The 121,896-nt window shown below is 48.5% G+C and overlaps 12 protein-coding genes across 37 annotated transcripts in view; 6 read left to right on the top strand and 6 right to left on the bottom strand.

Annotated features, from left to right (window-relative positions):
• The first annotated feature begins 438 nt into the window (after window positions 1-438).
• Window positions 439-5,054, top strand: srd5a2a (steroid-5-alpha-reductase, alpha polypeptide 2a). The gene is made up of 6 exons (XM_078079969.1): window positions 439-1,373; window positions 2,096-2,259; window positions 2,759-2,860; window positions 3,301-3,451; window positions 3,651-4,130; window positions 4,694-5,054. The coding sequence occupies exons 1-5, from the start codon at window positions 1,072-1,074 to the stop codon at window positions 3,715-3,717; spliced, it is 786 nt and encodes a 261-aa protein (XP_077936095.1). The 5' UTR covers window positions 439-1,071; the 3' UTR covers window positions 3,718-4,130; window positions 4,694-5,054.
• A 1,855-nt stretch (window positions 5,055-6,909) lies between these two features.
• dpy30 (dpy-30 histone methyltransferase complex regulatory subunit) lies at window positions 6,910-8,587 on the top strand. Of its 3 annotated transcripts, none has more exons than XM_040185595.2 (5): window positions 6,910-7,061; window positions 7,739-7,779; window positions 8,082-8,129; window positions 8,216-8,358; window positions 8,455-8,587. In XM_040185595.2, the coding sequence occupies exons 1-5, from the start codon at window positions 7,052-7,054 to the stop codon at window positions 8,525-8,527; spliced, it is 315 nt and encodes a 104-aa protein (XP_040041529.1). In that variant the 5' UTR covers window positions 6,910-7,051; the 3' UTR covers window positions 8,528-8,587. The 3 variants fall into 3 exon arrangements, with proteins under 3 accessions (XP_040041529.1, XP_077936093.1, XP_077936094.1); XM_078079967.1 differs by having other exon boundaries at window positions 6,948-7,061; window positions 8,435-8,587; XM_078079968.1 differs by having other exon boundaries at window positions 6,948-7,061; window positions 8,412-8,587.
• Window positions 8,536-16,371, bottom strand: psen2 (presenilin 2). Its single transcript, XM_040185534.2, has 11 exons — window positions 16,172-16,371; window positions 14,825-14,977; window positions 14,524-14,741; window positions 14,307-14,448; window positions 11,625-11,692; window positions 11,315-11,535; window positions 11,147-11,245; window positions 10,993-11,058; window positions 10,223-10,309; window positions 9,590-9,705; window positions 8,536-9,471 (listed from the first exon to the last, which is right to left on the bottom strand). The coding sequence occupies exons 2-11, from the start codon at window positions 14,954-14,956 to the stop codon at window positions 9,316-9,318; spliced, it is 1,305 nt and encodes a 434-aa protein (XP_040041468.2). The 5' UTR covers window positions 14,957-14,977; window positions 16,172-16,371; the 3' UTR covers window positions 8,536-9,315.
• Window positions 16,372-16,635: 264 nt separating this feature from the next.
• LOC120824586 (phosphofurin acidic cluster sorting protein 1) lies at window positions 16,636-31,852 on the top strand. 5 transcript variants are annotated; one of them, XR_013450568.1, is made up of 24 exons: window positions 16,636-16,830; window positions 18,675-18,762; window positions 19,362-19,451; window positions 19,881-20,006; window positions 20,650-20,812; window positions 21,442-21,509; window positions 21,996-22,079; window positions 22,160-22,219; window positions 22,331-22,470; window positions 22,535-22,619; window positions 22,754-22,840; window positions 22,953-23,041; window positions 23,754-23,850; window positions 24,006-24,110; window positions 24,216-24,316; window positions 24,722-24,876; window positions 24,969-25,079; window positions 28,302-28,404; window positions 28,946-28,988; window positions 30,168-30,213; window positions 30,488-30,581; window positions 30,789-30,855; window positions 30,945-31,055; window positions 31,128-31,258. XR_013450568.1 is itself a non-coding variant. In XM_040185471.2 (24 exons), exons 1-24 carry the CDS (start codon window positions 16,703-16,705, stop codon window positions 31,238-31,240), a joined length of 2,484 nt encoding a protein of 827 aa, XP_040041405.2. In that variant the 5' UTR covers window positions 16,636-16,702; the 3' UTR covers window positions 31,241-31,852. The 5 variants fall into 5 exon arrangements, 4 of the variants coding, with proteins under 4 accessions (XP_040041405.2, XP_040041406.2, XP_040041407.2 ...); XM_040185471.2 differs by having other exon boundaries at window positions 30,659-30,855; window positions 31,128-31,852; XM_040185473.2 differs by having other exon boundaries at window positions 16,711-16,951; window positions 30,659-30,855; window positions 31,128-31,852.
• On the bottom strand, window positions 31,843-47,650 carry LOC120824582 (sodium/calcium exchanger 1). The gene is made up of 11 exons (XM_078079965.1): window positions 47,618-47,650; window positions 45,290-45,459; window positions 42,987-44,760; window positions 38,356-38,462; window positions 36,370-36,390; window positions 36,227-36,244; window positions 35,234-35,302; window positions 34,969-35,096; window positions 34,729-34,828; window positions 34,278-34,550; window positions 31,843-33,647 (listed from the first exon to the last, which is right to left on the bottom strand). The coding sequence occupies exons 3-11, from the start codon at window positions 44,750-44,752 to the stop codon at window positions 33,271-33,273; spliced, it is 2,859 nt and encodes a 952-aa protein (XP_077936091.1). The 5' UTR covers window positions 44,753-44,760; window positions 45,290-45,459; window positions 47,618-47,650; the 3' UTR covers window positions 31,843-33,270.
• Window positions 47,651-54,394: 6,744 nt separating this feature from the next.
• LOC144383128 (B-cell receptor CD22-like) lies at window positions 54,395-62,815 on the top strand. Of its 2 annotated transcripts, none has more exons than XM_078079963.1 (9): window positions 54,395-54,700; window positions 59,110-59,460; window positions 59,569-59,784; window positions 60,472-60,741; window positions 60,857-61,117; window positions 61,239-61,332; window positions 61,426-61,483; window positions 62,289-62,374; window positions 62,458-62,815. In XM_078079963.1, exons 1-8 carry the CDS (start codon window positions 54,652-54,654, stop codon window positions 62,370-62,372), a joined length of 1,383 nt encoding a protein of 460 aa, XP_077936089.1. In that variant the 5' UTR covers window positions 54,395-54,651; the 3' UTR covers window positions 62,373-62,374; window positions 62,458-62,815. The 2 variants fall into 2 exon arrangements, with proteins under 2 accessions (XP_077936089.1, XP_077936088.1); XM_078079962.1 differs by having other exon boundaries at window positions 54,495-54,700; window positions 59,575-59,784.
• Window positions 55,264-58,086, bottom strand: LOC144383129 (uncharacterized). Its single transcript, XM_078079964.1, has 2 exons — window positions 57,818-58,086; window positions 55,264-57,664 (listed from the first exon to the last, which is right to left on the bottom strand). Exon 2 carries the CDS (start codon window positions 57,114-57,116, stop codon window positions 56,193-56,195), a length of 924 nt encoding a protein of 307 aa, XP_077936090.1. The 5' UTR covers window positions 57,117-57,664; window positions 57,818-58,086; the 3' UTR covers window positions 55,264-56,192.
• A 3,273-nt stretch (window positions 62,816-66,088) lies between the features above and the next one.
• gpr108 (G protein-coupled receptor 108) lies at window positions 66,089-73,222 on the top strand. Its single transcript, XM_040185513.2, has 18 exons — window positions 66,089-66,692; window positions 67,257-67,376; window positions 67,538-67,588; window positions 67,656-67,747; window positions 67,943-68,007; window positions 69,275-69,378; window positions 69,460-69,522; window positions 69,604-69,705; window positions 69,783-69,916; window positions 70,142-70,217; window positions 70,344-70,417; window positions 70,489-70,606; window positions 70,681-70,811; window positions 70,924-70,967; window positions 71,065-71,114; window positions 71,194-71,277; window positions 71,362-71,483; window positions 71,587-73,222. The coding sequence occupies exons 1-18, from the start codon at window positions 66,597-66,599 to the stop codon at window positions 71,672-71,674; spliced, it is 1,614 nt and encodes a 537-aa protein (XP_040041447.2). The 5' UTR covers window positions 66,089-66,596; the 3' UTR covers window positions 71,675-73,222.
• Window positions 73,223-75,571: 2,349 nt separating this feature from the next.
• soul5l (heme-binding protein soul5, like) lies at window positions 75,572-80,823 on the top strand. Its single transcript, XM_040185557.2, has 7 exons — window positions 75,572-75,656; window positions 78,282-78,341; window positions 78,472-78,553; window positions 78,639-78,759; window positions 78,862-79,001; window positions 79,212-79,375; window positions 79,497-80,823. Coding segments are annotated over exons 1-7 (978 nt in total). The 5' UTR covers window positions 75,572-75,654; the 3' UTR covers window positions 79,906-80,823.
• Window positions 80,824-81,299: 476 nt separating this feature from the next.
• Window positions 81,300-96,398, bottom strand: LOC120825447 (calmodulin-regulated spectrin-associated protein 3-like). Of its 5 annotated transcripts, none has more exons than XM_040187057.2 (19): window positions 96,052-96,398; window positions 93,479-93,756; window positions 92,394-92,534; window positions 91,956-92,042; window positions 91,778-91,813; window positions 90,950-90,997; window positions 90,107-90,245; window positions 89,688-89,827; window positions 87,727-87,820; window positions 87,610-87,649; window positions 87,419-87,480; window positions 87,312-87,342; window positions 84,799-87,154; window positions 84,585-84,706; window positions 84,222-84,502; window positions 84,044-84,143; window positions 83,403-83,515; window positions 83,214-83,332; window positions 81,300-82,778 (listed from the first exon to the last, which is right to left on the bottom strand). In XM_040187057.2, exons 1-19 carry the CDS (start codon window positions 96,185-96,187, stop codon window positions 82,446-82,448), a joined length of 4,656 nt encoding a protein of 1,551 aa, XP_040042991.2. In that variant the 5' UTR covers window positions 96,188-96,398; the 3' UTR covers window positions 81,300-82,445. The 5 variants fall into 5 exon arrangements, with proteins under 5 accessions (XP_040042991.2, XP_077936086.1, XP_077936084.1 ...); XM_078079960.1 differs by having other exon boundaries at window positions 84,799-87,052; XM_078079958.1 differs by lacking the exon at window positions 90,950-90,997.
• A 1,145-nt stretch (window positions 96,399-97,543) lies between these two features.
• Window positions 97,544-106,409, bottom strand: lpar2b (lysophosphatidic acid receptor 2b). Of its 2 annotated transcripts, none has more exons than XM_040185543.2 (5): window positions 106,057-106,409; window positions 103,139-103,537; window positions 101,396-101,890; window positions 100,187-100,443; window positions 97,544-98,590 (listed from the first exon to the last, which is right to left on the bottom strand). In XM_040185543.2, exons 2-5 carry the CDS (start codon window positions 103,392-103,394, stop codon window positions 98,498-98,500), a joined length of 1,101 nt encoding a protein of 366 aa, XP_040041477.2. In that variant the 5' UTR covers window positions 103,395-103,537; window positions 106,057-106,409; the 3' UTR covers window positions 97,544-98,497. The 2 variants fall into 2 exon arrangements, with proteins under 2 accessions (XP_040041477.2, XP_040041479.2); XM_040185545.2 differs by having other exon boundaries at window positions 103,139-103,549; window positions 106,057-106,252.
• A 7,700-nt stretch (window positions 106,410-114,109) lies between these two features.
• LOC120824604 (bromodomain-containing protein 4-like) overlaps window positions 114,110-121,896 on the bottom strand; it is a 10,214-nt gene continuing 2,427 nt past the window's right edge. For 3 of the 14 annotated variants that reach the window (XM_078079950.1, XM_078079951.1, XM_078079943.1), the window contains 19 exons: window positions 121,681-121,896; window positions 121,497-121,589; window positions 121,018-121,155; window positions 120,746-120,878; window positions 120,362-120,669; window positions 119,831-120,208; window positions 119,629-119,757; window positions 119,332-119,547; window positions 119,038-119,252; window positions 118,868-118,962; window positions 118,531-118,791; window positions 118,167-118,265; window positions 117,241-117,576; window positions 116,613-117,149; window positions 116,432-116,532; window positions 116,257-116,359; window positions 115,622-115,988; window positions 115,307-115,508; window positions 114,110-115,073 (listed from right to left, as the gene is read on the bottom strand). The exon at window positions 121,681-121,896 is cut by the window's right edge. In XM_078079950.1, coding sequence (XP_077936076.1) covers window positions 115,005-115,073; window positions 115,307-115,508; window positions 115,622-115,988; window positions 116,257-116,359; window positions 116,432-116,532; window positions 116,613-117,149; window positions 117,241-117,576; window positions 118,167-118,265; window positions 118,531-118,791; window positions 118,868-118,962; window positions 119,038-119,252; window positions 119,332-119,547; window positions 119,629-119,757; window positions 119,831-120,208; window positions 120,362-120,669; window positions 120,746-120,878; window positions 121,018-121,155; window positions 121,497-121,589; window positions 121,681-121,860 — 3,960 coding nt within the window. In that variant the 5' untranslated portion in view covers window positions 121,861-121,896 and the 3' untranslated portion in view covers window positions 114,110-115,004. The remainder of the gene's footprint in view (window positions 115,074-115,306; window positions 115,509-115,621; window positions 115,989-116,256; window positions 116,360-116,431; window positions 116,533-116,612; window positions 117,150-117,240; window positions 117,577-118,166; window positions 118,266-118,530; window positions 118,792-118,867; window positions 118,963-119,037; window positions 119,253-119,331; window positions 119,548-119,628; window positions 119,758-119,830; window positions 120,209-120,361; window positions 120,670-120,745; window positions 120,879-121,017; window positions 121,156-121,496; window positions 121,590-121,680) is intronic. The other 11 variants (XM_078079953.1, XM_078079944.1, XM_078079956.1 and 8 more) reach the window with 10 other exon arrangements.

Here is a 121,896-nt window from a genome sequence, read left to right as displayed (position 1 = left end):
TGTTCTCAGGAAAAGCTTCGTCAGTTCGCCTGCTGACACACAACCAGTATCTAATGTATTCACATATAAACGTGCACGCTCACGCTGGAATGAAATTACACTTGAACTATAAATGCACAGTAATAATGAGTGAAGCCGCTTAAAGGCCGGATTGCACAAACAACATGTTTTTAAAGTTACAACATCAGCACACGAACATGCTGCAAAAAGATGCAGCACATCTGGGTCAGGCAGTTCAACAGAACAACCAAGAACAACACGTCCATGCATAGAACGGGCCAATCGCACATCTGGGTCAGGCAGTTCAATAGGAACAACCAAGAACAACACGTCCATGCATAGAACGGGCCAATCGCACATCTGGGTCAGGCAGTTCAATAGGAACAACCAAGAACAACACGTCCATGCATAGAACGGGCCAATCGCACATCTGGGTCAGGAAGTTCAATAGGAACAACCAAGAACAACACGTCCATGCATAGAGTGGGCCTATTGCACATCTGGGTCAAAGGAAGTTCAACAGAACAACCTGTTCTAAGAACAACACGTCCATGCATAGAACGGGCCAATCGCACATCTGGCAAACATCCTGGTGAGAAGAACTCCTGAACAACGGGGGCGTGTTGATCCGGGAGCCCGGAGAGATGGACGTCCCTGTGCTCCAATGGGGGCCTCGGAAGGAGCCCCCTCCACCTGCTGAGCATCACAAACGCCCTTTGGGGCCATAAGACGGTTTGGCGCTCGGTGCACGTGTGAATGCGGGACTCAACTCTGTTAAAGAGACTTTAACAGCTGTCCTCATTTTGTCCGTCTCAACGCTAACGTTCAGATACTGGACCGGACCCGGTGTCCGTCCCTCCGCGCCGGACGCGTCGCTCTCAGAGAGCAGAGCGAGTTCTGCTTTTACCGCTGCTGCGGTTTAACTTCTGCTTCTGCTTTTTATCGGTGGGTTTCTGCTCCGGATGCGACTCAACGTCACAGCTGTTATCGATTCGCCCTAAACCCGCCGGTCCCCCGGTCCCCCGGTCCCCCGGTCCCCCCGGTCCCCCCGGTCCTCCACCCAGCGGCCTTATGGAGTGTCAGCACGCCGCCGTCGGCGCGCTGAGCTGGGCTCTGCTCCTCGGAGGAGCCGCTTACCTGCTGCGGCAGACCCGGATCCCTGCGCGGTACGGCCGCTACGTGGTGGCGGGGGCTCGCAGCTGTCCGGCCCGGCTGGGCTGGTTCCTGCAGGAGGTCCCGGGTCTTCTGGTGCCGCTGCTGCTGCTGCTCACCGGAGACCGGACCGGGAGCAGCGGAGACTGGACCGGGAGCACCGGAGACCGGACCGGGAGGACGCTGCTGCTCTGCACCTTCGTGCTGCACTACTTCCACAGGTCCGATTCCGGGGGCCACTTTTCTGCCTGTGGGTCGTGGGTGAACGTGCATGTTAACGTGTGTGTGTGTGTGTGTGTGTGTGTGTGTGTGTTAATATGTGCGTGTGGTAACGTGTGTTGTGTTTTTTTAGCCACATTGGCGCTAATTTCAGAACCTTGATGCCATTTTCCCAAACTCTAACACTGTTTTTCAATTGTTTGTTTGGATCCAAGACACAAAAACCAAAGATTTCTTCATTGAAGTAAAATCACCTGATCAATGTGACCAATGTGACATCAAAGTACGATTTCAAAATGCAAATCCCACGTTAGGTTGAGATGATGGTCCATTCATTTCATTACAATGATGAAACTATCAGTTGATACAACGTCTCAAAACGAGAAATGAGCCTCAGCAGGTAGTTTTATTGATACTGACCAACAATATTATTTATCATGAGGTTTGAAAGTAATGAGATCCATTCACACCAAATAGGTGCATGAAGCGACTTCATCATCTGTGGACGTGATATCTGATCATCATTCTGTATCAGACCGTCCATGTATCCTCCTTCCCACCACGCTGACGACGTGGGGCAACAGCCATGTCTGAAGACGGCTCCCATTGGCTCATAGAATGCAACCATGTAACCTTCCCTGATGGGTCAGGGTTAGCAACCCGTTAGCAACCCGTTAGTAACCCGTAGTAACCCGTTAGTAACCCGTAGCAACCCGTTCTGCAGGAGTTTGATCTACGCCTTCCTGACCAGAGGACGCGCCATCCCGCTGACCATTGTCCTCGCCGCCACCACCTTCTGCTCGCTCAACGGCTTCCTGCAGGGTCATCACCTGCTGCACTGCGCCCGCTTCCAGCACACCTGGCTGAGGGACGCGCGCCTGGCTGCAGGTGGGCTTACCAAGCGTCTCAGAGCGGACAGCTTCTGGTTTTTGGATCATTTTGTGGCATTTTGTCATGTACCAAACTATTTATTTCACTTTTATCTCTAATGGATTTCAATACATCAGTGTAGGGATTTAAAAACCCTCTAAATACTCGTTGAATTGACTCTAAGGCCTGAAGGTCAAAGAGCTCATTTACCTCGACCTTCACAGGACGACGTCTCTTTCCCTTTGAGTGTGTTGAGTTCTGTTCGTAGATCTTTAGAGATGATATTTGTTGTCTTTACTCGTCTAGATCTTCCAGATGTGAGCATCTGCTCCACTGGAGGCCCTCGGGATATTAGTCAGGGTGGTCATAAGTCCCAGAGAGGGTTGGGGTACCCTCACACGTGGGCACCAGATGGCCGTAGAAGAAATGAAAGAACTCTGTAATCCTCAGGAATGTACGGCTTTAATAATAATCGTGTTCTTTACTTCATTCTCATAATCATCTGACCTTTGTAAAGGTTTTCTTCTCTTCGTGGTCGGGATGATCATCAACCTCCACAGCGATCACATCCTGCGAGGCCTGAGGCGACCCGGAGAGACCGTCTACAGGATCCCCCGCGGTACAGGCCATCCTGATCCTGGTCCCCCGTAGATCCTGGTTCACACTAGATCCTGGTTCACACCAGATCCTGGTTCACACCAGATCGTAGTTCACACCAGATCCTGGTTCACACTAGATCCTGGTTCACACCAGATCGTAGTTCACACCAGATCCTGGTTCACACTAGATCCTGGTTCACACCAGATCGTAGTTCACACCAGATCCTGGTTCACATTAGATCCTGGTTCACACCAGATCGTAGTTCACACCAGATCCTGGTTCACATTAGATCCTGGTTCACATTAGATCCTGGTTCACATCAGATCCTGGTTCACATCAGATCCTGGTTCACACCGGATCCTGGTTCACATTAGATCCTGGTTCCCATTAGTTTTTTTGTGTTGTAGGAACTATTCATTTTCTTAATTATTTCTACTTCTTTTCATGTTTTGCTCTCAGGGGGAATGTTTGAGTTTGTGTCGGGTGCAAACTTCTTGGGGGAGATCCTGGAGTGGGGGGGTTATGCTCTGGCCTCGTGGTCTTTACCCGCCACCGCCTTTGCCTTCTTCACCGCTTGCTCCATCGGGCCCCGAGCCTACCAGCACCACCGGTACGTCTGATCCACACAGATGACGAGTGCCTGACTTCGCTGCTGTGATGTCATGAGCAGCATTCCCAGCAGCCCCGTTGAAACATGTAACGGATTTAGAACATTACTAAGAACATCCGCTAGCGTTACGACTGGTTTTCTATTAACACATTCATTATCAGGTTCTTCACACATGTTGAAATGTCTTCTGGTCTTGCAGGGACTACCAGCAGAGGTTTGGAGACTACCCTCGCCACAGGAAGGCCTTGATTCCCTTCATCCTGTAGAGAGAGAGAGAACAAGCAAACTGGGTCACGCAAAGAAATCCGCCAAGGGGAGAACGGGGGCGTCGTCCCCGACTGGAGGCCTTTCAAACGTCCACATTCCTGTAGGACATTTCTGAAAAGAGATTCATTCGTGTGCCGACATGTTCCTTTGTGTTTGGGATCATAGGGAGGTGCAGGGTTCTCCTGAGCCCGGAAGCCTGCAGGCGTCTAATGATACAAATGATAGTACGTGTAGTCGTGTTTAGTTTAGAATTGTAGTTTGTGTCATGATACATTAGTCATTACATTCAGTCCTATCAACACATTAACATTCTGTCACAATGTGACGTTAAAACCTGGGGACGGATGCTTTGCCGTCATTTATGGATTCGTCCCAACGTTCTTCTCTTTCTGGGAGTTTTTTCTCCTGTCAGGTATTACATTACATTACATTACATTACATGTCATTTAGCTGACGCTTTTATCCAAAGCGACGTACAATAAGTGCATTCAACCATAGGGTACAAACTCAGGAGAACAAGAAACAAGAAAGTGCAATTTCCTCAAATAAGCGAATTTACAATTTGCTATAGATGAGTGACGTCACAAGTACAATTTAAGTGCTGCAATTTGTTAGTCTTTAGTCGAGGTAGAGTCTGAAGAGGTGTGTCTTTAGTTTGCGGCGGAAGATGTGAAGGCTCTCTGCGGTCCTGATGTCTTCAGAGAGCGCGTTCCACCATTTCGGCGCAAGGACAGCGTAGAGTCGAGACCTAGTCGAGTGTTTTGCTCTCAGTGAGGGAGGGACGAGTAGTTTTGCAGATGCAGAGCGGAGAGTGCGGGTTGGGATGTAGGGTTTGACCATGTCCTGGATGTAAGCTGGACCCGATCCATTCACAGCATGGTACGTGAGCACCAGTGTTTTGAACTGGATGCGGGCGGCCACCGGTAGCCAGTGAAGAGAGCGGAGGAGTGGAGTAGTGTGGGAGAATGAGATCAGGTAGATGAGCAACTGAATGTAAGACAGCCGACTGAGCCGACGTCTTGAGTGTTGGACCACATGATTACGATCATGATTACGATGCTCGCAGGTCACTAAAGTTCATGTGGAATGTGGGAAAAGAATCCAGCCGGTTCTCTTTGTAACAGTGTACAGGGCCCCAGGTCCTTATTCTGAATTTCTTTCTGAATTTTCACAGTTCTTAACGAGTTTGGTCCTTAAAACAAGGTAATTATTGTGGGTGACTTTAACATTCATGTGGATGTGGACAACGACAGCCTTAGTACTGCATTGCTTTCATTGTTAGATTCCACTGCTTTCTGTCAGTGTGTAAATAAACCAGCTCACTGTTTTAACCTCACTCTCGCCTTGGTGCTTGTGTACGGGGTTGGGATTGAACATTTAACAATGTTTCCACAGAAGCCTCTCCTGTCGGACCATTGTCTGATAACCGCTGTCGCCTCATTTAAAGAAGCCATTCCTTCTGCTCTCAGTTCAGTGCTATAGCGCATACTTCTCGCTAGAAATGCCTTTGAAATGCACACAAATGCTGATGCTTTCTTAAAATATTGTGTTTTTCACAGATAATACACCGTCTTTTTTTAGCTGAGGGAAACTTGATAGTCACGTGACCTCGTTTCAAGCCAATGTGAATGAATCGGCCAAATAAACCGTAGTATTGTCACAATGTGGGCGGCAAATTGTGACAATACTACGTTTTCCCCTGTGGACCCACGTAGCTATTACACATTTTGCTGTGAGACTGGGTTCTTTCACCCGGTGACCCTGCTTCACACAGCCGGCCTCTCAGTCGGGATCAGCATTCCAACCCTCCACCCCTGGGGACCGCGTAGTGGAACCAGTGAGACCAGTTAGATCCACAGACTGGGGCTGCTTTAGGGACAAACAATAAGCTACAAACAAAAACAAAAAAACAACCCCATGAATGACCCCCGCCTGGCAGACGGGCTGAACGAGTTCTACTGCAGATATGACAGACAATGTCCTGATTCCATCGCCGAAAGCTCCACCAACCTGCCCCAGACCCCCACCCCTCCCTCCCCCAGCCCATCAGGGGTTCACGCCTCTGTCTCACCTTCCCCCCACCAGCAACGACCCTCTCTATTCTGATCACTATGATGATCTATAGGGCACTAATCACACATTGTGACACTATAATGATCTATAGTGCACTAATCACACATTGTGACACTATAATAATCACACATTGTGACACTATAATAATCACACATTGTGACACTATGATGATCTATAGGGCACTAATCACACATTGTGACACTATAATGATCTATAGTGCACTAATCACACATTGTGACACTATAATAATCACACATTGTGACACTATGATGATCTATAGGGCACTAATCACACATTGTGACACTATAATGATCTATAGGGCACTAATCACACATTGTGACACTATAATAATCACACATTGTGACACTATAATAATCACACATTGTGACACTATGATGATTATAGGGCACTAATCACACATTGTGACACTATAATAATCACACATTGTGACACTATAATAATCACACATTGTGACACTATGATGATTATAGGGCACTAATCACACATTGTGACACTATAATAATCACACATTGTGACACTATAATAATCACACATTGTGACACTATGATGATTATAGGGCACTAATCACACATTGTGACACTATAATAATCACACATTGTGACACTATAATAATCACACATTGTGACACTATAATAATCACACATTGTGACACTATAATAATCACACATTGTGACACTATGATGATCTATAGTGCACTAATCACACATTGTGACACTATAATGATCACACATTGTGACACTATAATAATCACACATTGTGACACTATAATAATCACACATTGTGACACTATGATGATCTATAGTGCACTAATCACACATTGTGACACTATAATGATCACACATTGTGACACTATGATGATCTATAGTGCACTAATCACACATTGTGACACTATAATGATCACACATTGTGACACTATAATAATCACACATTGTGACACTATAATAATCACACATTGTGACACTATGATGATCTATAGTGCACTAATCACACATTGTGACACTATAATGATCACACATTGTGACACTATAATGATCACACATTGTGACACTATAATAATCACACATTGTGACACTATAATAATCACACATTGTGACACTATAATAATCACACATTGTGACACTATGATGTGCGATAATCATCCCGCAGCAGCAGGTGGCGCCAGACGCTAGAAAGCAGCAGGACCCCCGTAGAAGAAGAAGAGTCGTGCTACGTCACACAGCGTTACCATCCACAACAAACATGGCGGACGGTACGTTTATTGTTGACCGGTCATCCCTTTTTCAAATGTTTGTTTAATAGTGTTTTGCTTCTTTGCGGCGGGTTTCCGGTCATCTCGAAGTCTCGCGACTCTGTAAGAAACCCGGAGGTGTATCTTTTACTCGTTTGCGCGGATTATTCACCGGACACGGAGCCTAAAAGTGATGCTAAGCTAACTAGCCCCCGCCTGCGAGCAGCGCTCGTGCAGCCGGTACGGACGTGATTGACAAATCGAGCGCAAAGCGGCGCAGGTCCGGCGACGCTCACCTGCTCTGCTGGCGGGACACAAACCGCCACAATGCGACGTATAAAAAACTTTGAATTCGTATTTGTCTCTTTGAACAACACTGTAACTCCAGCAGTGTTTCCCCCTCGGCGTTTATTCGTAAACGAGAGATTCAATGCGCCCTGATTGATTCCGTAGTTTTAGGTGTTTGCAGAAGGGAATTAAAGGTCCGCCTCCGTTGGTGAATTGTTGGAGTCCGCTTGGGAGTTTCTCGCGGCTTCGTGTGAGGATGAAGGAGTTCATCATTGGTCCTTTTAAACATGGTTTATTCACACAAACGTCTGTCATGCTTCACTGCTGCAGGGATGTACAATGTTTATCCAACACAATAACCAGGAAGCTCTGCTTCAATCAGCGGACTCTTCTTCTCTTTGTCCTTTCAGATCACACAGATGTGGACACGTCCATGGAGGGACACACTCCAGTGAGTACCAGAGGGGGAAGCACCGCATGTACTACCTGTAGTACAACTATTAGCATTGAGTATACTAAATACTCACTATTTATAATACATTTGCATTCTCGTTGTAGACCTGTGTTCACTTCTAAGGTTTTGGACCCTTTATATCATCTAAAATGTGACATTAGCATTCATTTCTAATCCAATTATGTAAAGTAACCATCATATGAAAAAGTAGAATATTATCATTAACTTGATGTTGATGTAGTATTTGACCGAAGTATAATCTGAAAGTACTCTGATGAAGAACGTGGGTCTTGCTGCAGGTCTCTGAGAATCCTCACGGCGAGTACGGTGTGACAGACAGCCTCCAGGTAACAACCACACACACCGAATGTACACGCAGCCTGTGTAGTGTGGAGCTCAGAGAGGCGGACTCCCAGCATGCTTTGCTCCCCAGAGGACGGTGGAGAACGAGAAGGCGGGCTCGGAGAAGATGTCCAAGCAGAAGGTGGACCTGCAGGCGCTGCCGACACGGGCCTACCTGGACCAGACCGTGGTCCCGATCCTGCTGCAGGGTCTATCGCTGCTCGCCAAGGACAGGTGGGTCGGGGGGGGGGGCTCAAAATAGAGCTGTGGTTTATTGGATTAAGTAGAGGTGGTTGTGTTTAAATAAAAGTGCTTCCTCTTGGTCCTCAGACCTCCGAACCCCATCGAGTACCTGGCGGCCTTCCTGCTTAAGAACAAGTCCCAGTTTGAGGAGAGGAACTAAACCTCACATTTGTTCATAAACTGTTGCTTTTTATTTTCCACAATAAACATGTTGATGAAAGACGAGCGGCTCTTTATTCCGTCTTTGTTGAGTCAAACTAAACATCAATATGATAAAGACATTCCTCCTCTAAGATATTCATAAGATCACGTCATCGGGAACCTTCGCTCATCATGCTTCTTCACTTTCTGGTTCTGATTCTCTTGATTTCTGTGAATATTTCATTTCCGGGGGTTCGATCCCCGTCAAAGGTCATGTAAGTACATGTAGCGTGTGAACCGTGGAGCGTTTGTTTTCACAAGTTATCAATTTATTGTCTGATCCGGATCAGAAGAGCAGGAGAGCATGACAACATCTGGATGTGAGGGGCGGGGCTTAGAAATGAGCATTACAACATTAGCTTGAATAAATGGCTCCATAGAAATTTGAAGTACAAGAAATTACATTTATGAAAAAGTCTCATCTTAATGATCAGGTGGATTATTTGTACAAGAATAATTAGGTTATTGATTAAATCGTCTCCCAGACCAACAAATGACATCATTGTGTCAGGTGACATACACGGGGCTGTGAGAGCCAATCAAGACAAAGAGGGTCTTTACAGGTTGTAAGTTGACTGACAGGAGCGCCGGCCTATCTCAACACACCTGAGCAGGTGAGCTGCCGCCATAAAGCACAACGTCATTTCCTGTCCTTCAGTTCCCCGAACAGAAGACGGACGCAGGAAGTCGTCTCTGATGAAAGGGGCCGGGAGGCGTGTTGGCAGGTGAGGTGGGCGGGGCTTTCTCTCAGATGTAAAACTGGTGAGCGGCCAGGTTGTCCATGAAGGGCTGAACCAGGAAGCCAGTGGAGAAGTAGAAGACCAGGCCGAAGGTGATGGAGATGGGCAGCGCGGGCAGAGCCTTCTTAAAGATGGCCAACAGCAGCAGAGTCAGGCACAGACCCTGAGAGGACAGGTGGAGGACAGGTGGAGGACAGAAAGAGAACAATCCCACGTACACACAGATTACGTCACACGGCAACATGAAGGAAGTTCGGCATTATTATAAAACTACAACTTACGATAAGAATAGCGACAAAGCAGGCAAGCGTCGTGTTCCAGTCTCCACCCGTCGCTGCAGCTTTACCAACCAGAACGCTGTAAAAGATGAAGTCCCCGAGGCCGAGTTTCACTCCTCCTACAGACAGTGAACGCGCCATTAGTCTCCTACAGAGTAGACGCACCTTTTGTCCCCTACACAGTGAACGCACCATCAGTCTACTAAACAGTGAACGCACCGTTAGTCTCCTACTGACAGTGAATGCACCGTTTATCCCCTACACAGTGAACGCACCATCAGTCTACTAAACAGTGAACGCACATTTAGTCTCCTACTGACAGTGAATGCACCGTTTATCCCCTACACAGTGAACGCACCATCAGTCTACTAAACAGTGAACGCACATTTAGTCTCCTACTGACAGTGAATGCACCGTTTGTCCCCTACACAGCGAACGCACCTTTAGACATCTACGGACGGTGAACGCACCTTTAGACACCTACAGACAGTGAACGCACCTTTAGACACCTACAGATAGTGAATGCACCAATATCCTCCTACAGGCTGTGAACGCACCTTTAGTCTCCTACAAACGCTGTGTTTTCCTACTCTAGTATTAAACATTAAACGACTCTGGGAGGTGATTTAAACTCACGGTCCTCCTCCAAGTCGTCTTCTGGAAACAATTGGGACTGTCGGTTCTCAGGCTCCGCCCTCCTGCTGCTCTGCTCCGCCTCCTCATCTGTCAAACAATATGGCAAATTAATTCACTCATTTAATACGTTTTTAAAAACACTTGAGTGGCTGATTCAATTTAAAGACAAAAAGTGCATATTTATTGAGATATTTTAATTTATTAGTAGTTATTTGTATCAAGTATACAGTTGTATTTCAAATGAATATGCCATTTATGATAAATTGTTCATTAGTGAAAATGTTTGAAGAAGAAGAAACCATTTTTATGAGTATTATTACATCCAGGAAATTGTTCTCTGCACTGAACTCATCCCACACAGTGGGAGCAGTGAGGGGTTAGGTGTCTTGCTCAGGGACATGGAACAGCCACGGTTCGAACCAACAACCCTGGGGGTCCCGGCACTCCCTCTCATATGTGTATGGAAAATGGAAGTTAATTAAATTAGTAAGTAAACCCACTAGCAAGTTATTCTATCATGTATTTGCCATTTACTTTTTAATTGGTTTAACTAACACATCCATTTTCTTTTAGTTTTGTTTGTTTGTTTGTTTACAAATGAAACTTTTTTTAAGCCAATAAATGGTCATCAACAGGAAGGGAGTTTACAGATGACCGTGAAGTGTTAATTGGGTGGAATTATGTAAGACACGCCTGTAAAGTGTACAGGCGTGTCCACCAGCTCATTTCCCATGATTCCTTGCAGCAAACCGGTGCTTGTGAAGCCCGACCTGTTTCCTGTCCCGAGCGCTGTGCCTCCGGCGGGCTCGCCATCCCGACCGTCCACATCATGGCGGCTGAGCACAAACGGAGAGGAGAAGAGGTGAGACCTCATCGTCTCTGCAGGGCAGAACCTCGTCTTGTTTTGACATCAGTGTGACTCACAGGAGTAGATGAGCGCCGGGAAGATGGGCTCGTTCCGCTCCTGAGCCGTCTCCACCAGCATGCGCAGAGGACCTTTGGGGGACAACACGGCCACCAGGTCTGCAACCACAACAATGCATGATGGGAACCCAAACGTCAGCGGGAAGGGATGTTACTGTGACTCCTCACCGTAGACGGAGATGGCCCCCAGGATGAGCCAGGCCGACCACTCGGGCAGGAACTTGATGAAGACGAGGGCCATGAGGGCGCTGATGAGGATCAGGTAGGCCTGCTGCAGCTGCAGGGGCCCCTTCCAGTGGATGCAGATCATCCCCACCGTGCCGAAGTTCCAGATGATCACTCCGACTGTCGGGTAGTCCACGGCCAGGTTGTACGTCTTGAACACCTCGCTGGGGATCAGAGGAGGAAGAACCCCGGGATGAAAAGTTAAGCTGCAGGTCAGGACGCATCGGGCTTCGGTGGATAAAGCCGGACTCACCTCAGGTACATGAAGCTGAGCCAGAAGAGCAGCATGAGGGAGGACAGGATGAGCCAACCGTGGATGAACTGAACAACACAGAGCAGCAAATCAGCAGCATGAGGCTACATGAGATTACATGGCAATACATGGGGCTACGTGGGGCTACGTGAGGCTACGTGAGGCTACATGAGATTACATGGCAATACATGGGGCTACGTGGGGCTACGTGAGGCTACGTGAGGCTACATGAGATTACATGGCAATACATGGGGCTACGTGGGGCTACGTGAGGCTACGTGAGGCTACATGAGATTACATGGCAATACATGGGGCTACGTGGGGCTACGTGAGGCTACGTAAGGCTACGTGGGGCTACATGGGGCTACGTGAGGCTACGTGGGGCTACGTGGGGCTACGTGGGGCTACGTGAGGCTACGTGGGGCTACGTGGGGCCACGTGAGGCTACATGAGATTACATGGCAATACATGGGGCTACGTGGGGCTGCGTGGGGCTACGTGAGGCTACGTGGGGCTACGTGAGGCTACGTGGGGCTATGTGAGGCTACATGGGGCTACGTGGGGCTACGTGAGGCTATGTGAGGCTACATGGGGCTATGTGGGGCTACGTGAGGCTACGTGGGGCTACGTGAGGCTACGTGGGTCTACATGGGGCTACGTGGGGCTACGTGAGGCTACGTGGGGCTACGTGGGGCTACGTGAGGCTACGTGGGGCTACGTGGGGCTACGTGGGGCTACGTGGGGCTACGTGAGGCTACGTGGGGCTACATGGGGCTACGTGAGGCTACGTGAGGCTACGTGGGGCTACGTGAGGCTACGTGGGGCTCCATGAGGCTACATGGGGCTACGTGAGGCTATGTGAGGCTACGTGGGGCTACGTGAGGCTACGTGGGGCTACGTGGGGCTACGTGGGGCTACGTGAGGCTACGTGGGGCTACGTGAGGCTACGTGAGGCTACGTGGGGCTACGTGAGGCTACGTGGGGCTCAATGAGGCTACATGGGGCTACGTGAGGCTATGTGAGGCTACGTGGGGCTACGTGAGGCTACGTGGGGCTACATGGGGCTATGTGGGGCTACGTGAGGCTACGTGGGGCTACGTGGGGCTCCATGAGGCTACATGGGGCTACGTGAGGCTATGTGAGGCTACGTGGGGCTACGTGAGGCTACGTGGGGCTACATGGGGCTATGTGGGGCTACGTGAGGCTATGTGAGGCTGCTGCTGCCATCATCATCATCATCATTATTATTTTAGATATTAATCATATTACTGTACTCGTAAACCAACATTACCCTCTGCTAAAGTCTCTGTGCTCTCCCTCCCCACAGGCTCCTGTGGATGGTGGTTCTATGTGATGGTGGTTCTATGTGACGGTGGTTCTATCTGACGGTGGTTCTATGTGACGGTGGTTCTATGTGATGGTGGTTCTATGTGATGGTGGTTCTATGTGACGGTGGTTCTATGTGACGGTGGCTCTATGTGATGGTGGTTCTATGTGACGGTGGTTCTATGTGATGGTGGCTCTATGTGATGGTGGTTCTATGTGATGGTGGTTCTATGTGACGGTGGTTCTATGTGATGGTGGTTCTATGTGACGGTGGTTCTATGTGATGGTGGTTCTATGTGATGGTGGTTCTATGTGACGGTGGTTCTATGTGGTGGTGGTTCTATGTGATGGTGGTGGTCCCTGCAGTGGTCCTGCTGTGCGTCTGGTTTACTACTCACAGTTACTTGAATCATTTCTGTCATATAGTCTCATGTATTATACATTGTTCATTCTGTACACATGACATCATTGTAGTCTGTCCATCCCGGCAGTGGGATCCTCCTCTGACGTTCTCACTAAGGTTTCTTCCCTTTTTTCCCTCTTGGAAGGGTTTTTTCATTTTATGGGGAGTTTTTCCTGTGCCGATGGAGGGTTTCGGGGCAGAGGATGTTGTATGTGTACAGATTGTAAAGCCCTCTGAGGCAAATTTGTAATTTGCGATTATGGGCTCTACAAACTAAAATGACTTGACTTGACTATGTGAGGCTACATGAGTCTTTGTGAGGCTACATGAGGCTGCATGGGGCCACGTGAGTCTACATGAGGCTACGTGAGGCTACGTGAGGCTACGTGAGGCTACATGAGGCTGCATGGGGCCATGTGAGTCTACATGAGGCTACGTGAGGCTACGTGAGGCTACGTGAGGCTACATGAGGCTGCATGGGGCCATGTGAGTCTACATGAGGCTACGTGAGGCTATGTGAGGCTACATGAGGTTGCATGGGGCCACGTGAGGCTACGTGAGGCTACGTGAGGCTATGTGAGGCTATATGAGGCTGCATGGGGCCATGTGAGTCTACGTGAGGCTATGTGGGGCTACATGGGGCTATGTGGGGCTACGTGAGGCTATGTGAGGCTATGTGAGGCTACATAAGGCTACGTGAGGCTACGTGAGTCTACATGAGGCTACGTGAGTCTATGTGAGGCTACATGAGACTACGTAAGGATACATGAGGCTACATGAGGCCACGTGAGTCTATGTGAGGCTACATGAGACTACGTAAGGATACATGAGGCTACATGAGGCCATCTAAATACACCAGCATAACCCGCCTACCGGGACCCCAACAGTCCCATCATGCACTGCCCCCCCTCCCCTCTACCCTGAGCTTTGGTCCCTGAAGTGGACGCTCTGACCTTGTAGCAGCGATACTTGTAGAGGACCACTAGGAAGATGGTCATGACCACGATGACGCTGATCATGATGATAGTGTTCAGGACGGAGTTGAGGAGCCGCCGGCCGACGGATGCTGTGTTCTCCGTGAACGGCGTGTAGATCCTACAGGGGGGGAACAGGTTAGCTGAAAGCGGGACGTTCTAACGGGCGGCGGGTCGAAGAAGCGCGGGAACCTACAGCGTCTGGTTGGTCTTCTCCGTGTAGAAGCTGACTGACTTGATGGTGACGACCACCACCAGCATGCACAGGGTGACGGGGATGAAGAGCATGATAACGTGCTTGGCTCCGTACTTCAGAGTCAGCTCCTCCTCGTCTACGTCCGCCTCCTGATCCGAGCCGCCACCGCCGCCGCCGCCGTCCACGGGGGCCGTACCTGCCCTCCCGCTGACCCCAAACTGACCAGCAGAATCCCATTCAACACATCATCAACAAGCCGAATTTCTGACCCAGATTCCACACAGAAAAACCTGACCTTTACCCTTTTGGTGGGGGGGTCAAGAGGGGGGTTCAGGTCCGGCTCCGGTCTGTAGGAGGGCAGCACCGGGTTCTCAGATGGGACCAATGCCGTCCTCTCATCGTAGGAGTCCTCCTCGCTGTCTGAGGCGTTCATGGCGGCTCCACACGGGACCGACTGGAGATCACAGGAACAACCGTGTGATCACAGACATGCTAAGCCCCTCCCCCCCCGCTGCCCCCCCTGCTGGGCAGACTCCTGGTCAGCTGATGAGGGATCAGCCCCCCCCCCCCCCCGCTGCTCTCTCTCCACAGTTCACTTCATTAATGAATAGTTATTGTTATTAAGTGTTTTGACAACAACGCTGAGCATCATGGGATACGTAGTTTAGTGGGTTAATATTCTCTTCACTCAAAAACATCAGCCTCATATGTGATATTCATATATTTATTAAAACAAATGTTGGAGCTATAGTTTTAAATTAATCCGTCTTTTACAGTCCGGCAGCGGCCTAAAAGAATAAATAACTCAAATTATTATTTTGGAATATATATATATATATAAATAAGAAAAGATAAGCTTGTGGTAAAGACTTGACATAAAGATAATCTATTGTTTATTAATGTTTTTATTTATTTATTCTTAATTTGGGTTTATTTTAGGTTAATGAGCAGAAACATTACAGGTCATTTAGCTGACGCTTTTATCCAAAGCGACTTACATTACATTTTTAACCTGTGGTTTTATACATTTTAGCCCAGTCAGCAATTAGGGGTCAGGGGTCTTGCTCAGGGACACTTGGGCGCCACGACGACCTCAACGCACAACTGCCATACGTAGAAATATGTAAATAGAGTACAAATTGATGTACATGTTGATGATAATATTCAACTTGTAGATATATATTTACATATAATATAACTAACTACGAGGAGAACACATACGTGTAATATAATACACGTGTATAAATGACCTGCTGGATCAGTGTGGCGTAAAACATTGTAATAAAGTCACTGAGTGTAAAGTAAGTCATTTTACTTATAAAGGAGTATTTCCAGCGTGAAGTGATTCTACTTTTACATCTGACGTGACGTCATCAGACCTCAAATCACTACATCCGGCCTGACAGAAAACACACATATGACGTTACGTGTGTATCTATATCTATATCTATATAGATAGATATGTACTATAGATATGTACACGTGACCTGTCTCTGAATGAACAGAACTAATCTGTTGACTGTTTCTACAACCAAAGGGATCCATTTTCCAATGAACGCGTTGAGGTGAACAGCTTGTACGCGTGTGAGTAAATGTATATAAATATAAATATACATACATAGAGAGGTATTTGTACATATATACTCACACAGAGAAGCTTTACTCGCAGGAACAGAGACGAGCCGCTCACAAAGTAAACACTGACGACAACCCGGAAGCAGCTTGGTCAGCTGACCAACACACCACGTGACCCGCGGGAAGACGTCACGGGATCACTTCTGTCACATTTCATTACATGTCATTTAGCTGCCGCGTACTGCTCCCTGTACCTCAGTACAAAGTACTTCATCGTACTTTATACATATTCAGTGTTCACTGAGCTTCATGGAACAATAAATGTAGCAATAAAATCACGTTTTCATTTATACACACATTATATATATACGTAGTATTACATTTGTATTAATAAATGTATGATATAATGTTATACAATTGATAATAATAATAATAATGTTGTTAATACAGAAACCGGAACCCGACTTTTGCGTAACTGGCTGAAAATGGCACGTGTTGGTGGACCTTTAAGGACGCGTAATTGGTGTGTTTGCAGTTGGTGATCCAGTAGCTGTGTTACACCCCCCCCCCCCCCCCCGGACCGGAGTGACGTCGACCTGCGGCGATGGCGGCGGACGGAGGAGCGGCCCGAGGCGGCGGTGCGCCCCCGGAGCCAGACGGCCGCGGGCCGGTGCCGATGAACCTGTTCGCTACCTGTGAGATGGAGCGGTGCTCCGCGAGCTGCGTCCCCAGGTGAGAGGAGGGGTGTCCGGCCGGAGAGGACGGCGCTGCCCGCTGCGCGTGGAGCTCCGCGAGAGGACATTTAAAGTCCTACAGTATTGTTATGATTAATATCGGGACTATAATCATCCAGGTATTTTATTATGGTTATTTTTATTATTTTTATAAATACACCAAATTTTCCGTATTATTTTTTTCAACTAAATATAATAAATATTTCTACTATTGTTTTGATTACTGTTATTACCAAACTTTGCTTGAGTGTTGTTCTGGAGGGAATAGAAGCTCGATGCTGATCATCTCTGTCTCAGGTCAGTTTGGATGCTTCAGTGACAGGCAGGTGCACAAAGGTCAGTGCAGTCAGGGTCAAGGGTCACCCAAGGAGAAGCTCCCCGCACAAATATATGAATCACGGTCAATTTAGACAAACAAACTTTCTGGATATTTTTAATGAAGTTGTTGCTGGTCGTAGAGGGCAATGGGGCGTGGCCAGAAAAAAAGATTAAAAATACATTACAAATAGTCAATATTTGTGTATTTGTGTTAATTAAGATTTCTGCATATATATATAAATATATATATATATATATATATATATATATATATATATTTCTGCATATATATATAAATATATATATATATATATATAAATATATATATAAATATATATATATAAATATATATATATATATATATATATATATATATATTTATATATATATGTATATATATATATATATATATATATATATATTTATATATATATGTTGAAACGTGAGGCGACTTCGTTCTGTAACTCCACTCTAATTCCCTCTGTTTGAAACAAATATTAACTGTGTGTATTCATTTTTAACTCGTGGTATTTTTCACTTTGGGGACCTTCTAACCTTCTCGTTTGTTCAGTATGTTCTGTTGACAGTCTGGTTGCAGTTATGAACTAATTCAAAATGAATCTACTTGTGCAGAACGACTCTAAATGTCACAAAATCAAACTAAATATTTTAGCTGCAAAAATTGAAGAAGCTCTTTAAACACTTAACTGTGAAAAGTCGGAGCTAAATTATCGACAAGAACAAATGAATTATGTCCGTCACAAGAAGCTAAATCCAGAGAGAGATCCAGTTGTCCCTGATCTTTCCACCTGTTTGCTTCCAGACGGATTAGCAGCCGATAATCCTCTTAAGCAGCCGAGTGGACTACGCTGACCTGTTGCTCCTCATGGCGTAGATCAGGATTTTTCCTGCCCGAGGAGCAGATGCAGGTCTACATGTTGGTGTTCCTCATGGATCCATTTCAGGGCCACTTCTTCTCTCCATCTGAACCGAATGAAGGAAACATTTAAACACAGTTATTAATCACTCCTCTGATTTCCCCTCATGGTACCTTTGTGTATTTCTATCAACTTCTTGGAGTTTGACCCGAGCTGAAGTCCGTCAGTCCGCTTCTTCCAGATTATCTCCACTGCAGGATCACTGAGCTCAGTCGCCACCTCGTTACCACTGAAGAAAAGGGCCGACGGGTTCTCCTGTAGGAACACCAGCCGGCTTGAGATGACCGAAGGACAAAGCCCCTCCTCCCATAGTAACAGAGACGCAGACGCACACTTTGGCCTTATTTTGCATCTGTTTCTTTGGGCTCGATCAGCATCTGCTGGTCAAAGGGTTCTTTGTTTTGGTTCTGCATCGCGTTGTGATGGTATTTCCTTTAGTGGTCCATCTGGATCTCTTTGTGCTTCTCTTCTCACGGTTGTCTTGCTGAATGTGAAAGCAGACTATCAGAGAGAGCTCGTCCTCACGTCCTCCAGGTCTGGGGTTTGGGGATGTTGGTTCAGGTTCGTCTCCCTGTGTTGTCCCCAGGTTGTGCAGTCTGACTCTGAAGAGGCTGATGGTTTCGAAGGAGCTGGACGGAGAGCTGAGCTCCGTCGTCATCGCTGTTAAGATCCAGGTGAGGACGCAAAGTCTTGTGTCTCTGGTTGTCCTCCGGGATCTGCTTCTACTTTTAAACCATCTGTTGGCGTCGCACCTTATTCGCCTTATTTAGTCACGTTTTCTCTGCTGCTACTGATCATTGAAGAGTTTGATCTTTCTTTAGATCTCATTGTAAGTCTCTCTCATGTGACCTATGAGTTTATGAAATGTCCCGTGAGTGATATCTGATCATTACCTCACCGAGGTAGTAGTAGCAAGGAGCCACTGATCAGGTGTAGACAGATAAACTCCCAGCTTCTCTCCCGTTGTGCTTTTGTTCACACAATAAACTCCTTAAAGACGTTTCCGCTGGAAGCTCTGTGGCCGAGTGGCTCTTAGAACGGATGCAAATAGAGAGGAAGCGTTTCTTCTCATTGGACTCCAACTCTCTACTGAAGAAAGCTGATGAGATTTGAACATAGAGGATTAATCGTTGTAACAGCCGTCATTGGTCAGAAGTCATATCTCCCAAAGCCTGATGGAACCTACAGCATGCTCGTCCCCCACAGAGAGAAAACCCATCAGCCGTTTGTAGCCTCATAGCCGTCCATGACGATCCGCTGGTCTGTCTCTCAGGGCTCCAAAAGGACTTTGAGATCCAACGAGTACCTTCTTCCTCTGGACGGCCTGATGGAAACAGACCTGGAGCTCAGCTTCTCACTGCAGGTCACACATTTAATCATTCATCCACCGCACTCTCATTCCTTTAGTTCAGTCGGCAGGGAGACGATCAGCCGGTCAGATTCTTTCCTCTGATTCTGGATCATACAGAAAATAATCTGTGTGTCAATCACAAGTTTAGTTCGTCCAGATAATCTGACAGATTCATTGTGATGATGTCTGTAAGAAGGAGTCTTACTCCTACGGTTGGTGTATTCAATAACAGCACATTTGTAGTGGGAGAGTCATGCATCAAGGCCTCTCAAAGGTCTTCTTCTACAGCGCTGACATATCTGAAGGAGGACTGGTGTTCTAGTGAGGACGTTTAGTCTCATTTAGACTGAGGGACGTTCACCGACCGGTTTTATGTATCAGACAACTGGCCTGATTACAGATTTCAGTCTGCTTTTCTTCCGCTCCGCCTCCGTCCTTCAGTATCCTCACTTCCTGAAGCACGACGTGAACCGTCTGCACGTGATGCTGCAGAGGAGGAAGAGGTACAAGAACCGAACCATCTTGGGCTACAAAACCTTGGCAGTAGGGGTCATCGACATGGCAGAGGTACGATGTTCTGGACTGAAACACCTCGACTGTTACTCAATTCATTTGACTTTGTATTGCCTCAGAGGGCTTTACAGGCTGTACACATACAACCTCCTCTGTCCCGAACCGTCACATCAACACAGGAAACACTCCCCAACAAATGATGTTTATGATGACAGGAATAGTAATATGATTAATATCTAATATAATAAGGATGATGATGATGGCAGCAGCAGGTGTCAGGAAGGAACTACGATCTACGGAGACCTGCTAGTGGAGAAAGCACAAAAAAGGGAGGAGACCATCAATGTTCTCTTTGATAGTCAGAATCTTATCATTGAAGAAGTTCATGAAGTCATTACTAGTGAGGTCCAAAGGAATACCTGTGACTCTCTGTCAGTCGGGCTACAGTGCTGAAGAGAAACCTGGAGTTGTTTTTATTTGTCTCTATTAATGATGAGTAATAAGATGAACATCCGCATGTAAGCATCGTCATTGTGAGCATTTTAGCATTTAGCTCAAAGCACCGCTGTGCCTCACAGAAATGGTAGCATACCGACTGAGTGAGATTCTTTGGAAATGAATTATCCTCCCATTATAATTACAGATACATTAGTTTTCTGTGGGTGACATCATTGCCTGTGTGTGCGTCTCGTGCCAGGTGATGCAGCGCCCGACGGACAGAGCCCACATCCTTGGTCTCCATAGCAACCTAACAGATGTTTCGATGTGCGCTGCACAACTGAGCGTCCACTCCCTCAGCAGCCAGCCCATCCAACAGGAGGACACAACGGGTCTCCACGGCAACAGGTTCAAGGCCTCGGGTGAGGGGAGCGGTGACGTGCAGCTGGAGTCCAGTATTTGATTTCTACCGTATTGTTCGGTGGGGCAAAGTGATAATTGTACAAACAAAGTGAAGTGTAGTCCCTCAAGTTCTGTACTTCAGTACAATTCTATTGTTCTAGCCATTTGTTAAACATTTTATTTACATACTGAAAGCCTTTACACGCAAAAACACAAGCTTCAGAGATCCATCAGTTCCCCACACGGCCAAATGAAGTCAAAGCTTCATGTGTTGAAGCTGCATTCTCTCTAGTGACCACCAGGGGGCGACTCCTCTGTCCTATAGAAGTCTATGAGAGAAGGACTCCTCACTTCAGTTTTTCATTCAGTAAACAGTGTAAAAAATAGTTTTTGGTCTAAATCCCACTATGGTTTCAAGTTTTCTTCAATACAGCATGATGTTCATTCAGTAATTTATGGTCCATTTATAGTCAAACAGACCATAAAGAAGGGGATTATTTCGGCCGGGACTACACGCTGACTGACAGGTTGTCCCTGTGTCTTAATTAAACCCTCGTTTTCATTGTTTTCACTTGATGAAAGTAAAGTGCAGTATTGTGGTGGACTAAAGATATGTTATAGAGTGTTTAGTTGCGTGTTTGTGCGACAGATTGCTCTCCTGACATGGAAAACTACTGGGAGGACGACGACGACGACAGCTTCTCCTCCGAACAGGAAGTAAGTGATCCTCGTCAGGTGATTGACAGCCCAGATTACCTGCTGGCAACACACACCTGTCTCACAGTGCCCAAAAAATGAGGGGATGAGAGGGGGGGGTCAACATTTAACACAATAACGAAACTGAAAGGAATGCAGATGATTTTTTTTTCATTTCCATACCTACATGCTAGAAAAAGGTATTTTACGCTCATTAATCAATACGGCAATTGACTAAAAAACGATTGATGAATCATTGACTTTCATTGATTGGCTGTAATTTGAACCTAAAGCTAGCATTAGCATAGCAGAGCTAAGATTTTGCCTCAGCTCTTATCTGTCCTTGCAGTTAGCATGTCATGTCTGTCTTAGTCATGAGACATTAGCATTTTAATGTATAGCGGAAGTTAGCACGAATGCTAGGCCTAATGAGAAAGAAATGTTAGCAAAACATTATTGGAGTGGTTTACCGTGGCTAAGCTAGCAAACATAAGCTTTTCGTCTCAGGACATGTATGATGATGACGACAATGTCCAGCGAAAGACCAAGGAGTCTCGCAGGAAAATGACACAAACAAGTTCCCTGAGGCAGGTGAGGACCGACTCCTCCTTTCACAACTCAAACTTGAGACAAGGGATTGAACCGTGTCTCCTTTATTCTTCTTTGTTCAGCAATCTAACTTCAAACAGAAGTTTGTGGCTCTGCTGAAAAGATTCAAAGTCACCGATGAGGTTTGTAGACGACACTGCGTCTTCAAAAGACTTGTGTCTCCGTCACCTTTATAGGCTGAAGTTGTTTCTCTGAACATCGTCCATGTGCTGTCTTCATATTGTCCTCTTCAGGTCCTGGATCCCTTGGGTCATAATCAGGAGGCCGAGGAGGACCTGGACCTCCTGTATGACAGTCTGGAGGTTTACAACCCGAGTGACAGCGGCCCGGACGATAACGACAGCATCCAGACCACGCCCAAACCCAAGCTCAGGTCAGACACACACCTCCGATATATATATATATATATAACACCTAAATACCTATATGACCAACAGGCCGTTCTTTGAGGAGATTTCTCATTCAACCTCTCAGACTGAGATCGAGAGTCAGAGGAGCCAACAGGACCAACACGCTGCAGCTGTGAGTTCAGCTCAATACTACTATATTATATATTGAGCGTTGAACTTTATGTGATCTATTTCATAGCCGCTTTTTATCATTTTGGTGGTCTATTGTTGTCAGAGTGTGTAACTGCTCTCTGTTATCATTAACAGGGGACAGATCTGCTGTCTTCAGGGTGCCTCGGAGCTCAGGGTGTCCAGTTCCCCAACGAGTCTAAAGGAGAGGAGGCCGTTGCCAAGGTGACTTTCCTCAGGACACACACACACTAGTAAAGAGAGCATCGCCCCCCTGTTGTTTCAGTCCTCACTATGTAGCATTTTAAAGATCACACGCTTCTTTTTCCCTCGATAGGAAGTTGAAGATGATGTTGCCACAGGAACAGATGCAGGTCCTGCCGCCCAACTCTGTAAAACTGAGTCACAAACACACTTGTCACTGAGGTACGTACACACACCCTGCTTTATAGTCTATTAATGACCTGTCAATCAACGTGTAGTCCCGCCCTAAAGCGTCCCCTGCTTTATGGTCTGTTTGACTCTAAATGGACCATCATCTACTAAATGAACATCATGCTGTATTGAAGAAGACTTTACACTAGAGACTGAGACATAAACTCATGTTTACAATGTTTACTGAGGGAATAAATCAAGAGAGAAGTAGAGTCATTTCCTCATAGACGTCTATGGGAGCAGAGGAGTCGCCCCCTGCTGGTCACTACAGAGAAGTAGAGTCATTTCCTCATAGACGTCTATGGGAGCAGAGGAGTCGCCCCCTGCTGGTCACTACAGAGAAGTAGAGTCATTTCCTCATAGACGTCTATGGGAGCAGAGGAGTCGCCCCCTGCTGGTCACTACAGAGAAGTAGAGTCATTTCCTCATAGACGTCTATGGGAGCAGAGGAGTCGCCCCCTGCTGGTCACTACAGAGAAGTAGAGTCATTTCCTCATAGACGTCTATGGGGGCAGAGGAGTCGCCCCCTGCTGGTCACTACAGAGAAGTAGAGTCATTTCCTCACAGACGTCTATGGGAGCAGAGGAGTCGCCCCCTGCTGGTCACTACAGCTTAGAGACATGAACCATTGGATTCACTTATCCAGGTGTTAATGACTGAAAGTAATATCAATCATCTGTCCGTCTCTCTGCTTTTTTTGCAGTGAGAGAGGAAATCCCTGGACCGACTCCATGAAGGACAGACAGAATTTAAGATTGACAGGCAGAAGTAGCAGCGTGGAGAGTGAGACATCTACACAGGCGAGACAGGCAGATGAACATAATCGTAATATTTTTACCAGATCACTTCTTCAAAGGGCTGTTTAAAGGTTTGGGACTGGTTTGACCGCCAGAGCCGGGTCCAGGATCCAAGCCAGGTTGTGGTTCTTGGATCATGTGTTCTTGTGTCCACACAGGTTGCCAGGAAATCGGTTCTGGATCAGCTGAACCACATCCTGTTCTCTGATGACCAGATTCCTGATTCCATCATCCTGATCAATACCAAAGACTGGCAGGGACAGGTTTGCCTCTGTCTGTCTCCCTCCCCGTGTCCCTCCTGGTCTCTGTCTCTTTCAACGTCTCCCTGTACAGTATGATAACAGAGCTTGTCTCCTGTGTGTCTTCAGTATCTGGCGGAGCTTCTCTTCGATCAGCCAATCGTTTGCACCGTCTCATCCGCTGACGTTCAAGCCGCTTTCAGCGCCGTCATCAGCCGCATCCAGAGATTGTGAGATGTTTTAACCGTTAGCACAATGCTTGTCTCACATTCTACAGGTCTGTGATGAGTTCAATGGAAACAGTGACAGCAGTGTTGTTGCGTGAAGATGGAGGTTTTCTGACACAACAGGAAGTAGTTCCTGTCCACCAGAGACAGGAAGTAGTTCCTGTCCACCAGCGACAGGAAGCGCTTCCTCCTCTTCATGCTCAGAGGTTTTAGGGATTTGGTCTCAATCCGGCTGGTTCTGTTGTCGCCAGATCGAGACCTGATTGTATCACCAATGTGATGTCTTTACGTAATGTAATGTCTCTAAATGCACACTGGTTCTGAATCAGTGGGATCTCTCCGAATAAAACCTGTGTGTGGTTATCAGAGTGTTTGCATTGACATGTGATCCAACGTCCTTTCCCCCAGCTGTAACTGTAACTCCCAGACTCCGCCCATCCTGAAGGTGGCGGTGGGCGGAGACCAGAGCTACCTAAGCACTGTCCTCTGCTGCTTTGTGGAGCAGCTGGCTAGCAAGACGCCCGATTGGCTGAGCTACGTCCGCTTCCTCGTCCTCCCAGTTGGTGAGCAAGGCCTCTGATGCGTGGACCCCACCCCCCCACACACACTCCCAACAACCCGGGACGCCTCATTGCGTTTTACTATCGCCCAACAGGAGCCCACCCGCTGGCCAAGTACCTGGCTGCGCTGGACAGTAAATTCAACGACCTGTTCATGGACACTGGCTGGAGGGAGCTGTTCGGACGCGTGGAGTCTCCTTCTCTTGGTACGGCTGACCTCTGACCTTTAGGGTCTCCATCAGACACATTGACATTTGGTGGTTCCTGTTTCCTCATCAGGACAAGATGTCAAACTTATGCAACAAATACACTTAAAGAAACAAGATTATCTTTGGTAGCAGATTCTCGTGAAGTCTACGGTGGCTCTTGTTGTCCCCAGTAGATTGGTTAATGGATTCATTGGTTAATGGATTCATTGGTTCATTGGTTAATGAGTTTCTGGATTTATGGGTTCATGGATTTATAACATTAACTTAACCTCAGAATGAAACCAAAGGTTCTGACCTAACAACCCGACAGCAGCCTCTCCTTCAGATTGAGACATTGTTCTGCATCTCGTGTCCTGTGTTTTGTTTCTCGTGTTTGTGTCTCGTGTTCTGTGTTAGTCTTTCGCAACCAACCTGAAGAATGTTGATAACAACAGCCTTGGTACTTCATTTCTTTCATTGTTGGATTCAATTGGTTTCTGTCAGAGTGTAAATAAAACAATTCACCGTTTTAACCACACCCTCCACTTGGTTCTTGCGTATGGGATTGGGATTGAATATTCCACAATTTTTCCGCTGAACCCCCTCTTGTCGGACCATTGTCTGATAACCTTTGAATTTCTACTACCGGAATCTCCTCCTCCTGCCAAGGTTTCCTCATCATTAATAGAGAAATGTCTCTCTTCAGCACTGTAGCCAGACTGACAGAGAGTCACAGCTCTGTCAGTCCTTTGGACGTCAGTAGTAACGATCTTCGATGCAGCAGTGGGCCCCGATACGTGCTTGGATGGCTTCTCTTCCATCAACCTTGATCAACTTTCTTCTGCAATTTGGAGCCTAATCTTCTACTTGTCTCTTAGATTTGTTTTTCCTTTAGTTAGCACGTCTTTACTGAATATTATGAATCTTTCTTAAGTCCTTCAAGGTAGCTGTAATTCAATCAGGACACACTCCGAATTGACAAACATTTATTACACATGTATAATATTGAAATAGTCTATGGCGATTGGACTCCAGCCTAAACCGGGATAATCAAGGGGCCGTGATGCCACGTTCTGCTTGACAAAATCCCCCTGTAAAGTACAGGCGCTGGTGGTGGTGAAGAAGGGAGTTGATGAAAATGAGTGAAGAATGCCTGATAGCTGCTGGAGGTACCTGGGGGTGGAGGAGGGTCGCATCTGGTTTCGCACTGAAATTACACCTGACAGCAACACAGAGCGAACCCCTTAAAAGGTTTGACAGCAACTATATGATTGGTTTAGAGCCAGAGCGCTGCCTCTATTGGTCGTACACACCTGGGCGCAGCCAATCTCCGCTGATTGGATAATTCTGGGAGACCAACTGAAGCATATCTAAATTACGCGTGGCCTACAGACCTATCTCTAATCTTCCCTTCCTCTCTAAGATCCTTGAGAAATCCATTGCAAATCAATTACGTGACCTCCTACAAAACAATGCAATGACTGAATTTCCGGTCAGGATTTCGAGTGCATCACAGTACAGAAACAGCACTGGGGGAAATTACGAATGATCTTCTACTTGCATCGGACCAAGGACTCATCTCTTTTCTTGTCTTGCTGGACCTCAGTGCCGCATTTGATACTATTGATCATTGTATCCTGTTGCAGAGACTAGAACATTTAATTGGTATCAAACTGCACTCAGCTGGTTTAAATCCTACTTATCGGACCGATCCCAGTTTGTGCTTGTAAACGGTGAATCCTCGATGACCACCAATGTTGGTCACGGTGTCCCACAAGGTTCTGTACTTGGACCGATTTTATTTACCCTCTATATGCTTCCTCTGGGCGATCTTATCAGGAAACACTGCATAAACTTCCATTGTTATGCAGACGATACTCAACTGTATCTGTCGATCAAGCCAGAAGAGACGGACCAGCTAGTTAGACTTCAAGAATGTCTTGGATGACCTGCAACTTCCTGATCTTCTTCCCTTCCTGATGCTAAACTCAGAAAAAGTTATCTTGATAGTGATATGTCCTTCATCTCTCATATAAAGAACACTTCAAGGACTGCCTTTTTTCATCTACGTAATAAATTGAAAACCAGGAACTTCCTGTTCTCGCCCGAATTTGGCTGGGATAGACTCCAGCCCCCCCGCTACCCTGTATGCAGGATGAGTGGTTTGACAATGGATGGATGGAAGAACTTCCTGTCTCAAAGTGATGTAGAAAAATAAGTTTATGCGTTTGTCACTTCCAGACTGGACTACTGTAATTCTTTGTAATCGGGCTGCTCTTGTAAATCTCTTAAGCCTCTCCAGTTGATTCAGAATGCTGCAGCACGTGTATTAACAAGATCTAAGAAAAGGGATCATATCACTCCTGTACTAACTTCTCTGCACTGGCTCCCTGTTAAATCAAGAATAGATTTTAAGGTACTTCTCCTCACCTACAAGGCACTTTCTGGTGAGGCACCGTCGTATCTTAAACAGCTTGTAACACCTTATTGCCCTACAAGGCAACTGCGCTCCATAGATGCTGGTTACTTGTTGTTCCTGTGGTTTTAAAAAGTAGGCTGGGGGCAGAGTCTTCAGTTATCAAGCTCCTCTTTTGTGGAACCAGGTTCCACTTTCAGTCCGGGGGGCAGATTCGGTCAGCTCTTTTAAAGTAAAACTTAACACTTTCCTCTTTGATTCTGCCTATAGTTAGGGCTGGCTCAGGTTAGCCCGGACCAGCCCTTAGTAAAGCTGCTATAGGCTTAGACTGCTGGGGGACTTTTTAGGACACACTCTCTCACTCTTACTCTCTCCTTCTACAATAATCCACGTTTTATTAATGCACATGACTAATTCAGCTTCTTTCCTGGAGTATTTGTGCTTTCCCGGCTCACAGGTTTCCATGGATCATGGTTCTATCTGGACCCTCCTGAATGTATTGTACATCTTTTACATTGTTCATTCTGTCCTCATGACATCATCGTAGTCTGTCCATCAGGAGACGGATCCTCCTCTGACGTTCTCACTGAGGTTTCTTCCCTTTTCTCCCCATGAAGAGTTTTCATTTGTTGGGGAGTTTTTCCTGTGCCGACGTGAGGGTTCGGGACAGAGGATGTCGTATGTGTACAGACTGTAAAGCCCTCTGAGGCAAATTTGGGATTTGGGATTTAGGGCTATACAAAATGAAATGAATTGAAATTGAAGTGTATTGTCTTGTGTCTCGTGTCCCGTGTGAAGACCTTCCCTCTCCAATCCTCTGTCAGATCCCTTGGGAGTGGCAGCTCGAGTGTCTCAGTACCTGAGCGGAGCTGCTGTTTCTCACCTGTGTCCCATCTCCGAAGCAATGCTCACCTGCAAACACAAGAGGTACCTTCCGGCCCCCTCAGCATCATAGCTGAGTGTTGCGTTGTGTTCAGGGACCTCTGTGTGACGGCCACTCTCTACCACTCGTCTAAAAAAAACGTGCCAACACAGAGAAAAACTCCAAAACAGAAACAGGATGTAGAATGCCGGCAATCTACATATATATATATATATGTAGATTGCCGTCATTTATCTTTTCGCATTCTACTTCTATATATATATATAACAATGTATTTCTTTTTAAACTCCTCCTCAGTCCATGTATGGTCACATCCTGTTCACTGGTTCCACAAAATCAAGACGGTGACGGCCGAAAGGCAAAAGTCAGGGAATCAAAACTCCCGGAAATCATCGAGAGACGTCACCAAGACAACGTCCACTTATTATAGAAACTCTTTGATGTTAATGTAGCATAACAACCTGGCAAAACTGAGACACACAAATAATCACACTAATCTCACAACAGAAAGTGATTTCAGTCTTTTCTAGAAAATGTTGTAATCTAAATTCAATATGTTGACGTTTGATTCTGGTTCTTCCACAGCCTTCAAGAAGAATCCTATCAGAAGTTTGTTCCTTTTATTGGGGTAAGAAAAACGGTTGTTTTACTGGTGGGGCAAAAGGAGGTTGTCTGGTCCCTTTTATAAAGTAAAAGAAGTAAAGAATTCTCAAAAAAGAGAACATCTATTTCTTCACCTGTGTGGAAAACGTCACGTGGCTCAAGGAAAGGTGGTTAGGAGAGTTGATGAGGAGTTAGGAAAGGACAAGGCGGTGTTTAGTGAATGGACTCCTCTTCCACTGAGCTGCTAGTTGTGATGGACGGAGACGCTTGTTGGGGACGTCCGTCTGCAGCGGCTACAAAGAAGCGTCTCCGATGCTTGATGTGTTGTTGGTGTGAGTCGTGCAGACACACAAACAACCAGGTTCAAAGGAAAACGTTATTAACGCAAACCAGTTAGTCACATGATCTGCGTTTGTACGTCATCGGTATTCTCAGTGAACGGACCAATGACGCGTCACTAGTTAAATATAAAGAATTGTGGGACGGAATTATCTCCTTTCCTTTGGTAAGGAAGGTTCGGTGGTTCCTATTTTAAAGGAGCTAAGTAAGGAAGCATTGATCTTCTTTCCTTAGCATTAGAGAATTGTGCCACTTACACTACTTCACTACACTTCATCTCAGTGAGGAACCTTTCTAAGAAGAAGGGACTGTTCCAATCCAGCTTTTTTATTGTTACCAAGTCAGACTGGAATATCCGACCTCTGACCTCTCCGCTCTGCATGTGATAACCTGCTTGTTCCTCCTCACTGAGAGCAAAACACTCGACTAGATCTCTGCTGTCCTGCTCCTAAATGGTGGAAGGAGGTCTCTGAAGACATCAGGACCACGGAGAGCCTTCACATCTTCAGACTAAAGACACACCTCTTCAGACTCTACCTCCACTAACACACTAACTAACTGGAGCACTTACATTGGACTTATGATGGTTCTTATCTACAGCGAGTTGTACATCAACTTATTTGATGAAATTGCACTTTCTTGTTTCTTGTTCTTCTGAGTTTGTGTCCTTATGGTTGATGTTCTTATGTCTTATGGTTGTTGAAATGTTCTTATTGTAAGTCGCTTTGGATAAAAGCGTCAGCTTAATGACATGTGATGTGATGTAACTATTATTATTGCTATAAATTGTCCTTCTGGCTCTCTGTAATGGTCGCGTCTTGTTGCCATGGAGATGTCCTGTCACATGTTCTGTGTGTGTTCTCAGCTTGTGAAGGTCGGGATTGCACAGCAGAACTTGAGGTCCATCTCAGGTAGACCAGTCTCACCTGACCTTTAGTTTCTCATTATTTACCTTCATCTTCAATGTATTCATTAAATTGACAGTTTTTCATTCATTCCTTTTAAAATCATTTCTCCACTAAATCCTGGTGGGGACGAATAAAACAAACACAGAAAACACAAACCTTTGATTTGAGGAGACAATCCTGTGGTTCTTCACACCAGCTTCTATTTGATTTCTGTCTTTACTCAAATAATGAGTAGTTAAGACCTTAGTTTGATCCTGACAAGCCTCTTCCTCCTCAGTTGACTCTGATGACATCACGCTGGGATCTCCTCCCTCACAATCAGGAGCACTGATCAGCATCACGTCCACGCCCCCCTCTCCGCCCCCCACCAGGTACTTCCTGTTCCTTTTGAAGTGAAGGCTATCTTCATCCTCTGGTGAGAACCGTAACCTGCTTCTCCTCCGTGCAGCTGTCCGGTGGAGGTGATGGGGCTGCAGGTGGACTACTGGAGCAGTCCGGGGGGGGGAGGGTTGGGAGGGGAGCGAAGGAGGGAGGGGGGGGTGAAGAACACTCTGAAGAGCAACTTCCGCTGTCTGCAGGTATCAAGGATCAGCGGAGGAGAGCTGATGAGCATGACGGTGGTGACCAAAGAGAAGAACAAGAAAGGTGAGGAAGAACAGATGAGGATGATGATGATGATGATGGTGATGATGATGGTGATGATGATGATGATGAGGGTTATGGGCCCCTCTCAGTCATGTTCCTTAGTAAGAAGATGAAGGAGAAGGAGGCGGAGTCAAGGAGTCAGCAGATCGAAGGAATCAGCAGACTGATCTGTACCTCCAAACACCAACACACACTGAGAGGTACACACACACACACACACACAGGTGTTAGTGTGTATCCGGTGTGTACATTGTGTACATTGTGTGTCTCAGTCTCTATAGACGGAGTCGAGTGGAACGATGTCAAGTTCTTCCAGCTCGCTGCTCAATGGCCGACTCACGTCAAGCACTTTCCTGTTGGGATCTTTAGCTACAGCAAGCCCTGACCCCCCCCCCCACACACACACACACACACACACACACACACACATTCACATTCACGTACACACACACACACACACACACACACACACACATTCACATTCACACACACACACACACACACACACACACACACATTCACACACACACACACATTCACATTCACGTACACACACACACACACACACACACACACATTCACATTCACACACACACACACACACACACACACACACACACATTCACACACACACACACATTCACATTCACGTACACACACACACACACACACATTCACATTCACATTCACGTACACACACACACACATTCACATTCACGTACACACACACACACATTCACGTACACACACACACACATTCACATTCATATTCACGTACACACACACACACACACACATTCACATTCACACAAACACACACACACACACACACACACACACACACACACACTTCCTGTTGGAGTAGAATTGTTTTCTAACATGTTCCCATGATGCTCAGCGGCTGCGGCTGTGGTGGAGGTTGATGAGCTGCAGCTTTCTGCAACACGTGAGGGACTTGTTGTATGATTGAAACAATAAACACAACCGTTGTATGGCATCTTTTTATGGTCTTAAAGTATCATTTCCACAACATCTCAATTTCACGCCACAAACCAGCCACACCGGGAAAGACATTTAGAGTGTACTATATATACCTGTATACCCCTTACAAGAGTCACTATTACGTTATGTTACAAAGTAACTATTTCATGGGTGTAATATTACCCGCATAGTGTTTCAGAGACCGTCGTGAATCATTTTTGTATTTTAGTGGAATAATATGAAAAACAAACATAGTCGAATATGTCAATAATACCATAAAACATTTTAGTATAGTATGTTGAAAAATGATGTATTATGCTTCGACATATCAAGTATCTTGCTAAACATAATCATATTAAAATGTGTCATTAAGACTCACTCAAATATCTTTGTAGACCAATCAGAGGCTAAATATCCACAAACCTAAAGACAACGCTGGACTTTAACATCTGAAGAAAGGACACAGTTCTCTGTCTCATCAGCTCTCATGTCCATCATCCAATGGGCAGCTGCTGTTTCCAGACAGCCAATCACATGAAAGAACATCATTCAGGCCGTTTCCTCTACTCGGTTACGAATGCACACAAACACACAAAATTCCTTGACCTGGATCTGTTTGATTTTCACTTTTAGAAGAACTACATTTCAAACTCGTGCAGATATTCGTTGAGGTGCAACGCTGTCGCCTCGAAAAGCCTCTCGGGTTCTAGTAAGAAGTCGAAAGCTTTGGCTGCTAATTATGCTAAATATCCACCAGCGCTTTCAGATATACATCTATGGTCAGGGACCCGTTATAAGCATTATAATTATATAACTTTCCTTTTGACAAATAATAGAAATAATAGGAAATAATAACATTTTGGAACCAAAACAGGATCCGGATGTTTATTGAGACACTTTGAACAAATACCTGGAGCTCTTCACAATCTGCAGGAACCTACTGGAACATGATATCCATCAACTGTCATCAACTGACCTTTTAAATCCTGAGACAAACAACACAATCTATAGAAAGTGGACACAACCTGGCAGAACACTTTAAAGTGCATCCAAACCGTCAGGAAAATGAACCTGTCACATTATGCAGGAACACATAGGAACTTTAAGTAATGTATAAGCCATAAAAGTTGTTTTGAATTTGTTAGACATTTAGAGAATATGATCCAGTAGAATATTATATTTTTAGGATTCAGGAACCTCAAACCCGGTTCAGAGTTCATCCAGGAGAGCTGTCAGAAGATTTACTTCAGAAGCTTGAGGTATGCATCAACTCTCACAAAGCTGTTACAACCTTTGGATATCTTCAACCTTTTGAGACCAATAACACAAATCAAAGGAACCCATCAGAATATGCAGGAACCTACTGGAACCCTTAGAAGGCCCTGAAAAGTTTTCACCACAGAACCTTCGGTGACCCGACAGAAAGCAGAACTTTCAGAAGCCTTTTACGTGGCAGTAGGCCTCCAACGAGGAGAAGACAATGTACATCAACCACAGGCTGAAGAACAGACAGGTGGTGAGAATCTTGGGGACTCTGGGTCCACCGAGCTCCCCGCCGATTTCGGGCCGCCGGCGGTAGAGGAGCACAGCAATGCAGATGAATGCAAAGATGGTGAAGAGCGTGACGGAGAAGGCGAGCGTGCCCGGGTCAACCTTAAACTGCTGGCCCTTGGAGTAGTGGTAGACGGCAGCGATGGACCAGGCCACGCCAATACCCAGGAAGACGTTGACAGCGTTACTACCTGTAACGTTGCCGATTGAGGCGTCGGCATACTGGTCCTGGATGGCTGCCACCTTACTGGCAAAGGTGTCTGAGGGGGAGAGAAAGGGGAGACGGTTGTCTTTGTTTGAGATGGATTTGAAGTGGATTCAACTGCTGTACAGATTGGTGTCTGACAAAGGTTCACAAGTCCTGGTTAGTCCTCCTCGGCCTGTTCAGGAGGAGGATGTAATACTTCAGCTTTGGCTTGGAGGTTTCTAAAAGAAGCTCTGTGTTAGGTGTGTGGTTCAAAAGACCCCTCAGTGCCTGGTTTGTTTACCAGACACTGAGCAAAACAGCATCTTGGCATTATTGGCAATGTTAGCTTTGCTTTTTTTTATGTTAGATGGGACTAAACGACATGATGTCAAAACCATTTCTCCTTTTGATGAATCTGTCTCACAATTATGGAAGGAAAGTTAAACCAGTTGAGTTCCCCTGTAGAGAGTAAACCTTTTTTTCAGTTTATTGATAATGCTTTAACACACCTGTAATATTGGGTGTGCTCAAAGAATTTCTGTTGAATTTTGGTTCATAACTGGTGTTAACCTGGAAGTTGGGTCTTACTCCGGATTAAAGCAATGCAGACTCTAAATCTGTAGCATTTGTTACCAATTGTGTGAAGTCGCTTTGGACAACCGCATCTGCCAAATGTAAAGAATTGTATGTAATTGAGTCAGACCTGGTACAGATGTGCCCAATGCCACAAACACCACAGCCGTGACGGAGTCTTTGAGGCCGACGGTGCAGCCGAAATGCGACGCCAGGTCACCGATGAACGCCGTCAGAAGGCCGATGACGGAGATGGAGACGACGAAGCAGGCCCAGCCATTGAAGTAGTCCGTCGGAGGAACTAAGGCAAACAGGAGCTTCCAGAAGACGGTGAGGAAGTGCATGACGTAGTCAAAACAAGAGGGCAGCTTCTCCTCGCTACATTCATCATCGTCATCACCACCTGGGCAAGAGAGGAAGGCAGAGATCCAGGAGGCAAGAGAGGAAGGCAGAGATCCAGGAGGCAAGAGAGGAAGGCAGAGATCCAGATCCAGGAGGCAAGAGAGGAAGGCAGAGATCCAGGAGTCGACACTGATTCACGTTTAAAGCATGTATTCGATTGGCTCAGGGGAAGTTCTTACCAGAGCTCACTGTGATGGCCTCCACAAACTGCTCTCTCCAGCTGTTGGTCCCGATCACCAGGGCCAGGTTGGTCTTCTTCAGGAGTTTATCCACGGTGCTCTGAAAGACCACAGTGAATCACCAAGGTCCAAGAAGGACAGGTTAGAGAGGCCTGGCAACAAGTCGCATTGTGTTCTTCACATTAATTAAACCTAATTTGTTTCTAATTATGAAATGGGATGAGCAGAAACTGAACCAACCTTGAACTCGTACGACTCCTCAATGATGACCTCCAGTTTGATGTGCTCGCCCAGCATCGGTCGACCCATCTCTGCAATTCTCCTCTCCTCCTTCTCCTTCTTGGTCAAAACCTCCTCACCCCCCTCATCTGTGTGAGAGAGAAAGAGGATGCCATTAATGTCATGAGATAGTGAGAGTATCGTGTAACTGGCAGACTGATAGTAGGGCGGATGATGTGGAGGAGGTGAAGGAATAAGATGGCAGTGGACCTTTAGACAGACGTACCTGTGATGCTGATGACGGCTGAGGGGGCCGGGTGGTCTCGTCCTTGGACTTTCCTGTAGACGTCTCTGCCTGAACAGGGAACCAGAAGAAACTGATGTCAACAACAGACCAAAGAAGATCTAGATAACTAAACCTCAACAAGAACCAGACCCGAGACCATGTTCATGGGAGTTGTCTTCCTGTCTTTGCATGAACCAAAGAACAATGTCGGCATCACCAACGGGGGTTTTGTCTGAAGATACATACAACAAACCTGACATAATAAATGTCAGGTTGAAAGCCATTATTTCCCTTCAGAGGTCAGAGGTTGAGTTACTCATCCTAAAGTATTTTCCTTATTCCTTCTCCTTGACCTCAATGGAAAAGGCAGAAGGTCAAGTAACGACGTGAACAATGACAATCACTTCCTGTTTTAGTTTCTTATTCACTCAGCCATTCGTCCTCAGTTTACTTCCTGTCTTTGTTTGGTTTACCACCTGGTTGGTTGCTCACCTGTGTTTCGTTCACTCATCAGACCTCCCCTGTAGTCAAACCCAGTAGTTCCCTCAGGGTAGCACTTCTTTGTGTCTTCTAGTCGCTGGCTTTTGGGCTTGCTTTTGTTTTATAGCTTTTACTTTGCGTGTAGGACATTTAGTTTGTGCTCATAACTTTACCAAGATTTATGTCGTATGTACATTCAGCTGGATGCCTTTTTGCCTTGTTAATACTGAGCCGCAGTCAACGTTAGAACCAGAACTTTTGCCCGTTAACATAACTAATACATATACAGTAGTTATAAGAAACCAATAGATTCATCATGTGAGTATTTCACCAAATGCTGTGAGACTGTGATGAAGTGTTGCCTCTTTCTTATTGTCCGTGTCAAACACTTTAAAGTACCTGTTTCCCCCAATGAGTTTTACCATACAGCTCCCTGTCAAACTGGACAAATCCGAGGAAGAGTTCAGTATCCTTTTCTACGAATGCGACAATGCAGAGAAAGGGTTCACCCACCTGTTTTGACAAATCCACCTGAAAGGATAGAAAATATGAAACAAGAGGTCAGAATGCGATTTGACTGTCATTTCTCATGACATGTATTTCAGAGGTATGATGAATGAGACAAACAGCAGACAGAAACGCAAAAAGCAGCTTACCGACTTCCTGAAGCAACACAGCTGAAGAGAAGAATCAGAGGAAAGATCAAATCAGAGAGAGAAAAGAAACAAGGAGTTAAAAAGAGGAGCTCAGATTTTCTGAACATGGAAAGAAAAGGATTTGGTCCTGATATGACAAAGAATACGACAACAGGACCGCGTTCCAATCCAGATGATGGTATCAAGCATGAAGAACTTCCTTCTGAGGAACATAAAATGGAGCAGGAAAACTACCTGACAATGCATCATTGTGTTTAAACGTTTCCTGTGTCAGTAGTATGTCAAAGCATGGGGGGTTTAGTGTTAAAGTCAAAGCATGCAGGCAGGTTTACCTGGACAGGGACAAACTTCTTCGGACCTGAACAGTTCTAACCAGTCCCCTTAACCAACCGACCACACTAGTTCTAACTTGTCCTATCTTGTCCAAAACTGTCATTAAATGTCCCACTACGTCCTTAATTAATTGACGTTCTTTTCATTCCTAACCTTTCCGAGCGCGTTCTCACAAATCCTCATCTCCTCCAAACTACCAGACCTGGTCTGACCTGAACTAATGAGTCCCAATCCTTCCCAGCCAGTTCTAACCCACCAACACCACTAGTCCACTTTAGTCCCATTCCAACCTGTCCTGTCGACACTCCTAACTTGACTTCTCTTGACCCCATACTTAATCTGGACCAGTCTAAACCACGGCCAACCAGTCTGAACCAACATGGCTCAGCTGGTTGTTGCAATTGGCACTTCCAATGTAATCAGCCGTGTAGGTATGAGGTAAAAGAGGGCTGCTACACATGTTAGTAGGTTCAGAAGACCATAATCCTCCAATCATGTGACCATGTGAATGGAAGAAGAAGAAGAAGAGGTTGGATAGTTAAACTGATGCAGGACTTTGACCAGCAGCCCGCTGTCAGGGTCCTGTTTGAAAGCCAGAATCAACTTACTGTTGTTACATGACTTATGTACAAACAAGCATATCTGAACCAAAAGCAGGATCGTTTCTTGGACCTAAACTTGTTTTCATTCTCAGCATGGAGCTTCTCTTTGGCTCATCTGGGGCAATAAAACGATGGTGGTGAGGACCACTGATGAAGCCCATTCAATCCTCTGACAACGTAGGAGAAGCAAAAGCAGCAGGAGCAAAGCAGACAAAAGCAGGAAGGATGGATGAAGGACAGCTCAGACGTGTCTCCCCACACCTGTCCATCTTCTCTGGTTCCGATACGGCTCCTGCAGCTCTATGTAGAAGCTGGCCTGCTTATCATACTCGTCACGGTCGATTACTCTAACTGCTATGGTCTTCCTGCGGACGACAGAGTAAGTGGGAGGGGAGGTCAGGGGTCATGCGTTACTTCACAAACACACACACACTCGTAGAGGCCCACGGATACGATGCGGCGGGACTCCGTCATGGTGCTCGAGTCACCGCCGCAGCACCGTGGCAACAGGGATGAGCTCACCTCATCTGGCCCGGCAGGGAGGAGGCTCAAGGTATTTCCTTCATGGTCACATCTAATTGAAGGGTGAATTCACCACGGCTTCCTGTCGTGTAGAGTGGTGTTTGCACCTCTGAGCAAAGTAGTAGTCATTTAAATAGCTAGTTTGGATAGTAAAAGTTTGATTTTGAAACTGTAGAAGATAAACCAACTACGTATCCCATGATGCATTTGAGTTACAAACATCCAATCACAGAGCTTACAAATGATGCAGATAAAACCTATATTATGCTGTTTTGTTTATCTTCTCTTCTAACTTTCTCTCTACAGCTCCAAAGTTGTTTTCTTGACGTTAAATAAATGTAAATTTTCTAAGGAAAGGAAATGATGTGATCTTCAAGTTCAGCATCTTTCTTCAGTGGTTCTGAGGTGATGAAGTTAGATGTGGCTCTCACAGATCCTCCCTGTGAGGTCTTGAGGTGAGCTTGAGGTGTCAGAGGTTAAAGGTAATGAGTGATGGGGGGGTTACAGCACGGGAAGGCGACACCCCCACCTTTCCTCTCACTCATCTCCAGCAGCTGAGGTTCTCCGATCTCTAGGAAGAAGTTCTTGTTTTTCTCATATTCTTCATCATCAATTATATTGATCTGAATAGTTTTGCTGAAACAGAAAAAAACACACAGAAAGGTTGCAGAAGGAAAAGTGTGCAGACGGCTGTAACGAGGAAACGAGGTGAGGAGAGATGAGAGGCTGAAGCATCTGATGGGAACATCTACACACAGATGATGTTTCAGGAATACGTTCCCTATACGCATGCACGAGGGTTGTAGAAAACCTCGACAATGACGGTTAGATCAGTGGTTCCCAAACTGGGGGGCGCCACTTCATCACCAGGCCGCACGCACACAGACAGACACACACACCGGTAACAATGACAACAGATACAAGTGTAAACAAGTTGGAAACACTCTCACACTCGCACATCTTGGTACGTTTGTTTCAGCTGCTGATGGATTTGTGACATGAAACCAAGATGCCGACTAGATTACAATTGCCAACAAGTAATAGTATCAATACTGAAACAAAGGTTTTCACACATTCAGTGACACACAAGCGTATACAGACCAAACTGTGAATCCTTTTTCACTGCTGTCAAACAAAATGCATCAATCACCACATTTTTCAAAATCCACAAACTGCAAAAATTGGATGAACAAAAGAAAATAATATTTTTCAATTGCTAACACAATGCTTGCAAAACTGATAAAAGTACAAATCAGAAAAAGGGAGACAACAAAATTTCCGTAGTAATTATTTTGAAATGTAGAACATCAGCAGAAAAAAGATTTTTTCCAAGATAATTGCATTTTCAGCTCAAAGCCGACCCAGGTATCCCGCTTTAGTCTCACTACCATGTTTCAGTAAAAGGCGTCAGCTTGGAACTGGTTTTGTTTGGAAATATGGATCACAGAAGGCCGGTCGGTGGGGAAAGAGGAGGGATGTGAGGGAGAGTGTGGAGGACAAAGGAGAGGAAGAAATAAATGGTCTCACTGTGAGAGGCCGGTCTGAGGCTGCAGCCAAATCTGCACCGCTCAACAGTTCAGCGTCAATAGTACAAATTCTCCGGCCAAACAACAGATGAGATGGTACATGTTACAGTACATTTTACAGCACAGTAATTGTTGTGTTTTAGGATCCAAAGGTTGCCTCAGAGAGGAGGGAGAGGCTGAATCTTTTCAGATGTGCAGGAAAACAAATCATTTCTGAGTAATTCTTGTTACAAACGTTTGCTTTAATAATTAATAATTCAATTCAATAAATTAAAAATCTGTTATTCTATGATGAAATAATGTTTCAACTTTCAATAACAGTTTATATCAGATCTATTATCTAACAGTTTATAACAGATCTAATGCTCCCTGTTGCTGGTGCTGGAGTAATGTGGATGTTTACTGAATGAGAATCTGATTATTTTGACATAAAACACAAAGCGCTCCATGTTCACAGTTCTTATCATGTTACCCAGCATGCTGTGCTGTGATGGCGGTTTGTGCAGTTAACTACTCTGCAGCAGGAATGCCCCCCCCCCCCCGGTGGTCTCTGAGAGTAACCGGCTGCACTCATCTGTCTTCTTTACGGGGCGAGTGCTGGACGATGAGCAGGATCGCTGCTCAACACAAGCCGGCCTAATATGGAAGAGAGCTGCGTGATGTTTATCACACAGGACAAAAGACACGTGAGACGACCACTTCGCCCCGTGACGTGGAGAAGACTGAGAGACAGACCCGAGTGCTGCAGGCCGCCACAAACCGAACAATTCACACAACTACTGTGTTTGTTTGTAAGTAAAGAGCTCAGAGGCAGAAATGCTGCTCGGACCAGCGGCCCTTGCCTCTCTCTCTCTCTCTCTCTCTCTCTCTCTCTCTCTATATCTATATATATCAGATTCTATACTGTAGGTAGGCCCTGTGTGCTACACTGCCGAACCTGTGTCACATGAGGTGAAGCTCTGGTCACACGCAGTCTGTGAATGAACCAAACATATCCAACACCTCACGACAGCCATCCAGCATCCACAGATCACCACGCAATAAGATATGGATGCACTGTGAGAGAGAGCAGGACCTCCTGACAGAGAGGTTTGCTCCTCATGTGAGTTCTGCACTTCAGGAACAGGCAGCATCCTCTGCTTCAATGAAGTGAAGTCAGAGCTTCATGTGTTAAGGCTGCATTCTCTGTAGTGACCAGCAGGGGGCGACTCCTCTGCTCCCATAGACGTCTATGAGGAAATGACTCTACTTCTCTGTAGTGACCAGCAGGGGGCGACTCCTCTGCTCCCATAGACGTCTATGAGGAAATGACTCTACTTCTCTGTAGTGACCAGCAGGGGGCGACTCCTCTGCTCCCATAGACGTCTATGAGGAAATGACTCTACTTCTCTGTAGTGACCAGCAGGGGGCGACTCCTCTGCTCCCATAGACGTCTATGAGGAAATGACTCTACTTCTCTGTAGTGACCAGCAGGGGGCGACTCCTCTGCTCCCATAGACGTCTATGAGGAAATGACTCTACTTCTCTGTAGTGACCAGCAGGGGGCGACTCCTCTGCTCCCATAGACGTCTATGAGGAAATGACTCTACTTCTCTGTAGTGACCAGCAGGGGGCGACTCCTCTGCTCCCATAGACGTCTATGAGGAAATGACTCTACTTCTCTCTTGATTTATTCCCTCAGTAAACATTGTAAACATGAGTTTATGGTCTCAGTCTCTAGTTTCAAGTCTTCTTCAATACAACATGATGTTCATTTAGTGATTTATGGTCCATTTAGAGTCAAACGGACCATAAAGTAGGGACGCTTTAGGGCGGGGCCACGTGTGATGTGACAGGTCTCTAATGGACAATACAGCAAGGGATTATTTAGGGCGGGGTTGCACACTGATTGACAGGACTATACATCCTCCCCTGTTCATATTTTGTCACTTCCTGATTACTGGTTTCAAAAAATAAGATGGCGATGGCAAAAAAGCCAAATGTGAGGCTTTAAACGACAACAAACAGATGAGAAACTACACAAAGATCTTTACTTCTTGTGGACTATGATCAGAAAAGACAATTCAGTATTGTCAGTTATTCAATTATTTCAGCAAATGTAGAAAACAGTAAAACAAATTATAGATACCTAAAAGACTCAGTATCACTTTAAGTGAATATTTCTACCTCTTCGTATGTTTAAAGGGGAACTGAAGATCTCTGCAAACCCACCAGGACCTCACACCAGCAAACTTCTAAACTTCATTACTGTATACTGGTTGATTTATCTGTAAACTTCATCCTCCAACTTTCAGTGAAGTCATCGATGATGATGATGACAACATGTGACTCTGTCTCTGACCATGTGACATGGTAAACAGTTAGCTGCACCACCAATGGCTAACAGCTAACGACTAACAGCTTGCATCTAACTAACAGGGTTCACTCCAGTTACATTGTGATGCGTTCAGGCTCTGCCCAGTAAACCCCAGAAGATTATCGGTAACGTTATCATGACGTGGAAATGTGTTCATCTGTAACACTTTTGGTGATAAACTATGTAGTAGATGTTTTCCCATAAATATGAAATAGATATTAGACATAAACTAGGACGTGTTTGACTTCCATACTCCATACTTTATACAATAATTTACTAAAAAAAGGTTTAAAAAAAATAACATTTAGAGTTTTTAATGGTTTCGTAACCTCAGAATGTTGAAATCATTCTTGGGTCGGTTTACTAAAATAATTATTGTGGATCCTTGTAGACCAGCTGTTATACCCAAACAACAAAGGGATCTCTAGTTGTCAGTACGGATCATCGATGATAATAATAATTATAATCATGTTCACAGATCTAAAATATATACTTGATCCCTTTTGTCTGTATGCTGATCTGTGATCTTCCTCCGCACCACTAATATATCATCAATAACCGTGTCCATATACGGCTCTGCAGCATCCTCATTGATACGCCGACACAACGACTATTTATGCTCTGGAAATAAAACGTGTTGTCATTAAATTCCAACTGCCCTGCAGAAATGGAAATAGTCTGAGTGAGGCATGTAAACCTGGGGGAGTCACCTGACCGGAGGAGGAGATACAGACAGACCCCCCCCCCCCTCATACCAGCTATCATTGAGCTTTTAGAGGAGAAACCAAAATGTTCACACATCTGTTATGCTTTCATGACATAGTTCCTGATTTAAAATATGATGATAATCTGATTATATTCTATTTCTTATTCTCTATTCACTAATTCATTATACCTTTTACTGTTTGACTATTTGTTTTCTTTTCATTCTCTTGTTGTTTTCCACTTTGCTAAGGATTATTTTACCTGACTTCTTACAAACATGAACTGGTGTTTTTTAGAGCATCTCCCCCAATTCTGACTGAGGTCCACCTTGGCCCCTCCCTAATAGACCATGGCCCCACAGAAACAACCGTGAGCTCTGTGTTTAAACTAGTCTGACACATCAACCGGCTTCTTCTGATTAATTCATGAACTTTAGTGAATTGAGGGCCCTTTGTCTAGACGCCACTTTAGCGAGAAAAGAATCATCAGTCATTAAACAGTAAACATACGGTTCAAATATCCAAGATGCATAGCAGAGGACTCACAGACCTGACACGGAAGATTTGTACTCACAAGATCTCATCGTTCTCGAACTCCAGGACACCGTGCGTGTCCTCAAAGTCCTCGCCACCCCCCTTAGCTGTTCCTTCCCTGGTTTTGTACGGAACCGCCACGACCCCGCGAGCTCCTGAGGTCCGGACCACCCTCGCCTCCATCACCCCAACGCTCTCGCTTACGGTAAGCGCCGGATTCTCGAAGGTAAAGATCCCCGCGTGGTCGTCGTCGAAGATGGTGACGGTGGCCGAGCACGGCAGGCCCAAACTGGCGAGGGGGTCATGGTGGTTTGCCTTAAGCCCGTCCCAGCCGGCGCCCTCTGATATGACCTTCACGTTGCTGAGGTGAACCAGGAAGTGCTCGTCCTCCTCGAAGATGTCGTCGTCGATTATGTCGATGCGGAGTTCCTTTTCGGTCTCCCCTGCAATGAACACAATGGTTCCCTCGGTAAACCGGTAATCCGAGCCGGCGTTGGCGGTGCCGTCTTCGGTACGGTAATCCACCGAGATGGCACTCGTTGGGTCTCCGCCGCGGCGCACGACATTCAGCGCCACGGTGCCACAGTTCTCCAGACACTGGTAGGTGCAAGGGTCGAAGAACACCTTGGTGGAGAAGTCGTTCACCGAAACCTCAGAGCAGATGTCGTGCCGGGCGGCCCTCTTGGCCTGGTCGGCGGCGTGCTTCTTCAGGACATTTCCCGCTCCTGTCATGATCCTGGTGGCCTGACAGCGGTAGAAAGCCCGACTCTTCTGCTGCAGCGTCAGAACCTGGTAGTTGGCAAGCTCTGTCAACTGCTCCATGTCCTTCTCGGGATGCTTCTGCTTCAGCTCCTTCAGGATGCGGGCCACCTCCCTGCGGGCCTCCTCCTCATCTGGCTCCTTGAAATCGTACTCCTCTCTGTCGGCGGCGAGCATCCTCCCGTCCATCTCGATGTCGGCCTTCGGGGGAAGCTCGGGTTCTCCCTCCGTCTCGATGATCATTCCCTTCTGCTTCCCCGCTCTGTACCGCTTGCGCATGTACTTGTAGAAAAGGAGCCGGCGGTCGGCGGCGTACGCGAATCCGACGCAAATAGGGAAGAAGAAGAGTGTTACCAGACCCTCCCATATCTCCACCACGCCCGGGGAGAAGACGGCCAGGATCAGGTAGAGCCAGATGTACGCAAAGACGCTCCAGGCGGCGGTGACGAAGAACACCCGGAGGTGCTTGACCTTCCTGGTCTCCCCCTCTGGAATGACGGAAACACAGAAGCCGATGATGACGAACATGTTGAATGCGGCGCTCCCCACAATGGTGTTGGGGCCCAGCTCGCCGGCATCGAAGTTGTGACCGCACACCTCCACTACCGACAGGAGGATCTCTGGCGCGGAGGAACCAAGCGCCATCAGGGTCAGGTTGGACACTGTCTCATTCCAGACGCGCACCGTGGCGGTGACCTTCTCCCCGTCGGGCTTCTTGATGGTGATCTGCCTCTCCTGGGAGGTGATGACCTCGATGGACGCCATGAAGCGATCAGCGATGATGGACACGCCCAGGAACATGTACGCCAGCCCCACGAAGTACACGGTGGCCCTGGCCAGGCGGTCGGCGAAGGCAGGGTTCTCCGGCTTCCACATCGGCAGGATGACGCCTTCCACGCAGACACTGCCCCCCCCGCACCTGGTGCTGTTGCCGACCGTGTCGTTGGCGGCGAAGGCCGGGGAACCCGCAAGTGTGGCTGAGATGACGGTGGACAGGAAGAGCAGCAGATGGGTGGAGAGCGGTGCCGAGGTCCCGGGTCGGCTCATGGTGACACCTGAAAGATACGGAGAGGAGAGTAAACTGTCTCTCTCTCCGGCTTTTTTGTAAATGAACATTAATAACTTCTAACTCTTTTCTCTACCTTCTGATAAAGCGTATTTGAAGTCACTTCATCATGTTAAAAATTGTATTGACCTTAACATAACACAATTGAGCCGCTTCATTTTTTTAAAATAATAATTGTGGATTGTTGAAATTATTTCCCCAAAGAAAAAGAAAATGCAAGAAATCATTTTTACTACATTTTTTCTAAGTGGGACTTTAAATGGTTTTAAAATATTATTCTGCTCTAAAAACAAAAGGCATACATCAAAATAAGAAAGCTTCTGTTTTTCAATTTAAAACTTATTTTGTTTTGTCTTTTTTGTTTGTTTTATTTTATGGGCCGATGACATATAACTTATCACACACTGCCTCTTTGTAGTAGTACATCAAATGTACTGCTATACTAATTACTAATCTGATGCAGTACTATGAAATAACACAGTTACATATCAGACTGAGTATGAATAATGAAAACCTACCGACACTCTGACGGAACAAAAACTGAATCTCAAAGCAACACAAGAAGAGTTTTCCTCCTCTTCTTCTTCTTCTTCTTCTTCTTCTTCTTCCTCTTCTTCTTCTTCTTCTTCTTCTTCTTCTTCTTCTTCTTCCTCTTCCTCTTCTGCTGCGGTAGAACAACACAAGGCTGCTGAGTGATGTGGAGACGAGAAACACAAACAATAAGAGTGTGACCACCAAACACCCAGACTCCCCCTCTCTCTCTCTCTCTCTCTCCCCCTCTCCCCCCCTCCCTCCCTCCCTCTCTCTCCCTTCCTCCCTCTCTCTCTCTCCCCCTCCCCCCCCCCCCCCTCCCCCTCTCTCTCTCTCTCTCTCTCCCCCTCTCCCCCCCTCCCTCCCTCCCTCTCTCTCCCTTCCTCCCTCTCTCTCTCTCCCCCTCCCCCCCCCCCCCTCCCTCTCTCTCTCTCTCTCTCTCTCGTTCTCTCCATAATAATAATCATGGTAATATTCAATGTGACTCTGCAGCACTGCAGGAGGACAAGTTAGGATGGTGTTAGACCTTCTCACAGCAAACCTATCTCATCTCAACGAGTGTCCTGGTATGTAAGGGCTTCAGATGGGTCTCTTCAAATAATATCTACAGTAATAGTACACAACTAAAGTATCACTACAGCTCTACAGTATTAGTACACCACTAAAGTATCACTACAGCTCTACAGTATTAGTGCACCACTAAAGTATCACTACAGCTCTACAGTATTAGTACACCACTAAAGTATCACTACAGCTCTACAGTATTAGTACACCACTAAAGTATCACTGCAGCTCTACAGTATTAGTGCACCACTAAAGTATCACTACAGCTCTACAGTATTAGTGCACCACTAAAGTATCACTACAGCTCTACAGTATTAGTACACCACTAAAGTATCACTACAGCTCTACAGTATTAGTGCACCACTAAAGTATCACTACAGCTCTACAGTATTAGTACACCACTAAAGTATCACTACAGCTCTACAGTATTAGTACACCACTAAAGTATCACTGCAGCTCTACAGTATTAGTGCACCACTAAAGTATCACTACAGCTCTACAGTATTAGTGCACCACTAAAGTATCACTGCAGCTCTACAGTATTAGTACACCACTAAAGTATCACTACAGCTCTACAGTATTAGTACACCACTAAAGTATCACTACAGCTCTACAGTATTAGTAGACCACTAAAGTATCACTACAGCTCTACAGTATTAGTACACCACTAAAGTATCACTACAGCTCTACAGTATTAGTAGACCACTAAAGTATCACTACAGCTCTACAGTATTAGTACACCACTAAAGTATCACTGCAGCTCTACAGTATTAGTGCACCACTAAAGTATCACTACAGCTCTACAGTATTAGTACACCACTAAAGTATCACTGCAGCTCTACAGTATTAGTACACCACTAAAGTATCACTACAGCTCTACAGTATTAGTAGACCACTAAAGTATCACTACAGCTCTACAGTATTAGTACACCACTAAAGTATCACTGCAGCTCTACAGTATTAGTACACCACTAAAGTATCACTGCAGCTCTACAGTATTAGTACACCACTAAAGTATCACTACAGCTCTACAGTATTAGTACACCACTAAATTATCACTGCAGCTCTACAGTATTAGTACACCACTAAAGTATCACTACAGCTCTACAGTATTAGTACACCACTAAAGTATCACTACAGCTCTACAGTATTAGTACACCACTAAAGTATCACTACAGCTCTACAGTATTAGTACACCACTAAAGTATCACTACAGCTCTACAGTATTAGTGCACCACTAAAGTATCACTGCAGCTCTACAGTAATAGTACACCACTAAAGTATCACTACAGCTCTACAGTATTAGTACACCACTAAAGTATCACTACAGCTCTACAGTATTAGTACACCACTAAAGTATCACTACAGCTCTACAGTATTAGTGCACCACTAAAGTATCACTACAGCTCTACAGTATTACTATACCACTAAAGTATCACTACAGCTCTACAGTATTAGTGCACCACTAAAGTATCACTACAGCTCTACAGTATTAGTACACCACTAAAGTATCACTACAGCTCTACAGTATTAGTACACCACTAAAGTATCACTACAGCTCTACAGTATTAGTACACCACTAAAGTATCACTACAGCTCTACAGTATTAGTACACCACTAAAGTATCACTACAGCTCTACAGTATTAGTGCACCACTAAAGTATCACTACAGCTCTACAGTATTAGTGCACCACTAAAGTATCACTACAGCTCTACAGTATTAGTACACCACCCCAGGATAAATACACCACCTCCAGCACACTGGATTCCACAGGACCTCCACCTGGTCTCTGCTGGACGGGGCTGAGTGGGAGCTTGTGGTCCTGAAGCAGAAGAAGAGCGTGTTTCATGGAGGGGGGGCTGCGTCCGATAGCGGCTCTAAATTTAACAGAAGCAGACGTGGCTCTAAACACGGGGGCTGCTTATCGTCCCCGTCCCAGCGGGCCATGGCCATACAAGGCTGCACGGGGCCCGGGGCCGTCCAGCAGCTCCTCGTCCCGCCGACATGGGGGGGAGATAACGGCTAACGCCCCCTCCCCCTCACGCACACACACAACATCTGCACGACCTTCACTGCATCGAGAAGGTGACATCCAGAGACTTGAGGAGGAACAGGAACTCTGTAATGAACCTTCACGTCTGTGATAAACGACGGAGATGAAGGAGACCTTCAGACCAAGTCCAGAAGATCTCCAGCTACTGAACATCCAAGTCCTCTGTATGGACCAGTCTCAGTGACTCCTGATCCTCCATGTGAATCTTATAGATGTTTGGAAAGAGCTATTACATTTGTTTTTTTGCTTCATGAACATTCTGTCACAATCTGAAATGAAGTCATTCAGAGATTCATCCAGTATGAGCCAATGGTAGAACAGCAGCACGCCACGACACTTTTCATTGTTCTTATGTATTCTCCCAACAGATAAACCTTCCTACAGAACGTTGACATTCTGGTTCTGAATCAACATTCGAGTGCTGCACCGACGGCTGTGAGCCCAACCTTCACAATAAGAGCGCATAAAGTTAGCAGCTTCAGTCCATTTTTGTTGGTGTTTACTGTTTAGCCTTTAAAGGACCCATCGTGTCCCCATTTCACCACAAGTTGATGTGGTTCCTTGGGGTCTTAAGGAGATGTCTGTAACCTACTTTGGTCAAAATAGTTTTGAGTGCCTGTTCCATTAATGTGTTAGCATTAAAAAAAAAGGCAAAAGTGTTGAAGTGCAGAGTTGATACGGTGTTACAAGCTCTTTAAGATACGACGGTGCCTCACCAGCAAGTGCCTTGTAGGTGAGGAGAAGTACCTTAAAATCTATTCTTTTTAGATTTAACAAGGAGCCAGTGGAGAGAAGTTAATACAGGAGTGATATGATCCCTTTTCTTAGTTCTTGTTAATACACGTGCTGCAGCATTCTGAATCAACTGGAGAGGCTTAAGAGATTTACAAGAGCAGCCCGATAACAAAGAATTACAGTAGTCCAGTCTGGAAGTGACAAACGCATCAACTCATTTTTCTGCATCACTTTGAGACAGGAAGTTCCTGATTTTTGATATGTTACGTAGATGAAAAAAAGCAGTCCTTGAAGTCTTCTTTATATGCGAGTTCAAGATCATATCCTGGTCGAAGAGAACTCCCAGATTCCTGACGGTGCTGCTGGGTACCGGAGCAATTCCATCCATAAAAACTGTATCACGTGACAGCTGGCTTCGAAGGCGCTCTGGGCCTATCAGGATAACTTCCGTTTTTTCTGACCCGGTCATCCAAGTTTTAATGTCTCCATTCTTCAAGCTGGTCCGTCTCTTCTGGTTTGATCGACAGATACAGTTGACTACATAACAAAGGAAGTTTATGCGGTGTTTCCTGATAAGATCGCCCAGAGGAAGCATATAGAGGGTAAATAAAATCGGTCCAAGTACAGAACCTTGTGGGACTCCGTGACCAACATTGGTGGTCATCGAGGATTCACCGTTTACAAGCACAAACTGTGATCGATCCAATAAGTAGGATTTAAACCAGCTGAGTGCAGTTCCTTTCATACCAATCAAATGTTCTACTCTCTGCAACAGGACACAATGGTCTATGGTATCAAATGCAGCACTGAGGTCCAGCAAGACAAGAAGGTTTGACCTGATCTAAGACTGTTTTGCCTTCTCATCTGAATCAAATAAGACTTGAATCCTTGAACTCTCAGTTTGTCAAAACACCACATGGTCACTGATTAGGGTGTCAAGCAATTGGTGTTTTGCATTTTGAGGAGTTTCTGTCGAGGCCGATCGACCCTTTTGTCTCCTAAACGACGGGGGAGTGGTCAGCGCAGCCGTAGCCGACTTCCACTAACGAGGGAGTATTTAACTAGAAATCGAGTGAAGAGTTATCTTATCCTCGCAGCACGAAGACAAGCAGGACAAAGACCAGGGAGTCTTTCGTGGGAGTCAAGACTAGCAGAACAAAGACCAGGGAGTCTTTCGTGGGAGTCTTCGGGCCGGCTGAATGCGGCTCCTTCTGCTATTTTTAATAATGTGTCTGACCCCCTGAATTTCAATCTCTTCTCTCCTCTTTTTCTGCTTCTGTCTCTGCTGCCAAAAGCTCTTTCTACCAATCCAGAATCGAATCTTCATTTTCTAACCCCAAAAAACTCTTTTCGATCTTCTCCATCCTCCTCGAACCCCCTAGTCCTCCTCCCTCCTCCACCCTTCTTCCGGGTGATTTTGTCAACTACTTTACTAAGAAAATAGCTGACATACGCTCCTCCTTCTCAAACCCACCTCCTCCTACTCGTGTCCCACTGGCTTCACCTCTATCGCCCTCACTTTCCTCTTTCACCCCCCCGTCTCCTAACCAAGTTCTTACCCTAGTAACCTCTGCCCGTCCGATCACCTGCCCTCTTGACCCCATTCCATCACATCTTCTACAATCTATCGCTCCTGACCTTCTTCCTTTCCTCACCTGTCTCATCAACAACGCTCTGTTATCTGGATGTTTTCCCAATTCTCTGAAGGAGGCAAGAGTCAACCCCCTCCTGAAGAAACCCACCCTCAACCCTTCTGAAGAAAACAACTACAGACCGGTCTCTTCTTCCCTTGTTGTCCAAAATCCCTGAACGTGCGATCTTTAACCAACTCTCCTCTTATCTCCACCATAACAACCTCCTTGACAGCATCTCCACTGGTCTTTAACCTTCCTAAGTTCTCCCTCACTCCTCCACTCTCTTCACTGGTACCGGTGGCTCATCCAGTTCTAAACACTGGTGCTCACGTACCATGCTGTGAATGGATGGGGTCCAGCTTACATCCAGGACCTGGTCTAACCCGACACCCCGACCCGCACTCTCCGCTCTGCATGTGATAAACTGCTTGTTCCTCCTCACTGAGAGCAAAACACTCGACTAGATCTCCACTCTTTGCTGTCCTGCTCCTAAATGGTGGAAGGAGGTCTCTGAAGACATCAGGACCACAGAGAGCCTTCACATCTTCAGACTGAAGACACACCTCTTCAGACTCCACCTCCACTAAAAAAACTAAATCAATTGTAGTAGTTTTATTACAATTGTACTTATAATGCCATTTAGCAAGTTGGAAATTGGCTTATTTGATGAAATCAGACTTTCTTGTTTCTTGCTCTTCTGAGTTTGTATCCTTATGGACTTATTGTAAGTCGCTTTGGATAAAAGCGTCAGCTAAATGACATGTGAAAACTACCTGGGTTTAGGAAAAAATATTCGTTTTTGGTTGAAATAACTAACTTTACTGAAGTACTGTTATTAAAGTACTGAAGTAAAGAGACAAAGTTGTAGGCTACATGTTGTTTCACACCAGGAAGAAACAACAGCCTCCTGGGTGAAAGATTTATGTTTGTCACCCAATAATTAAGAATAATTTATATTTGACTGTCATGCTAAGCTAGCTAACGTCATTAGCATCAGGAGGTAGTAGCGTAGGGAGTCGACCGCCCACCGCATGGCCAGGCACTCCTTCTCCACTGTGCTGTACCTGGCCTCCCTCTCGGACAGCTTCCGGCTGATGTACACCACGGGGCGGTCCACCCCCCCCACCTCCTGGGAAAAAACGGCCCCCAGCCCCCTGTTCGATGCGTCAGTCTGCAGAATAAAGGGGACAGAGAAGTTAGGAGTATGAAGGAGTGGTTCCCCACAGAGAGCCTGCTTTACCTTCTCAAACACCTGCTGGCACTGCTCCGACCACTGGACCGGATCTGACGCACCTTTCCGGATCAGGTTGGTCAAGGGGCTGGTGAGGTCCGCGAAGCCGGGGATGAACCGCCTGTAATACCCCGCCGGCCCCAAGAACCGCCTCACCTCTTTTTTTGTCTTGGGCCGCGGGCAGGCACCGATAGCTGCCGTCTTGTCCACCTCCTGCCCGTCCCCCAAGTGGTACCCCAAATACCGTACCTCCACCCGTCCAACTGAACACTTCCCCGGGTTGGCGGTGAGCCTCCGCCATTAGCTTATCAAACCCCGGCCAATCTGTACCCAAAATGACGGGGTGCGTCAGGCGGGAGCTGACCGCGACCTTCACTCTATCCTTTTTCCCCAGATATCTAATTTCCGCTGATACTACAGGATACTCGTGAACATCCCCATGCACACACCGTATTTTCACCCGCGCTGCCTCCACCAATGCCCCCGGCCAAACCAGGCTCTGGTGAATCATAGACTGCGTACAGCCTGAATCCACCATCGCCTGGCGTGTACCCCCCTGGATTCTTACCAGAACGCGGTACGTCCCTCCCGGACCAGGGGTAGGTGCCGGAACGCCGGCAACTCTTATCACCTGTCCCACCTCCATCTAAAAATAGCCTCGTCGTCGACGCACACACACAAAAAGAAGCTGTCCAGATAAATGGTGCCATCCGGATGGAGTGAATTTGATTGTGGTTGGATGAGAAGTATAAACATTTACTATCCAGACACCCTATTGGTTTTCTCCACAACCCGCCTCCTCCTCCTCATGCAAATTCCATGTAACTTAAATGAGAATCTTCATGACCGATGGTTTGTCGTAAATGTTTTTTTCTTACTTTATTGAGAATGTGGCACAACGCAGCGTCTTAAATGAAGTGATGTGTGTCTGGATGCGGCTCTAGAAATGAACACAACGGGATTCTGTATTTGCTGATGAAATCTGAAACGGGTCATTTGGCCGATGTTTTGAGAGCCGACCGCTGCCGGTTCAGTGTCGCCCCCCCGCCCTCCACGAATCACCAATCAGGTATCAGTGGAATCCGAAGTAGTAAACCTGGGGGAGACACTGCAGTCTACAGTCCACTTTTCAAACTCGCCGCCGGAGTGTGGACGACTTTGGCGTACCGTCAGCGCCACCACCTCGCACCGCTCGCCGGTCGGATCGTCAGCGCCACGCCTCCCTATGATTGTAATAGTCTGGCCCGCGTTCGGTCGAAGTGGGCGGTATCTGGCCCGGACCTGAAATGAGTTTGACACCCGTGACCTGATCAATGGGAACAACCTGTGTGTCCGTCCTCCGACTCGTGTCATTAAGCCGTCACTGGAAAACGGGTTCTGGTTTCATCTGTTTAGGTTCTGCAGCATGCGGGTCGATACATTCGTCCCTCTGTTGTTTCAGCCTCTCTGAATATCGCCATGTTCCATCATCCGAATGGCAGGTGACGTGATCTGAAGGCACCGTCCGATATATTGTACCGGACTGACATGTTCTGTGTTCAGGTTACACATTAGGAGTTTAATGGAATTTGTTCCCCCTTAAATTACTTTTACTTTTATACTTTAAGTAGTTTTGAAACCGGTACTTTTATACTTTTACTTAAATAAAAAGCTTGAGTTGATACTTTTAAACCCGAGTATCTATACTTCTACTTGAGAAACGTATGTGAATACTTTTGACCAGGGCCGTTTGAAGGAATTTGGGGGCCCCAAGCAAAATGGACATGGAGGCCCCCCCAAGCCCCCGCTGCACGCACGCAAAACCTACAGGAACCACAGCACAGCCATAAAGTTTAAAATAAAAAAGGGTTTACAGTGTATAAACATAATGTGCATGAAATTTAACAATCTAACATTTGCACACTACCATAAAATCAAATATACATTAAAAAAGTGCACAATAACTAAATCCAACATACTTAAAAACACACTTACACTCACATTAGCATTTTTCAGTTCTCACAAACATGTAAAACTTCCTTTTTCTTCTTTTTTTGCTTCCTGAAGCGTAACTCCGCTTCATGATGCCGGGCTCGGGCTGCCAACCGTCCCGTATTACGCGGGACATCCCGAATTATGGGCATTTTTGATTTGTCCCGACCGTGACAGCTCCAGTTCCGTTGTCCAATCACAGCCTCCTAAGTCAATGACGCGCGAAAAACTCCCGGTTGTTGTGACGCATCCGACCAGTGTGCGCAGTGTGCACCAGTGACCGCTAGCAGGTCACTGGTGCACACTCGGTTAAATTCTTAAGGTCATTTAATCATCTCTAGTTCATGTTTTGATCAGAGTTGTGATTAAAGGTTTGGGCCGCCAAAGATTTTCAGATTTCAAAGTGGGCCGCGGCGTTCTGGAGTTTGGGAACCGCTGATCTAACTGAAATGTGATGTTCATCACTAAGAAACCTCTGTTTGTGTGAAGGAGCGCTTCATATGTTCACCGAAAGCAGGTCCTCTTCACCGGCTCCTGAGAGCCTTTGTTCATCTCCACGTTACCTGAAGGACTCAAAGGGAGGAGTCTGCAGTCTGCAACCTCACCACTAGATGTCACTAAACACTACACACTGTCCTCAACAGACACGTTCATATTGTAATGGAAATGTGTGAACAATAAATGAATAAAGCAACACTTTTGTGAGTTGACAGCTTGTTTGTGTTGTTTGTGTCCTGCAGTGAATGTGAGGAAGACGTATGAAGAGCTGCAGAGAGGACATATTTATCTACATGTTAACAGGAGGACGTCACACTGCAGCCTTTCACTTAATGTGAATTATTACAGAGAATGAAGAGACGTTTATGCTGCTTACAGGTTCATCAAGATGATCTTCACATATTAACAACACTTTTATGATGTTTCCTTTTAGCAGAAGTAAGACGTTAACATTAAAGCAGCTTCTTGTTCTGCAGCTCATGCATACTAATGACGTAAAGAGGAAGGAAGCTCTGCTGGGTGTTGAACAGCAGCTTGTTACCAACTCCAGAAGAGACGAGCTGACCTCAGAGACATCGGCCTCCTCTTTAATGTAGACGTGTTTCTGGTGACTTACTGAATAAAGAGTTTCTGATCTGCTGATTGAACACAGAGGAGCAGCTATGAGTCCATCAGCCGGTGGATTAGTCGTCTTCCTTCTCTCTGTACAAGGTACTGTACTTCTACATTTATATTGTGAGGCCGTTACACACCTCACACACACACAGGGAGCTGTGTTTTTATGGCGTCCGATCAGTGTCAATAGTTGCAAATGCACACAGAAAGATTCACAAATGCATTCCAGGACACACGTGAATAAATTGCGATTTATGCTCATTTGTTTGTGAATGTATTTGTAGCACATTGGACTCATAATGGTTCTTATCTACAGCGAGTTGTACATCGGCTTATTTGATGAAACTGCACTTTCTTGTTTCTTGTTCTTCTGAGTTTGTGTCCTGATGGTTGAAATTACATTACATTACATTACATTACATTACATTACATGTCATTTAGCTGACGCTTTTATCCAAAGCGACGTACAATAAGTGCATTCAACCATAGGGTACAAACTCAGGAGAACAAGAAACAAGAAAGTGCAATTTCCTCAAATAAGCCAATTTACAATTTGCTATAGATGAGTGACGTTACAAGTCCAATTTAAGTGCTACAATTTGTTAGTCTTTAGTCGAGGTAGAGTCTGAAGAGGTGTGTCTTTAGTTTGCGACGGAAGATGTGAAGGCTCTCTGCGGTCCTGGTGTCTTCAGAGAGCTCGTTCCACCATTTCGGCGCAAGGACAGCGTAGAGTCGAGACCTAGTCGAGTGTTTTGCTCTCAGTGAGGGAGGGACGAGTAGTTTTGCAGATGCAGAGCGGAGAGTGCGGGTTGGGATGTAGGGTTTGACCATGTCCTGGATGTAAGCTGGACCCGATCCATTCACAGCATGGTACGTGAGCACCAATGTTTTGAACTGGATGCGGGCGGCCACCGGTACCAGTGAAGAGAGCGGAGGAGTGGAGTAGTGTGGGAGAATTTCGGAAGGTTGAAGACCAGTCGAGCTGCTGCATTCTGAATGAGCTGCAGAAGTCGAATGGCGGTGGCAGGGAGACCAGCCAGGAGGGAGTTGCAGTAGTCCAGGCGGGAGATGACAAGAGCCTGAATCAGTACCTGCGCTGCCTTCTGAGTGAGAAGGGGACGTATTCTCCTGATATTGTAGAGCGTGTATCTACAGGATCGCGTTGTCGCGGTGATGTTGGGAGTCAGGGAGAGTTGGCTGTCGAGTGTGACGCCGAGGTTCTTAGCGGTCGAGGTGGGCGTTAGTACGGAGTTCCCAAAGTTGACTGTCAGGTCCTGGGTAAGCGAATCTTTTCCGGGAAAGAGAAGTAGTTCAGTCTTGTCGGGGTTGATTTTCAGATGGTGGGCGGACATCCACTGAGAGATGTCAGTTAGACAGGCAGAGATCCGAGCCGCCACCTGGGTGTCAGAGTGAGGGAAGGAGAGAATTAGTTGGGTGTCATCGGCATCGCTGTGGTAAGAGAAGCCATGCGAGCGAATGACAGCGCCAAGAGAGTTTGTGTAAAGCGAAAACAGGAGGGGACCCAGCACGGAACCCTGAGGAACTCCAGTAGTAAGAGGACAAGGTTCCGACACAGATCCTCGCCAGGTTACCCGGTAGGTGCGACCATCGAGGTAGGACGAGAGAAGGGAGAGAGCAGAGCCTGTGACACCAAGTTCCTGAAGGGAGGAAATAAGGATCTGGTGGTTGACTGTGTCAAATGCAGCAGAGAGGTCCAGAAGGATGAGGAGGAGAGAGAGGCGGCTCTAGCAGTGTGGAGTTGCTCAGAGACAGCAAGGAGAGCGGTCTCTGTGGAGTGGCCTGCCTTGAAACCTGACTGGTGGGGGTCAAGGAGGTTTTTACAGTGTAGATAAGAGGAGAGTTGATTAAAGATAGCACGTTCAAGGGTTTTGGACAAAAAGGGAAGAAGAGAGACCGGTCTGTAGTTGTTTTCTTCAGAAGGGTTGAGGTTGGGTTTCTTCAGGAGAGGGTCGACTCTTGCCTCCTTCAGAGAATTGGGAAAACAGCCAGATGACAGAGCGTTGTTGATGAGACAGGTGAGGAACGGAAGGTCAGGTGCAATAGATTGTAGAAGATGTGATGGAATGGGGTCAAGAGGGCAGGTGGTCGGACGGGCAGAGGTTACTAGGGTAAGAATTTGGTTAGGAGAGAGGGCGGTGAAAGAGGAAAGTGAGGGCGAAAGAGGTGAGGTCGGTGGGACGCGAGAAGTAGGAGGTGGGTTTGAGAAGGAGGAGCGTATGTCAGCTATTTTCTTGGTGAAGTAGTTGACAAAGTCTCCCGGAAGAAGGGTGGAGGGGGGAGGAAGGGTAGGGGGTTCGAGGAGATTGGAGAAGATCGAGAAGAGTTTTTTGGGGTTAGAGAATGAGGATTCGATTTTCGACTGGTAGAAAGAGCTTTTGGCAGCAGAGATAGAAGCAGAAAACGAGGAGAGGAGAGATTGAAATTCAAGCAGGTCCTCAGGTCGTTTATATTTACGCCATCTCCTTTCCGACGCTCGCATGGTGGCTCTCATGGCACGGACCGGTTGAGACAGCCACGGAGCCGGAGGGGATTTGCCAGTCCGTCGTGTCGTAAGAGGGCAGAGAGAGTCTAGAGAGGAGGAAAGAGTTGAGAGGAGAGTCTCTGCAGCAGCGTTTGGATGCAAGAGTGAGAAGGAGTCAGTTGAAGGGAGAGCTGATAGAACAGAGGATGCCAGCGAGGAGGGAGAGAGGGAGCGAATATTGCGACGAGCCGGTATAGAGTTAGTCAATGAGGGAGGTTTGTTAGTTATAGAGAGTGGAAGGGAGTAAGAGATGAAGAAGTGATCAGACACATGAAGTGGAGTTACAGAGAGGTTAGTGGTAGAGCAGTTTCTAGTAAAGATGTAGTCGAGGTGATTGCCGGCTTTGTGAGTAGGAGGAGAGGGACTGAGTGACAGAGCGAAGGAAGAAAGTAGGTGTAAGAGGTCAGGTGACTTCTCTGTCTGGATGTTGAAGTCACCCAGGAGGATGAGCGGAGGTCCATTTTCGGGGAAATTAGACAGGAGAATGTCCAGTTCTTCCAAGAAATGACCTAAGGAGCCTGGCGGACGGTAGAGGACAATGATGGTTAATTGTACCGGGTGAGTGATTGTTACAGCATGGAATTCAAAGGACAATGGGGTGGATGGTGGTAGAGGGTAGAGAGAAAAGCTCCATTTGGGTGAAATGAGTAGACCTGTGCCACGACCCCTACCAGTGGGCCTGGGAGTGTGGCTGAAGGAGAAGGCGGAGGAGAGAGCGGCTGGGGTGGATGTGTTCTCAGGTGTGATCCAGGTCTCGGTCAGAGCGAGGAAGTCCAGTGACTGCTGGATAGCGAAGCCGGAGATGAAGTCAGCCTTGCGAGTCGCTGACTGGCAGTTCCAGAGACCTCCTGTGACGAGGTGCTGGACGTGTGAGGAGCGGGTGGGATAGGAGAGAGAGGAGAGGTTACGATAGAGAGCAGATCTAGCCCGAGGCCTGTAGTATCTGTGGGAAGAGATTCAAACAGGCACGGGTAAAGGGGTCAAACACATTATTAAAAATAGCAGAAGGCGCCGCATTCAGCCGCCCCGAAGACTCCACGAAAGACTCCTTGTCTTTGTTCTGCTCGTCTTCGTGCTGCGAGGATAAGCTAACGCTTTCCACGATTTCTAGTTAAATACTCCCTCGTTAGTGGAAGTCGGCTGCGGCTGGGCTGGCCGCTCCCCCGTCGTTTAGGAGACAAAAGGTCGATTGGCCTCGACAGAAACTCCTCAAAATGCAAAGCACCAATAGCTTGACACCCTAATCAGTGAACAAACACCATGTGGTGTTTTGACAAAATGAGAGTTTAAGGATACAAGTCTTATTTGCTTCAGAAAACCAGGCAAAACAGACTTAGATCAGGTCAAAACCTAGCAGAGTTATGTCATGAAACACAATTAGTGACTAAACATTAACAAGGGAGAAACGCTCTGAAGGATTTGTCCCTGTTGAACGTCCTCTAACCGCTCAGCAGCGTTTCTTTGCATTAAGAGGCCGTTTTTCACTCTGAGGACGTTTGTTCTTCTTCTTGAAGGATTTTCGGGACATTTTGTAGCTTTGATCCGTGTCACAGATAATTGATTGACAGCCGGATGCTGAGCGCTGAGTCATCAATGAGATGTGACCTCTATGTCACAGTATCGTTCCCCTCAGAGTTCTGCATTTCTCTACAGTTTCCATCTCCACTCTGCAGCAGACTGACCACAGACAGAAGAGCACAGAGCAAAGACACTCTTCTTCTCATCAACCAAACCCTTCTAATACTTCAACTTGAGCTTTTTCAGGTCCACAGGTTCAATACGTCGCTGTTCCTTCCAGCTGCAGAGTCCATGTGGACATCGTGGACTCTTTCATTACTTTCTATAAACTCAATGATTTTCATATTTCTCATAATATCTTTTCTCTTCAGTAAACTACCAATGAGAGTGTGTCCTGTGATGTTGTTCTGAGTGTGACTGTGGTTCCTGATGTGCTGTGTTACAGTGATACAGAGTCAGGATGGATGGGGAGTGAATTACCAGCAGACTGACGTCTGTGCTGCAAAAGGATCAACAGTGGAAATAATCTGTGACTACACACACCCACCTGGAATACGTCCCTCTGATATAAAGGACAGATTCTGGTTCACTAAAGAGAAAGATGGTGAACCTGTGAATCTGAAAACAGACTCTGAGTATTCAGGCCGTGTGACGTATGGATGTTATAGTAAGGAATGTCATCTGATCATCACAGACGTGAGAGAGAGCGACTCAGCTGAGTACAAACTCACATTCATGACAAACAAACCAGGAGAGAAATATACTGGTTCACCTGGAGTCACTTTGTCTGTCACAGGTAACATTTGAATTCACATATTAATCATCTACAAATGTTCAACATCTAGAAAACTAGATTATAAATGTCTTCTGTGAATGTTGACACTTTATTAAATAATATTCACAGATTCAGGTCTCCAGGTGAAGGTGAGAAGATCAGATTCTACCTGGTTGGAGCTGACGTGTCACAGCAGCTGTGTTCTGTCTGATCATCCTGAATACTACTGGTACAAGAATGAAAAATACATCAAGACAGGATCTTCTCTTCTAGTCTCCTCTGGTTCTACAGACAGATATTTCTGTTATTTAAGAGAATCTTGGAATCACCGTTCTCTTGCAGTGTGTAAGTTCACTCCACTGTGTCGGCCTGTGGAGCTTCAACAACATCTCACATGGAGGCACCAGACCGCTGCATGTAAACTAGAGGCATCAAAAAGATGAAGCACAACGTTCCTCAGGAGGTGGAGCCGTGGTCCACTGACCAGAGGGTTGCTGGTTCAATCCCCGGCCCCTGCAGTCTACGTGTAGAAGAGTCACTCACACACTGACACAACAATATGATTCTAATCACAGCTGTAAACACACTGGAGTCTAAATGTTAAAGGAGACACAGATCTTTATTTATGTCATTCTCTTATTAATAGAAACACAAATATAAACCATCAGCAGACAGAATAATGTGATTTTCATAAAGACTCAAGTGAATTATTCCAGAACATAAGTAGAAGTGACGTGTCAGCTGGTGGAGGAAACAATCAATAACTCCTACAACAACTAGAAGTGAGAGGACAGACTCAGCTAAGGACACAAGCAGCATCTAAAGAGAAGAATGTGTGGAGATATGAACATTACAAAGGATTAAAGGCTGCTTATTGTCACTTTACACCAGCAGGAGTCTCACCTGTGACAGCTGCTGTGATGAATACTAGAGATAGTCTGAGAGAAAGACACACAAGTATTCATTCAAATGATCAACTATCTACGCTAACATCTTCTAACCTCTTAGTATGTTTATTCACGTCTCCTCCAGATGGTCCACAGCGTCCCTCTGTGTCAGTGAGTCCCTCTGCTGAGATGCTGGAGGGCGATTCAGTGACTCTGACCTGTAGCGCTGATGCTAACCCAGCAGCTAGCTACACCTGGTACAAGGCGCATCGAACTTCAGACCCTCGTCTTCTCAGTGAAGAGCCTCAGCTGGTCTTCAGCTCCATCCAGTCCTCTGACTCTGGAAATTATTCCTGTACAGCTGAGAACCAGCTGGGGAGGAAGACGTCTGACTTCATCTCTATCGACGTGAAATGTGAGTGAAACAACCTTTTTAAAAGCAACATAATCACTACTGAGGTAGTGTTTTGTTATGAACTTCTATTTATTGAACTCTAACTTGTAACAATATGTTGACACGTCTCCTCCAGATGGTCCACAGCGTCCCTCTGTGTCAGCGAGTCCCTCTGCTGAGATGCTGGAGGGCGATTCAGTGACTCTGACCTGTAGCGCTGATGCTAACCCAGCAGCTAACTACACCTGGTACAAGGAGCATGAAGACTCACCACGAGCATCAGGACAGATCTTCACCATCACTGACTTCACAGCTGAACACAGTGGGAATTATTACTGTGAAGCCCAGAACGAGATGGGACGTAGTAACTCCACCTTACTTCTGATTACTGAGTCTGGTGAGTTTCTCCATGACAGGAATCGTCTGATCAACAAACAGCATCTCCTGCACGTTTATCCATGAATCAAGTCCTTCTGATGAGGTAACGTGCTGTTTGTCTAATAACTGTGTGTCTCCAGCTGTTGATAGAACAACAATGATAATTCACATCACCAGGTGGACTCTGGTCTCTGTGATGCTGATTGTTCTGCTTCTCTTTTGTCTGTGGACGAGGTAAAACAACTAAAACTCATCCTCACTAAGCTTTTACTTTGAAAAGGTCCATCAATCTATTTGTGTATCTGTTTGTTTTATGACTGAATGCAGGAAGAAGAAAGCTGTGAGCTCCACCACTGAACCACATGAGTCCAGAGAGGCTGTGGAGGTGAGACATTTGTCCTCAGAGACAGAACTCACCAAAGGGTCATCGTAGAGAGTCTTGCTGCAACAAACCACACTGCATGTTCTCCTGCAGGCTTAATGTTATTGTTGGAATGCTTCATATGAGCTTTAGTCCTTTCTTTAATATTTGTTGGGATGCTTTTAAGCCACAACAACTAAAGGTCTTGCAAACGTTTCTAGTTGTACTTGTTGTTTCACACCAGCAACAAACAAGGATCTCACACATCACACATTAATGAGAATAATTTATATTCATCCTTCCTGTCATATAGTCTCATGTATTATACATTGTTCATTCTGTACACATGACATCGTTGTAGTCTGTCCATCAGGAGACGGATCCTCCTCTGATCTTCTCACTGAGGTTTCTTCCCTTTTTCCCTCTTGGAAGAGTTTTTTCATTGTTTGGGGAGTTTCTCTGTGCCGATGGAGGGTTTCAGGGCCGAGGATGTCGTATGTGTTCAGGCTGTAAAGCCCTCTGAGGCTAATTTGTAATCTGCGATTTTGGGCTCTACAAAATAAAATGAATTGAATTGAATGCTAAGCTAGCCAACGCCATTAGCATCTTACCTCGGAGCAAACAAAGGAGTTTTTATTGATCGTTGATTGATTCAGTCTTCCACATGTTTAATCCATAAGTGACATCAACCCTCTAAAGGCCTCTGGTCCCTAGTTACGGTTGCTAACGTAGGAGTGTACAGTGTGCGTTGGGGGAGGGGCTTAGCCGAGGGTCGGTTGTATCTGAACTGCTTCTCTGAGGCCTTTGACTCTCATCGTCTCTCCATCAGATGGACCTTCATCCTGAGTATGAGGACCTCTCAGACATGGCAGCACAGAGAGAAGACCCAGAGGAGCAGGAGGACCAGGTGTGAAGGTCAGTCAGGTGTCAGTCTGCTGCAACTCAAAACAACTTCCTGCTTCCGTTTCTGAGGAATAACTTCATGTGATCTTCTTCAGATGCAGTGAAACCAGAGGGAGACTCACCTGGACGGAGACAGGAACCAGTGGACACATTTCCCTTCAGTACCACAAGTTATTATCTGAGGTCTTTACAAAGTTAAAACTGTACTTTTTATTTCATTCTCTTTGCTCTTGAATCACTGTTTTTATTTTAAATGTTCTTTTATTCTTAATTGCATTGGTAGAGAACTTTGACTTTCATTGTTGCTGAAATGTGTTTTACTGTTAAACTTGCCTTAAACCATCAGAATTAGTGGCTTGTAGCAGAATATTCATGATGCTTTAATTATAGCTGTGCTGCTACATTACTTGTGTGCGTGATTTAATTGAAATCCAATAAATCGGCTTTAAGAAACACTGATCACTTATCAAGTCTTTCTTCATGGGATTAAAGGACAAAGAGCAGAAATAACATGGATTTTATGAGTAAAAGGTCTCCATCTTTAAAAATGAAAACACATAACCCCAAATGTACTTGACCACTAAAATAATTTACTGAACTAGAAGTAGAGGAAGGTTTGATTGGACTGGAAGTGTGCAGCTGATTAACGGTTTGTTCAGAAGGAGCCAGACGCTCAGGAGATTTACGCCTCCTGTTATAATCACATGTTATAACCACCTGTTATGACCTGTTATAATCACATTTTATCACATGTTACAATCACCTGGTATAACCACCTGTTATAATGACTTGTAATAATCACCTGTTATAATCACCTGCTATAACCACCTGTTATAATCACCCGTGTAATCACCTGTTGATTCAAAACAAAAACATCAAAGCTCTTCTGACCAATAAATTCTCAGGTGATCGTGACTTTTGTGTTTAAGGCTCAATTACATATAAAGGTTATTAATGTTACTGTGGGTGGGACGTATGTGTGAAACACTTGGATTATAACATGTTCTCACTAGTCTCAGCAAATGGAACGTTCTCAGAGGCCTCTGGATGGAGACATTTCACCGAATTAAAAAAGGCTTGCAAAAAGAAAATGGATTATAAAAATTGGATCCACTAAAATGGTTTTATTTGGCTTCAGATTCAAGCATTTCTTCTAAATCCAAATTCAAAACATCTCACCATGAATTCTCCCTCACGTATGAAGGTAGATTTGTGTCTTTATTATGCAAAAAAACTGTTCAGAGCAAGTTTGTAAGTAAATATATATAAACAGAGAATAAATTATTTGTTAGTTTTGCTCATGAAACTAAAATTCTCGGCTGCAAAACAAAATCTTTTGCGATGCGAGTTTGTAGGTAGTGGGCGGGGCTTACGCCGCTGAATGAACCAGGAGTTTCTATTGGTGGTTCGACTGGGCGCTCGTGTCTGTTTCCACCATTAAACACCGACAGTTTATATCATAATTCTTTTTGTTTGCATAATAAAGAGAGAAATGTACCTTCACACTAACGTGGCCGAACATCTCTTTGGGAGATGGTTCCACCTGCTTCTTCAGGTCTCCTCGGTCCGTGGACGGAGACAAAGTCATCGTGTCCACTGACGGAGGAGCAGAGACACAACAGCAACATCTGGAGTTTCATCCTGAATGAATCTTCTGACTGAATCTTCTCCGTAAAAACGTTGTTAAACTGGACTTTACAGAACAAATGAAGGAGCAACAAGTTGTATTTAATGAGTGACTCAATCATCCTTTTTGGAGGAGACAAAGTAAAGATATTAAACCTCAGACATCAAACATTATACTAAAGGTTATTACACACATTTGAACTCTTTTCTCACCTCAAGAGCAGATTTCTATTTCATTTTATGATCATAATCCGATGTGTCACATGATCAGGACTGAATCTCTCACTGCGATCAGCAGTTTAAATACAAAGATTTTATATATATATATATATATAATAAATAATTCCTAATCTGTATGAACTCTGTTTCCTTAAAAGCACACAGTCACACAACGAACATTCAAGTAATCAAACTTCCTGAAAAGGGAAGAAATCCGACGGCTTTGACCGTGTGAAGGATTATTAACGCAAACAACTAAATATCCAAATAGGAAAAGATGCTTCTACAATATCAGATACAAGAACGGGACCAAGTATATACTAATATATATATATATATATATATATATATATATATATATATATATATATTAAATTGTGCCACGACGCACAGCACTTAACACTGGACTGGTATTAAGAAGTTAAGTTATGATCATTATGATGTCATCATACTATCATTATTATTAATGTTGGTTCATTTATTGTTAAGACTTAAGGAGCTGCTTTGTGTCACATGACCAAAACAATCATTTCATGCTGTCAGGTTATTTAATCTTCATTTTGTATATTTATTCACTCCCATGATTCCCGTCGCTGCAGCGTTGAAGCGATTGTCGGATTCTTGAGATTCGATCGATTAAACTTAATAATCTCGGCGTCTTTGTTGAAGTGAAGAAACAAAGAGGAGGACGACGACAGACTGAAGCAAAGAGCAGCTTCCAGATGTGGAACCCGGACAGGATGTTTGCAGGTAAACAAGTAACAGCTGAGCATAAAAACGCCGCGTGCTGCTTTGTGTGATTGTGCGACTGCAGTCAAAGTGACACAACGCAGACACACTAAGCAGCGACGCGCCAATGGCTGAATGAGGAGTGAGCCCACGCTGTCACGTGCAGCACAAAGCCGCCCACCTTGATTAATAAATCAGTCATCTCCTCATAGTCTAATTTATACTTTAAGTTCAAATATTTCACTTGTTGAGTTCATGAACGCAGCACTATCATAAGCGTCAAACTGATGCAATTGTGCTGAATTACAAATATGTCACATCGGACCCCATTCAACGTCATTTTATCAAGTAATATGGTCGCAAATGATGTGATGTACAGAGTTTATTCCTTGGTGCTTATTCTATATTAAGTTATTATGTTCCGTCCCCCCACTTGAACAACAGGGTCGACTTAGTGCTTCTAATGTCATCAAAATCTGCATATTTCTCCGTAGTCGCTTAACAGGTGCTTTAAAGGATGTTTAAAGGAGTGGCTGTTTTTTAATTACGCTATTTAGGTAGTCAATAAGTTCCTAACACATAAACCGGGAAAAAAATGTATTATGATCATTTTCTAGGCGTTTAAATTGCTGGGGTCAAATTGATGTTAGTAAATTGGAAGGTAACAGGAGGGTTAAAAGAGAATACATTATACATTATTACCTTATTCCGTACTGCATCCTCCGATGTTTCCCCCAATAAGAGAATAAAATACACGATGGACGTCCACGTGTCGCTCCTCTGGTTCCAGGATGGTTACTTATTGATTTATTCATACGGAAGTCATTTTTGTCCTCCATACAAATCAGTTACCTCACGTTGATCCTCATTTCTTCAGGATACCCACAATTGTTACGGTCCGTGTAGGTACCAGTTCTTAACAGCAGGTGACATTGTTCAGCCATTTTAGCAGGATTTAAATCGAACCATTTTAACGACGTTACATATATATACAGTACATACTTTTTAATTTAAATATACATTTGTATTACTTTTTTTTTAATATCTCATATTCTCTTTGATTTTAATTGCTCCTGTCCAAACATTTACAAAATAAACAGAATATATCTGTGAATATGTTTGCGTATTTAGCTACAGACATGGCAACCCGCACACACGACGTGTCACCACCACGTGAACACCTACAGCCGGAAGCCCGGTGTCAACAAAAATGAGCCACGTGACCAACTCGGAACTATTTAAACACGGTCCTGTCAGGTGTGCGAGAAGCAAAACGCGAATTATCGACAGAGAAACACAACATCCTCATGGTTCCTAATTCCCGCCCCCTTCTCAACCGTATTTGTGAGCGTGTACCGGATGTGACCCCTCGACCGATGACGCGTTTGCCCGGAACTCGTTGATGTCTCGTTCTTGACTCAAGACCCGGAAGCCAAGGCTCACTGCTACTTTACGAAAGCTCAAAACAGCCTCAAAACGCACCGTTACGGTTCTGATTTGATTGTAAACGACGTCACTAAAGGAGCGACACTCCTCGCTGGAGGACCGGCGTCACTGTAACGCGCCTCGCGTACCGCTACGGCCGCTAGCCTACTTGTTTTTTTAGCCATCTAGCAGGATCGTCGTTCGCTGACGTTAGCCGCTGGTTAGCTGCCTGGCGATGGACGCGGCTCGCGGCGGCGGTGCTGTGGCCGGATGTCTGCTGCTGCTGCTGCTGGCCGGGTGCGACGCGAGGATACACAAGCTCAGCCTGCAGGTAAAGACGGCTGTGCCGAACTACAGGTGTGCTGCCTGTGAGGTAGCAGCTAGCTGCGCGGGCTGGACTCCTCCAGCCATCATTCCGCTGGCTAGCTAGCTTGTTAGCTAGCATTTAATCGTCACTCCAGCAACGTCACATCTGTATTACTTCGAAGATATAAGTAATATAAGATGATTCCTTGTTATAGATTAAACTGCCAGTAGTGTACAAAGGTATTCAAACTTATCATTGATGCTCCAAGTAAACAACGCTGAGCCAGAGGGATTAATCGATAAGCCTCATTGTGTAGATGGATCGTTTATTATTATGGAGCGATCGCTCTGTGGAAAGTAACAGCAAACAAGTACACAGATAGTACATAAAGAGTTAGTGTCTAATGGTCATAGTACCTAAACATTGATTTCAAGGAAGTAGATTGGCCCCGTTGTCATGGTAACATCCAGCTGATTGATCCGCTTCAGAACCCATATTTAAGTAAAGTATCACTACTCTGTGGTAATACTGCTATCTGTGAGTACGTGCTGTACGCGTTAAATGACGGCTCCTCTGTCTCGTCCCCAGAATGAAACTCGCTTCGTTGTGGACCTCAACACCTTTGGTTTCTACGGTAACGGGACCCTGGACGTCAACCTGCTGTCCCTGCGCCTCCCGGAGCAGGCGGTGAACTACAGCCTTCACCCCGTAAGGACGGGTGGAGTTTAGCTCTCTGATCTACGTCAGGCTCGTTTACTTTAAAAGAGCTTATGTTCACAATGCACCACACACACACACACACACACACACACACACACACACACAGCCCTCAGTGGAAGTTGTGTTGATGGGTGACACCCTCTCTGCAGGTGGGCTTCACCCTCTCGCGGTCCCGTGTCAACGGAGTGCTGTCCTACACGGTGAGTGTCCCGGACGGTGCTGGTCAGTACGTCTGGGCGGTGCTGACTGCTTGTGTTCTGTCCACAGGCGGAGGAGACGGAGACGTGTCCACTCACGCTCACCAAGTTCACCAGCAACGAGCCCCTCATCCTCTTTCTCCTTCACTTCGACACGTCCAGGTGTGTGTGTGTGTGTGTGTGTGTGTGTGTGTGTGTGTGTGTGTGTCATTGTGTTACTACGGACTAATGTAATGTGTGTGTGTGTCATTGTGTTACTACGGACTAATGTAATGTGTGTGTGTGTGTGTCATTGTGTTACTACGGACTAATGTAATGTGTGTGTGTGTGTGTGTGTGTGTGTGTGTGTGTGTGTAGTGTCAATGTGAGAGCTTTGGGCGACCAAGACAACGTCCTGGTAGCAAAGACCAAGACGCCTAAAGGTCAGTGTCTCTTACTGCTTCTCCACTGCTACGTCTCCGTTTAACACCTCTGTGCTACGTCCACGCTGCTACGTCTCAGTTTAACACCTCTGTGCTACGTCCACGCTGCTACGTCCACGCTGCTACGTCTCAGTTTAACACCTCTGTGCTACGTCCACGCCGCTACGTCCACGCTGCTACGTCTTAGTTTAACACCTCTGTGCTACGTCCACGCTGCTACGTCTCTGTTTAACACATCTGTGCTACGTCCACGCTGCTACGTCTCTGTTTAACACATCTGTGCTACGTCCACGCTGCTACGTCTCTGTTTAACACATCTGTGCTACGTCCACGCTGCTACGTCTCTGTTTAACACATCTGTGCTACGTCCACGCTGCTACGTCTCTGTTTAACACATCTGTGCTACGTCCACGCTGCTACGTCTCAGTTTAACACCTCTGTGCTACGTCCACGCCGCTACGTCCACGCTGCTACGTCTCTGTTTAACACATCTGTGCTACGTCCACGCTGCTACGTCTTAGTTGAACACCTCTGTGCTACGTCCACGCTGCTACGTCTCTGTTTAACAGCTCTGTGCTACGTCCACGCTGCTACGTCTCTGTTTAACACCTCTGTGCTACGTCCACGCCGCTACGTCCACGCCGCTACGTCCACGCTGCTACGTCTCTGTTTAACACATCTGTGCTACGTCCACGCTGCTACGTCTCTGTTTAACACATCTGTGCTACGTCCACGCTGCTACGTCTCTGTTTAACAGCTCTGTGCTACGTCCACGCTGCTACGTCTCTGTTTAACAGCTCTGTGCTACGTCCACGCTGCTACGTCTCTGTTTAACACCTCTGTGCTACGTCCACGCCGCTACATCCACGCTGCTACGTCTCTGTTTAACACATCTGTGCTACGTCCACGCTGCTACGTCTCTGTTTAACACATCTGTGCTACGTCCACGCTGCTACGTCTCTGTTTAACAGCTCTGTGCTACGTCCACGCTGCTACGTCTCTGTTTAACAGCTCTGTGCTACGTCCACGCTGCTACGTCTCTGTTTAACAGCTCTGTGCTACGTCCACGCCGCTACGCCAGCGTTTGAGCACAGCAAACAGAGCGGTTTGGACGCTCAGATGAAGAGTTCGCCACATTCAGAACATCTTTAGATGAAGCACCTCATCCCACCAAACGTCACTACTGTCCCTTTAAGGAGCCGCAGGAGTGATGTCATCGTCTGAAGCCGCATTCCTTTGTATTAAAGTATCTACTTGCTTCCTGTAGCTGCTGCTGCCACAGCAGCCAAACCAGCGCCGACCCAGCCGCAGGACGGGTTGGACCACAAGGAGCCGGAAGCCACGTCGGTGCCTCACGATTCGCATATGCAGGTAGGAGGCGCTGCGGCGCCGAGCGTCTGCCCCCTGTGGCGAAGCCCAGTTGTGATGTTGTGATCCGTCCTCTGCTTCCAGCTGGAGAACCTCAAACAAGTCACCTTGGCTCTGGACAAAAGCAACGGCTCCTACAGCTTCAGCGTAAGCCCGCCTCCCTCCCCGCTGTGCGTCATGTGACCGGGTGTTTGACGTGTTGTACCGACGCGTGTCGTCCCCCCACAGTTCAAGCTCGTGGTCGGCCCGCTGGCGGAGGGTCTGTACACCCTGAAGTTCCACTACTGCAGGAACCGGGTACCCGGGATCAAGCTGCCGTACTCGCTGGCCGTAAGTACCCGTGTGTGTCTCAACACGTGGCGCTCGGCTGTGCACGTGAGCTGACGCCCCACACGCACACTCTGCAGGTGAATGTGACGGAGAGGAACCCGGGCGGCTTCCTGTCGGCGGCGGAGATCCCCCTCTCTCGCCTCTACATCGGCATGGCGGGGGTCTTCTTCGTGGCGGCGATGGTCTGGATCTACACCCTCATGAAGCACAGGTACGCTGTGTAGCTGCTGTAGCGTTAGCTTAGCATAGCACCGATCCAACCAGACTCCTTTAAAATAAAAAGCACTTTAAGTTATTGACTCATCGTCCCGAGGAGAGAGACATTTTATTGTGGTTAAATCTCTTGAGTCCATCCAGCTGTTGGACGTGTGAAACGGCTTCCTAACGGAGACCGGCTGCGTTGTTGTTCTCTGTCATGTGATCATCTGTCCTGCAGGTACAGTGTGTTTAAGATCCACTGGCTGATGGCAGCGCTGGCCTTCACCAAGTCCACGTCCCTGGTGTTCCACAGTGTGAGTGCATGGACGCCGTCTGTCCTCTGCAGATACTTTAGTACACCGTCAGCATCCATTAGTCCATCAGTAGATTAACAAGTGGTTCAAACCAATTATTTGTCTTCGTGTGTCTCTGTCTCTCAGATAAACTACCACTTCATCAACACTGAGGGGCATCCCATCGAGGGCTGGGCCGTCATGTACTACATCACACACCTGTAGGTACCTGTCCTCCAGCGTGCAGCTGCACAGTGACGTCCACTGAGAAGGTCTGTGTGTGTCCTTCCAGGCTGAAGGGGGCGCTGCTCTTCATCACGCTGGCACTCATCGGTACCGGCTGGGCCTTCGTCAAGTACATCCTGTCTGACAAGGAGAAGAAGATCTTCATGATCGTCATCCCTCTGCAGGTGTGTGTGTGTGTGTGTGTGGTGGGGGGGGTGGTGGATCTGCTTTGATGACCCACTCACCTGTCGTCCTCCAGGTCCTGGCCAATGTGGCCTTCATCATCATCGAATCTACGGAGGAAGGCACCAGCGAGTACTACCTGTGGAAGGAGATCCTCTTCCTGGTCGACCTGCTCTGCTGCGGAGCCATCCTGTTCCCCGTGGTCTGGTGTGTGTGTGTGTGTGTGTGTGTGTGTGTGTGTGTGTGTGTGATGAAATAAAATAATGCAAGTTCATCCGCCGTAAGAAAGAACGTTCACAAACGTCCTGTTGGTCCTCAGGTCCATCCGTCATCTCCAGGAGGCCTCCAGCACCGACGGAAAAGGTCTGACCCTGAACCTCCTCACGCACACTCCTTCTCATGCTGCGTGGAGCCTCAGGAAGCTAATCTCTCTCTCTCTCTCTCTCTCTCTCTCTTCCAGCCGCCATGAACCTGGAGAAGCTGAAACTCTTCCGGCATTATTACGTGATGGTAGGAGAAGGTTTACTCTGATGATGATTCTTCTACTGTGACGGAGCTGACGGAGTTTTACTGACCGTGTCCTCCTCAGATCGTGTGCTACATCTACTTCACCAGGATCATAGCCATCCTGCTGAAGGTCACCATGCCCTTCCAGTGGCAGTGGTGCTACGAGGTGAGACCAACGTGGTCCTTGTTGTTTGATGCTAATGCTAATGCTAGCTGCTGGGCTCCAGTGTAACCCCCCCCCTCTCACCAGTTCCTGGTGGAGGTTTCCACTCTGGTCTTCTTTGTGCTGACGGGTTATAAGTTCCGTCCAGCTTCCAACAACCCGTATCTGCAGCTCCCTCAGGACGAGGAGGACGTGGAGATGGACGAAGTGTAAGTTCAGCTCCGTCAATCCCACAATCAATCAATAAGTCGGTCGCACAGTATAATTGATGGTTGCCCCCCCCCCGTCCCCCCCCCCCCCGTCCCCTCTCAGAGTGACTGAGTCTGGAGCTCTGGAAGGAATCTCCAAAGTCAAGAAGACGTGTAACGGACGAGAGCGGCAGAAAGAGTCCACACTGTGAACAACCAGCTGCAGCCTATTTATTCTTTTGTGGGGGGGGGGGGGGGGGGGGGGGACTAAAGACCCTCACTGGTACTCGGGGGATGGGGGTGGGGGATGAGGGGGGGGGGGGGGGGGGTTCTCCCCCAGTGACATAAACTCTGGTGGTCATGTCTGCTATGCAATAGAGAGAACGGCTGCAGACAAGTGTGTGTGTGTGTGTGTGTGTGTGTGTGTGTGTGTGTGTGTGTGTGTGTGTGTGTGTGTGTGTGTGTGTGTGTGTGTGTGTGTGTGCGCGTGTGCGTGTGCTCTCAGGTTAGCGGTTGATGAATATCTTTGTGTTTCTCAAGTGGCAGCGTGTCATCGGCTGTTATCAACGTCATAGAGGCTCCTCCCCCTCCCCTCCCACCTCCCTCCCCCTTGTGACGTGAATTAAACATTTTCAAGTGACACAAAGTCTTAGTTTACGTGACCTTTAGCTTAGCTTGGCTAGCTCACTAGCTTAGCCACATCCCAAACGCATGAGCGTCCTCTCTGAATCCCTTTTACCGTTCGGACGTTTGATTGACACGTCTCTCCTGTACATATTTTAGTTTTACGTTGCCGTGGCAACGTGAAGGGGGCGGGGCTTGGCTTCTCCTGTGTATGGCTGAGATACTTAAGCCCCGCCCTCTCCTCCCCATCACTTCTGAATCCACCTTCTGGCTTTTGACCTTTGCTCTTGATGTGAAGCTTATATTCTGACTTCAGAGACGTTTCATGGGTTCCTTGAGGACGAGGAACCGTCAGACCGGCCGAGGTCCCGGTGGTCTGATGGTTCCTTGAGGACGAGGAACCCTCAGACCGGCCGAGGTCCCGGTGGTCTGATGGTTCCTTGAGGACGAGGAACCCTCAGACCGGCCTAGGTCCCGCTGGTCTGATGGTTCCTTGAGGACGAGGAACCCTCAGACCGGCCGAGGTCCCGCTGGTCTGATGGTTCCTTGAGGACGAGGAACCCTCAGACCGGCCGAGGTCCCGGTGGTCTGATGGTTCCTTGAGGACGAGGAACCCTCAGACCGGCCGAGGTCCCGGTGGTCTGATGGTTCCTTGAGGACGAGGAACCCTCAGACCGGCCTAGGTCCCGCTGGTCTGATGGTTCTTTGAGGACGAGGAACCCTCAGACCGGCCGAGGTCCCGCTGGTCTGATGGTTCCTTGAGGACGAGGAACCCTCAGACCGGCCGAGGTCCCGCTGGTCTGATGGTTCCTTGAGGACGAGGAACCCTCAGACCAGCCGAGGTCCCGCTGGTCTGATGGAGCGTCACAATAAAACGCTGCTGTTCTGAAAGTTGTTTTTAATCTTTTTTTTTCTGGCCTGTTTTTCTTCTATTTAATGTTTGTTCTCATGAGGTTTTTTTCCATCATGTTGAGTTCTACTTTAGTAAATTAAACATGGTGTGAAACTTTAAGGTCAACGCAAATTTATTTATGGACGACGTCCAATAAAAACTTCTTAATTTCATTTTTCTGAAGATGTTTGTTTTCAAGTTGTTCTGTTTGAAACCTGTTAATTAAACCGACAAATGTTCTTCAGCGAGGTCTCATTGTTGAGCTGCATACATTTTGGGGGTCAAAGGTCACTGTGACCTCACCTTTTGGCCCATGATTGATTTGCTCGTTGTGATGATGTCTCGCCATCGTCCACGGGATGAAAGAGTCCTGCCCCACAATGCAATGCGCTGCCTGGAGCGCGCGTGTCATCAGTGTTCTGATACTCTGTGTTATTGATTGATGGGCCGTGATGCTGCTGTGACTCCGATCGGATTGGAGATTGGTCTCCAGGAGAGGAGGAACATCTCAGCAGGTTGTTCCCTCAAAGGGTCCCGTGATGGAGATCTAACGGCGGCTTGATGCTCTGGGACGTCGAACGGACTCGAGCGTGCGTCTGGATGGTGAGGAGCATCTGGAGACGAGATGTTTGATGCTTTAACGGAGGGAAGACTTCACCACTGGTCGGATGAGGTCTTCATCAGTCTAACGCATCTGAATAAATGGAAGCTGATCCAGAGATTAAAACTGTCAAGTATTACTTCATTTATTTTACACGGCCTTTAAAGTCCCTTTGTGTCATTTTAAGTCAAACGTTCAGTTTAGACTGAAGAGACACAAAGAACTGGCTGAATCTCATCACGTACACGTGTGTGTGTGTATATATGTATACATGTTATTTAGTAGTACTTACAGCTCACTCAGTATTCTCCTCCCTTGAACCGTTGTACATTGTGTCCTGTAGGACCACACTAGGCCAGAATTTGGCACACACGTGCTCTTGGACACGCTCTACAGAGCAAGAAGTCAATCACGGTATCTAAATGCGCCTGACTAGATTTTCCGCCATTTTGAGTTTGGTGAAAAAGACGTTTTTGCGCTGTGATTTCTCCCGAGTGTCAGAAACCTCGTGTGGATCGTTGTTGGGTCAAAGGTCACTCGAGCCAACATGTTGTCTTATTGGTTTGAGAAGTTACGGGCTGATGAACTTTGCAGGGCTGTGGTTAATCTAGCAAGTCACAGGAATGGTTTGGGTTAGTTAGGGTTAGTTAGGGTAACAACTAATAACTCGCCACACATGTGAACATTGAACCCCTGAACACACGCACACACGTTTCCTAATATCTGAAGAAAAGGGGGCGCTGCGGTTAATGGTTTTTAGTCTATTTTCATGATGTTTTTTTTAAAAACACCATTTGGCATGATTGCAGTTGTTTTAACTCGACCAAACTTTATCTAATCTGCTCCATATTTCTCGTATAGCATGAACTTCTCGCCCTGCAGACCTCCATGAGATCATTGTAACCTCGCTCATAGCGCCACCTGGGGGAACAGGAAGTTAAATGTGTGTTTTATTTTACACCCTGCTCCTCACAGGTCAATCTGACCCTCTCAGCAGAGACGTTAAAAACGCTTCACTGTGAATATTATAAGAATCTGATGCTTCACCAAGAGCAACACAACCGCTGTGACTCTACTGGACATCATCGGATTCTTTCCAATTCACACGTTTGATGAGACTCTGGGCCTGAAGAGATGCAAAGCTGAATCAAGTCATAGCGCCACCTACTGGTAACAGGAAGTCACATTTTCTGGTATCAAGTAAAAAACGAAGGTGGAATTTCAAGAGGCTTTAATTTCTAAATTGGTACATGAGAATGTCCTGGTTATCATCGAGCGACCCCTCGGGGATGTGTTCTCTCTGCCGGCAGTGGAAAGACTGTGTAACTATTCATGTTCTCCTTTTAAATCTCATCTGAAATTGACCAGACGTGGTCTTGTGATTGATATTTTGGCTCATTTATGGCATTTTGAGAGGCTTTAATTTTGGAATAGTACATCAGAATGTCCTGCTCATCCCCGGGGAAGAGTACTGTCGGTCTGAAGTGAAATTATCATGTAACTATTGATAGTTTCCTTTTAATTCTAACCTGATGTAGTGTGGTGATACGCGTGTTGTGTGGAGGCCTCAGAGTGCGTCAGAGAGCATCATGGAGACCAAGGAGCTCACCTTCAGCTCACAGATGAAGCTCTACCTACATATGAAGCCGGGTCAGGTTACGAAAAAGATCCCAAGCTTTGAACATTTCACAGAGCAGCAAGTTCACTTTTTGGCCTCGATGCAAAACGCACGATAAGAGAAGAAAGAACATTAATATATAAATATGCATATGTTTATAAATGTAAATATATATATACTTATTATATATATATACATATATATTTATACATGTATAAAGTATATTTATTTATGTATATATACAGTAAGTAAAGCAGAAAGAAAGTACAAATATTCATATGTATATATTTATAAAATCATTTTCTTTTTTTAGCTTGTGCTGAGAGCAGACTTCATCACGCAGACTGCAGCACGCCATGTGACCCCCCCCCCCCCCCCCCCTCACTGCGGTCCGTCCAGGGTGCAGCAGACTGCAGTCTCCCTCCCTCATTGCACTGCTCCTCACGCTGCTGGGACCATGTGAGTACTGCCTCTCAGCTCTTCTCCTTATCATGATCATGTATGTGTCTATACACATACACGTATGTATGTGTATGTGTGTACACATATACACACATATATATATATATATGTGTGTATGTGTGAATATGTAACCCTAATAAAAGGGAACTCAGCTGCTGCCTCAGACGTTCAGCTCGTTGAACATTTGTCTTGAACCGGTTCTGCTTCTGGTCTTTAAAGAACCGACGAGACACAACGAACGGTTCACCGGGTTCGCTGGTGACCTCAAAACGCCTTTGATGTTGCGAGCTGAGGATGAGGAGGAGGATGAAAATGAGGATGAAGCAGATCTCTCTGTCTTTGCGCCACATTTAGTCTCTCCGTGCTCGCCCTCACTAAGCTTTAAAGGTCTTTGACAACAGTCCTCTGACATTGATGCTTTTTATTGATTTTAGTTACTGAAGTTCTGAAGAATAAGATCTCGCATGTGTGTTTGGGGAATAAGTACTTCAGCAGTAACACACTGTGTAAAAGTATTAATCAGCTGAGCATCTCCCTCATGTTCTTTCACTGTAATATTACATGATCATGTAATATTACAAAAAATAGTACTAATAGTAGTAGTACTAGTACTGCTTGTTCACACAGAAACAAAATGGATCTTAAATGGTTCTAAAAGATGAGCGAGGCTCCACTTTATTTATTGGGTGGTTCTTCATGTTTGTCACGTTTCAGGGGTTGTTAACAAGCTCTGCTTAATATGCAAATATGTAATAAATGTTTGAGTTATTGTATGAATTACGAATAACTTACCGTGGGCCTGGTGTAGTAACCTGCTATAAAATATATTATATATTAATATATAAATATACCATACAATATAAATATGTTATATTGCAGTGGTACAGTCCTATAGGAGACGGACAGTGGTACAGTCCTATAGAAGACGGACAGTGGTACAGTCCTATAGGAGACAGTGGTACAGTCCTATAGGAGACGGGCAGTGGTACAGTCCTATAGGAGACGTGCAGTGGTACAGTCCTATAGGAGACAGTGGTACAGTCCTATAGGAGACAGTGGTACAGTCCTATAGGAGACAGTGGTACAGTCCTATAGGAGACGGGCAGTGGTACAGTCCTATAGGAGACGGACAGTGGTACAGTCCTATAGGAGACGGACAGTGGTACAGTCCTATAGGAGACGGACAGTGGTACAGTCCTATAGGAGACGGACAGTGGTACAGTCCTATAGGAGACAGTGGTACAGTCCTATAGGAGACGGGCAGTGGTACAGTCCTATAGGAGACAGTGGTACAGTCCTATAGGAGACGGGCAGTGGTACAGTCCTATAGGAGACGGGCAGTGGTACAGTCCTATAGGAGACAGTGGTACAGTCCTATAGGAGACAGTGGTACAGTCCTATAGGAGACAGTGGTACAGTCCTATAGGAGACAGTGGTACAGTCCTATAGGAGACAGTGGTACAGTCCTATAGGAGACGGGCAGTGGTACAGTCCTATAGGAGACGGGCAGTGGTACAGTCCTATAGGAGACGCGCAGTGGTACAGTCCTATAGGAGACGGGCAGTGGTACAGTCCTATAGGAGACGGGCAGTGGTACAGTCCTATAGGAGACGGGCAGTGGTACAGTCCTATAGGAGACAGTGGTACAGTCCCATAGGAGACGGGCAGTGGTACAGTCCTATAGGAGACAGTGGTACAGTCCTATAGGAGACGTGCAGTGGTACAGTCCTATAGGAGACAGTAGTACAGTCCTATAGGAGACAGTGGTACAGTCCCATAGGAGACGGGCAGTGGTACAGTCCTATAGGAGACGGTGGTACAGTCCTATAGGAGACGTGCAGTGGTACAGTCCTAGAGGAGACGCGCAGTGGTACAGTCCTATAGGAGACAGTGGTACAGTCCTATAGGAGACAGTGATACAGTCCTATAGGAGACAGTGGTACGGTCCTATAGGAGACGCGCAGTGGTACAGTCCTATAGGAGACGCGCAGTGGTACAGTCCTATAGGAGACGCGCAGTGGTACAGTCCTATAGGAGACGCGCAGTGGTACAGTCCTATAGGAGACGCGCAGTGGTACAGTCCTATAGGAGACGGACAGTGGTACAGTCCTATAGGAGACGGACAGTGGTACAGTCCTAGAGGAGACGCGCAGTGGTACAGTCCTAGAGGAGACGCGCAGTGGTACAGTCCTAGAGGAGACGCGCAGTGGTACAGTCCCAGAGGAGACGCGCAGTGGTACAGTCCCATAGGAGACGCGCAGTGGTACAGTCCCATAGGAGACGGGCAGTGGTACAGTCCCATAGGAGACGGGCAGTGGTACAGTCCTAGAGGTGACGCGCAGTGGTACAGTCCTATAGGAGACGCGCAGTGGTACAGTCCTATAGGAGACGCGCAGTGGTACAGTCCTATAGGAGACGGGCAGTGGTACAGTCCTATAGGAGACGTGCAGTGGTACAGTCCTATAGGAGACGGGCAGTGGTACAGTCCTAGAGGTGACGCGCAGTGGTACAGTCCTAGAGGTGACGCGCAGTGGTACAGTCCTATAGGAGACGTGCAGTGGTACAGTCCCATAGGAGACGATGTGCGCTGACTGTGATGGATCTTCTGCTGTGTTCCTGCAGGGCTTTCCTCTCCATGTTTGCGTTGGCGGCCGTTGTGCTCTCTGCCGGAGGAAGCGTTGGGTGAGTTAACTGATCTCATGAGATCGAAACTACTCAAACCTTGTTTAAAAAAAGAAAGATCTTTAAGGGACAGCACTGAGGGGAGGTGGTTTGAGGTACAGACAGTAGTACCTGGATGTTTGTCTGACAGGCCGAGTACCAACAGCAGCTTCTGCACCGAGTCCAAGGAGTGCCTGGAGTACCAGCTGGTCTGCAAGACTGACGAGTACGAGGTGAGCGGACCTCCGGTCGGCCGTCAGGACGCCATAATCCGCCCATCGCTTCTGACAATGTGTGTGTGTCTGCATGTGTGTTCAGGTGCGACACTACAGCCCCACCCGTTGGGTGTCCACTGACGCAGAGGCCTACTTCATGGGCGTGGGGGCAGCCATGGCCTTCAGGAGACTCTTCCAGTACATCACTGGAGCCAACGAGGGAGGTGAGGTCACACAGGGTGGATGGGGGGGGGGCGGGCCCCCGCTCAGCATTGTGTTCATTGCCTGTGTGTGTGTGTGTGTGTGTGTGTGTGTGTGTGTGTCAGGCTTCCAGATGGAGATGACCGCCCCGGTACTGGTGAGAATCCAGGAGGAGACCCGGATGTGGGAGCCGGCCGTGTACTCGCTCAGCTTCCCGCTGCCGGCCGCCTATCAGGAGGAGCCGCCGGCGCCCACCAGCGACAAGGTGAGCCCCCCCCCCCCCCCCGCCTTCGCCATCTGGCCTCAGTGCTATGCTAAGCTAGCAACCCGGAAAAACATTGTAATCTAGACGTAAATGATGTTTACACACATAATATCTACAGAAAAAAATACATAAACTCATCCGCGTTTTTAAGATTTCAACAAGAATCATTTCAACGTTGGAGAATCACTTCGATGCCTCACATTGTCTCAGCTGTACTTCACGGAGATGCCGGAGATGGACGTCTACGTGAGGAGCTACGGCGGCTGGATGCTGTCGGTGACGTCGCGGCTTCACGCTCACCTGCTGAACAAAGAGCTGGGGAGGGTGGGGGCTTCCTACAACCACAGCTTCCACTACGGGGTCGGCTACGACAGGTTAGCTCCCCGCTGGTTAGCGCTTAGCATCTAACACATCATAGATATGTTTATAACACACTTTAGTATAATGATGATGATCCTAATGCGTGTGTGTGTGTGTGTGTGTGTGTGTGTGTAGTCCCCTCAAACTGTTGAACAGGCACAATGAGGTTTGGTACGTGGCCGAGGGGGATCCGGTCTGCAAGGATCCACAGGAGCCGACCCCCGCACACACCCCCAGGGTCACTCCTCCCAACTCCCCCACAGACTCACCAACCGAGCCCCTCCCCCACACTCTCTATAGCTCACCCGCCCTCCCCCCCTCCAACGTTTCCTCACCCTCCTCTTCCCCCCTAGCGCCCTCCGACACCCCCGCAGCCCCCGCGTCCAGCGCTCTGCTTGGCTCCTCCTCCGACGCCCCCATCCAGGTCTCGCAGGACCTGACCGCCAACTCCACGGCCTCCGGCTCCGCCATCTGGTCCCCGGAGTACGTGGGGAACGGCACAGCCGGCGGGGGCTCAGCCCTGGAGGCCGGCGCCGCCCAGTAGCTTCAGGGGGATTTACAGTGTGAGTCTGAGTAGAAAGAAGCAGGTGTTCCTGTAGCTCCTCCTCTAGGTATGTTCTCTGCGCCCTATCACAGCGTTGCACCTGCAGCTTCCTGTCCGCTCTGTAGTTCTGAGCTTATCAGCCGCTTCATAGAATTAGATAAGACATGTTCATCGCCACGGTTACGGTGTGGAGTTCAAGCTTAAAACTAACGAGCAGCTATAAGGAGCTCCATGGAGCCTGCTCAGTGACACGGTGACCTATCAGAGGAAACACTCCATGTGACTCGCCATTCTTCTTCTTCAGTCAATATGCTACCAGCCTCTTGTCTGCGTCCGGCTTCCTGTCCGCTGATCTCGTGATATTTGAGCTGCTATGTTGGACAATCATCATGGTCGTTAGGATCATCTTCCTAGAGCAGTAATACTGTACGGCATCTGAAGAAGGAGAGGTTGTGACCTTTACCTTCTGACTTCTTCTCCTACTACATCCTTTACCAGGGGTGCCCAATAGGTCGATCGCCAGGCAGTGCCAGTAGATGTCAGGTGACCACGCATGCTCCAATGGAAAACTTGGTAGTGCTAATTAGCGATCCTTGCTTACTAACGGACACATTTCATTTAAGAGCAACCCCGACTACTCAAGTCATCCAGTAAGGTGATGACCATCGTCTGACAGATGAGCGGCTCCTAGTTTTTTATATTGATTTGTGAACTCACATGATGCAGCGTTGTTGTTCCGTTTGATTACCGCTACTACCCCCCGTCGCCTCGCCGCGGCTTGGTCGATTGAAAAGGGTGGGCACCCCTGTCCTATTCGATGATTTCTTCTTCTACTACATCCTACACTATGAGCTACGTCGCTAGTTAGCATTGATCTCTAGCTGAGCTGCGCAATAAAAACATGTGACTAACTCCTGGTATCGCTGGTGTCTTTGACTTCCTTTATGATGCTCTACTTGGGATGATTGTGGAGACTGATGCTAGCCTTCATCAGCTCAGGGAGAACGTCTCTCAAACCAACCGCCGTGTCGGATTGGATGACCTGGAGATTCTCCCAATCTGCTCTGTGACGAACAAAGGTGTCGGAGGCGAGGCTGTGTGTTCTTACTTTAGCTTTTAGCCTTTACAGTTACCCCAAAAACCTCTTAAACGCCCTCACAGCTCACGCCATCAGAGCAATCAAAGGAGCCGTCACACTTCACAGCATCTAATCAGAACCCAGCGTCCAGTCGGAGCCCAGCGTCCAGTCGGAGTCCAGCGTCCAATCGGAGCCCAGCGTCCAGTCGGAGTCCAGCATCCAGTCGGTGCCTCGTCTCGGCTCATCGGTCATTAGTCAGCAGAGTGAAAACAGTCAGGAAGAAGTGAGCATTAAACAAAGAGGAAGGAACGAGAGAAGCAGCCTGACCAGTTTAATCCAGTTTGTTATTCCTCACATGAACGCTGGTCTGAAACACAACAACTTTTTATCCACTTATTGAATCTTGGTTTGTTTGGATTGAAATCTCATGAATAAAAGCAGATGTGCCGTCATTATTCATCATAAACACCTTTCTTTTCTTTAACGCTGTTACAGATACATTATTAAAATAACAGGAAATAACCCAGCAGCTTATTAGCCGCTATTGGTCCCAAAATTAAGAAAACAAATCTTCTATTTATTAACACTGTTCCCACAGTGAGAAAATATAAAAAAAGGCAATTTTCTGTTATTTAATTCAGATTGATATCTGTGGCGTTCAGCGGCTCTCAGTGGGAGTTTGAGCTGCATCTTCATGAGCTGAAGAAGAAACCGTAACATTTCATCATGTGACTTATTGAAGGGATTCTATTTGCCGTGTTGAGACGCGTGTCTGCAGGAGGAACCTCTGTGGGTGGAGCCGCTGCCTCCGTCCGTCGTTATGTTGTACGTAACGTTGGGCGTTTTAACGTCGAGGTCTCTGGGGAGACGGTTGCTGCTGGATGTGATCTGACCCTGTAGACAGAACTGAGACGTGAGAGCTCAGTTTCTATGAATGAAGTCTGGTGTGTTTGCAGGTGATGGGGTGAAAGTATCCGCCCGCTGCAGTGACCCTTCTAAACGTCAGTGCTGACACTTTAATGTATCCGGGGACCAGCTCACATCGTCATCATCATCTTCCTCATTAGCTCAGTGTTTGCTAATTAGCGTCTGACGATCACACCCATATAATGTCCACAGAACTCCTCAGTTATTAGAAGGAAGCAGCATCTCTGCTTCATGCTTCGCTCTGAACAGACCTGGAGGTCTCGAGTCTCTCGTTCGACCCGATGTAGGAAACTGCTTTTCTACTTGTATTTGTTTGTCTTATTACGTTTCTGTGTATAAATGACGTTGACTTAACAGTTTAGGACACATTGGACGACGAGTGAGTTTCTGTCCTCTGTGTCGTGACTTCTTATCTTCATGCACATTCAGGGGAGTACAAATCCATTCTTTTAAAGACGTGAGGCGATCCGGAGAGGTCCGGTGTTGGCGTGCGCACACATGGCTGAAGGCTAATCTCAACGATCCGTCTCGTCCCTCACTTGGACACAACGGCCTTCTTAGTAACGCTCGCCCTGCGGCCTCCTCCTCCTCCTCCTCCTCCTCCTCCTCCCTGCCAGAGATGGCCGGGGATGGTGAAGGCGTCCACCGTCATGCCCACGGTCTTCGAGGGGATGACGCTAAACTGCTTCCTGTCTGAGCTGTACTTGTAGATGGCCTCCACCTGGGCGGAGCCAATAGTCCGCGGGCCCACGCCGGCCAATCGGATCAGCTCCTGGGACTCTGTGTTCATGGTGTAGACGCCCCGGAACTGGCAGCTGGAGTCACGGAAGAGGATGAGGAAGTGGTTGGCGGGACTCTTCTCCATCTCCTGAGGAAGAGGAGGAGGAGTCATATCAGCTGAGTGTCCATCGTGTTCCCACACAGAAGCCATAGAAAGTTGATTGGAAACTGGCGCACACATAGAGATTATTATTAATTAAAGGCAGCGGGTGGCAATCCGATGTGATTACACGTTGGATTTAACTTTGCATCTCAGCCTACTCATAGATACACTTTTTAACAGGATTTGGGGAGTTTAAACTCCTTCAGGCAAATGTTGTATTTCGGGCTGTACTTGTACTGTAATTCAATCTCGGATCAGTACTTCATGAGCAGGGGGGAGAGGGCAGCACTACCACCCCTAGTGGTCAGCTGAGGGAACCCAGGTTAACAGCCAGCAGCATTACAGAGCAGTAGTTGTGATCAATACTGTGCATGTATCACGTATATCGCTGTGTTAAGTGAAGTAAAATGATTCATCTACCTCAACCATCCTGTTCTTCTGGGTCTCGTTGACCTTTCCCGCCAGGCAGCAGCGTGACAGCGCGTTGTGGATGATGAATTTGTTGGACTTAAAGCTCGGCTCTTTGAAGAGTTTTGGACCTGCAGACACAGATGGACCCGTTACTGTCAGCACACTGGTCCTCCTCCGGCCAAAGACCACGTCCTGTACCTGTGTATTCCGGGGCGGGTGGGGTTCCATTGGAACCAGCCTCCCAGTCTTTATCTCCGGTGCGATTGGCCAGTTTACTTTGCGGCACACATCTTGAAGGCGAATCAGGGCGGCTGTTGAGGAACATCAATAAATGAACCAACATTTTTTTTGAATGAATTTAAGCATGTTGTCCTTCGTCCTTTTTTGTACCAAATTTTGTACAAATCGCTCCAATGGTTGTCGAGATATTTGCCGGGCTAAACCAGGGGTGCTCACACGTTGCAACTAACCAGGTCATGGCGATCAGCCCCCCTCCGTGCCGGCTGAGGGGGGGCGACCGGTAAATAGTAGCTCCACCAGCGCGCAACGAGTCGACATGAAGAAAACAACGAGCCTCTCGTCTGTCAGAAGGAGGAAACCGCCACAAACATCCCGCACATTCTTGGTCATTACCTTGCTGTCAGCCCGGGTCGCTTTGCAATGAAATTAAATGCATCCTTTAGGAAGCAAGAATTGCTAATTAGCATTAGCATTAGTTACGGTCATCGCCCGCGGTGGACGTGACGTCGTTGTTTTATCGATGGCACGTGATCGACTGGTCATGGGCAGCCGTGCTGCCATCGGCCCGAACCCTGCACACCTGAGAGGAGAGAGCTTACCTCTGGCATCTCTTCGGGCCATCGCCACATCTGTTTCCTGGCTCCTCCGTTGCTGCCAGGTTGAGGGAGGAGTTAGAGTAGACTTTGGTCAACCTAGAACCTGGATACACAAATGTCAGGACCTTAAAACCGCTTTGAAATCATCTTAACTCGTTCCTAACTTAACTTAAGACCCTACCAGCTGTTCCCTTGGCCGGGCTCACAGGCCGCTGTGTTTCCTCCCTCGTCATGCTGCGAGGACGGGGGCGGGGTTTCTTGGCGGAAGATCGTCCTTGACTGGTCGATTTCTCCCGAAGTACTTTGTCCAAGTCCTCCATAATCCTGAGTTGGTGCCGCCGTGCGTACTCCACCCTGGTGAAGGTCCCCCTCCGGACGGGTGTGGCAGGAGGCGTGGGAGAAGGGGAGGTCATTCCCGGAGGAGGCGTACCGGAGGGAGAGTTTCTGTCTGCAGATCCGGGTCTGAAACCAACAAGTTACACACATATGGGTTTTTAGAAAACAGCACTCAAGCTTCGTGAGCCCTCGTGGACGACTGAGACACCTGGTTTCCCTTTCTTGCTCATTCCACTGTCTCCTCTTCCTCAACTCCTCACTTCTCTTCTGCTGTTTGTCCAACAGCAGAGCTCTACGCTGGGCCATCTCCCCTTCGCTACGCGCCTCCTCCTGCAACCACATGATCATACGCCCAACGGTCATGACACAGTCGAGGTGCACAGAAGCAAACCGTGCCTTCCATTTTCCCTGCAGCGTCTCACCTGAAAGAAGAACCCGATCCCTCCTCTTGCCGCCGGCTCATTCTGCTCTCGGCTCGGCTCCAGACTTTCGGCCTCTCTCGGTGGTTCTCCTTCGATGTCTTGTTGTTCGAAATTGGCGGCTCCCGCAGTCGCATCCAGCTGCTGGAGGGGGTCTACAGGTCGTGCAGCGAGACGTCCGCCGGGTTCCACAGCGGATTCTGTGTGGTCGCTCATTGAATCAGAGGAGAACTCCTGCCCCTCGTCAGTTGGTGCGTCGCTGCCCCCCTCGGGCCTTCCGAGAGAAGACAGCGAGGCCTCAATCAGGCTGCACCCTTCACCTGCTCTCCTGGCGCCTTCGCCTCCTGCGCTGAAAGCTGCAGAGATAGATTCGCTCCCGAAGGAGTACTCGGAAGGAGCGCCGGAGCTGCTCCCGCCATTCGCCGACGCTCCATCTTGTCCGAGCTGCGGGAAAACCAGCTGCCCCCCCACAGTCTCCCCGTCCTCCAGCTCCAGCCGGAACTGGGTCGGGGTTTCGCTGGACGCCGTGTCCGAGGTGCTCCCCTCTTGCTGTGCCCCCTTGGCGGTCTGAGGACGCTCTTGAGGAGTCCGAGGCCCGCCGATGCGAAAGGACGAGGAGGTCTGAACCTGACACTTGCTGGGGGAGACGCGGCGTAGGCGGGGGAGGGCGTCCACGTTATGGGTGGGTGCCAAGGCCCGGTTGAGCGGCGGGAACTTGAGTTCGGAGGGCCGCGGGGGAGGCTGCTGCTGGGCCTGCAGGGGCTGCTTGGGGCTGCGGGGGGTGGAGGAAGGGGGGATCCTTGTGCGAGGAGCAGGGCAGGAAGAGGACAGGAGGTTCTTCGGGGAGGTGGCAGAAGAAAGAATGTGCGAACGCAACGGGGAGGAGGCGGCCGGGCCGCCGGGACCAGGAATCACCCAGGCGTTACTGGTGCTCCTCGCAGGCGTCTTGGTCGGAGTTCTCGGAGGCGTCTTGGTCGGAGTTCTCGGAGGCGTCTTGGTCGGGGTGTGAGGAGGCGTTTTAGCGGCACATCGAGGTGTAGATTTGCGAGTGTTCTTCGGTGTATTTGTGGGCCTTCGGTCACTCATGAGCTGTTGTTGCTGTTCGGTTAGTTTCTGCATGTCCTTCTGAAGTGACTGCAGAGCTTCACTCAGTTTTTGAACCACTTCACTGTATTCCACAAAAACGGCCTCGCCTCCCTTCTCAATCTCTGCGCCTTTCTTGCTCTCGATGGAGAAGGTGACCTGCTTCTCCAATCGGGGGGGATTAGGAACAGATGGCTTCTCTTTCTCCTTCTCCTCCCTCTCCTCCTCCCGTTTCAGTTGCTCCTCCATACACGTGAGGCGTTCCTCCAGGGTGAGATGCTCTTCCTCCCCTCGATCTCTTTTCAGCTGAAGGAAAGCGGTTTTTCCGAGCCTCTGCCTGTGCTTGGCAAAGATGGCTTCGATGCGTCTCTTTTGGGCTTCAATGCTTTTCCGTTTTTCCTCCAGGCGAGCCCCCAGCTCGCTGGCCTCGGATCCTGGTTCGGGGCCTCCGGGACCCGGACCGGGTGCCCCGTCTGGTGCGGAGGTTGTATGTGGAGTTCCTGGAGTTGTCGGGGTCGGAGCAGAACCCGGCTCCTCCCCGGGAGCAGCGGGATGTCTTCTTCTGCCGTCTCGTCGCTCTGCAAAGCTGGTCAGGCGTGGACTGTTGCTGGTGCCGTTGCCGGGACGGATGTTGCCGGGACGGATGTTGCCGGGCGCGTTTCGAGGGGCTTCGTCCGACGCGTCGGAGGAGTCGACGCTGCCGTCTCGTAGGACGGAGTCGTCGTCGCGCGACATATCGGAGGCGCGTCCCACTCTCTCCCTCCTCTCCGCCCTCCCCTGCTTTTCGGTGTCACCCGCCTTTCCGCCGACGGGCCGGGGGAGGACGCCAGAGCGACAGGGCGCGGAGCTGCTCAGCAGGGATTTGTCCTCCTCGGGGGAGTGGAGGAAGAAACCAGCTGGGGCTCCTTCCGGACGTAGCCTGGGCTGCGGCCTCTCGCCCAACGCTTCTCGACCTCCACCTTTCTCGGCCCCCCTGTCCTTCCGCCGATCCTTGCCGCTCGAGGTGTGGACCGCCTGCAGCGCCTCCTCGATGGTGGGCAGCTCCCCCAGCGGCGGGGTTTGGGCGTAAGGAGGCCGGGGAGGGTGTTGCGTTGGAGCGGAGGCGCTGACCAGGCCGCAGGGGGGGCGTACCGCGGAGGTCATTGTGGCTTCGCCGGCGGAGAGGCTGTCGATGCTACCGGAGTGAAAGACAGAATCTATTGGGTTCCCCATGACAACGTCAACATCACTGTCCAGCCCAAACGGGATGCTGAACGTTCCCGCTGACAGAGGACGGCTGCAGGCAGGCGGATGGCGATGAAGGGACGGATGCGTGGATGGTTTTTGCCAACACGGAGACCACGGAAGCAAAAGAAAGAAGATTTCAAACAATGGAGGTAAAGTGTGATGCTTCGCGACCGCCGCGATGGTCCTCACCACACACGCATGATCACCTGATTTGTTTCTTTGTCCAACTCTTGTTTTCTGGAAAGACAAGTACAAAAGTCACAAAATGAAGGATGATTTGGGGTTGAACAAAAGCTCAAATTCAGTTTCTTACCTGGCGACACTGGGGAGCAGATGGGAACAAAGGGTTGTTTGAAGATGAAGGAAGGACAACCACTGAAGCAGAAAAGTGTGTTGTTAAAATGTCACATTTCAAAATAATGTGCACAAAATAAAAGTTTCTCTACATTACTCCGGTTATTTTGGCTCATCTATAGAATATTCAGATTGAAACTGTGTTTGCACCTGTTCACAGGACTCGTACAGTCTAACAGCCCCGAGGCATCTGAAAGACAAGGAGGCGGTTTCAGAGGAATTCTAACGGTGTGGACATGAGCTCGTTAGCGACAGGAAGTCACAGACCTGTGAGGTCGAGGGGTTCCATGGGCTGAACGAAATCCGGCTTCTTCACTTCAAACCACTCCAGCAGCTCGGCCACGAAGCTCATGATGTTCAGCTGGGAAAGAGAGCGGATCGGGTCACAGCGGAGGACACTCGCAGGAGGTCAACAAGAGCAAAGGGACGCTACATTGAAAGCAGACTTTCACATGGAAATGTCGTATTCCTTCACTCTTAGAGACCTGTCAATCAGCGAGTAGCCCCGCCCTAAAGCCTCCCCCAATTCTATTAGAGACCAGAGCACTTATAGTTAGGGCTGGTCTACCAAAAGCGCCTAATTGAAGTGGAAATGGCCAAGGGACATGTAACCAAATATTATCACTGATGTATGTATATTTTTGATCACTTTTTCTGTTAACCCATAATAAAGTCATAAAAGAACCAAACTTCATGAATGTTTTTTGTGACAAAGTATCTGTTCCAATCAGAGAAAAATCAGACTTGTAGAAATAACGGGAACCTCAAGAGAGCCACGACATTATGTTCTTTACACGTGTTTGTAAACCTTTGATCACAACTGTACTTTGTTCATTCTGTCCTCATGACGTCGTCGTAGTCTGTCCATCAGGAGACGGATCCTCCTCTGACGTTCTTCCCTCAACCTCAGAGGCAGATTTATAATTTGCAATTTTGGGCGTTACAAAATAAAATGAATTTGAATTGAACAGGTCAATGAATTTATCGATTTATGGTCTATTAGAGACCTGTCAATCAGCGAGTAGCCCCGCCCCAAAGCATCCCCCGATTTATGGTCTATTAGGGACCTGTCAATCAGCGAGTAGCCCCGCCCCAAAGCATCCCCCGATTTATGGTCTATTAGGGACCTGTCAATCAGCGAGTAGCCCCGCCCTAAAGCATCCCCCGATTTATGGTCTATTAGAGACCTGTCAATCAGCGAGTAGCCCCGCCCCAAAGCATCCCCCGATTTATGGTCTATTAGGGACCTGTCAATCAGCGAGTAGCCCCGCCCCAAAGCATCCCCCGATTTATGGTCTATTAGGGACCTGTCAATCAGCGAGTAGCCCCGCCCTAAAGCATCCCCCGATTTATGGTCTATTAGAGACCTGTCAATCAGCGAGTAGCCCCGCCCTAAAGCATCCCCCGATTTATGGTCTATTAGAGACCTGTCAATCAGCGAGTAGCCCCGCCCTAAAGCATCCCCCGATTTATGGTCTATTAGAGACCTGTCAATCAGCGAGTCGCCCCGCCCCAAAGCATCCCCCGATTTATGGTCTATTAGGGACCTGTCAATCAGCGAGTAGCCCCGCCCTAAAGCATCCCCCGATTTATGGTCTATTAGAGACCTGTCAATCAGCGAGTAGCCCCGCCCTAAAGCATCCCCCGATTTATGGTCTATTAGAGACCTGTCAATCAGCGAGTAGCCCCGCCCTAAAGCATCCCCCGATTTATGGTCTATTAGAGACCTGTCAATCAGCGAGTCGCCCCGCCCCAAAGCATCCCCCGATTTATGGTCTATTAGGGACCTGTCAATCAGCGAGTAGCCCCGCCCTAAAGCATCCCCCGATTTATGGTCTATTAGAGACCTGTCAATCAGCGAGTAGCCCCGCCCTAAAGCATCCCCCGATTTATGGTCTATTAGAGACCTGTCAATCAGCGAGTCGCCCACCCTAAAGCATCGAAAAGCCAAATGGAGACGTCTTTGGCTCCTCTTCTCCGTGACGTTAATCTCTCTACAACAAAGTGTGACTCTTCACCCCTGAGATGTGATCTCAAACGTTTACACAAATCCTGCAGCACAAACGTCTGGTCTGTGAGGGAGGACCTCCACGTCTCAACCCTTCGCTCCCTTCGTTAATCCAACATATACGTCATTTATTTTCCTTATTGCCACTCAGACGCCGGCAGTCCCCCATTAAACCGACAAGGTTTCTCCCGTCCATGGGGGAGTGTTCAGGGGGGCTCACATGCAGGGCCGGGGGGGCGTACAGCAGGTCCTCCACAGCCAGGGGGCAGCAGCTCCGCAAGCGGCTGCCACAGAAGTCGGTGATGAGCTGCAGGTTGTAGAGGCTGTCAGACACCGACATGGTGTCCTTCAGACACACATCTGGAGGAAGGAGAGCAGACAGATGTGTCACTGCAACGTTACAGAATACCAGCTGTGAGAGACACAGTGTGTACGTAGAGATGACTGTAGGCTCATGACTGGTAATCTCGACCTTCACCACTAGATGTCGCTAAAGCCTGCGCACTGTTCCTTTAAGACAATGTGCACACAATGAGGGTTTGGAGATCCCTCATCATCTTTGGAGCCTTTAAAGCGGAGAATAAACATGTAAGCATGTAGCGTGTATCACGGAGTGCGTGTATCACGGAGTGCGTGTACCCTCCAGCGGCAGCAGGCCGGGGCAGTAGAAGTGCAGTGCTGCAGCTATCGCACAACCGTTAGATAGGTCACGGACCCCCGAGACCACCGGGAAGGTCGGGGTCAGCTTGGACTGTACCTTGTCCTTCCTATAGCGGATCTACAGGGGAGGAAGAGGAGGAGAAGAAGGGAACAAAGAGCTCATATTTATTATTATATTATTAAACAGAGGGATTCGCATGTTGTTTGTTTGGATACATACCAGAAAATAAATAAACACCATCTGAGGATTAAACACATCCTCAGAAGAAACACAAATCCACAAATTTCCTCAAGAACATCTTTGAACATTAAAATGTCCAAAGATGTTCTTCCCCGTCTCCTCCATCACACGGCCCCCCCGATGACGTCATGCTCGTCAAACCCACAACCCCACGCGCTGCTCATGGGTCATGTCGCAGCGAACGACTTATTTTTGTGGCATTATTCTGTGAATATTGAGACTGATCTGAGAGCAGAAGTTACAAAAGAAATGACCGACCAATCAGAAGCAATCAACAATAAATAAACATCTACATAACTGTGAGCGCAGAAAGGAAGCCACACACACACACACACACAGGAGTACTAAACAAAGATCAACGTGTGTATAAATACACATATATATGTATGCAAATACAGTATTTTGGTGTTGACATCACGTGCATCACATCGCTTATAAAAAGCTCTCAGACTGAATCTGCTTTAATGTGAATAAATGAGGTGATGATCTGGGGGGCGGGTGTGGCGAGGGGGGGGGGGTGGCGAGGGGGGGGGGGTGGCGAGGGGGCGGGTGTGGCGAGGGGCTGAGAGAGTATACGTTACCACTGGAGGCTTATTCCCCGATTCCTTCAAACAAAAAGCGATAGCATGCTGGATGGAGATGGCAGAGAGAGGGAGACAAGGGGGCCGTCACCATGGGAACCGCCACACCACAAAGTCACATGACACGTCTCAGGAGGAGGAGGGGCCAGACGGGGGGGGGGGGGAGAAGGTTCACGTCCATTGATCTCCTGCTTCGTTTGAGAAGAAGAAACATTGACCTCACGACCTCATGACCTCACAACCTCACGACCTCATGACCTCACGACCTCACGACCTCGGCTTTGGAGGGAGGATTGATGAATAATCATTTCATCTCCTCTCATTTATTTCATGTCTTCTTTATTAATCACAATTTCTTCGTTTATTTCGTTATTCTTTTTTTCTTAATTTTAAGTTTTGGCTTGGGCCTTTCTGGGTTTCTGGTTCTGTTTCTGCTCTGGTTCATGGTTCTGTTCTGGCTCTGGCTCTGGTTCTGGTTCTGGTTCTGGTTCCTGGCTCTGGTTCTGGTTCTGGTTCTGGTTTTGGTTTTGGTTCTAGTTCTGGTTTCTGGCTCTGGCTCTGGTTCTGGTTCCTGGCTCTGGTTCTGGTTCTGGTTCTGGTTCTGGTTTTGGTTCTAGTTCTAGTTCTGGTTTCTGGCTCTGGCTCTGGTTCTGGTTCTGGTTTTGGTTTTGGTTTTGGTTCTAGTTCTAGTTCTGGTTCCTAGCTCTGGTTCTGGTTCTGTTTTTTGGTTCTGGTTCTGAGATGAAGCTGTTGACTGAATGTCCCGCAAATGCTACCAACAATAAGCATTAATGGGACGTCAGGATGCTCGAAGAAGAGGAAACTTACGGGGACGAGCTTCCAGTACCAGCGGTTGGATTGACACTGCCAGTGAGCAAGGGATGAGACGAGGGGGGGGGGGGGGGGGGGGGGGCAGAGAAGCAGAGCGAGTCCGGATTAGAAGGGACACACACTCTCATGCATGCATGTGTATGTGCGCGTGTGTCTGTGTGGGTTTGTGATTTACCGGGTCCTGGGCGGTTTGCAGGTCTGTGCATGTCTGGGACTTGGTGGGCTCTTCTTCTTCGGTGGTTTCTCTCAGCTTGTGGTTCAGCTGGAGGGAGTTGGCGGACAGGGACAGATAAAACTCTATGGGCCGCTTACCTCAGGGGTCTCAAACTCATTTCAGGCTCGGGCCAAATGCAGCCGCTTCGACCGAGCGCGGCGCTGATGGTCCGAACCCCCCCGCCCCCCCACCCCCTCCCTCGGATGTGGCCCGCAGGCCGGAGTTTGAGACCCCTGGCTGGAAGGAACCAGTGTAGCCTGAAAGCATAGCAAGCTAGCTAACTAGCCAGCCGCTAAATGAATGAAATGTAATTTTTCATCCGCACTCTTTTTTCACAGCGTACAGAAGCTGATCAACACAGACAGATGCTGTGAGGTGGGACCAGCGTGGAGGACTTACCCGGTTGACCCAGAAGAGCAGAGCATTCTCCCACGGAGCCCCGGCACCCATCTGCTCCGCCTCGGCCGCCATCTTCACGCTGCCCACCACGTCTCTGGCCACCAGCGTCATCAGGGCGTCGATCAGGGCGAGGTGGGCCTTCTGCATCACAGGGACACTTTGGTCTAAAGGATTCTGTCTCTGAAGGACATGAAAAGGGAGCTCCGCCCATTGTAAAGTATTTCATTAAAAACTGTTAAATGTCACTTTACTTCCTACTTTCCTTGTTGCTTTCCCTCTATTACTTGACTATGTGGTATGGACTCTGTGGTACGGACTATGTGGTACGGACTCTATGGTACGGACTCTGGTATGGACTGTGTGGTACGGACTCTGTGGTATGGACTATGTGGTACGGACTCTGTGGTACGGACTCTGGTTTGGACTATGTGGTACGGACTCTGGTTTGGACTATGTGGTATGGACTCTGTGGTACGGACTATGTGGTACGGACTCTGGTATGGACTATGTGGCACGGACTCTGGTTTGGACTATGTGGTATGGACTATGTGGCACAGACTCTGGTTTGGACTATGTGGTATGGACTTTGTGGTATGGACTCTGTGGTATGGACTATGTGGTATGGACTATGTGGTATGGACTATGTGGTATGGACTCTGTGGTACGGACTCTGGTATGGACTATGTGGCACGGACTCTGGTATGGACTATGTGGTATGGACTCTGTGGTACGGACTCTGGTATGGACTATGTGGCACGGACTCTGGTTTGGACTCTGTGGTATGGACTCTGTGGTATGGACTCTGTGGTACGGACTCTGGTATGGACTATGTGGCACGGACTCTGGTTTGGACTCTGTGGTATGGACTCTGTGGTATGGACTCTGTGGTACGGACTCTGGTATGGACTATGTGGAACACAGACTCTGGTACGGACTCTGTGGTACGGACTCTGTGGTACGGACTCTGTGGTACGGACTCTGTGGTACGGACTCTGTGGTACGGACTATGTGGCACGGACTATGTGGCACGGACTACTATGTGTTTTAAGAAGGGATTTGAAATAAAAGAGCACACAAACACACACCGTCTTGATGGGGACAAAGCGGAGGTCCTCCTCGGTAACGTCTGCATCCTCGACCTTTGGAGTCAAACCTTTCTTAATGAGGACCTGCAGCAGGGAAGAGTGGTCCGCTGGTGACCCTTGTGCTGCCGGCAGGGAGACCCCATGTGCCTGTGCCAGCAGGGCTTGGGTTCTGAAGTAGATCTCTGGAGACAGAAGCAGCTTTGAGACGGACGGCTTTAGGTGCTCTTGTTCATACTGGTCCCTGTAAAGAGGCTCCCGCAGCTCCACAGGCACGTTTTCTGAAAGAGAGGGAAGAGCGTTAGGCACAGATGTAGGTCACGCTTGTCCACCACGTAGCTCCATCAAGCAGCTCCACCCCGAATGTCCACCACGTAGCTCCATCAAGTAGCTCCACACCGAACGTCCATCACGTAGCTCCATCAAGCAGCTCCACCCCGAATGTCCACCACGTAGCTCCATCAAGTAGCTCCACCCCAAACGTCCACCACGTAGCTCCATCAAGTAGCTCCACCCCGAACGTCCACCACGTAGCTCCATCAAGTAGCTCCACCCCGAACGTCCACCACGTAGCTCCATCAAGTAGCTCCACCCCGAACGTCCACCACGTAGCTCCATCAAGTAGTTCTGAAGCTTTGGGTTCAACTCTCAGAACCCGAGGTTGTCTCCTGGTTCATGTATTCTGTCCTTAAAAGATGAACCCTACTAGGTTTTGCTCTGGAGCCACAGCTGGTTGATGTTTTTATCCTGGTGAAACCAACGGAACTCTTAGAGTGATATAACATGTAAGACATGTTCATAGTGTTCACAGGGGATCATAATTACTTTTTATCGGACTCCATCTTCAGATAACACGCTAAAATAACATGTTGAACATGAATGTCAGCATGTTAGCGTCATGCATGCTGTTAGCTGTTAGCAGCCTAACAGGCAGGTAGAAGGACAGACGTCTCAGTCGAGCAGAGATAATAATGCAGAGTTCATCCAGGAGGAACCAGAAAACCACCAAGAGACGTTTTCCTCCAGATACATGGAGACCAAGAAGATCACCAAGACCTGCTTCCTCCTCTGGAGAAGGTTCTTCTTCTCACTGTGGTGACAGGAAGTGACAGCGCCTGAGGCGATAATGTCATCTTCTGCATGAGTGTGTGTGATGCAGAAAGACGCAGTCTCCCCGCGCTGACCCGCGTTCCGTCTCTGCAGTCAGGATGATCCTGAAGAGAACGGAGACGAGTCCTCAGCTCCTCACTCCTCATCTCCTCATCTCCTCACTCCTCACTCCTCATCTCCTCATCTCCTCACTCCTCACTCCTCACTCCTCATCTCCTCATCTCCTCACTCCTCACTCCTCATCTCCTCACTCCTCACTCCTCATCTCCTCACTCCTCTCCACGAGTCCAACACATCGCGCCGAGACTTATGAGAAAGTGTGCGTGACACAAAGGAAACAGGAGGTCGTCGTGGCGCAGGAGTAGAAATGAGGTTGGTGGTCCGAGCCCCGGCTGGCCCGTGTCCCCAAGTGTCCCCAAGTGTCCCCGAGCAAGACACCTGACCCCTAATTGCTCCCCGGGCAAAATGTATAAAAGCGTCTGCTAAATGACCCGTGATGTGATGAAGTGGTGGAAAATGGAGTCTAGTTACTGTAGATAACTAACCTTACCTCCTCACGTCCTTTCCTAAGCATCTCTCCTTGACCCATGTGGAAACAGTAGAGGCACGGAGACGACTACGCCTTGACTGACCTACGTAGCTCCTCTGAGATACTGTGTTCTCTACATATGTACTTATAGCGTAGTCACATATACATATATACTATATACATATATACTATATGAATATATACTATGTACATATATACTATATGAATACATACTATGTACATATATACTATATGAATATATACTATGTACATATATACTATATGAATATATACTATGTACATATATACTATATGAATATATACTATATGAATACATACTATGTACATGTATACTATATGAATATATACTATATACATAAATACTATATGAATACTGACACACAGTGACGCATTAGAGTCCAGGGTGTATTAAGCCTTGAGGATCTCAGGAGACTCCTTTGTCTCACAGACCTGTAGTCACCTTCATCGCACCGACACGCACGCACTTCAGCACGAGCACGCGCGCGTGCCACTGACACAGATCCCGTTCGGCGTCCGCGTTCTTTAGTACCGTCATGCATCGCTCTCCTCCACGCACCGCCTCACGCGCACGGCGACAACCGGCCTCCGCATCCAGGGGTTTACCGGGAGGGACTGCGGGGTGGGTGGGGGGGGGGGGCGGGATGGACCGGCGGGATGAGGAGGATGGACCGGGGGGGATGAGGAGGGTGGACCGGGGGGGATGAGGAGGGTGGACCGGGGGGATGAGGAGGGTGGACCGGCGGAATGAGGAGGATGGACCGGGGGGGATGAGGAGGATGGACCGGCGGGATGAGGAGGGTGGACCGGGGGGAAGAGGATCTAAATAAACCCGGAGCGCCCCGTCAGAGCATGAAGCACCCCGCCCAAGGGGAGCGGACAGCGGCAGCGCGTGTACCTGCGGAGCCGTAGGACCTGGCCAGCAGCCACCGGACGCTGGCGCAGATCTTGGCCCGGTTGAAGTCGTACCGGTCCAGCGGCTTGATCTCCGGCACCGAGAAGGTCTTCTTCATCGCGACGGGAAGGTCCACCATGGCCGCGCTGCGCTGCGCTGCACGGAGGAGGAGGGGAGGAGGGGAGGAGGGGAGGAGGGGAGGAGGGGGAGGAGGGGGAGGAGGAGAGGAGGGGAGGAGGAAGGGGGGAGGGGGGCGGAGCCTGTGATGCAGACAGTTCAACGCCCAAAATCACAGATGACAGATGATCCTCGGAGGGCTTTACAGTGTGAACACATGAGACATCCTGTCCTCAAACATTCACCACTGCAGGAAAAAAGAAACGTCAGTGAGGACGTCAGAGGACGATCCGTCTCCTGATGGACAGACTACGATGACGTCATGAGGACAAAGGATGAACAACACACACAGTTCATATGACAGAGATGATTCAGATCATGTGAGTAGTAAGAAACACTCACTGAAACATCATCATATCACACAGACACGCTGCTACAAATCAACAAATGAAATACATGGAGGAGGAACACACACACACACACACACACACACACACACACAGATATAAAGTAGTTGATGAGTGTAGATATGATAGCGGATTAGAACCCGTCCTCTCTGTAGTGGAGATCGGGGTTCTGCTTTCTGTCACTTTAGACTTAATTCTGTAGTTTACTAGTAAACAAAGTGGAAATGCATGAAGGGCCGCGGCTAGCTGCTTAGCGTGCTAATCTAACACGGCAGCCTCTTGGTGATGGTGGTTCATCTCGTATCTTTCATAACGACCACCAGCTCAGTTTTTACCTGCTTTCGTTGTCTCGCTACCTGTGAAATGACGATAAAGTGGAATCTCATCTCAACATTGATAACAATCACAGGCGTGGATGAGCTTCACATCACACTGTGATCCAGATAACGCTCAGAATGTGATGGTGACTTCACGAGGACCACGGAGGGACCACGGAGGGACACAGACCAGCTCGATGGGGAACCAGACACAGGTGTGTAGGGATGAGTGGGCGTGCACAGCAGACAGACACACAACGGGACAGACCAACACACAACGGGACAGACCAACACACAACGGGACAGACCAACAGGACAGTAAACTGGGGGGAGTTTGGGGACCAGATCTTGAAGGCCTCAGTGCTCGTGACATCGTGACGATGACCTTCAGAAACTTGAGGCAGATGATCATTGAGGAGGTCAACGGCCCAACAAGGTGAGACAGTCAGCTACCAGCTACAGAACGGCACCATGGACCACCCTACACCAGCTGGACGTCGTATGGGGGAGATTTGGGTTATACAGAATGAAATGACCGTTCTGGCTTTGTTAGTGTTTAGTGTAAATTAGCTGTGAGAAATAAGAAGCTGAACGTTTCATTATCAAAGTGTGACTGAGCGACACACACGTTGGAACGCGGAGCTGCGAGTTCCGTTGTTTTCATTATTTTATTGTTAATTTGACAAAAATTAAACGTCACATCGTCACAGTCAAATAATCCCTCCCCCCCAAAAATGAGCAGTAGCTTTATGTACCAGTTGTCCTGGTTTGTCGGAGACGTTTGGTGCTGTAACAACAACAACAGACTAATAAAAAGAAGCGCGTTCATGGTCTTTTATTGCTTTGCAGTTTTTTGGTACAATATTTGCGTTACGTTTGTGGACGTCTGATGGCGTAACATTGAGCCGGTCTCTGCTGGCCTTCAGGACGGAGGTCACAGGGACCAGGGGAGGAGGACCTTCTCTCTCCGTACGTCAGGGACCCACAGGAAGTGAACGTGGCAGCTTCCTGTCCGACTTCAACATCCACGACTGCTTTTCACCAGCTACTAACAACTAACACCGATATGTACAGCTACCGCGTGACCACCAACGAGCTCAGCTGAGCTCCTGTTGCATCCTGGGAAGATTCAGGGCTCTTTCTCTTTGGGATAAACACATCCGATTAACAGGAACACACACATATACATAGATTATATATAGAATATATATATATATAATATATATATAAATAAAATGTTAAAAGCATCCAAATATAAACTCATAACATGAGTGTAATGAAACGTGAATAAAAAGCCCGGATGAAGACGGGTTGCCAGGTTGGCTTCAAGCAGACCAACATTTAGTTTTTGCAGACAGGACGTTTACGCATAAAATAAAACTGAAGAAAAGCAGCTTAATGAGATATTAATAACTAACAATGGGACTCAAATATCTCCAGCAGATCCTCCTGGACCTCACAGCACCATGAAGAAGAACGGGAGACCAGGGAGAAGAACCAGAGACATCTGGAAGGACGCTTCTTGTTCTCTGTGACTTTGTGTCTCCAGAGTTCTTTAAACCACCAGAAGTCCTCCAGTCACAGTCTGGTGCGTCTGCAGCGTCCCGCTCAGGCTTCTGAGGTGGTGGCGTCCTCTGATGAACGGATGAGAAGAATCCCGTTGGTCTGGTCCATCGGCTCAGCAACGCGAGACTTATAGTTCTGAAGACAGGGAGGAGGAGGAGAGAGAGACGGTGAGACCACAGAGGAAACCGGGAGCACCAAGAACATGAGGAGGACCACGAGGAAGAGGAGGAGGAGGAGGTGAAACAGGTAACGTTCGCGTCCATTCCGCCTGACTCAGAGCAGAAGATCAAACATGTATACCGTCCCACACAGCGTCAGTCCCTCGTCCAACATCCTGCCTGCAGGCAGCTAACAGGCCGCCTACATCAGGACCCGCGGGGCGATAAGGGGGCGCTATGTTTACAGGGTGTCAACCATGAGGCTCAGTTAGAGAACGTGGTGTAAAGATGGAGGCTTGGTTTACTCCTGCGTATTTCCCGTTTAGTCTCCATCTCCAGTTAATCTGGCGTTTAACACGAATGCAACGTCCTCCTCAGAGCGCCGACCTGAGATTCTAACAAACGGAGGAAGATGTTTTCACAGCGAGACGTTGCTACGGAAACGTATAACGTTTAACTAACTAGTCGTAATGCTACGATGACCTATTTGTTATGTCTTGTCTAGATGAAACGAACCAGTTCAATCACCACTGAGCAGTAGACGGCCAGCAGGAGGACCAGTACCGAGAGGGACGGGTGGACCGGACCACACGTCCCACCATGCGGAGCACCATGGTCACAGATTTTAAATCGATACAAAGCAGATTATATTCATTTCATTAATTACACAAAGAAGTGACTGGGGAGCAGATAGAACCATCAGCAGCAGACCGGGTTCCTCCAGGAGGCGTCCTGCTGACAATCAGTCATGTATATAAATGGTGTTTAATGTCCACAGCTTTATAATAAAAAGAAGTTTGACTCTACATTTAATAATATTTCTGGGCTTGTTGTTAAGAAATGGATCCAAACAAGCCGGTTTATAAAGGTGTCCAACGTGGGCGGGGCCTCGTTCGCTTTCGTTTAAGCCGCTCACGGGCCGCATCCTGTGTTGACCTGTGGCGCGGATACGTTCCGCATCAGACGCATCTGGAGACGTCCCTTTTAGTGGGTCTGTTCCGGAGCTCAGGATCCACGGCGGATCAGGATCGGGTACTTCTGCTACCCGCGTTTATTCCTTCAACAGCAAATAAACAACAACAGGATCGACCCGCTCACATCTGGATGCTTTTAAGAAGACACCACCGGTGCATGATGGGACACAGACAGAGTTTCATCAATGTCCCCCCCGAGCCCCTAATGTCCACTATGTCCCCCCCCGAGCCCCTAATGTCCACTATGTCCCCCCCGAGCCCCTAATGTCCACTATGTCCCCCCCGAGCCCCTAATGTCCACTATGTCCCCCCCCCGAGCCCCTAATGTCCACAATGTCCCCCCCGAGCCCCTAATGTCCACAATGTCCCCCCCGAGCCCCTAATGTCCACAATGTCCCCCCCGAGCCCCTAATGTCCACTATGTCCCCCCCCCCGAGCCCCTAATGTCCACAATGTCCCCCCCGAGCCCCTAATGTCCACAATGTCCCCCCCGAGCCCCTAATGTCCACAATGTCCCCCCCGAGCCCCTAATGTCCACTATGTCCCCCCCCCCGACCCCCTAATGTCCACTATGCCCCCCCCCCCCTACGGCTCAGTACCTCTTGTTCCGTGGTGTGGAAGCAAGCGGCCGAGCCGTCGGGGGGGTCGCCGTGGCGACGGCAGACGTAACACAGGATGTCCTTGAAGGTCCGCCGCATGTCTTTGTCCCGGAAGGAGTAGATGACCGGGTTCACCAGAGAGTTGCACTCGGCCAGAACCAGGAAGTACTTCTCAAAGCGCAGCACGTTTTCATCGAAGCCGACGCCGTCCAGCAGCAGGATGACCAGGCCGGGGGTCCAGCACAGCACGAAGCAGCCTGGGGGGGGAGGGGAGGGGGGGGGGGGGGGGGGGGGAGTCGTGTCAGAACCAGTCTCCTCACACGGGGGAGGGCGACTCGTAAAAGACAAGAATGTGAAGAGCTGAGGGAGGTTTAGTCTGAACGATCGCGTTTCATTAACACAACACGCACAACCAGGAGGCTGAGGAATGTGTGTGTGTGTGTGTGTGTGTGTGTGTGTGTGTGTGTGTGTGTGTGTGTGTGTGTGTCTCAACACGCTCAGACACGTTTTCTTTACGTTTTTGAGCCTCAGAAGTTTTTTTTAATCAAACCTGCAGCTTCTTCGTTTCCACCATGATTGGTGTCATTATGAACATTACTACGTTTGGCTAATGAATATGACCTATAAATAGTATCACATTTTAAATTATATTTAATAAGTATTTATTATATATCAAGCGTGACGGATCGATAATCATTACGTGAACATTGACGACGATGATATTTACAGGGTCTCAGTGTACTAGAATAAGAATTTATTATCAAAAGCAAAAACTTCTAAATCTAAAAAGAAAAAATATTCAATTAAAACCACATATTTCATATTTACTGAGTATTCAATAATTCCAATGTTATTTTTTTTGTTCACTGTTATTACTTAAATATTTACTTTCTATTTTTATATTTCTACTTTTATTTTTATTGATTGATTTTTATTGAGTTTATGGATAATTGGTTACAATTATATGGATAATAACAATAATAAGAATTCCTTTAGGGTAATTCAAACAAATAAATGAATACTAAATAAAACATCACAAAACTGTCCTTATGTTACTAACTAGTGTCTCAAAGATCCTCATGAATATTTGTGTATTTATTTCTGATTCATCTGATTCTTTTAGAGACCTGTCAATCAGATGTATAAGCCCACCCTAAAGCAGCCAACGTGTGTGTGTGTGTGTGTGTGTGTGTGTGTCTGCCTCCTCACCCAGGATCATGGAGACGGTCTTCATCAGGTTGAAGACCGTCTCGCGGTGTCTCCTCTGGCTCGTGTGCTGGGACATCTGCTGGCTCTTGTGCCTGACGTAGAGGAAGATGCGGGTGTAGACGGCCACCATGATGGAGAAGGTCAGCAGGTTGAGGACGCCCCAGAACACCAGGTAGCTGCGGCTGTACATCGGCGCCATGGTGGAGCAGTCGGGCAGGTTGCACAGGCAGTTCCAGCCCATGGTGGGGATGAGGCCCATGACGATGGCCACCAGCCAGATGAACACCATGACGACGAATACGCGCCGCGTGCTCATCTTGCTGTGCAGCGTCATGTTGAAGATGGTCTGGTGGCGCTCAACGGCCACGGCCAGCAGGTTGAGGACGGAGGCCGTCAGGCTGGTGTCGATCAGGCCCTGGCGCACGAACCACCGGTACTTGTTCAGCTTGATGGTCCAGGGCCCGGTGTGGAACATCAGGTGCAGGTAGGAGACGCCTGCAGGGGGACATCATTAACTAAAGCTTCCTCCTCCAGCGTCACGGATCACATGGTCTCTGATCATGTGACATTGTAAATCACCAATCAGTGTTTAGATCAACAAGAGGAGGAGCTAGCAATGTTAGCAGCACCGCTAACAGCCAACTAGGTTCCCTTCAGTAACACGGTGATGCGTTCAGGCTCTGCTCAGTGAAAACGAGTGTTGGCTGTTGGTTGTGAAAGTCGTCCGATGACATCACACTGATCTGCAGCAGGTCACGTGACTTCCTGCTGGTTTCATCTCCCAAATGCTGCTGATGTTTCTCAACATTTTCTCTGATCAGTCTCCATAAAAACAACGATCACATCTGTTGTCCAGATGTGACACTACATGACTCAGAAAACAAACATCTCAGCTGGCTTTAACACAACTAGACCGTACACGTTACATCCTCTACGTGAACCAGCCTCCAGTGGGTCCTGATCCTCTACGTGAACCAGCCTCCAGTGGGTCCTGATCCTCTACGTGAACCAGCCTCCAGTGGGTCCTGATCCTCTACGTGAACCAGCCTCCAGTGGGTCCTGATCCTCTACGTGAACCAGCCTCCAGTGGGTCCTGATCCTCTACGTGAACCAGCCTCCAGTGGGTCCTGATCCTCTACGTGAACCAGCCTCCAGTGAGTCCTGATCCTCTACGTGAACCAGCCTCCAGCGAGTCCTGATCCTCTACGTGAACCAGCCTCCAGCGAGTCCTGATCCTCTACGTGAACCAGCCTCCAGCGAGTCCTGATCCTCTACGTCAACCAGCCTCAAGCGAGTCCTGATCCTCTACGTCAACCAGCCTCAAGCGAGTCCTGATCCTCTACGTGAACCAGCCTCCAGCGGGTCCTGATCCTCTACGTGAACCAGCCTCAAGCGAGTCCTGATCCTCTACGTGAACCAGCCTCAAGCGAGTCCTGATCCTCTACGTGAACCAGCCTCAAGCGAGTCCTGATCCTCTACGTGAACCAGCCTCAAGCGAGTCCTGATCCTCTACGTGAACCAGCCTCAAGCGAGTCCTGATCCTCTACGTGAACCAGCCTCAAGCGAGTCCTGATCCTCTACGTGAACCAGCCTCAAGCGAGTCCTGATCCTCTACGTCAACCAGCCTCAAGCGAGTCCTGATCCTCTACGTCAACCAGCCTCAAGCGAGTCCTGATCCTCTACGTGAACCAGCCTCAAGTTAGTCCCCTACATGAACCAGTGGAAGCTCAGTCCTGATCCTACCTGAGAAGAGGTCTGCCACAGCCAGGTTCCCCAGCAGGTAGTAGATGGGGAAGTGGAAGCGTCTGTTCTTCAGAATGGCGGCGATGACCAGGAGGTTGGAGAAGATGACGATGAAGCACACCGTCATGCCCAAAGTGACGATGACGTAGTCGCGGTCCCGCCAGTGGTCGCTGATGTTCTTGCCGCTCAACTCGTAGAAGAACCTGACGGAGCGGTTGTAGTAGCACCCCTCCCGGTCCACAGTGTCGGTGTCCATGTCCGGGATCAGAGCGGCGTTGGAGAACGGGAGGAAGAGTCTAGGTTGCCATCGGGACTCGGCCTCTCTGATGCGGAGGAGGTAGGCGGGACCATCAGACGTGGGGAGGGGGTCCCCCCCCTCGGTCCTGGATGCTCGGGTCCCTGAGGAAACATCTAGAGTCGGTTAAGGACATTGGGGACCATCGCTGAGCCACGATTGCTGAACCCTGGGTTCTTTCTAGGTGCACTCTGTATGTTCTCTCCGGTCTGCGGGGGTTCTCTCGGGGGACTCCCTCAGTCCAAAGACACCTGGTGACTCTAAATTGAATGGTTGTGTGTCTCCATGTCAGCCCTGTGTGACTGGAGACCACCAGTCCAGTGGAGGTGCGGTGAAGATGACTGACTATGCGTGATGATTACATCACATCGGCATCGTGACGTTAGCATCGTGACGTTAGCATCGTGATGGCCTCGTAGTCTCTGCTTTAGCGTCACCTCATTTATAAATCATCTTGAAACAGATATTTGTGGACTCCTGACTCGCTCCTGCAGAATGTTTTTAGTTCATGCTCCTCCAGTGAAACCGGTTCGTGCATCAGACCGAGCGCGTCCCAACAGGACCTCCGACTGTGACGTCACGCGCTTAACAGCTGCCAGCCAACCGCTGCAAACGGGACTCACACTTCCTGCTGGTTCCCTGAGAGAGACACACCTATTGCACAATACAGCTATGTAACTCGATCTCAATCCAAACACACACACACACAGGAGGGGGGAGGAGGAGGGAGGAAGAGGAGGGGGGAGGGGGGAGAAAAACCACCAACTGAAGAATGTAGAGACACTGAGGGAAGGTTAGAGGACAGGAGACGAGGAAACAACATTTCATTGAATCATATATATTTATAATGTTAATGTATTTATTCATATGAATAAATACATTAACATTATAAATAATAACATATAACAATGTAAATAGGACAAACAACAATAGTTATACCAACAATAATAATAATAATGGTAGTACTAATTATAAAACCGTATGAGTAATATAATGCTGCTAATAATAATAATACAACAAAATTAATAAAAGTTAACAATTTAAAATGTGAAACAACAATAATAATAATAATGAGTAGAGGAAATAATGTGCAATAATTATTATTATCAATAAGCACCATCTTTGCAACACAGTTTAAGTATTATCGTGACAAATGGACAATAATTAGAAAATAAAATAATGGGTGAGTGAGTGGGTGGGGCATGCGTGCATGCAGACAAGAATGGGTGGGGCATGCGTGCATGCAGACAAGAAGTGGGTGGGGCATGCGTGCATGCAGACAAGAAGTGGGTGGGGCATGCGTGCATGCAGACAAGAAGTGGGTGGGGCATGCGTGCATGCAGACAAGAAGTGGGTGGGGCATGCATGCATGCAGACAAGAAGTGGGTGGGGCATGCGTGCATGCAGGCAGGCAGGAAGTGGGTGGGGCATGCGTGCATGCAGGCAGGCAGGAAGTGGGTGGGGCATGCGTGCATGCAGACAGGAAGTGGGTGCTTGTCTGAGCTCAAACGTCAGCACATCAGACAGATCAGAGGATTCAATTATTGACGCTAGAGATGAATTTTATTTGGAGTCACATTGTTCTGGTGGAGGTTCTCTGGTTTAAACAAAGTCAAATCTACATTCAGACAGAAGGATCTCCATCTCTTTATTTAAATATGACTTAATCATTCATACAAAAACGTGTGTATTACTCCCATGAACCAAAGCTAGTGAGAGAAGACCACAACACCTCGTTCTCCTCGTGGAGACCCAAAGAGGACATCATGGAACTAGAGTGTATTCATCTCCCAGCACGAGGTCGCTTCAGCTGTAACCTCCATCTGAAGGATACCTGAGGCCTGAGACTAATTAAACAGCCACGGATGTTACGTTACTATATGAATACTTTACTATAATGAGGGTTATTACACACACGGTGGATCTCTACACAGAACCACATTATAGATTTAGATGTATTAGAGATATTAACTTTTCATGTCACAACACCAGACCCCTGACCTCTGACCTCTGACTCCAGCTGACATTGAGAAGTGACGCACAGATCAATGCTCAGTGATTGATTGATTGATTATTCATCTGATATTTGATAGTAGATGAAGTAGATGTTCATGACTTCTCTTCATATTCAGACATTTACGTTTCACACGCAGATAAACTTAAGAGTGAGAAATGAAAAGTTCTTTACAGTTCTAAGAAATCAGAATTTAAGTGAACAAAAGGAGCCAGAAAGGGATTTGAATGAGAAACTGATGATGATGAAGAAGATGAAGAAGATGACGTATTGACTGACGACACAAGTTGACGGCTGAGACAATAAATTAATGTCCAGCTTTGATTAAAACTAGATTCACACCATTAAAAAGGTTTTCAGCGCAATGAAGTGAATGTATTTGTACACGTTAAAAGGCGCGAAGTATTCAGAAGTACACTGAAGTAAAGAGGACAAGCGGGACCTGCGCAGTGAAACACGCACAGGTGAGACCCGCGCCTGGAGGACACGCGGGTTCTGGGGGACGGGCGTGTTCTGGGGGACGGGCGGGCTCTGGGGGACGGACGGGCTCTGGGGGACGGGCGGGTTCTGCAGGAGCCCCACAGGCGCCTCTCGATGAACTCGACTCACCTTTGTTCTTCTGAGTGTCTCGCGTGCGTCGAGGCGCGCTTCCGGTAGATCCGGGTTCCGGTTCGAGTTGAGGAGAAATTAGCGGCTCGGGTCCGGTCGGGGCTCCATTGCTCCGGTTCTTCTCGCTCTTGTGTTCGACCTTTCTGTCCCCTTCGGTCGGGTCGTCCGTCGCTTCCGGTCTACTTTGGGCGGGTTGTTACCTGCGCGGAGGGATCTGCGCTGCGAGAGCAGACAAGGTGCGGCTCGTGCTCCTCGCTGTGGGACCGAGAAGGAGGCGGAGCTGCTGCTGCGGCCCCTCCTCCTCCTGCTGCTCTTCCTCCTCCCTGTGCTTCACCTGCTCCTCTTCCTCCTGCTCCTTTACCTCCTTCTTCATCTTCATCCTCCTTCATCCTCTTTTAAAGTAAAACTTAAAACGTTCCTCTTTGATTGTGCCTATAGTTAGGGCTGGCTCAGGTTAGTCCGGACCAGCCCTTAGTTAAGCTGCTATAGGCTTAGAATGCCGGGGGAATTCTTAGGACACACCGAGCTCCTCTCTCACGCTCTCGTTCTACCATAATTCAAGTTTTATTAATGCACATGACTAATTCAGCTTCTTTCCGGGAGTTTTTTTTGTGCTTTCGCCCCTATCAGGTCTCCATAGATCGTGGTTCCTTCAGGACCCTGGTCCTGACACCTACTGTGGCCCTGCTGACGCCTGCTGCTGCCATCATCATCATCATCATCATTATTTTAGATATTAATCATATTACTTTACTCATAAACCAACATTACCCTCTCCTAAAATCTCTGTGCTCTCCCTCCCCACAGGATTCTGTGGATGGTGGTTCTATCTGATGGTGGTTCTATGTGATGGTGGTTCTATCTGATGGTGGTTGCCTCTGCAGTGGTCCTGCTGTGCGCCTGGCTTACTACTCACAGTTACTTGAATCATTTCTGTCATATAGTCTCATGTATTATACATTGTTCATTCTGTACACATGGCATCCATTGTAGTCTGTCCATCCCGGGAGTGGGATCCCTCCTCTGACGTTCTCCCTAAGGTTTCTTCCCTTTTTTTCCCTCTTGTAAGGGTTTTTTCATTTTTTGGGGAGTTTTTCCTGTGCCGATGGTGGGTTTCGGGGCAGAGGATGTCGTATGTGTACAGACTGTAAAGCCCTCTGAGGCAAATTTGTAATTTGCGATTCTGGGCTATACAAAATAAAATGACTTGACTTGACTCAATGTGCTTCACCTGCTCCTCTTCCTCCTGCTCCTTTACCTCCTTCTTCATCCTCCTCCTCCTCCTCCAGATGCTCTTCCTCCTCCCTGTGCTTCACCTGCTCCTCTTCGTCCTGCTCCTTTACCTCCTTCTTCATCTTCATCCTCCTCCTGATGCTCTTCCTCCTCCCTGTGCTTCACCTGCTCCTCTTCCTCCTGCTCCTTTACCTCCTTCTTCATCTTCATCCTCCTCCTGATGCTCTTCCTCCTCCCTGTGCTTCACCTGCTCCTCTTCCTCCTGCTCCTTTACCTCCTTCTTCATCCTCCTCCTCCTCCTGATGCTCTTCCTCCTCCCTGTGCTTCACCTGCTCCTCTTCCTCCTGCTCCTTTACCTCCTTCTTCATCCTCCTCCTCCTCCTGATGCTCTTCCTCCTCCCTGTGCTTCACCTGCTCCTCTTCCTCCTGCTCCTTTACCTCCTTCTTCATCCTCCTCCTCCTCCTGATGCTCTTCCTCCTCCCTGTGCTTCACCTGCTCCTCTTCCTCCTGCTCCTTTACCCCCTTCTTCATCCTCCTCCTCCTCCTGCTGCGGCTGCTCCACCTGCTTCTCTTCGTCCTCCTCTTAATCCTCTACATCCTCCTGCTGCTGCTCCTCTTCCTCCTGCTTCCTCTGCTCCTCTTCATTGCCCCTCTCCTTCCAGCACCTCCTCATCCACGTGCTTCTGCTTTTCCATACGGCTCCTCCCTCTTCTTCACTGGCTCCTCCCCCTGCTCCTCCTGAACGATCCCACTTAAATAGAAAAAGCGTATAAGAAGGGATCATATCACCATGGAAACAGAAATATAGAAGAAGCATCATTTTACTTTTAGTCCACAGATTAATTCGTTAATAAGCAAATAAGAGATTTATCTGAAAGTAACTTTGGATTCTACAGACACAAACAGACAAAATCACATTTATGTTTTAATTCCAAGAATTCAAGAGAAGAAATATAAATGTACCCTGAATTAAAAGTCTCAACCCTTCTTAAAACAGGGTGTTACCTGGAACATGGAGATGAGATGTGATGCACCATGACATGATATTTGTACAGCCCAAAACCCTGAATCCCAAATCAGTCTTAAGAGAACTTTACAGTCCATCACATAGAACCACCATCACATAGAACCACCATCAGGTAGGACCACCATCACATAGAACCACCATCAGGTAGAACCACCATCAGGTAGAACCACCATCACATAGAACCACCATCACATAGAACCACCATCAGACAGAACCACCATCAGGTAGAACCACCATCACATAGAACCACCATCAGATAGAACCACCATCAGATAGAACCACCATCAGGTAGAACCACCATCACATAGAACCACCATCAGGTAGGACCACCATCACATAGAACCACCATCAGGTAGAACCACCATCACACAGAACCACCATCAGGTAGAACCACCATCACATAGAACCACCATCAGATAGAACCACCATCAGATAGAACCACCATCAGGTAGAACCACCATCAGATAGAACCACCATCACACAGAACCACCATCAGATAGAACCACCATCACACAGAACCACCATCAGATAGAACCACCATCAGGTAGAACCACCATCAGGTAGAACCACCATCACATAGAACCACCATCAGGTAGAACCACCATCAGGTAGAACCACCATCACATAGAACCACCATCTTCAATTTAAGGTACTTCAAAAAAAGAAAGGAGAAGTGACATTTTGTGCGTCCGTGTTGTTCACCACCGTTTCCCCTCGTTCACACAGCAGCCTCCACATCTGCACGCCAGTTTCTCAAAAGCCTTCGTTGTTCCAACAAGGATTTGTTCCGTCTTGCCTCTCTGACCTCTGACCTCGAGTCTCTCAGTGGAAACGTTTCAGTGGACGTCACCAAGTCTTCTTCTCTTGGACAGACTGAAGAGTTACTTCATGAATTCCCGTTAGCTCGTGTGTAACTAATTAACTCTCTTATAGTTAAACCAAACTGTAGTAACAGCTTGTTGAGTTAAACTCTTTCATCCATTTTGACCAAACAAGTTGTTTCTCATTTGTAAACGTGTTTTGGATCTATGATCATTAATTGCACCGACAGATATTCTGTGTTCGTTCGTAGTCTCACCCGAACATTTTATCAGTTAATGAAGACATTTATCAACTTATTTTCTTTATTCCTTCATCTTGAGGTTAAAATAGCGGATCTGCGTGTTTCTAGAATCACAGAAACATATAAGTTCTCTCTCCTGTGTGTGTCTGTGTCTGTGTGTGTCTGTCTGTGTGTGTGTCTGTGTGTTTCACTTCCCTCATCATGTGAGGTCTCAGCATTGGTGGCGTCTCCCCCTCACATGGAGCCTCCTCCTCACCCGACTCACACCGATCAGGTTTCACCATGTGGGACCTGCAGCTTTGGCAGCGTTGCCGTTGGTTCGTGTGGTGAGAGGAGGCCTCCATCATCCCTCCATCATCCCTCCATCATCCCTCCATCATCCCTCCATCATCCCTCCATCATCCCACCATCAACCCTCCATCATCCCTCCATCATCCCTCCATCAACGTAAGGGGTGCAGACAAGTGTGTGGGTTCAATTGCACGACTCGGAGACACAAGAAGGTGCAGTTAACCAACTTTACTGTTGGATGGCAGTACAAACACGGGTGTAAGAATCCGACAGGAGGCAGGCAGGTGCAAAGTTCGTAAACGTTCCGGTCCAAGGTCGGTACACGGGCAGGCAGTCGATCACCAGGCAAGGTATCCGGCAGGGAAAAGGCAGAGACGTAACTGGTTAACCAGGCAGGGGTCGGTAACAGGGAGGCTATCAGGAGTAAATGCTGGAACGCTAGGAACATGGTGTATCAAAGACGAACTGGCAACAGAGGACAGGAACCCACAGACTAAATACACCGGGTGATGAGGGCCAGGTGCAAACAATCAGGGAGGGGCTGACAATCACCCAGGTGGAACCCACACACCTGAGGGGGGGAGGAGTCTGAAACGAGAGTTGAGTAAACAATAACACATAACCGAAGAATTATAAATAGCCCGCCAACTTAACTTAATACTCAGGGCTGGACATAACAATCAACCCTCCATCAACCCTCCATCATCCCTCCATCACCCCTCCATCATCCCTCCATCATCCCTCCATCACCCCTCCATCAACCCTCCATCATCCCTCCATCATCCCTCCATCAACCCTCCATCATCCCTCCATCATCCCTCCATCACCCCTCCATCAACCCTCCATCACCCCTCCATCATCCCTCCATCAACCCTCCATCATCCCTCCATCACCCCTCCATCATCCCTCCATCAACCCTCCATCAACCCTCCATCAACCCTCCATCACCCCTCCATCATCCCTCCATCATCCCTCCATCACCCCTCCATCAACCCTCCATCACCCCTCCATCATCCCTCCATCAACCCTCCATCATCCCTCCATCACCCCTCCATCATCCCTCCATCACCCCTCCATCAACCCTCCATCATCCCTCCATCATCCCTCCATCACCCCTCCATCATCCCTCCATCAACCCTCCATCATCCCTCCATCAACCCTCCATCAACCCTCCATCATCCCTCCATCATCCCTCCATCAACCCTCCATCACCCCTCCATCATCCCTCCATCAACCCTCCATCAACCCTCCATCAACCCTCCATCACCCCTCCATCATCCCTCCATCATCCCTCCATCACCCCTCCATCAACCCTCCATCACCCCTCCATCATCCCTCCATCAACCCTCCATCATCCCTCCATCACCCCTCCATCATCCCTCCATCACCCCTCCATCAACCCTCCATCATCCCTCCATCATCCCTCCATCACCCCTCCATCATCCCTCCATCAACCCTCCATCATCCCTCCATCAACCCTCCATCAACCCTCCATCACCCCTCCATCATCCCTCCATCATCCCTCCATCAACCCTCCATCATCCCTCCATCAACCCTCCATCAACCCTCCATCATCCCTCCATCACCCCTCCATCATCCCTCCATCACCCCTCCATCATCCCTCCATCATCCCTCCATCAACCCTCCATCATCCCTCCATCAACCCTCCATCAACCCTCCATCATCCCTCCATCAACCCTCCATCACCCCTCCATCACCCCTCCATCATCCCTCCATCACCCCTCCATCAACCCTCCATCAACCCTCCATCATCCCTCCATCACCCCTCCATCATCCCTCCATCATCCCTCCATCAACCCTCCATCATCCCTCCATCAACCCTCCATCATCCCTCCATCATCCCTCCATCATCCCTCCATCACCCCTCCATCAACCCTCCATCATCCCTCCATCATCCCTCCATCAACCCTCCATCATCCCTCCATCAACCCTCCATCACCCCTCCATCAACCCTCCATCATCCCTCCATCATCCCTCCATCATCCCTCCATCACCCCTCCATCATCCCTCCATCACCCCTCCATCATCCCTCCATCATCCCTCCATCACCCCTCCATCAACCCTCCATAAACCCTCCATCACCCCTCCATCATCCCTCCATCAACCCTCCATCATCCCTCCATCACCCCTCCATCAACCCTCCATAAACCCTCCATCACCCCTCCATCATCCCTCCATCAACCCTCCATCAACCCTCCATCAACCCTCCATAAACCCTCCATCACCCCTCCATCATCCCTCCATCAACCCTCCATCACCCCTCCATCACCCCTCCATCATCCCTCCATCACCCCTCCATCAACCCTCCATAAACCCTCCATCACCCCTCCATCATCCCTCCATCAACCCTCCATCATCCCTCCATCATCCCTCCATCACCCCTTCACTCTCTCAGACACGTGGCCGAACCGTCATGCTGTTCAGAAAGCTGTGTGTCTGTGTGTGTGTGTGTGTTGGTCTGTGTTGTGTGATCATCAGCTGGTGATTCATCTAATAAAACCACGTCTTGATGAATGATGATGAGGAGGTCAAACACACCAGCACGTATCACAGCGCTCTGTCTCCCAGCAGTAGTTGTTATACACGTGTGAAGGCCGTCCTCAGTCGCAGGAACGAGAAGCTGCAAACCAAGTTGGGGTAAGAACCCAGGTTAAGATGGAGCAACACACGGTTCCTTTGTTCCAGCGTCTGTGTGGGAGTTCTTCACACACATTAAATCACTCCTTTAGCATTCGATTATGTTACAACATATTTTTACCACTACAGGCTTCACATGGCGGCGCTGAGTGAGCAGGCCTCACAGCCGTGGAGGCGCGTGGTGATGGACACACAAAGACTTTTGTGTGCAAAGGTCTTGTTTCGTCTGAGCCTCCCAAAGGCAACTGGTGCTTGTTGGATCGTGCTCTGGACCTCGCTGTCCCTGTTACTGTCCTCAGAGACGATGCTGCCCAGCTACTTGGTTGGTGCTCCACTGACGGGCTGCTCCTGTTGGGTGATGTTGATGGTCAGTCCATCCTGCTGTAGGCCTTCACAGCTGCATCCAGGACAGCCTGGAGGTCTCGTGGACTGTGAGCCATACTGCAGCTCTAGGACCCTCACGCTGTGCCGCTTGGTGGTCAATTACGACCTCCTGATGTTGAAGAGGTCATCTAGCCTTTAAACTGCTGTCAGCCCACCACTGTTGTCCTCATTTCCCTTATGGAGAAGCTGGGTGACGCATAGCAGGAAGACGTTAAAGGGCACTGAGGCTGGCACACGGGGGAGGAGACTCTTGTCCTCCTGTAGTCACCATGAAGCTGTGGTAGGACGTTAGTAGGCCATCCAAACCGGAGTAGGATGTCCCACAAAATGTCTCTCTGTGTCAAAGCCTTTGCAGAGGTCAATGAACGTACTCAGGTCTTGTTGTTGCTCCCTGCTCTTTTCCTGGACTTGCCGGGCTGAGGAGACCATGTCAACTGTCCTGTTCTTTCTGAAGCTGTGATTCTGGGAGCGACGACTCGTGACAGAACCTCCAGGGAGGTCGGGGGTTGGTTGAGGTTGTCAATAGGTGTAAATTGAGGCATTTGATCTGGGGCGGTGTGGTCTGCTTCAGACGGGCAGTCTGAGCGTCTCCCAGCAGACCCGCGCTTCGGGGTGGGGGGGCGTACGCTCCTGTGGCCTTTGGCCATGACCACCTGGTGGTCCAGCATCCTGCACCTCTCATGGTCCGGCACCCGAGCGCGTCGCTGACGTCACAACGTCTCGATTTCTTCTTCTTCGACCGCAGGAGCGGAAGGAGCCCACGGGTGCGGCATCCTGTCCAGGTGCGAGTTGAGTGGACATCTTCTCCTCCTCAGCTTGGGGCGAGCAGTGGGGCAGCGACCAGTAACCTGTGCCACCTGACCAGAAGCTCCCAGTTTAGTCCCAGTCTAAACCCTAAACCTGCCCCCCCACCGCCAGTCTTCAACCAGATGTGATCCAGAGGTAGTTGGCATCACCGTTGCCATGGTGAGGTACATCTGGTGGGTGAGGACGACAGCTCCTCACGCCGGCCTCCGGGAGCAGCCTCGCCAAACCAGGGGGTCACCATGGCAACGGGACCGTGTGGGGTCATGTGACTCTTTGTCTCAGCCACAAACATCCGGGACATTATTCTACATCAGTACAGAATAAAGTACATCATGTACCTCCGAGGTGTAGTACAGAATAAAGTACATCATGTACCTCCGAGGTGTAGTACAGAATAAAGTACATCATGTACCTCCGAGGTGTAGTACAGAATAAAGTTTCAGTATTGGTAGTGGTACGGCGTAAAAATACTTTGTTGAATAGCACTTAACCAATATTAAGATTAGTACCATAATGATTAGTAATATTTGTGTACTTCATGTACTTAACCCCCCCACACACACACGTTCAGAACTCTGACACACGAATATTGTTTTTAAATATTATTTTAATACTTTTCTTAAAAAATACGGTCTATGATGTGACCTCACTCACCGACAGCTTCTTCAAATAAATCAAGAGGGAAAAGAAATGAAATAAAAACACACAAATCCACGCCGGTTACCGTGACAACGGGAAGCAAGAAGTAATTGTACAACGTGTCGGGGAGGAAAACAAAAAGAAAAAAAGAGTAAAAAAAAAGAAAAACTGGAGGAACTTCAGGTTTAAAACGTAGAAATTAAATATCAATAAAACCTTTAATATAAAGTGAGAAGATCGACACGGTAAAAAAAAAGGACAAGAAACAGGAAGCAGGAAACAAGGGAACCCGCAGAACGCCGCCGCCGTAGAAAAGGACTTGATCTTCTTTACAGTAAATTCTACAAAACACACAAACCAACGCGGCCCCTCAGTTGTATAGAATATCCATACATATATAATATATATATATATTATACTATATTATATATACTGTTTGTATATTATATATATATAGTACTCATATAATATCCATATAACATAAATATAATATCCATATATATATATAGTACTCATATAATATCCATATATTATTGCATGTATTCATGTGTGCATCACGTGGATGATTGTTAGCTTACAGAGCGCTAAGGCAAAAGGTCTCTGAGGATCAAAGTGGTCCCACAAAGGAACCGCCTGAAACCCGTCATAAAATATCTAAATATATACACACATTATTTATATATACGTATATATATATGATTAGTATTTTTTCTATTTTCACTTTTTCTGCTCACATGACACAAGCCAGCTGTTGCAAATACTAGAGACAGTTACTATCAACAGTGTGTGTTTGTGCGCACGCACGCACATGAGCCAGTGCATTGTGGGTAAAGTGTGTCCGTCCCTCAGAACAGATTCTCTTCAAAAATGGCCATCAGGTCGCTCTGGAAGTTGATGTCGATGGTGTCGGCCATCTGTGGGGAGAGAGGAGACAGTGAGGTACTTCTGTGTACTTCTACCCAGCGTACTAATGTCTCTCTCTAGTGGTGTAGAATGATCCCCCCCCCCCCCACAAGGACACGCAACAGTCAATACGTCTTGGACCGATATTACTTTAGCAGGACTCTGCAGGTACTCGTGTGTTTCCACTGCAGTAGTACACACAAGTACTACATACAACAACACTTGTCAAACGCGTTGTGCGTACCGCCTCTTTGCGGCGCCTCTCCTGCTCGCGGCGGCGCGCCATCTCCCGCTGGTCGATGGGCGGGGGCGTGGCCTGTGGGGAGCGAGTGGGCGGGCTGGAGGCTGGAGGGGTGGGGGCCGGCGGGGACGGTTGCTCGGGGCAACGGGTCTCTTCTTGCAATCGAGGCGTCTGCTCCACGAGCTCGTCGTCGTCGTCACGGTTACTGGATGAAAAAGAAACGTTGATACTCTGAGCGACTCACGGTACCCACAATGCAACATTCCGAGGACACTGTGTGACGGCGCGATCAGCTCACGGCTCCCGAGCAGCACCTACCGCAGCTTCTCCTGCTCCCTGCGGACCTGCTGCGCCCTCAGCTGCTTCTCGCGCGCCGCCCGTCTGAACTGCTCGAAGCTGTCGCTGGAGGAGCGGCCCGAGGAGGCCGGCGTGGACTGAGACCTCTGAGCCAGGCTGGCCCAGGAGCCCATGTTCTTCAGCTTGGCCTCCTGGGAGACCACGGGAGAGTTGGGTGGACGGGGGGAACACGACAGCAACGACAGCGTCGGGCTTCGTATCAAACGCACCTGGCTTTTCTTTGGCGCCGTTGCTTTGGGCTCCTGCTTGACTTTGAGGTCTTGCTGGGCGGAGGTCGGTGCCGGGGCGTCTGGGACGCGATGGCGAGAAACGTCCACGAGCTTCAGGTCTGATGATAGCGGACAGAAAGGAGCGTTAGACACACGCGTGTACCGGCCGACCCATGAGGAGCGCTGCGTGACTTGTAATGGACGCCGTAGATCGGCGGACGGAGGCGGGACAGAGGAACATCTCAGCGCCGGGTGGCCAAGACTCGGTTTCACCTTCACGCCCCGTCTAAGCCAGTTGACCCCCCCTGAGGAGCCTTTGTACACACAGCGCTCGCATCCTCATGTAGAGCAGCAGAACGGCTCCTGAAGACCAAGGCGGGGACTCACTGTGCCTGCCGTCGTGTTTGTGCGCGTCGCAGCGGGTGGGCGGGCTGAAGGGCGGCGGGGGGGGTTCCTCCTCTTTGACCGCCACAGGGTGAGACTTCTGCTCCTGCAGGAGCACACACCAGTTACCTTATGGGGGGGGGAGAAGGTGGGCTCCCCCTCTCAGGAGCTCACTCACGTGCTTCCTGGTCTGGGGGGGCGAGTCTCGGCCCAGCGGCTGGAACTGAGACAACTGAGGAGAACGAATCATCCGGGGAGACGGAACCTGCGGCAGACAACCTGAAAAACAGGAAGTGGAAGTGAGACGACATCCCGTTTGACTGAAGAGTGAAACCAACGGGACCACAAAGAGGCGTCACCTGCTGAGAAGGAATCTGCTCTGCTGCGAGGCGACTGCTGCAGGGCCCCTCCCCTCTGCTGCTGCGCCGCCGCGTGAGGGAACGGGGGGCGCGTGTGGGCGTGGCCTGAGGCGTGTGTCTGAGCCGGGGCCGGGCCGGGCGCGGTCACGGCCTGCGGGTGCAGCGCAGGCGGCAGCTGGGGGCGGGGCAGCGCGGGCGGCGGCTGCACGGGGGGCCGAGCCTGCAGCGACTGCAAGAAGGTGTGGACCTGACTGAGGGGCGGGGTTTGAGGAGCGGCGGGCGCCAGCTCCTCGTCGTCCTCCAGCAGGGCTTGCGGCGGTTGCGCCGAGAGGGTTCCCAGGAAGCCGTGTGAGGGGGGCGACGGGACACAGGGGCGGGGGACGGGCGGGAGGAGGGCGAGCGGCAGCGAGGGCTGGAGCTGGGGCGAGGGGGGCGGGGGCAGCAGCGACGGGGGAGGAGCCTGCAGGGCTTTGGGAGGCATGGGCGCTGCTCTGCTGCTGGGCCGAGACGGTTGCTGGGGGAGAGCGTTGTGGGTCGCTGCAACAAGACCAGAGAGAAGAAGAACATGTTGATCCAACAACCACTCACCTGTACCAGTGGTGACATACACCAATACGTGGGCGCACACCTGGAGACGGTGTGGCGGGGGGCAGGGGGAGGAACGGGTGGGTCCCGGGGGGGGCGGTGGCGTGAAGGAGGCCGCCCATGGCGGTGGCGGTCGGATCGGGCTCGGCGTCGGATCGCAGGTGAGCGTTGATGAACTGAGCCAGAGGATCAAAGCCGGACGCGTCCAGAGACGGGGCCGCGGCAGGGGGGGGCGGTTTGGACTGGACCGCCGGAGGACGGGTGTGGGGGGGGGGAGGAGGACTGGAGCCCTTGGTGCCTTTGACCGTCGGCATCTTCTTCTGCAGCTTGGGAACCAGCCCTGCTGAGAGACACGACACCCCCCCGTCAGCTACAACATCTGGTTCCTCACAGGGGGGAGAGGGGGGGGGGGGGGGGGAGAGAGAGAGGGAGAGGGAGGGTGAATAGAGGGAGAGAGAGAATAGACGCGGTCGTGGTCATTAGTTCATTCACTTATTTTTGTGCAGGTTGTTGCTTAATGTTGTTAAATATGTTTAAACTTAAATAAATTGCCTGTACACGTTGTTGTGTCTCGTCGCATTAATTTGTCCTGTTGTTGACGCGTCTTAATGAGCAACCAGATATTCAGATATGTGTGTTTTTAAAGCGAATATTCAAACGTCATTTTGACAGCCCTCCTTCACAGAGGAATCTCTACAGCGGAGGTTTGTGCTACGAGCTAAATGCTAAATGCACGTGGTGCCACACTGGCTGCCTCCTTATAACCTCGCTTATCTAGAACGAGTTGTAAATCGCCTTATTTGATCAAATTGCACTTTCTTGCTTCTTGTTCTTCTGAGTTTGTTTCCTTATGGTTGAACTGTTCTTATTTATTAAAGTCGCTTTGGATAAAAGCGTCAGATAAATGACATGTGATGCTTCAACAGGACCGGGGACTAAAGCGTCTCCGTCCTCTCTGGGACCCGTTACCATTCTCAGAGTCTTCGCTGTCGGACGAGTCGCTGCTGCCTGAAGACGAGGATCCCGTCTTCACCTTCGGCACCTTTGTCGCCTCCACAGGTTTTTCTCCTGAAAACAAAAGAACGTCAGCGGGAAGCTGGAAGGTAATTTACCAGGAGGACAGTACACACACGCACACAATATATATATATATATAATATAATATATATATATATATATATAATGAAATATTTTATTGCGTTAATCTCATCCACAATAATCTCCCAGATCAACACGTTAACGTTGACAGCCCTGATAAAACTGTGTGTATATAAATATATATAAATATACACACAGAACGTTGCCGTGACGACATGACGGGAAGTCGTCCTACCTGAGGGGCTCTTCCTCCTCTTCTTCAGGCAGCTGGAGACGTACTTCTCCAGCTCTCTCAGCGTGGACGGCTTCAGCGTCTCAAAGTCGATCTCGATCTCGTCCGGGTTCGAGTTCTTCAGGGACGGCTCCCTGGTCTGGATGATGTGAACCACGCGGCCCAGTTTGTCTCCGGGCAGCTTGTTGATGTCCAGGCTCAGCTGGCGCTTCTCCTCGTAGGACATGGGCGTGCACCGGTCGGAGGACACGCCCCCAAACACACCTGCAGGGGAAGGGGGGGGGGTTACAGCAGGTGGATGGGCAGAAACCCAAAGACGTGTCCTGAGATGCTCACGTACCCGGATCTTCTTCTGCCTCCAGCGAGGCCGAGGGGACCAGGGGCGTCGGCTCAGGCGGGGGGGGGGCGAGCGGTCGGATGTTCTTAACATCCTTCCTGTGTCGATGGACAAACAAAGATAAGCTCCGCCCTTCAACGCGGTCACAACGCCCGCACCGTGACCCGGCCTACCTGGGCTTCTTCCTCTCCTTCCTCACGGCAACGGGCTCCTTGCTGCTCTTGATCTTCTTGCCGGTCGTGAGGGTCACGGAGGGGGGCGGGGCCTCCGCAGGTTCCTCCGCCATCTTCTTTTTTTGCCGCTCCTTCTTCTTCTCCCTCTCCTTCTTTTTGGGTTTGCAGGCGGGGGGCTGCGAGAGCGCCGCCAGCTGCTCGTGCACAGCTTTAAGCTGGACGACACACACAGCGGTGAGAAGAAGGACAGCGAGCAGCGAGCTTCACCCCCCCCCTCATTCCCCAGCCGCTGACCTGTTCCTGTAACTCGGCCAGTCGGTGCTGCCTCTCGTGCTCCGAGTCGCCCCCCGAGGACTCGGACTCCGAGCTGTAGTTGTCGGAGATGCCAGGAAGAGGCGGGGCTTGCCGGGCCGAGAGGGCGGCGGGGTGGAGGGCCGACGACGGGGTGGGAACGGGGGCCGCCTCCTCCGGCTCGTCTGGCATTTTGGCAAAACGCATCTCGAACACGTCCTGTCAAGGTGGAGAAACAGTGAGCTCCACCTGCAGCACCATCAGGAGAAGCGCACACACACACACACACACACACATCACCTGTAGCTTGCGCGCCATGCCCACCACGTCGTGTTCGGGGGGGTTGTACTTGTAACAGTTGGAGAACATCAAGCGGACGTCTGCTGCAAACTCCTGAGCGTCTCTGTACTGCCGCGTGTCCAGCTTCCTCTGAAGGAGACAAAGCGTTAGACTACTGGACGCCCCGCGTCCTCCTGCTGATAGCTGGCGTCCCGATGGTCACCTTGATGTTGCTGAGGTCCATGGGGTGCTTGATGATGTCGTGGTAGTCATGGAGGCCGAGGGCCTTGGCGTCCACGGGCTTGTAGAAGGGCCACGCGTAGCCCACGTGCTTCTTGGAGAGCATCTCCCTGACGAGCCGCGCGCAGCAACGCATCTGCTCCTGCCGCTTCTGGCCGGCCGCCGCCGCCGCCCGCTCCGACCCGCCTCCCGCGTGGTGCTGGGAGTCCGGCTGCGACGTGTCTTTTTTGGGCGTCTTGGATGGGCGGATGCTGTCCCGCCACGGCCGAGCCTCAGCACAGACGGGGGGGGACGCGCTCAGCTGGTCGTTGGCGGTGGGCGTGGTGGTGTCAGCTTTCCTCTTCTGGCTCTTCCTCTGCTGCTGGAACAGAAACAGGTTAGAAAACCAGCAGGTGGGGGGGGGGCAGGTCCGTCTCAGAGGGACAGACACCTCTCTGTCTCCCAACATTATACCGGGGGCTCCCCCCTCCCCAGAATGAGCCCTGAACATGCACGGCGAGGTGTGTCTCCTCACCTTGATGAGGGCGGGGGGGCTCTGCAGCGCGGGAGCAGGGGGGAGGCCCGGGTGCGTCAGAGGGGGGACGGAGGTCACGCCCTGAGCCGGCGTGGAGAGGGGGAACGGGGGGCCCAGGTGGGGTGCGTGGGAGCTGGGCGTGGGGGTCCCCCGCGGGGGCTGAGACAGGGTCAGGGCGGGGGGGCCCTGGGGGGGGGGCACAGCGCGGGTCTGCGGCGTGTTGGAGGGAGACGAGAAGCCCCGGGGGGCGTGGGGGGTGGTGCAGGGGGACGACGAGTCCTGCCCCGAATCCGACTTGGTGGTCAAACCTGGATGGAACGAATAAAATCATCAACCAAAGGGTGGGGGGGGGGGGGCTCGTCTGCTCAGGCTCTGGACCTGTACCTGGCTCCCGCCGGCCCCCACGCCGGCCCTTGGTGACCACGGCGATCTCAGTCTCCTCCTGCGGCATCTCCGTGATCTTGTGGAGGAAGACCTTCTCCAGGGCCTTCGCCATCAGGACGATGTCATCGCCGGGCTGCACACACACACACACACACACACACACACACACACACACACACACACACACACACACACACACACACACACGCGTACGTTCAGGAGGTCTGTGAGCGGCCTCCTGGTGCCTGAAGGCGGCGCTCCGCCCGGCTGACCTTGTTGTAGATGTAGCAGTTGGTGAACATGGTGTTGAAGTCCTGGATGCACTCGTGGGCGTTCCAGTAGTGGTGGTTCTCCAGACGCTTCTTTATGGTGCCCATGTCCATGGGGATCTTGATGATCTTGTAGTAGTCCTTCAGGGATCAGAAAGCAACCATTGGTCAGCTGTTAGAGGCTTCATGGGACAGAGTGCGGTTCACGTCTCAGCTGCTCCTCTACAGAGAAGAACCTTCATGTTACGTAGGTCTCATTGGGACCCAAAAAGAAGCATCTGAACGACGTGGTAGAAGGTGTCGGTGTGGAGTTCTTTGAAGGAGCAGAACACGGTGAATTAGATGTTCACCTAGCAGCGTTTCATGTGTATGTGTATTTGCTTATAAAGCCCACATTTTGACCACAGAAGAAGATGAAGTCCCCTGATTGATTTAAAAGTCATTCAATAGGGCAACTTGCTAAACACAGAGAGGTGACTCACAGGTAAGCCCAGCTTGATGGTGTCTACGGGAGCCTGGAAGGGCCACGCAAAGTTGTGTTTCCACAGCGTCTTCAGCACCTCTTTGAGCAGGAACTGAGAAAAACAACACGCAGCAGAAACCCTCAGACTGGGCACGCAGACAGGCGACCTCAGAGAGCGTTCCCGCGCTGAGCGGGACCAGTACCTGCAGCTGGTTGGTCTGTCGCTTGGGTCGGGAGGGGCTCCATATTTCGGGGGGCGCGGCGTTGAAGGCCAGGGGCGGGGGGGCCGGGGGGGGGTCGTGGCTGCTGCCGGCCTCCGGCCCGTCTCCCATCGCCGTGGAGGCTTGCAGTGACTGAGCAGACAGTTTGAGCGGATAGGACATGGCGGGGCCCGGTGGGAGGGGGGGGGCCCTCAGGCC

Source organism: Gasterosteus aculeatus, chromosome 9, assembly GCF_964276395.1.
Source record: "Gasterosteus aculeatus chromosome 9, fGasAcu3.hap1.1, whole genome shotgun sequence".
Classification (NCBI taxonomy): Eukaryota; Metazoa; Chordata; class Actinopteri; order Perciformes; family Gasterosteidae; genus Gasterosteus; species Gasterosteus aculeatus.
The sequence above is the reverse complement of the archived record's forward strand: the minus strand, read 5'-3'. Positions and strand labels throughout refer to the sequence as shown.

Bases quoted from the DNA above. Each gene is read 5' to 3' on its own strand.
- srd5a2a (XM_078079969.1), top strand. From the start codon at position 1,072: ATGGAGTGTCAGCACGCCGCCGTCGGCGCGCTGAGCTGGGCTCTGCTC. The intron at 2,861-3,300 runs GTACAGGCCATC...TTTTGCTCTCAG, and splicing joins CGTCTACAGGATCCCCCGCG to GGGGAATGTTTGAGTTTGTG. The intron at 3,452-3,650 runs GTACGTCTGATC...CTGGTCTTGCAG, and splicing joins CGAGCCTACCAGCACCACCG to GGACTACCAGCAGAGGTTTG.
- dpy30 (XM_078079967.1), top strand. The intron at 7,780-8,081 runs GTGAGTACCAGA...GTCTTGCTGCAG, and splicing joins CCATGGAGGGACACACTCCA to GTCTCTGAGAATCCTCACGG. The intron at 8,359-8,434 runs GTGGGTCGGGGG...TTTAAATAAAAG, and splicing joins TCGCTGCTCGCCAAGGACAG to TGCTTCCTCTTGGTCCTCAG.
- psen2 (XM_040185534.2), bottom strand. From the start codon at position 14,956: ATGAACGCCTCAGACAGCGAGGAGGACTCCTACGATGAGAGGACGGCA. The intron at 11,693-14,306 runs GTCAGAGCGTCC...TGTGTTGTTCAG, and splicing joins ACAAGTATCGCTGCTACAAG to TTCATCCACGGTTGGCTCAT. The intron at 11,059-11,146 runs GTGAGTCACACT...GTTTGTGCTCAG, and splicing joins CCCGGCGCTCATCTACTCCT to CCGCCATGATGTGGACGGTC.
- LOC120824586 (XM_040185471.2), top strand. From the start codon at position 16,703: ATGGCGGCGGACGGAGGAGCGGCCCGAGGCGGCGGTGCGCCCCCGGAG. The intron at 22,471-22,534 runs GTCAGACACACA...TATGACCAACAG, and splicing joins ACGCCCAAACCCAAGCTCAG to GCCGTTCTTTGAGGAGATTT. The intron at 30,582-30,658 runs GTACTTCCTGTT...TCCTCCGTGCAG, and splicing joins CCCTCTCCGCCCCCCACCAG to CTGTCCGGTGGAGGTGATGG.
- LOC120824582 (XM_078079965.1), bottom strand. From the start codon at position 44,752: ATGAGCCGACCCGGGACCTCGGCACCGCTCTCCACCCATCTGCTGCTC. The intron at 38,463-42,986 runs GTGAGTACAAAT...TTTCTGTTTCAG, and splicing joins TTCGAGAACGATGAGATCTT to CAAAACTATTCAGATCAATA. The intron at 35,097-35,233 runs GTACGTCTGTCT...TCTCTCACACAG, and splicing joins AGCCGTCATCAGCATCACAG to ATGAGGGGGGTGAGGAGGTT.
- LOC144383128 (XM_078079963.1), top strand. From the start codon at position 54,652: ATGAGTCCATCAGCCGGTGGATTAGTCGTCTTCCTTCTCTCTGTACAA. The intron at 54,701-59,109 runs GTACTGTACTTC...GCTGTGTTACAG, and splicing joins CTTCCTTCTCTCTGTACAAG to TGATACAGAGTCAGGATGGA. The intron at 59,461-59,568 runs GTAACATTTGAA...TAATATTCACAG, and splicing joins AGTCACTTTGTCTGTCACAG to ATTCAGGTCTCCAGGTGAAG.
- LOC144383129 (XM_078079964.1), bottom strand. From the start codon at position 57,116: ATGAGAGCCACCATGCGAGCGTCGGAAAGGAGATGGCGTAAATATAAA.
- gpr108 (XM_040185513.2), top strand. From the start codon at position 66,597: ATGGACGCGGCTCGCGGCGGCGGTGCTGTGGCCGGATGTCTGCTGCTG. The intron at 69,706-69,782 runs GTAAGTACCCGT...CACACTCTGCAG, and splicing joins AGCTGCCGTACTCGCTGGCC to GTGAATGTGACGGAGAGGAA. The intron at 70,218-70,343 runs GTGAGTGCATGG...TCTGTCTCTCAG, and splicing joins CGTCCCTGGTGTTCCACAGT to ATAAACTACCACTTCATCAA.
- soul5l (XM_040185557.2), top strand. The intron at 78,760-78,861 runs GTGAGGTCACAC...TGTGTGTGTCAG, and splicing joins CACTGGAGCCAACGAGGGAG to GCTTCCAGATGGAGATGACC. The intron at 79,002-79,211 runs GTGAGCCCCCCC...ACATTGTCTCAG, and splicing joins CGGCGCCCACCAGCGACAAG to CTGTACTTCACGGAGATGCC.
- LOC120825447 (XM_040187057.2), bottom strand. From the start codon at position 96,187: ATGGTGGACCTTCCCGTCGCGATGAAGAAGACCTTCTCGGTGCCGGAG. The intron at 89,828-90,106 runs GTACACGCACTC...TCCTTCCTCCAG, and splicing joins CGGCCTGCTGCCGCTGGAGG to ATGTGTGTCTGAAGGACACC. The intron at 84,707-84,798 runs GTGAGACGCTGC...ATGTGGTTGCAG, and splicing joins GGATCGGGTTCTTCTTTCAG to GAGGAGGCGCGTAGCGAAGG.
- lpar2b (XM_040185543.2), bottom strand. From the start codon at position 103,394: ATGGACACCGACACTGTGGACCGGGAGGGGTGCTACTACAACCGCTCC. The intron at 101,891-103,138 runs GTAGGATCAGGA...GTCCCCCTGCAG, and splicing joins TGTGGCAGACCTCTTCTCAG to GCGTCTCCTACCTGCACCTG. The intron at 98,591-100,186 runs GTACTGAGCCGT...CCCTGTCTTCAG, and splicing joins TCCACACCACGGAACAAGAG to AACTATAAGTCTCGCGTTGC.